Below are 144,179 nucleotides of genomic sequence, written 5' to 3'. Positions count from 1 at the left end.
GGAGGGGGAGGGGACACACCCAGGACGGGACGCCAGTCCGTCGCAAGGCACCCCAAGTGGGACTCGAACCCCAGACCCACCAGAGAGCAGGACTGCGGCCCAACCCACTGCGCCACCACGCCCCCAAGTGCTGATCACTTCAACTCAATTCTAAAGGCAAACTTTGTTTTGGCAGCTCCATGTTGCATGGCGTTAACTGCAGTCCATGGTTCGAATCCCACTGCATGCTATAGTAGACTCCATCAGGGAACTTACTGTTAATTACAGGCAAGAGCAGCCAAGCAGAGTATATAAATGCATTTCTTGGCTTGGTTGGCTACACGCACACCCATGGACTGAAACCCCTTGTCCCAAGCAGGGTTGCAGCAAACCAGAGCCTAACCCAGCAACACAGGGCACAAGGCTGGAGGAGGAGGGGACACACCCAGGACAGGACACCAGTCCGCCACAAGGCACCCCAAGCGGGACTCGAACCCCAGACCCACTAGAGAGCCAGCACAGGTCAAACCCGCTGCACCCTCCTTGGACAGCTACATCAGCCGACTAAACAAGTTCAGCATGGTGCTGCAGCGGACAGTGTGAGAGGACATGTGCGTGACCCCTGTTCAATTTCTGTGAAGTTTTTAGGTTCAAGTGGGTTTTCCCTGGGTGCTCTGGTTTCCTCTCATTGTCCAAATGCATGTATTTCAAGTGAACTGGTGGTTCTAAATTGCCTGTTGCGTGAGGGAATGTGTTAGACTGCTCTGGTGCGTAAATGAGTGGTTGGCTGCAAGTAGTTTATCCAGCATTATAGGTCACCTTGGATGAAAAGGTGTCAGCAAAACACCACATAGTATTCGTTCTGAGTCACTTTGGAGAAAAGTGCCAGCTAAATTATTAAATGTGAATAATACATAAGTGCTTTTGTGTTCAAGTCACCTGGATGTCCTAACTCTGCTCTGCTGATGGTAAAATCATTAGAGTCTCTACCACTGTGAGCTACGTGTGCTGCAAGGGCTGTGATTGTTTTTTCATCTCTTCCAACACTCAGCAGGTTTATTAAATTCACTGTTTATGCAGAAAATAATATCACCTGGCTTTGGGATCAAAGGGAAGCCCACTGACCATGATCCGCGATATGAAAAAGTATGAACCTTGATTTCTCATTCGTTGGAATGGTTTGGCTCCAGTAATCAAGCACAGTCCTAACGTCTCTCGCTGTTATTGTTTACCCTGCTGCTGCACTATGCAACAGTAGCCTAAACTGTGCCATTCTGCACATGTCTTTATAGCCCTGGTTTTCAGCTAAAGTGCTCTAACCATATCGCCCCTCTACGTTTTCATCCCACTGTCAGGCACCCTCTTCATCAGTGCTTTACCACACCATCTGAGTGACAACTGCACAGATAATTTATGAAGTGCAAAAATCTTGCTCATTTTGATCTTAGTCACTTTGTTTCAGGGACCAATCAGAGACCATTTATCACATTGCTTCCTGGGGAGCCTGTAGAGACTCTATATTAAGGAAAAATGTTCTCATCTTTTCTCAGGATTCCAAGTCCTCTCTGTGTGATTTCTTTTTCTTAAAGTGATATGACATGAGCGCTATCCCATCCATTACTTTATGTGCCCTATATCTTATGTTACTTCTGTAATCTGTACTATACATTTACATTTATATCTACATTTACATTTGTTTATTTATTTATTTATTAAATATCATATAATATCATTTAATATAAATAATTTAAAACAAATACAGACATTTACATGTATTAATCTGGCAGACATTCCAAGGTGATGTACAACTAAACAAAAGCACATTTCACCAGCAGACGGAGAGAAAGGAATGCGATGTACAAAATACAGTTACTTAGTCCAGTTAGGCTTTTTTTTTTTTTTTTCGAAACGTGAGCAGCAAAGGTTTACGCAACTAACCTGATGACGATAGAAGTGACTCCAAAAGAAATGTTTTTTCGGACTCTTCTTGAATGTTGAGAAGGGTTCAGCAGTTCTGAGGGAGAGAGGGAGATCATTTATTTATTTTTTTTTAATTTTAATTTTATTTATTTACTGATGGGGTAGCTGGTGGTGTGGTGGTTATAGCGGCTGCCTTTGGAGCTGAAGGTTGTGAGTTCAAGCCCCACCTCTGGCTGTGGTGCCCTTGAGCAAGGTGCTTGCCCTGTAATTGCTCCGGTAACATGACCAGGTTGCGTGTCTGGGTTTGTACTTGTGACCTTGTGATGGACTGGTGTCCCATCCAGGGTGTACCCCCCACACACCCTTCAGCCTTGCACCTGGTGTTTCTGAGATAGGTTCCTTGGAACAAGTGGTTTTGGCTGGTTGATTCACTCTGTGTTATTTGTTCAGCAGTGGAAGTTGCTGCATGATGTGTTCAGTGTATCTGAAGAGGCAGTGTGGATAATAATAACATCGAGAGTTAAGGAATTTCGCTCTGCAGAACACCTCGGTTTGACTCCAGTCACACATTTCGAGGTTTCATGAGAGGTGAGACTGAATGTGTTCAAAGAATTTGGTCAATCAAGTGCAGATTAAACCCAAAAATTAACAAGTTTGACCACCCTCACAAATCACTCTTGGACTGAAGGAGCCAGCGACTGTGAGGGGTCTCTGACACAAGTGACTATACGCCAGGTCTTCCTCATGTCCCTACATGACTGAACGCTACTTTTCCTTATTTTTTCCTTTTCAAAAATCACTTTGCTGAGTCTGTTACATATAACAAATGTTGTGTACTGGTCAGCATCTTCCAGTTGTGTACTACAGCATCTTGCTGTAGTACCTTCACCAACGTACTCACCTTGAATTTACATAACTATAAACTGATGAACCATTGCTTGCAGCTTTGTGTACAAACATAATACTGGAAGTCACTTTGGAGAAAAAAAATTGAGCTAATCCAATAAGTCAATGACAATATGATGTTTACATGGGAACTTTTCCAGGACTGGGCCATTTTATGGTAATTAATGTGAAAAGAGAATCATTTAAAATAAGTGAAGAGGCATGTGTCTGTCGCTATGCTCGGCATTGTAATTTCATCCACAGTTTTAGCTTTACCGATTTATCAATAAATTAACAGTAATTGTGTGTCCTGGGCAGGATCATCATGGTTGAGAACCTATTCCAAAATCATAGGGTGCAACGCAGGGTACAGTCTGGACAGAACACCAGTCCATTACAGGGTAATCAGACAAACACACACACACACGCACACACACAGAAACACTCATACACTCATACACTCATGCACTTCCACATACACCCACCGTGAGCAATTTAGAGTCACCAACCTACCTGAAACACGTCCATATCTTTGGACTGTGTGAGAAAACCAGAGCACCCAGAGGAAACCCATGGGAACATGTAAGCTCCAGGCACCCGCTGCGCCACTGTGCAACTGTTAACATTTCATTCGGTTTTGTGAAGTTGTTAGCATGGAGTTTCTGTTTTAATGAAGTTGGCCTTTTTTAGGCAAAGTGTAGCTATATTAGAAGCTGTCCATTTTGCGTGGCACTGTCATACACAACTGCAAAACTTGGAGTTCATCTGGAACAGATCGATTTGATAAGAAAAATATTTCACATACTGCCAGTTAATAAACGAAGACTGTGCTGTTATTTGACAGCACACTGCAACATTAGGTATTTAATCCAGTCTCTAAGGTTTTTATTATAGCAAATTGTAACTCAGTATTGCATTTAATTAATTTAATACAGCAGACACTTTTATCCAAAACATTATCATATTTTGTGTGTATTTCATTCAGCAGAGGACACAGATAAAATAAAGAAGTATATAAAGTATAAGAATACTGTATAATTACCACTCTAGAGGTGGTTTATCAATGTCTGTGTCTACCACAAAGTGACAGAATTTCTCAAAAAGCACTTTTCAAGCAGTGTATTTCCTTCTGCACTAATGTATTTTCTAACAGCGATAGTGTCTGGCAATATAGATCCTCCTTTAAAAGTCATATTAGTGTGCAAAAAGTACAATATTTAAAATATTTTTTGGCATTCGGCTGCAGATTTGAGCACTTCCCCGATGCATCAATTTGTTCCAGGTCAATAATGGTGTCTCAAGCTTGGCAGCAATGGGCCTCTTTAATTCAGGGCCCCCTTAACCCTGACACCTTTCTTTGTGGAAATGGACCCACATGCCTGAATTCATTTCCATGCCAAAAAACAGAACATAATTCCAGCACCGTAAATATTCATGAGTTGTTGTATTGATTTTTGTTCTCCCTGTGTTCTACGAAATATAGAAAGCCTTTTTCAAAAACCACTGGAATGTGTATATTTGCTCATTTAGAGTTGCAAGGCATGCTTATGTATATGCAATTTGAATTTATCCAGACAAGATCACAAATTTCAGCTCCAAGCCTTGCAGTTTTATACTTCACTTATTCTATTACTTGCGTTTATATTATTATTTGTTTAGGTTCGACTACCCTGAGAAATCTGTTTCCTTTATTTTCTCAATTTATCTGAGGAATTATTAAAGAATTCAGGCCAATAATTTCAAATTATACAACAGTAAATGACAAGGGGAACTAAAGATCATCGACATGATTCCAATTAAAAAGTTTGCATGAAAATGTGTCATAAGATTCATTCTTATGTTCTCATTATACGAATGTGAAATAAGGATGCATCACTTGATTGGTTAGGTCCAAGGTCTTGGAATTGTAATTGCCAGTCTGTGCTTCTTAAAGTTTCATTTTGTTTCATGGGTCTCGTGAGAACTTTACCAATAACAGCTGAGTAATACTTGGAAAACAGTTGACTTTATATCGCAACCTCCTCCTCATGAAAACTCATGCTGTCTTCACATTTTTTGCGAACAATTAAAAAAAATAATTGTGCAAAAATGATCATTGTCACAGCCAAACTATTCTGTTGTATATAAGATATCTGTTCATATCCATCTTCCCTTGTATGTTTTCTTTTCCATTTTTTCTTATTTTTATGTATAACATATGCAAAAAAATAAACCAAACTGCATTGGAAATTATTCAGTCCAGTCCATTCCTGTCTACAGACTTTCAGCACTTTGAAACTCGGACACTGTCATCCTTTAAAATAAATATAAAAAATAACTAGAATAGAATGCATTTATATATTTGGTTATATATTTATCATTTTATCTGTGTATGTAATTTCCAGAATGCATGAAGGAAAATTGAAATTGTCCTTCACACTGTATAATTAATGGTTTTGGTATCAGGCCAAGAATCTGAAGCGTCCTCTGACTACAGAAACACTCAGGTCTTCATTCTGGGCAAGTTTGGCAATATGACTTTTCTGTGTAAGTTTTCTCATTCTGTTAAACACATAAGTCCATGTCTAGACAGAAAACAGAAAATCTAAAAAACGCCTGCAGTATCTAGACTGGAGCAAATGTCTTAAGTGCAGAAAATAATAATATTATCTACATATACTGCATAACATAATTTTTCTATTGGTTTATTATATTGTACTCTATACTGTATTTGCATGGTGATTTAGTGCAGTATTTGCACTAATCCAAGACTTTTTATTGTTTTTCATATCCAAATGTATTCGCTTCAGAGCTGATTCAACTTTTTTCGGGGCTCATTTAGTACTGGTGCTATGTATGTTTTAACAAAATTAAGGCCTGCACTGAGTGCAGGGTTTTTGTAGTACCGAAAGAAATAAGTACTTACAATAGTACTGGCCTCAGTACATAAATTTTTTACATTTGCATTTATTTATTTAGCAGACACTTAGTGATTTCCAATGAATTCTCTGTAGTGTTATGAGCCCACACACCTTATTCACCGCAGTGACTTACACTGCTAGATACACTGTTTGCAATGGGTCACTCATCCATACATCAGTGGAACACACTCTCTCTATGACACTCACACACTGTGGGGGAACCTGAACAGCATGTCTTTGGACTGTGGGAGGAAACCCATGCAGACAAGGGGATAACATGCAAACTCCACACAGACCGAGCAAGAATCAAACCTACATCCTCTCGCACCGCCCAGGCGCTTCCTTTTTTGAAGAAATTGTGACTCGCTCAAACACACACACACACACACACACACACACACACACACACACACACACACAACACACTGCCTGAAACCGCTTGCACCAAGTGGGGTCGCGGCAAGCCGGAGCCTAACCCAGCAACACAGGGCGCAGGGTCGGAAGGGGAGGTGACACACGCAGGATGGGATACCAGTCTGTCACAAGGCACCCCAAGCAGAACTCAAACTCCAGACCCGCCAGCGAGCGGGACCGAGCCAAACCCACTGCGCCACCGCAACCCCCCAAACAGTTACTTTTATTTAAGTTGTTTATTTAAGAAATATTATGAGGTAGAAACAAACGCTCAGCCCCCACCTATTGCCATAAAGTGGCACTGAAATCACAGCACTGTGTTTTGTGTGTTAAAGGTCATACAAAAACTGTAACTGTCCATTAGGAGGAATGGCTGAGATAGATAATTGGAGTTGTCCCACATAAACACGGCTGAAATGGTTCCTACTGGTGTCTGAGCATCATACGGTCACTGGGTTCTAACTAAAAGTAGAAAAGTAGTGAAAAGTAGAACTGTAGACCTGCAAGGTCTACACTTTTCTTACTGTATTTACAGTAATGTTCTATAAGTGTCAAAACGTATATAACGGTAATAGCCATCGGCTCAAAGTTAACTCCTAGCAACACCTCACATGACTTTGAGAGTTGGTACAGTAGCGTTTAACATTTATATTTTTCTGTGGATGTTTTGGACCATTGGAAAAAAATGCATGTGGATATGTGGTAGCTGAGGGCATAGTGGTTGGAGCTGCTGCTTTTGGAGCCAAAGGTTCACATCCCTCCTCTAGCGATCATACCCTTGAGTGAGATATTCGCTGTAAATTGCTCCGGTAAAATTACCAGCTGTATAAACGGGTGAATAGTAGTAAGTACATTAACATTGTATGCTGCTTTGGAGAAAAGCATCAGGGGAAAGAATCAACGTAAATGTACATGGACACGATATGGAAACTCTACAGAGCTGAGCTCAAACTGCTGTAAGGCACCGGTGATACGTGTCGCACTACCCAAACATGAGGTTCCAGTCGTAAATCTTGACATGTGTCTTAAATACGTCAATCAGTTGCTTTAATACAACTTGGACATTAATGTGTATGGTTCACCCTGTCCTGTAATACTTTGAGGGAGTAAAAAGGGATGCTGTCAAAATTGTTTTTACATTGTTTTACAGTTGAAGAGTATAATCCCAAGACCCCATAGTTTCCTTGCTGTCCTGTTATTAAATTCCAAAATGATGAATAAAGCAATAAAGGCTAACAATACAATATTTCACTGCATTTACTGCTTCATGGCTTTGTGTCATCTGGTCTGTCTACTTCACCATTTTAGGGATTCAGGGAGTGCTTGTACACACCAATAAACATACAGGAAAGGAAAATATAACTTGTTTACACTGTTTTACACAAATATTATTTACTTAAAGGGCATGGTGGGTATACTAGATAATACAAAGATTTCTTGAACTTGGTATTAAGGACTGAAAATGAGCCTTATCAATCATTTTTATCTAATTAATATAGCAGGACCTTAATTATTCCAGTCTCAGTTTACTGGTTTTATCAGAATCTGCATTTAATTAGAAACATAATTAAATGGATTCAGAGCAGCAGTTCAGGAAGGTTCATGATGGAATAAAGTGCCGCATGAAAATGTAGAACAGCTGGGATAGTATCTAAAATTGCCGGGCAACAAGTAGACAAACATCATGGGTTTAAACGACTAAAACAGCCACATATTAAACATCAACAAATCACATAAAAAAAAAAAATACTGTATATGATATGAACTGCTAAACAAAGCATATATAATGTATCAAATAATAAATATATGGCATTTTTAACATGAAGATATTGACCACATAGAGACTATATGAAGACTACATAAAATGCACTCTATAACTTTTTTATTTGCAGCCTCTTTTTTTTGTTTTTTTTTTTTTTTTTTTTAAATTAAGTGACACCTTTTTCCAAATTTCAAGTCAGGTTTGTTTCAGCATTTAGGAAAGGAAATACATCAGACTTTTTTTTTTAGCTACTTTTGAACAAGCCCTGGAAAGTGTTCCTGCAGGAGGTCAAACAGAGCAGACATACCTGTCTTTTCCTTCCTGTCGAGCCTTCAGATGTACAGCAGTCCGGTCATCTGTTTTCCACTGATAAGTTCTGCTTTCCTGTTCCTGCAATGGATATGTGTCAGGATCTGTACAAATATGGACATGTGCACAACTATTTCCCTTCACCTTCTTGCTCACATCTGGGTATTTTAGTTTATCTTGAACATTTGCCATCGTTAATTAGATTGTATTTAAAAGAAATTGTGGGCTTACTGTATTGCCATAGCCTCTGCTGTGTTCAGTATATGGAGGTTTAAAGAAAGGTTGATTCTTAAAATACAAAAATGTAAAACTGTGACTTAAAACAAAAAGGAACTCAAGAGAAGGTCCCAAAACTTAGAGTTTAAGGGTTATGACTGTATCAGTACTGTTTCGGTCTGCTAAAGAATGTCAGTAGATGTATTTTCGACAATATAGAATGGAGAGATTATATGTTAGAAAATAAATGTCCTTTGTATGACATATACTGTAAATCTCTGACAAAGTTCTGCTGGTACCTGCGGTATTATTAACACATTTTCGTATGTATGGGCTATACTATCAGTGTTTCATAAAATATTTTACATCCCTGTACAGGTTTTCCTGTGTTTTTTTATTCCTTTCTATGTTTGTGTGTTTTTGCTCCCTGTACAGGTCCGCCGTCTATCTTTGGTTGCCATCCCTGTCCATCATCATCATTTTTTGTTGTCGGTTCCTCAATTGGGACCAACCACCTCCAGACTCCGCTATCTTATAAATCCCACCATTTCCCCAGAGACTCAGACTGTTGTCTCATGGTACTTGTCTTTGGCTTGTTGATGTTCTTGCTTTGTGTGTTTGTTTAGTTGTTCTGTCTTTGGTTTGTTGTTATTGTTTGTTGTCTATTGACTTTGTGTTGTTGTCTTGGGGGAAAAGCAGACCATGTGACCTACATATCCAGCACATAGGTTTCAGCCACCTGTCTAGACACATTAGGGAAGAGGCGGGTGCCACTCCTGTACTTCTGGTTTTTGGTAGATGGAGTAGGTTAGTTAGGGCATCCTAGGTGCAGAAGACCTTTTTTTTTGTTTTGTCTTGTTCTATAGCTAGGGTAGTCCACCAACTTGGGTTAGTTTAGTTTGGTTTTCCTAAGTTCTTTGCCTTGACACCATCGTAGTTCCTTTTCCCCCTGAACAGTGGCTTTGTATTCTGTAATTGGTCACCTGAATATCCGCACCTATTCGCACAGTAAAAAGAACTAGCACTTAAGAACTTCCTTATTGTACATGTGTTTTGTTGGCTCCTTGTCATGTTACACCTTAGTCACCACTAGACGCCTGGGGTCGTAACGTGTATTTTGCTGTAACCCCTTTCATGGTGTTATATTGCTTCAGAGCTCTAAGACAAATGAAGGAAAGTCAGCCCAAATTGTAAAAATTCTGCACATTTTTTCTTTCAATTTGACCATCCTACCCAAAGTATCAATGTTGTACAAAAATCGAGTGTGTATGTTCCCTTAAGTCCACTATACATTTTAAAATTTATTTTGCAGAAATAAATCTATGAAATATTTTCAGAATTAATATTTATATAATGGGGGTGCGGTGGAGCAGTGGGTTGGACCGGGTCCTGCTCTCCGCTGAGTCTGGGGTTCAAGTCCCGCTTGGGGTGCCTTGTGATGGACTGGCATCCCATCCTGGGTGTGCCTCCTCCTCCAGCCTTATGCCCTGTGTTGCCAGGTTAGGCTCTGGGTCCCCGTGACCCCGTATGGGATTAGCGGTTCAGACAATGTGCGTGTGCGTGTGCGTGCGTGCGTGCGTGCGTGCGTGTGTGCGTGTGCGTGTGCGTGTGTGTATTTATACAATTCAAGAGGTGGTGGTGGGTCTGGGGTTCAAGTCCCGCTTGGGGTGCCTTGTGATGGACTGGCATCCTGTCCTGGGTGTGTCCCCTCCCCCTCCAGCATTGCGTCCTGTGTTGCCGGGTTTGGCTCCGGTTTGCCGGTACCCCGCTTGAGAGAAGCAGTTTCAGACAGTGTGTGTTTGTTTGTACAATTCAGAAACATAGCAGTGTGAGACTGTTGCATTGTAACAGCTGCTGCAATGCACACACAACAGGCTCATTTTATTTAGCGCTACTGTCACAGACATTCAAAGCACTGCATCTGCAGTCATTGCTCCAGCTCAGTATACCATTATAACATGGACTGGATGCTAACCTGGAGGATTCACAAGTCAGCTGCTGATGTCAGAGTGTGAGACATCTGGCTTCTTTATTGGATCATTAATCCAGTTTTCAAATGGGTAGTTTAAATAGGCATCCTGCTAATCCATTGTTGTTTACTTTCTCCATTTCTTAATGTTCACACTCCACTGGAGGTAAAGATTAAAGCAGTTAGTAGTAGAACATTTACAATTTTACAACTTGACAGGTTGAAGGTAGTTTATGGTGCTTTAGTACCTTGTCTCCTTGGAGAATTTTATATTAATCTTAAGTAGTTCAAACTGGGGAGTGCGGTGGTGCAGCAGGTTTGGCCAGGTCCTGCTGTGTGGTGGGTTGGGTCTGGGGTTTGAGTCCTGCTTGGGGTGCCTTGTGATGGACTGGCGTCCTGTCCGGGGTGTGTCTCCTCCCCCTTGAGCCCTGTGTTGCCAGGTTAGGCTCTGGCTTGCTGTGTGTGTGTGTGTGTGTGTGTGTGTGTGTGTGTATTTTAAACTTCTTTAGCATCAGTTGAGAAAGGGCCGCTTCCACAAACACTTCACATCAGTGCGTTGATCACACACCCCCCAGTAAAAGCACCAGCTGGCAACCGTTAGCCACTTCTCTGACCTCCCGTGTGACAGCCTTTAAAAGCTATGACTTTGTTTTGCACAAATGATACTGTGGCATGTTTGAAATGAGGGATGGAAAAGCAGTAGGAAGGGAAAGCTTGTTGTCACTTTGCATAGGGTGCATCAGGAGAATATTCCTTCTCTCCTCGCATTCTTGACCACTCCCAAACCACAGCTCTCTACTTCATATTATGATGATTAAATTAATTATAATAAAATACTGGAGGAGGACAACAGTGCTTCCTGACCTCATGGGGGACAGTTGCCTTATACAAATTCAAAATTCTAGTATAGCATGTAGTTATAGCATTGCCTCAGTCATTTTGCATATTCTCATAATGCTTAAGCTCCGGATGAATTAAGGAGAAATAAATTGCTCCGTGCAGCCAATGGCCTGCATTATTATTCATTCTCTCAACCACTGCAAAACCTGCTGGTGGAGTACAAAATCTAATTTTCAAACAACATGCACCATCAACTTTAAGCACAGTGCTGAGGTACAATTAACTTTCTATTTGTTTGTAACAAATAAGAAAACATCTGCCTTCAATATAGATCACTGCCAGTGCATTGGGGAGTTTTACAGGTATGGAAAATGCAGCCGTGATGGTTGCAGACAATGTTTTGATTCATTGGCCGTTGTGTACCATCAGACTGATTACCGCACACGGCTGTCAAAAAGTAACTGGCAGAGCTTTAAGGTGCTCTGATCCCCATCAATACCTGCACTATCACTTCCTGGGGCTTTTCGTTATTTACTTTTTGTTTACATTTATTCATTTAGCTGACACTTTTCTCCAGAGCGACTTACAATGTTAGTGTACCTACAATTACTTATCCATTTTTACAGCTGGAATTTTTTTTTTTCTTCACTGTCTTTTATCTAACGTGACCCACGTTTTATCTATTTATTTCTCCGGATATCTTAGCAGAGTAACTAAGGTTAGTAACTTGCTTCTTGTAGGGCTTGAACTCACAGGTTAAGAAATGTTATTATGAAATGTTCTTTAATGCTAATTTAAAAACATAGTTCGGTAATCAGTTTCCAAGCTTGGGGGTGCGGTGGTATGGCGGGGTTGGTGGGGTCCTGCTCTCTGGTGGGTCTGGGTTTTGAGTCTTGCTTGGCGTGCCTTGCGATGGACTGGCGTCCTGCCCTGGGTGTGTCAACTCCCCCTCAAGCCTTGTCCCCTGTGTTGGGCTCTGGTTTGCTGCGACCCTGCTCGGGACAAGCAGCTTCAGCCTGTAAATGTTTTCAGTCTTAAGTTAAACTGGTGCAATTAAATATTTTCATGTTGGCTACATAAATATGTTGAGTGAGGTATATTTTTCTGTGGTATTGGTTAAAAACTAAGTGGTTAGCTGTGTGTTCTGAATATCGGCTTAAATCCAGATGTGTGTGGAGGGTGCTCTGGTTTCCTCCCACACCCCAAAGACATGTCTGTAACCACTTGACCCAAGCAGGGTTGCAGCAAACTGGGGCCTGGTGGATGGGAGGCATACCCCAGACGGGATGCCAATGCGTCACAAGGCACCCCAAGCAGGACTCGAACACCAGACCTTCCAGGGAACAGGCCCTGGCCAAGCCTGCTGCGCCGCTGCGCTGCCCCCCCCCAAAAAGACATGTGTTTCAGATAAATGGGTGATTCTAAACTGCTTCTTGTGTATGCATGTGCATGAGAATGTGTGTCTATCATTTTCCTTGTTATGCACAGGTCTGCAGTCCAGGGTGCACCCTGCCTCAAACTCTATGATACCATCATAGATTCTGGACTAATGTCACTATGCAGTGGAAAAGAGGTCACTGATAATGGATGAATGGTCAACACAAACATTCGTGCCTTCTGCTGTTCAAACATTTCAAAAATGATCTTGATCAGAATTTCTGTCATTTTTCTATTAACATTAGAAAATTCACAAGTGCCATAAAACATTTTAAAATAGTTACCTATTGGAATTATGAAGTCCCATCTGTGCTTACAATAAAATTCTTTTTTTTTCATTATTACCTTTTGTGTTGCGAACCAGTTAAGTCCCTCTGAAATATTACTTGAGATAGAGTTGATGATAATTCTGCAGCACTATAAGATAGCAGTTCAGGTCTGCGTTTATCCTCAAAGCATTTTTTGAGATCATTTGCATTTAAATTGCACATTTTTCTTTTACTTTCAACATATATCAAAATATAGGAAAAAATGCAATAAAACCAGATTAAAAAGTCATCATCCCCCACAAAACAATGAAGCGAGCAAAATTTAGTTTAGTGTATTTACTTCTGGAAGATCACATAGAGGCACTTACGGAGTCTTTTCCTCCTTTTTTTGTTCTTCCAGTTATCCATTCAGCTGATGCTTTTCTCCAAAGCAACTTACAGGGTTAAGGTGCCTACAATTATTTACCCATTTATACAGCTGGGTAATTTATTCTCTAGAGAAAATTAAGGTAAGTACCTTGCTTGAAGGATACTATGGCTGGAGGTGGTATTTGAACCAGCAACCTTCGGCTCTTACCAGGACACCAGAGCTGTTCCCAGAGTCTTCAGATTCTCTCCTCAATAAATGACTGCAGTGTTGAGGCTGATGTTTGTCCAGTGTAATTTACACAATGTGCAATAACAGAAATGCTATTGTCGATTCTGGAAAGCTGGCACCAGAAAATTTTTTGCATGGTCAAGTTAAATTCTCTTCTTCCCTGTGTATCTGACATAATTGAGTATCATTTCCAGGAATGTCTTTGAAACAGGAATCAGCAGCACTGGGCAAGCAGGGACTCCTAGGAGAGAGAAATGCCAAGCAAGCAAAATGAAGTCCGAGCAGCAGAATGGATGACATAAGCTAATAAGCAGAGGTGTGTGTGAAGCTTTCACTGTGGCTGTTTCATTGCACTGGTCTGAACCACCAGAAGAGGGGGATTGCTAGGAAAGGTGGGTAGGGCAGGAGTAGGTGCTCACAAAGACATGCGTCCACATACAGACACACACTGAGACAGCATCAGCACCAGTCTGGGCAATAAGATCAACAAGTCACCAAATTTGCGTTATATAACATGGATCCATACCTTTCCAGCGTTCACTATTAAACCCCAGAGCCACATCAATCAATTCCGTCTGCCGAAGCTCTACAGGGAACAACATAATGAATGTGTTGTCCATGGCAACACTCAACATGCGCTGCTCCTTATAGCAGTAAATGCATACGGTTATGCTGGAAATAAAGAAACAATTCTGAAAAAAATGAAAAACATGGATGTGACCTTTTCAAAGACCATGCCCAGCTTTTATACCTTGGCAAAGCATGAGTGCACTGACCAGATTAAATGAAAGTTGCCACAGAACATCTCTTTCCCACATGTTGTAAGAACTGCAGCAATAATAAACTTGGCAATTTGTGCCTCAATGATTTCGGCGAAGGCTTTTTTTATGTGGCCAAGATTTTTTTTTTTTAAATTTCATTTCTAGCACTGTGTAGATTTTCCACACACATCTATTAACTCTGACATCCCCACAGCTGTGCATTTCAGTTAATCTCCTGGGTCCCATTAATCTCTCCAGCTGGTTGATCGCCGCAAGGGGTCAACAGCCTCATTGGCATAATCACGGCTGATCCTTTTTTAACTATTAACTTACTAACTCTTGCTGTTAGTGCTGCATGTTTTACTTTCTCCATTAAAAAATATGCTGACAATAAGTGGCATGCATGTCCATTGAGTGGAAATACTTCTGCACTGAAAGTAGTGAATCATTGGTTTGCTGCTCAAATTGGTTTAGTCAGTAATGTGTTGCCCTTGTTCTTTTTATCCTTGTCATCTAGTAAATTTATACATCTGTTCTTCTCCCATCTAACTCCCCTGTGCATCAGCAAGCCCTGGTTGAGACCTGTGAACCCTCCCAGTTTCCATTGCTTGACTTACTGAAAATCACCTGCTAACCAGACAGAGGAAGTTCAGATGACCACCTGAGACCATCCATAAACTCTTGACAAAGTACTGAAAGTGTTCTGATTGTGCAACAGTAGCACGCCCTGGAGAGGTAGCCAAGCAGTTATTTTTTTCCTCCCTAATCACCCTCAGGGATTTTGTTCCCCCTTATTCATTGCCTTCTGGATTTTTCCTATTTGTTTGCAATTGTAGTATGTGTCAATGGTTTGGTTACACACACACTGTCTGAAAGCACTTCTCCTGAGTGGGGTTGCGGTGAACCGGAGCCTAACTCGGTAACACAGGGCGCAAGGCTAGAGGAGGAGGGAACACACCCGGGATGGGACACCAGTCCATCACAGGGCACCCCAAGCAGGATTTGAACCCCAGACCCACCAGAGAGCAGGACTCAGCCAAGCCCACCGCATCGCCGCACCCCCCGGGGTGGTTTGATACACTTGTCTGAAATTCGATTTGCCTTGGTGAAGAAAACATTGAAACTAGACATTTCAGGTATGGAATTCCACCTTACAGATCCGTCAAAATGTGAAATATCTGGGTTTGACTACAGTATTGAGTAGTTGTAAAACGCACAGAAGTTCATGCCATGAGTTGTGCCTGTGTGGTGTGCACTGTTTAGCGTTGAGGAGGTGCTGTCATGGTCTGGCATTGTTTTACTGGTGACAGACGTGGTTATCTTTACCAAGTCCACTGAGACCTCAGACAGAATGGCTATCATAGTATATTGTTCCATCAGGATTATGGTTACTTAAGAACTCCTACATTCTTCAACAACTGAGACTGAGTCTCTTCTCCTAACTGAGAACCTATCTGGCCACGAAGGTAAAGGAAGGACAGCTGAAACTAATGACATGGATGACAGTGTCAAAAATGAAAAAATGCACGAGGTTAAGTCGAAAAGTATTCACAATACATTTATAAAAAAGTTAGAATATGTCTATGGATACTTTTGACTTACCCTTTTAATTTCTTGCAAGTGTACTCTATGAAGAGCTGCAATTTGCACTCAAAGGATCTACATTTGAATGTCATCTCTTGCTGTAGTACCCTTGAGCACAGTACTTTCCCTGAATTCCCCTAGTAAAAATTACTCTTCTGTAAAAATGGGTTAATTGTTGGAGAAAAGTGTCAGCTAAATAAATGTAAATTACTATTGTTACTTTGCATGTCATTCTATAAGTTTACCACTATTCTATCTTATGTTTTCCAAGTGAAGCTCATGGGAAGAAAAGTTGTGCAAATAAAGTTTGTTCGAACTGAAAAGAATTGAACTGGTCTGAACACATTCAAGACTCAAATCTATAAACAACTTCTTGACGCAATCAAATGAAAAGCACACATTTAGTGCTATAAGCCACTTCTTCAAAAGAAGTCTTTTCTTGCCATCTCATCGAAGGCACTGATAAAAAGTTAACAACCTCACATAAACTTAATTTGTAATCACTATCATATACGTGGAGTTTCTGACATAATATCAATAATTAAAATCTTTTGATCTGATGGGGATTAGATGGAGCTGGTCATATTTTTGAATTTCAATGGAACCTATGAGAGCCACCTTGTCAGCGCTGGTTTGTAAACCTTTGATAGCCAACTTACATAAACTGCTTTTGCCATTTTATATCTGGTAACGATGGTATAAAATAGAACTTATATATAAGCAGGAAACACATCAACAATGTAAACTGTAATTCTGTTAAACAGCTGATATGAGGCTTTTCATTAATTGCAAGGTATCCACAGTATTTATACATAATTTCACATCAGCGCTATATCAGTCTTTATAGGCCCTCCACCATCCATCTAGCCATCTGTCACCATTAATTATGTTGTTACACTACCTAACACCAAAAGTACAGTATGTAAGCAGGGTGCATATCGGTTGGTTTACAAACAAATACAAATACATTTGTTATTATTAGAAATACTCCAAATGTTTTGTAACTTTATCATTGTTAGTACTTTATAAAGACAAAGCATAACACCATGTCATAGGAAAAGGGTCAAGAAACCCTAATAGTGTGGCACATAAGGTGCTGAAGCACATGAAAAAAACTCAGATTTTTGCTTATGTAAACATAATTTTGTTTCATTTTCTGATGACTGTGGGGGGAGAAAAAAATCATCTCTACATAAATGTTTTGGTAGAATCGCCACATTTTTCTCATTATTGCAAGCTTTTTGAACAAATTTTTGGTCTTTCCAAACCACCATCTGACACTGAGCAGCAACCTTAACTGTGTGAGAACCAATGCAGAGTTCATAATTTGATATTTTATATATTTTTATATTTACTTCCATGTTTCTACAGTTAAGATCTGCAGCTGTTACACCGTGACAACAAAATTTCTGGCAGTAAAGTTATTTGCTTTGTAGCCAAGCACTGCCATTTGTCTTCCGTCCAGAAGAGAGGTTAATAAATGAAGAGCAAACTTACAGAGACAGCAACCACTAGGTTTGCAAATAGTCCTTTTTCTCTCTTCTTCTTCTTTTTTTAATCTGAGCACCTCCTAAATCACCAGACATAACTCCTGGGAAGACACTTTGAAATTGATTGGTTAATTCGATTTGCCTTTATTGCCTTTATATATTCACCTTAATGTATAGAGCCAGCTTTTGAACCACAATTTCAACTAAAAATATCGTAAAACTACTGCCAAGAATTACACAGGTTTTTATAAACCTTGAGTTAATTAACTGTCTCTCTTGACAATAACTCACTGAACACGTGGAGTGTGTTCTATAGTAGCTCACAGCAGTAAGTGATCCAATTAATTATTAGAAGTAAAATTCAGCCCAGAGGTTAGTCCTGTCCACCCAAGATGAAGGTGTGTACCCTTGCTCTATGGCAGCCTTGCAGGGATATTAGACCCATGGGAGTCTTTGGACAGTTGAAGAACTGCCTCTAAATGAGATGACAGCAATGCCAACCTTCCCATGGTGTAGATCTACTATTAAGCTTTGACTCATCACCGTTCCGATTATATGAGTTTGTTGAAAGTTGATGCATGGAAAAAACTCATAAGACCGTCAATATAGGCAGCAACCTAGGTATCTGCATCCACTTCTGAGTTTTTATGTTGGTTCCACACGTGTGTGACTGGGTGATGGCAACAAACTTTTTTGGCATTTTTTTTTTTTTTTTTTTTTGAAGGTTTTCAGCATACCAGGAGCTTTTCATGAAGTTGTCTAAGGAAAGTGCTTAGACCCTATATATAGTGCATACTGATCAAATAGCTGAGGTTAAGCTGCCGGTCCTCAACTTTTGGACAGGTTCAGATTTCATAATTTCATAGAGGAGCTCAGTTCAAGACTGTGGATACCTTAAGGGTTTGATATTGCAGTTTAGAAGAAATTGAAACACTTCAGGAAAAATCCAGACACTCACAGATATGTTGTTCAGAAGCACAGAGCAGATACTTCACATCACTTTAACTGCCAGTGATAAGCAAATAAATGAAGAGGGAATGCACACACACACTTTTCGGAACTGCTTGTCCCATACAGGGTTGCAGGGAGCCGGAGCCGAACCCGGGGCGTAAGGCTGAAGGGGGAGGGGACACGCCAGTCCATCACAAGGCACCCCAAGCAGGACTTGAACCCCCGACCCCCCGGAAAGCAGGACCCGGTCCAACCCACTGCACCCCTGAATAGGGAATGCCACTTTTCCAATTTATTACAATTATTAGTGTTTTCATCTCTTTGATAAGAATACTTATTGAAACTTGTAATTTCAAACTTAAATCCAGAACTATATAAGTTGTTGATTTTGCAATTTATTTCACCAGTAAAAGTGCAACCTATAATAAATAACAGATTAATTGGCAGCCTCCTCATGAATATTTAATTTAGGCTGAGGGACACGATATTAATAGGAACTCACTCACATTTACATTTATTCATTTAGAGCTCCACAACTGTAACACCAAACCTTTGATGCCATTTTTTCAGATAATTAGAGGATGTCTTGTGTAACACATGGGGAGAGAAATGACTGAAACAAAATGCTGGCATCTGGTTTTTCCAGTCAAGTTACAGCATGAACATTTTTGGCATTTTCAATAGAACGACCGGCTGATCTGCCAATAAACAGTGCTAGATTTATTTCACCATTTGGTGGGGAAGGATGAATGTCTCACTTTGGATTAACATTGGAAAATAATAAGATGCCCTCAATTTGGCAAGAGACCCTTCAGAGGATGTAACTCCTACATTAAGGACAAAATCTCTACTTAGAAAAGATTGTCTTCCAGAAGAGCAATATATATGTATTTTAAGTGTTCTTGTGCCTGAGTCAGTATTTCACCCATTGTGTCCTAGACAATGTCCTATGATCTTGTCTTCCCTACTGAAGCTTGAATTCATATTTTAACATTGTTCACAGGCCAATATTTAAAATGTGCTTACACTGCCTGGAACTTTCTTACCTACATGTACAACTGAAGAAAGCAACATAGATCAAGCACACAAAATAATTTAAAAAGAAGAGAAAAATATTGTCTCTGAAAACATTTGTATTTTTTCTTGTTTCCAGGATGTGGAAATGTATAACAAAGCTGTTGTTCTTTTGGCACTGAACCACTGCAGCAAACAGTCTAGCAGTTCTTGCTGATAATAGGTTTCCACTACCAAATTTCACAGTTACAAAAAAGCAATTTCAGTGACATGCCTCACCAGCTAAAGAAGGCCCAGAAGGTCAATAAACAAACAAAAGAAGATGGAGAATTGTTGCATACATTCAGATCATGGTGTCGCACTGTTTACAAAGCAACGCTGAACTAAGCAGTACAATTTAACTATACGTAAGACAGGAATTGTGAGGATGCTGGACATTGCACTGAGATTAAACTGAAATTCATATTTGCTTGAGCTCATATGTAAATGGATGCAATTCAAATGTTCCACATACATGAAACATTCCTTTCCAATGGTTGTTTTTGAAATAACAGTGTTTGTATATCTATTTTCCATTTTATGTGGAGACAGATTAAGTTGAATAATTCATACTTGGTGAAATAAAACCCAAATATATCCAAAACGCCATACTCATATGACACAGTTCTTGCAGACTGTCATTTTTTTTGGAAAGCTGTGAAGGTTGCACAGAGCAGAAGTGATTTTTCTATTGCTGATGAGGCAAACGCAAACAAGAAGATGAATGTGGTGTGGGAAAAAAGAAAAAAAAAACTTATTGATTTTATTCATCTTAAGAGACCTTCCAAGGAGAGATATTGAGCAGCTCCTTGCAGTGGGGAAAATGAAGACTTGCGATTAAAGGGGAAGATTGACTTGCAAGAGATAAGTCACCTGCTGCTGGAGATGCAGTTAGAAGTGTCTGATATAGCAGAAACGTAAGATATTGGGGTCATCTCATAGGCCTGAAAATGAATCTCAAATAAGAGTAGTTACCAAAGACTGGCTACCATTTACCACACCATACAATTTGATAAGATACTAAAAAGACCCTTTAAAAGAAAAACGTATGATATATTAAATTCATAATATGTAGATACATTAGTCAAATATAAGATATTATGAAACAGAACTGCTTAAAAGACATGGTGGCACATTTTTCCCTCCTACATGTTATTGACAAAGGCCAGTAAGTGTTAATTCTTAAAGAACATTTCTGAGGTCAATGACCAGAAGCAGCAATTTTGAGTTGTATTTAGTTGGGTTAATAGCTTGCATTAGGTGCTGACAGTGTGCAGAGGACATCCAAAAATTTTAAGTAATTAAGTTATGTAAATAACAGAAGTGGAAACTAATATATATCTGACCTCGGAGGGACATTTTCTGGCATCAGCATGAAAAACATAGTTTGTCACAACATCTCAGAAATATTTTTAGAAGCAAAAATAATCATTATGAGAAAGCAGGTTGTATCAGGTAAGCACTTAGTGTGTTGTTTATGAGTTGCCCTTGATGGAAATCAACAAAAGATCTTATTCAATGATCATTCTGGGCAAATAAAGATGGAATGAAAAACTAAAAATCTACAGGCTTGGTATTCTATAACAATAGAACTCTCATTTCTGAAAATCCTTGCTTAATGAAAATTAAAGGAGTTGCAAGAGAAAACATGAATATGAAGAAATATGGAGCATCTGGGAAAATATATTTCCTTTTGTAAAATTAATGGAAATTGTCCTCTTGCTGCCACAGGTGTCATTAAGTCAATAGATTTCATGAATGAGGCATCATAGTGCTCAGCACTCAATCCCCTAACACAAAATGACTAAACGGAGGAATTACTGATACAGTATACACACACACGCACACACACACACACACACACACACACACACAGAGGCTGAAACCGCTTGTCCCAAGCAGGGTCGCAGCAAAATGGAGCTTAACCCGGCAATGCAGGGCATAAGGCTGGAGGGGACACACCCAAGATGGGATACCAGTCCGTCACAAGGCACCCCAAGCAGGACTTGAACCCCAGACCCATTGGAGAGCAGGACCTAGCCAAACCCACTGCTCCCCTGTGCCCCCACTGCCACAATACCCTAACCCAATGCTAGGGTAGTAACATACACCTTATACTTAGAGATATATTTTCTTTTGCTTCTTTTATTTTCTTGTTTTTGTATTCACGCTGAGCATACAGCTTTTCCTTCTTGCCTAAATGTGGTACTATGCAACAGATTGAACAGGAAGCCTTGGGATCCAAGGAGCTGGTGCACACTAGAAAGTTGACTTGAAACTTCTCATCTTTCTTCCATTCCAAAGCCTTGTCTTGGATCCCCTTTCACATGTGACCTTTTCCAATATATCTGAGAAGCAGGGAAGCCCCAGTTATAAATCTTTCCTCATTTAACTGTGCTGACCTTTCACCACCGCTGCATGGCCTCTGATCTGCAAGAACTCCTCAGGGCTTCCAGGACCGCTGATCTACTTGCTCAAATCACAAACATTTCCAGCGCAGACTACAGCAGCGAGCTGCAGACTGCCTATGTTAAAATAATGAAAGCAATGAACTGTATAGTAACATATACCCTGGATTTTTCTGAATACCTATTGTATGATAGATCCTCTGGGGAACATTACAGAAACACAGATAATACCTGGATCAGCATAATACTTGAGTCTCCACATGAGGACATACATTTTTATTAAAATCCAAAAATGAATTTTAAAGCACAATTACTGCATTTTTCTATGGCATGTCAGTGACTGTCTGGCCTGGGAAGTAACCAGAAGTGAAGCAGCACAGGGTAAAAGTTGGGAGATTTATAATTAGAAGTGATATCAAGGAACAGTGTTACTACAGAAAGAGAGTGTGTAATACAAATACACACATAAGCCACACCACAAATCATACACCATAAACCAGAAACCACACACACGCAGCTTCACAGTCCAATGCAGTAATTTACTAATAAGGCACCTCTTAAATTTGTTTGGGGTTCATTGGCTGCACCTTGTGCTCGTTTCCTCCCCAACTGTTGTTGGGAATCCAGGAAGTGGGAAGGTGTGGTCAAACTTGCTCCCACATGCTCCAATTTCCTATGCTAATCAGAGTATAAATTTAGCAGGACTATATTAATATTTGGAGGCAGCAAGATATCTGTGTGCACTATATTAAAATAATTACAATGAACTTAATTGGATTTAAGTAAACTGAGACCATAAATATTCTACCAGATGTAATAAACCTCTACGAGCAATCATTGTTTTACCAGAGCTTTATTAATGACATAACTGTGTGCTTTTTGATGTTATATTTATGCCTCCTTCCTCCTCTCAGTGTCCCACCTCCTTCCAGCCCTGAGAGTGGTCTTGTCCATCTTCCCCTTCACACAGATGGTCCCTTCATTTAGCTGTCAACCCCCTTGATTTCCAGGTATAATTCCATACAAGTTTAATTCATTGTACTCTGAAATTTTTTCCACTGCTTTTTAATACTTTCTGGACAAAATATAATTATAGAAAACAAATGAGAAAATAGCAATGATTATTGGGGAACACAGCACATGTCAAATTATTATTGAACTTTTTCCACCTGTCAATACTATGGACGGAAACTGAAAAGACCATGCTAATTTAAATCCAGCACTAATTAAACTATTGATTTGCAGATGTATTTTGTAGAGTTAAGCAAAAGAATATTTGTATGTTTCTAAGGATGTGTGCATTCTGGAAAAATACTAGAGGAAAATATTCCAGAACAGCGAGAACACAGATCCACATCAACAATAATAAGGGCAATAATCAAATACTCCTTCTGAAACAAAATCTGTAAGGAAATCACTTGGATCTAATAAATTATTAATTTCTCTTTGTTCATTTATGAATGTTGTTTGGTTATAAATATACAACACATAATTTGTAAACATATTTGATTGCATAGATGACTCGTAATAAACACAATGTCCAGCTGGAATTCATACGGACATGTATCTTTTAAAATAATTGTTTTTCTGTCACAACGTCCTTACACACCAGTTTGTAGAACAAGGATGCAAAATCTACTGGTTTGACAGATAAACACATTTGAGTCTTCATCACTGAATCATCCATCAAAGATCCCCAGGATTTTCATCTGAGAAGACTAAACCACAAGCTTGCCTTTTTTTTATTAATTTATTTTTAAGTGACATCTTTTGATTGATGCCTTTGATAAAATCAGCTATTAGGCAGTTAAATGAACTCAGCAGTCAGTGATTAATTACCCTGAAGACACACATGAATAAATACATAATAAAAGTGAAGCTCTTTTTGCTGTGCATAAGACATTTAAACGAATCTGTTTGCATTTTCTTGTGCTTGTGTAACACTTCACTTCTCTACCTTCGTTATCATTACGTTTATGTTTGCCAAAAAAAAAAAAAACCTTGGTGACTCTAATATTAGAATTAATCAGGCTGTGTGTAGTCACTGGAATAGAAGCTTAGACAGGATTAGTAAACTCTTTGGCATACCAAATAGTTGTCGCACAAATTAACTACAGCGGTTCAGCACAGACTCCTGCCAAAGACACAACCAAAGGTCAGGACTCTTGGTCAGGATGAAAATGTTGCTAGAAACAAAGAGTTCTGATTAGATTGCCACTTACAAATCAAAAAAAATCATCTTAATTGTGCAGATGACTAAGGGGAAACCATGCATTTTTGGTTGTTTTATCAAACGGAAAGGTATCCATTCCAGATTCTGCAATAACTTTGTCATATAACATTCAAAAAGCCTATGCTCATGTATTCATCCTCTGAAACCTGTAGAAATCCATATGGAAGAGTTGTAATTGCCTCTTTCAGTCACTCTAGGGACTAGACTTTATTCTTTTTTTTAAATTTGCAGCATTTAGTTTTTCTTTGTCTCCTTAGATTTCTGTCTTTTTTCATTTTTCAAACGGAGCCTATGAACATTTTGCAAAAGCCTTAAATATAGGCCAAAGTATCCATGAGTAAGTAAGGAAGTATGAACTAGAAAATGTGTTTTTTATTGGGCAAGACCATTTGAAATTATGTCAATCTATAAGTACTAATTAATACACAAAGCAAAAATGCTCCTTTTTTTTTTATTTTCTGCCTGAACAGAATAGACTTAAATCAAGTGTTTTGGAAAAAAAAAAAAAAAGCAGGACTCAAGAAGGTGGCAATACTACATTAATCAGCCTGCCAATGATTGATAGGAACCTTCATTTGGGTTTGCAACTACTAAAAGACAATATTTGTTCTGGCGTGCATGTTGGCAAGGCAAATGAATCAATGGGATAAAATGCAGCTATTAAACTGACAGATTGAACCTCATGATTTAAATGTAGAATTTATTTCAAAGACAAAAACAGCCATCTAAGTGATACATATTTACCAGACACTTTTCTCCAAAGCAGCTTACAACACTGAGCTAGTTACCCATTTATTCAGCTGGGAAATTTCAGTGCAAAAATTTAGCTTAAGTATGCTACTCAGGGGTACTATGTCAGGAGATGGGATTCAAACCTGCAACCTTCGGCTGGAAAGGCAGCAGATCTAATCACTACAGTACCACCTGACTCCACACCTTAGCAAACCTCGAATCTAAGTTATAGTATGCGTGGTCAGAGCCCAACTGACATTGTTCCACCGCAGTGGAGAGTTTAATCCATCTTGAGCATCTGGAGTAACTCGTGTATAACGGTCAGGTGCTGCACAACACTGCCTTTTCACCGCAAGGGACATAGGACTAGAGCTGACCCTAGTTATCGTGCACGGAAGAAGTAAACTGAGCAAACCAGTAACTTTCAAGATGACTAAATGGGAAACGGCAATCTGATTCCGATAAAAACTTTTCGTTACTGGACAAAACACTGATATTGTTTGAAAGCAGACCAAACAGCAGAAAATATAGTAATATGTCATTGCTTCATGAAACAGTTTTATGCCCTTCTTTAGGTAATACTACATGTTTTGCTATCAGGGGCAATAAAGCAGACTGAACTGATTTCGCACCAACATCATGTTATTATTGTACTGACCAACTGTATCGAAGACATTTTTTTCTATTTGATATGGTTCATTTGAGTTTTATTTGTAAAAATATAGACAGGGTACAGAATGTGTAGATGGGTTCCCTTTGCGTCTGTTTCCCCAGTGTGACTCTGCTGCCTTAACAACCGTCACACTCAGCACATTCAGCTGTGAATCAGCCTTAAGCATTCAGCATTTTCTGCTCATTTTTAACCTGCATAAAGTTGGATAATTTGATTCCAGCTACTTTTAGTGATACATTTGAACCTCTGTGTGATGAATGAATGAATGAATGAATGAATGAATGAGCTTTATTGCCAAGTATGTTTACACATACAAGGAATTCGTCTTGGTGACATAAACTTGGTGATTCAGCAAGTTAAATATGCAAGCCTGTTACACGTTAGCAAAACATTTCCAGAAATCGTGTTAATGTACAATAAGTTTACATGTTGGAGTTGTTAAATCTCCAGAAGAGATTTATCGGAAATTAGGTTCATGCTGTACATGTCATTAAGATGCTCTGTTCTTGAAATGTCTTAATATATTTTAGTAATAGCTCCGCTAATTTGCATTTAAATGCTTGGAAAAATAGCAACATGTATGCAACAAATGTACAGTATGATTTACCTTCCCCAAAATGTGATAATATGTACACCCGATAAGGTCACCTTGACCGTCTATCTTTTCTGTATTGTATTTGTAAAGATATTTATAGAAAAAGGAGAGCATGTTACTCATAAAAGCCACCTCATTGACTTTCACACAGCTCGGTGACTTACCTCGCAGACGCGCTGCAGATTTGTCATCTCAAAGCACAGCGCCAGGAGAGTAAATGTCGCAGCGCTGAGACCATAAGAAATGATGGCGCCTCGTGGCATCGGGCCTCATGGCCCAAATGAGCTATTGAAATATTTAAGTGGTGCAAAACTTAAAGGTCTCTTTCATGTGGGATGAATAATGTTTAATTCTGAAGACTAGTCTAAATAGGTCAAACCTCACACATTTTTTTGGATCATAATATGTTTTGTGGATCGTATGATGCATTATGCATTTGACAGCTAATTAATATAGGCCATATAGCGTGCTCTCTCGGTCCGGGGGCTGGATTTGCTGCCATAGCTCTCCGATAGCCTTGTATTGGTATGCTTCACGTTGTTGCTGCATTTCAGCAGGCCATAAGAAATTAATGAGGCGAAATAAAAATGTGCACCAGCAGAAACCGGTAAGAAAGGCCTGTCAGGTAGCACTCTGGGAACTCAGAAATGATCCCATTACCTTGACGGGAAAGAAAGTGTGCTGTGTTTTTACTGTGTGAATTAATGGATTATCCTCTGCCCTTGTTTTCACTTAGTCTCTCTCAGATCAGTGATGATGATTCCAAGCATTTGGATAAAACTGTATGAGTGATAACTTGATGACTTTGAAACTATTCACGAGGTTAGAAAAATATTATTTAAAATCTTCATTAATAGCTCATCTTTAAAATATAATTGATTAAGAAGAATTTTAAATCATAAACTTTTGGTCACATCACTATCATGGTTATTTTGAATAAATTTTCAAGGGTGAAAAAAAAAAAAAAACACCTAGTGACTGATCAATCAGTGTAGCCATGAAATTATGTGAATAATATACATTGATATGTATGTTACAATAATAATTGTTTCATAATTTAAATTAGAACACTGAAATGTATGTTGATAACTATTAATAAGATTCTACAACATTACATGAGTCTGATTTGGTTTTTTGTATTTTCTATTAAGCCCAGATACATGTTATGCTTTTTGCATTAATAGGCAAAAGTCGTTATTTATATGCAAAGCAAAGATTTAATAAAGTCACCAAAATGGAACTAAAACCCATACAACTGAGAATTAACTTCTGAATTTACAAGAAATTTATAAAATGCTTGGTTAATTGTGACAGCATTATTACGTTGGACATTTTAGAGATGTTACAAAATGTAATATAACATTATTTATACACACACACACACACTGGAGCCGATCAAAGGTGGGCCGCGGTGCCCAAACTTTCATGTTGCCTTATAAGTGAGTCTGCTTTGTAATGACTTCCCGCTTTTGACGAAGGCTGAAGAAACTTTAACTCCAGTTTGTTGCTGAGAAAAGACGAATGTAAGTAAAAGCAACGGTCCGCACACACGTGTGAACGACAATAAGTGATACGTCGCAGCTTTCATACTTCGTCATTATGATTCGAAACACGTGGAAAAGAATTGATTGAAAAAAATTTGCGGTCCCACCTCTGACCGACCCCGCAACCCTGCGTCTTATCGAGTCGCATTAATTCGGGTCTACAGTGTGTGTATATGTACATTTACATTTATTTTTTTAGCAGATGCTTTTCTCCTAAGTGACTTCCAATGAACTCTATGTAGTGTTATCAGCCCACACACCTTATTCACCAAGGTGACTTACACTGCTTGATACACTACTTACACTGGGTCACTCATCCATACATCCGTAATCAACTCAACATATTCAACTAAATATATATATATAGTGTGTGTGTGTGTTTGTGTTTCCGTCTTGTAGTACTTACTGTGATAAAATCACTGAAATTACATTTCAAATGCTGGCCCTTTATCAGCACTTTAGGAAGTCTATTTCTCAGCAGTGTTTAAAATTATATTGACACACTGTACCTTTCTAGGGCAAAGCCAGAGAAGCTTCAATCCTCAGACTGAACATGAAACGTCTTCCTGTCAACGTCTGACCTTGCAGTAAAAGCCAAAGCTGAAATGGGCAAGGAAAAAAAAAAACAGATGTATTTAGTTCCAAACTATGTCCACGTAGGTCAGAGTGTGAAGCTAAATAAAAACTTTCTGACTCTGAGACCTCCATTATCAGTTCTTGCCCTGGATTTCAGGGTCGCCATGTGTCTCCTTTCAACCATGACAGTTAATGATCCTTACACATGTCAGTTTACTTGCATTCATTTTCTTGTCCTTTGCTTTTTGACTGCACACCTGTTGCATTGCACCCTGACCTGCATATCACAGGCGAACTCACCGTTTCGAACTCCGAGGACACGATGGTAAAACAATTAACCGTATCTGACCGGGCCTGAGCAGCCGGCAGTTCCCAGCTGAGACAAAGCTGCTGAACCAATTGGTCGGAAAGCTTGTTTCCATGGCAGGCCTAAGAGGAGACTCCTTTTCAGGAGTGGTACAGTATGATATATAATGTGACTCATATGCTCAAAACCTTTTTTTGCCACCTCATTATCTGCACAAATGCTCCCTCGCTTTACCCACACCAAGTAAACACATTTGCATTCCCAAACGCTCCAAATACGACTCCAGGTGAGCTTGCCTGGCTTTGTGGGGTCCAGGCGACAAAGCAGGGACAGGCGTCAACAAAACGATGCGCGTCACTTTCCGCGGGGCCCCGACATTCCTGAGCCAAGGACCCCGATAATTGATGAAGGTAGGGAACTGCAAGGAAACATGTCACATGCAAAAGGATGCTGAGCAGGGCAAAAATCCACACGAGAACTTTGTGCAGCTATGACAGCCTGAAAGAATTACATATTCTTCCCTCAAAGTAGATGCCTGATTGACGGAGTAGGCCTGGGAGCTGAATACCGTAAATCATCTTAATTTCCAAATAAAAAAAAAAAAGAAAAAAAAAGAGTTTGTAATTGTTATTTTTTATGAGAGTAAAAATATCAGAATAGCATACTGTGAAATGACAAATTAATATTCTGATTAATGTAAAAAGCAGTAATTACTAAGAAAAAAGTGCATTTTTAAATAATTTGTAAAAATTAGCTGTGGCTGTGATTTTTTTTTTCCTCTTGTTAGAATTCTTGGATATTTTATTTTGATTATCTCCATCTATCCCTATTTTCTCAAAATTAAAAAAGATTGTAAGAGAGAAAATAGAACTTCTGCATGTTAAATAAAGGAGAAAGGGCAGATACTGTATGAAGTCATGATTAATAGAATGGGACAGTATAATACTTTTTTTAAAGAAGAGATATACAGTATCATCAGTGTGGTGCAGGTGTGGCAAAGGAGCAGCTGGGTTTTCTATCTATTTCTTGTCTTCCAGATCATGATGAGTTGATTTCCTTCTAGGTGGATTGCCTGGTATCTGTGGGATTGCTATGCTGGAGAAAAATGTTTGCACTTGGTACTTTCTATATATATGTAATGCATTGGTTGAAATGATATAAAAAGAGCATTTGTACGTTAAACGTCTAGAACCAACACTTCACTGAACTTAAGGCTACTTTTTAAATTAATACATTTAAAAGTAAATTTCTATGAACTCTGCTAAATTTAATTTGTGTCTCTTTCCTTAACAATGTTAAAATGAAATTTTAAAAAAAACAATAAATTTTTTTTTAAAAAAATGTTTTACTGTTAGGGGGTGCGGTGGCACAGTGGGTTGGACCTCGGTCCTGCTGTCCGGTGGGTCTGGGGTTCGAGTCCCGCTTGGGGTGCCTTGCGACGGACTGGCGTCCCGTCCTGGGTGTGTCCCCTTCCCCCTCCGGCCTTACGCCCTGTGTTACCGGGTAGGCTCCGGTTCCCCGTGACCCCGTATGGGACAAGCAGTTCTGAAAATGTATGTGTGTGTGTGTGTGTGTGTTTTACTGTTTTTTGTATAAACAATAAAAAAAAAATTTAACACCTCACATGAACCACTTGTCCTTGTCAGGGTCACGGCGGTCCAGATCCCACCTCAGAATCACTGGATGCCACGCTTGAAGAGGTACACCCAGGATGGGATGCCAGTCCATTGCAGGGTGGCCACACACACAGATTCACACACTACGGGCAGGTTAGTAATCCAGTTGACTTGAAACACATGTTTGGACTGTGGGAGGAAACTGGAGCACTTGGAGGAAACCCACACAAACATTGTGAAAGCATACAAACTACACACAAACTGCACTGCATTCAAACCTATCCACAAAGAGCCCAGGGGATGGGAAGCTGTAGTTCTACCCACTGTGCTACTATAAAATGCAATATTATTAGCTGAAAATTTTCTGTTGAAACACATATGTAGTTCTTTTCACTTGGGAAATGGATTCAAAAATTGCACGAGAAGCATTTCATCAAAAAAACATAGTTTTTCGATGAAACAAAGTGAGAAACTCGAGGCGCAGCCATTCATTTTTGTCAACTCTAGAGGACACAATTTTATACATATCTCCCAAACTGTACATGCTACAATGATGAATCCTAATACACCTTGTTGAGGGCACTCTGTACTTTTACAGTGTTATCACTTTTTGCACAATGGAGCTTGGAAAGAATAAAGAATATAGAAAATAGATATATAATATGTATATTATCTATACATACATATATATTTATACATACACATATATATATATATATATATATATATATACACTGCAGGGGGGCGTGGGACCGAGTTGGACCGGGTCCTGCTCTCCAGTGGGTCTGGGGTTCCACTCCTGCTTGGGGTGCCTTGCAATGGACTGACGTCCCATCCTGGGTGTATCCCCTCCCCCTCCAGCCTTACACCCTGTGTTGCCAGGTTAGGCTCCAACTCCCCGCAACCCCATGTGGGACGAGCGGTTCAGACATCACTACTGCTACCTGCTCAGCAGTTTCTGTACATACTCTTTGCCATGTTCTATTTATTTAATTGTTGTACTTATATTTCTTATATTTAATTGCACTTGTTTGTTTCCACAATTCTATTATTTGCACTTCTGGTAGATGCTAAACTGCATTTCGTTGTTGTGTACCTGTGCTATGCAATGACAATAAAGTTGTATCTGTCTATCTATCTATCTAGAAATCCTAGAAATATACTGTCTGAAAATAGTGTTTTGCTGTGTCTCAGAAACACAAAATATTAATTGAGCATTAACTTCCAAACTTAAGGTATTACTAGGAAAAGATAAAAAGGAGTTAGAAGTTCCTCATGTGAAGCAGAAAGAAGATTAACTTTTTCAGATTTTGTGCGATACATAAATATTTGCTGTAAAGGCCTTCACTTTGGACAAAAAGGTGATAAGGATTGATGTGATAAGCACTGCTATGTACATATACTTACTGTCTGTAAGCAAACTCTAGGAAGTTGCTCATCATACCAACCTTAGAGAAACCCCAAATGCATCAGGCCTCATGTAATCGCATGGAGGGTGGCAAGACCTAAATTCAGTTAATTCAGGGTCAGTTAAGGACAAGCATATTACATACACAGCAGATACTACAGACTGCTGAGTTCATAAGAGCTATACTTGTCCTGGCAGAGGTGGCACACTATGTATAGATGTGTTGAACCTCTGGATCTCAGTGAAGATTTGTCTCAGAGTCACAAAGGCAACTGATCTTTAAAAGAATTGTGGAATATTCTTACGCCACATCTCTTCATAATAAAAAAAAGAGATATTACACTACATGGGGAGAAGATAAATTGCTATTTTATTTTTGTCTGCTGCCATTTTGGTATGAAAAATATAGCATGTCATTATCTAGTTTGAATTATAACTGAAAAATTATGTATGCAGACATTACCAGATAATGCTAATGCATTTCTTGGAAAGTGCGATGGACAGCTATGTGATGCAAACACAACTGTACATATTTTTGGCAAGGAGTCTATTGCAAAGATCCTGACTGGAAATGATACCTCATCACCATACTGCCAGTATTCCAGAACATTCATTATTAAAAATTTACGAGTATTTAATTTGCAGTAGATTGTAAGGTTTTTTCTTATAGTTAAATATTTGTGCTGGAATTATTAGTGTTGAATCCACTATATAATAAAAGTTATAATTGCACTGAAATTATTTCCAACAAAAAAGTTGTGGCATATTCTCTTTTGTCATAAAAAGAAAAGAAAAAAAACTGTAATTGCTTTACTTAAAAAAAACACCAAAATATATAATATCAAATAAATCAGTTTGCATAATTTGCATAATGTCTTTCCTAGTGAATCCACCTGGATGATGTTTGCATGTCACAGAATGGCTCATGTTAAGGTTTTTGTTATGCGCAGCACACATGCGTGAGCATCATGAAGCTTCACTTTGCAGTGGGATTTGACATATGGTGTGGAACCTATGTGCGTGGATCACAGAGATGTCAAGCCGTAACCTCATGCAAAAGCTCAGCCTTACACATGCAGACCACATCATTAGAATTCACAATAACGTCACAATAATAATGCAATAATAATTCTAAAAGCACTCTAAACACAGCATATAGGGGACCAACCCTTGTAAATTTAGATTTACATTTATTCATTTAGCAGATGCTTTTCTTCAAAGCAACGTACATCTCAGAGAAAATACAATTTGTGCACTGTGTTAGGAGGAAGAGACATGGCTGCAGACATGTGATTCTTAAGTAAACCTAGTCTGTTACTTTCCACTTGATGCACCGATGTTCATCGCTGAAGTAGGTGGATAAAACGCAGGATAGATGAATCCTGATAACATTCCTACAATTTTAATTTTTTTTTCATAAGGTGCACAAACATTCACATACAATGCAGGAGTAGCAGCTGTGTCAAGGTTTATCTTGCCTGCAGTAGCATGAAGCTGATGATAACTGGCTTCTCAAACAACTCTTTTTAAATTATTTTCATAGTGTATGGGATATGGACAGCATATAACGAGCGCCACGAGTCTTCTGAATGCACATGGAGTGTGTTTTCCCTTCCCCCTACACCACCAACATGTGGTATCACATCACTGGATATTGTGTGACATGTTAAAATAAACTCAAAAATATTTACATTGGCAATGGGTGCAGTCATAAAGCTCATGCATACATTTCTCATTTCAACCCAGAATTGCAGTAAATTCTTGGACACATACGGGGACAGCATCTCAACCATCTCTGTTTTACATCATGCTAAGTTAGAACATTGTGTTGTGATGTTCTTGAACTTTGGTTTGATGGGTTTTCTTCACATTTTCACCTTGTTTCTTTAAATGTTTTTTGCGTGTTTTCATTTTGCAGCCTTCTGTCCCTCTTTTTAGAACATTAAATCAGGCTGAGGTAGGCAATGGGGTGGGGGGTAGTGTTGGACTATGATTTTTTTTCCCCTTTTTTAGCACATTTCAATAAAACTGCAAGAACGTGAAACTAACCTGTATTCTTCTACGTACCAGCGTCACCTTCTAATGGAACAAAATATGAAACAGAAATGGTCGCTCACGGTCTTGCCGTAATACTCTTTCTGGCTGATTGAAGTAGGTCTCTGGAAGTCGTCCACTGATGCATTCACCCCATCCCGATTTAGAAGTGATTTGCACTGCTCAGAGACAATATTTTCACTTTGAGGAATGCTTTTCCTTCCTGGTGATCAGTGCAAGTACTATTCATAGGGGTATAGATATACCTCTGCCTGCTGGAGGAAAGAGAAAATTGAAAAGATTTTTTTTTTTCCCTGTCGACACTCACGAGGCCTGAAGGGCTAGAGAGAATATATCATGAGCTATTTCATTTGCACAGCTTGCTGTTCTTTAAAATGATCATAGCCTCTCACTTACAGGAGCCATTGCACTTCCCAGTCATCATTACAAAAGTGACAAATACCACTCTTGGTTCTGTACTCACCAAACCACTGTCCCCTCAAACCAAAAGCATGTTTGTACGGTGATAAAGTCACCGAGATATTCATAGGTACATGGATGAATACTGCATCCTGAGAGACCCAGAGAGAAACATGTAGGCAACTTTGAACTGTCCACTATCTTTCCAAGAGTGAAATAAAAATAAACAATACATGCTTTTTTTTTTTTTTTTTTTCGGAGAGTTGTGCTTCTGAGCAGTCAAGACCGGCTAGCCCGGGAACCCCACCGAGATGCTTGATGACAACAATCTGATCCTCCTGACGCCTCTCTGTCACACTCCACTGGGGTCGAGAATAGAGAAGAATCAAACATGGATTGGGGGAAGACTACGTAAGTTTCTTAACAGTCATCAGCCCATGACGATGTTGAAAGAACAAAGCAACACCTGGCTTTTAAATAAATAAAAAACCAGCCGAATACAATATTAGTCAAAAGTTTGAGTACGGTTGCTGGAGCATAGTTTTGTTTCATAGGACATTTGGTTGACAAAATTTTATCAGGAAACGAGCCACCATGTCCTCCCAACAGTTCCCAGAGATGTAGGGCACTTGAGAATTTCCTTCCTTTCACTCTAGTGTCCAGTTCATCCTATACGTGTGTTGAACAAGTTTTTTAAGTGTTCTCATACTTTTGAGTGGTACTGTGTATGTTGCAGCAACTCTTCCTCAACCTTTAGCGTAACGCACCTCGGAAAGTCCTACCTCGTCCATGTGTGGAGCCTCCTACAGCGAAGGTAATATACACCACATGATTTTACTCAATGTAGGAGAGCGCACACACCACAGTGTGTCCTGATTGACAAGCCCTTCCGTAGCCATATTCCACGGTCATAGCTGCATCTGTTGTTAAGCAAATGAGTTTATAACCTACAGGGATTTGCTGTCGGACTGCAGTCACCCAAGGGGAATGTTGATTGCCTACAGGAGGGAGAACATCTGTGTATACCACTGTGCCGTCCCTATTTAGTATGCATTTACTGTCATAGTATAAAACAGGCTGAAATGTACTTCTCTTCAGATTTTCTTCCAAAGAATTAGTTTGTCTCTTAAACAATCTGTTCACACCTACATTTTCAACCACTTAGCCCTTTGCTGCTCATGTTGTAGCACTTACATCCACATCAGCCGCAAGATCATATTCCTCCACTGCAGCTATTTCCTGTCTTATTCCACCTCGGAATTCTAAATTTCCAGTATATTCTTAGATTGCATCCAGCTATATGCAGATATCTGGCTGGTCTTATCTTCTCTATACTTCTTAAGGAAGATCAGTTCATTAATTTGTACCTCTATTAATTTGTCTTTCAGCTAAATTGAATTTATTTCCACATGGATCATTTGTGTGTGACAATGTATCAGATAATCCATATCAATTAATGGAGTTCCAGAAATGAAAGGATAAAGCATTTTCTATGAAGCAAAGCCAGAATACAGATTAAAGTAACATTTTCAGCTCTTCAAAACATATCTCCTTGAATACTAATGAACAGAAGATGCCCTTTTTTCATTTCAGCATCATATAACTACAAGAATCACACTGATGTGATGTTAATGGTACTGTCAGTTCTGTCATTTGGGATAGAGTAAATTTTTAGCTGTTGATACTGTTGGTATTGTATTGAAAGATTATTTAATTACATGATTTCGATTGTTTCATATAATAATAAAAACTAATTAGTCTGTGGTGCCTGTAGCACTATAGTCAGTTCATGTAAGAGGTGTGACTGGTAATTATTAACAGGTGACAGGAACAGTCTTTTAAATAATGGATTAGTTATTCTACTAAAGTACAATGTACCCTACAAAAGGTCTTTGTCGCAGTGTGCTTTATTTTAAAATACAATTATTTTAATGTAAGTCTTTAGAGAGGTATAGGGGATACATGCCATATATTCCCACGAAAAAATTTAAATTTGCTGAAAATGTTTAATTCTATTTCACGTTACTGTTTATTTGTTCTCTTGAAAAAATTAAAACTTTCGATTAAGATGGGCAAAATCACATCTGCAGGTTAATTGCTGCATTTGAGCAGTCAGTCTTGCTCACTGGATCTGCCTATGTCTCTTGTGGCACAAACATGGAAAGAACAAAAAGAAATAAATCGAATCCTACAGTCTGTAAGGCAGCCAAATTCTTGGATGTGTGCCCGGGTTCAAGAAAAAATTCTTTCATTTGCCATAATTTTTCTTTTCCAAGAAGTATATGGAAAAGGACAAGAATGTTTTACCTTTCACATAGCATGGCAGTAGATATAATTGAATGTAGCAGATGTGTTTTTGCAAGGTCGTTCTGTAATGTCTATCTATCTATCTATCTATCTATCTATCTATCTATCTATCTATCTATCAAGCATATTGTGACATACTGTATTTCATACATGAAGCCATACACTAAATCTGAGTTGTTTTTTTTCTCCTTTTTTTATTAGGAATTGTTCACATTGTATGAGGCAGTCCCCAGCATTCCAAAACAGAAGCATTCGGATACCGCCTTTGTCCGTAGGACTGTAACACCAGCGGGTTTGGTAGATGTTAATGAGCCCTTGATTTACACGTGAAACGCCCGGTTAGGGGAGTTAACTATCTGAGTTATTACCTCAATGATGCAGTTAGAAGCAAAGGTATTATGAAAGCCTACGCAATCCTTGAGGATCGTGGCTTTTGTCACCGTTGTTGAGTGGTGACAGAAAGAAGAGGTGTGAAATTTAGGGTGCACAGCTCCAGTCTCTGACAACCACAGGGTGCGCTGCTCTTCTATGGGTTCATAAGTGTTTTACTTAAGTAATTTAAAAAAAAGCTCCTTTCACCTCATGGTTCAGGTGTATGTCAAGTTCAGGAATGTATTACAATGCATTCCACACCCACAGGATTCAGGCCTTGTTTTATTATTTTTATCACATATTTTACGACCTTGGCCACCTTCATCTTCTCCCTAGGCTGTGGCATGTGGCTCATGTGTGAACAGTTAGGCTAATGAACCCACATTCAGGTGTGGAAGACTCAAAGGCATAGTTTAAATCAGAGGTCAGTAGTACCAAGTTACATTTACTTTGTCACTTTTGTACAGTAAACTGTTGTACTTTTCAGAAAAGTTTTTGTCATCAATACTTTACTTGAGTACATCTGAAAAAAAAGAATATATTTTACTCCAGAACCACAGTCCTGCTCTTCGGTGGGTCTGGGGTTCGAGTCCCGCTTGGGGTGCCTTGCGACGGACTGGCGTTCCGTCCTGGGTGTGTCCTCTTCCCCCCTCTGGCCTTATGCCCTGTGTTACCGGGTTGGCTCCGGTTCCCCGTGTGTGTGTGTGTATTTTACTCCACTACCTGAAACTGAATTACAGTCAAAACAGAAAGGCTGATAAAGTAAAATCAGACAGATTGATTTAATAAAGTAAGGTCAAAGAATGTAGTTAACCCTATTGGTTTAACCTTTACATTGAGGACATCTGCGCGGATTGACCTTTTTCACGTGTTAGCTATTTACATGGTGTTACTTTGTGTCTGTTTTGTGTTATTATGAATCAGTCAGTACTGTAGTGCTGAGGGAAAATGACTTGCAACCTAGAGGCTGTCTGTTTGAATCCCTCTCAGTGATATATCGCCTTTGAGGAAGGCATTAATCCTGAATTTCTCTAGCATCAATAACCTAGTGTTTAAATTGGTAAGCACTTGTAAATCACTTTGGATAAAGGCATCAGCTAAATGGAAAATGAGTGATGAAACTTCATTAAGGGCAGCAAGTAGTATATTTGCAGTCAAAGGACATGAGTTTGCTGCTCTCTCAGATATATAATGGATTTTGCCATTTTAAGGGATCTTAAAAAAACATTAATTTTCAAGGAATGTCTTTACATTGTCAGCAGTAATTTTCTTACTCTTAGGACTGTGGGAGGGACCAGTACTTACATGTAGGTTTTCTTAGATGCGGGGAACGTGTTAAGATTTAATGGGATTCTGCAGTGTCTCCAATTACTGCAATCTAAATGTCTGAAGCTTTTGGAAAGAAAGTAGCTACTACATACTAGGACCTATAAAAAGACAGTTCATAGAGCACTAAATTAGCCTGAAAATTGTGTTCAAAGATTAAAAAATACATTAGAGCTTAAAAAAGCCTTTTTTATGTTAATGGAATCACCCAGGAAGAAAAAAGGGTGGGTGGAAGAGGGTAAATTTCTAAATATTGTAATAAGAGAAGAACTATCTGCTGCCACAGAGGTAGACTGGAGATAGTGCTTTTATAAAAATAAGGGTAATGCTGATGCACTTCACCACACAGAAAAGGTTTCCAGGGCAGTAGTTTCTGACAAGCCAGTCGTTTGTGACATCCGGGTGATCTGTAAGGTGACTAAATACAGCATTTAGTGTTTCAGTTAGTATAATTAATACTTTATTTGTTTTTCAAACATTTTTATACAAAGTGATTGACACAGAGGAGGGCGTGGTGGCGCAGTGAGTTGGACCGGGTCCTGCTCTCTAGTGGGTCTGGGGTTCGAGTCCCGCTTGGGGTGCCTTGTGAAAGGCTGGCGTCCCGTCCTGGGTGTGTCCCCTCCCCCTCTGTCCTTACGCCCTGTGTTGCCGGGTAGGCTCCGGTTCCCCGCGACCCCATATGGGACAAGCGGTTCAGAAAATGTGTGTGTGTGTGTGATTGACACAGCTTGCTTGTTTGTGTTTTAGTCCATATTGCTGTTTCAGCAATGAGAGGGGCATGGTGGTGCAGCAGGTTTGGCGAGGGCCTACTGTGGGGTGAGGCTGGGGTTCGAGTCCTGCTTGGCATGCCTTGTGGCAAACTAGCATTTCATCCTGGGTGTGTCCCCTCCATCATTGCGCCCTGTGTTGCCAGATTAGGCTTTGGTTTGCCATGACTCTGCTCAGGAGAAGTGGTTGTGGTGTATTTTTTGTAAGTGAAGAAAGCTTTTTCAATAATTGTTTATAGAATAACTGTGGTGGATTTTAATATAAAACAGGAGAAAGGTGATTGCAGCAGTGGCACGAAACGTGAAGCCGAACCCTGTGAAACAGAAGTAAATCTGACACTGATGCCATTGTGTTCTTCTATGTGAAAGGGACTTTTCATGATAACAGACATACGTCAAAAATGCAGATTATTCTTTTTGCCAGTAATGTACAGGCATTCCTTGATTTACGGAATTAATCCATTCCTGGAAATGGTGCAGATGTATAAATTTTGGATATACTGAAAGACTATTTCTCACTAGGGGGGTGCGGTGGCGCAGTGGGTTGGACCGCAGTCCTCCTCTTCGGTGGGTCTGGGGTTCGAGTCCCGCTTGGGGTGCCTTGTGGCGGACTGGCGTCCCGTCCTGGGTGTGTCCCCTCCCCCTCTGGCCTTACGCTCTGTGTTGCCGGGTAGGCTCCGGTTCCCCGCGACCCCGTATGGGCCAAGTGGTTCTGAAAGTGTGTGTGTGTGTGTGTGTGTGTATTTCTCACTATTTTAAACTGAGAAAAATAATAATGCGTTCCCAGTCCATCCAAAAACAGCAAACCAATTTTCCCAAATATCAGTAGTATACTGTAAAATAACTATATAACTATCAAGTCACGATTTCAGTACAGCATAAAACATATTTACCCTCAACTCTGGAGTAATTCCCACTTTTTTTAATTGATCATTTCTCTGTAGCATGAGCAATAAACCAAGCAGGGATCTATTGACCATGTTGTGTTTATTGTCAACAACTTTCAAAAACTGCACACTGTTGCCAAATTGCACATACATACCTGAAAAAACATCAGCAATCACTCTTTCCTACTAACTGCTCTGCTGCCTCTGCAGACGTTCAACTAAATATCACACCCAATATGGCCAAAAGACACTCCTGTGGAATTTCAGTACACTTCCCATATACCGCACTCTCACATTCTTAAAATAGCAATAGATATATATGTGAAAAAGCTGTATGGCGTTTAGTTCCATATGCACAAACATTGCATTTCAATCAGGTAAATCCTACAGAAACATGATGTTTCCAGATTTCTGTTAAAATAATTTCAGACTCTAAAAAATGTGCTTTATTGCAGTAGATTACCATTAAATATATTTAAAAGGTACTACATGACAAATTGGACTAGCGTCCCATTCTGGATGTGTCCCCTCCCCCTCCAGCCTTGTGCCCTGTGTTGCCAGATTAGGCTCCGGTTCGCCGCGACCCTGCTTGGGACAAGCGGCTTCAGACAATGTGTGCGTGTGTATGTGTGTATATGACAAATTTTGCTTAAATAACCTGCTGCATTTATTGTATAATGCGGTAAATTGATATAGAAAAACAAAGAAATATAATTTTGAGAACATCCGACCACCAGTTGAGAAGGTACAAAACAATTTCATCTAAGTCAAAATTCAACCAATGATTTTCTTTACATCATAAACCAAGATCAGAGAAAGTAATGGGTTATGTGGACTATATTTTAAAGTTTGGCAGACTAATAGTGTTTTCCGCGCTGTAAAATAAAGAATCCCAGAGTGTATGTTCAGTGCAAAGAGGACATGATTAAAACAAAGACCTTACTGCAATGAAAATTGTGTATCAGTGGTGGGTTATTTTTTTCTTGGCTTCAGATATTATGCTCTACAAGAGTATATAATGTCCAGTACTTGTTGTTATCAAAATAATAGCCAGCTCATTTATTTTGTCTCTGTGTTCATTACATATCCCAGTTTCTGAGACCCTGATTCTGGAAAATTTGCTTTTACCAGCAATTTTTGTAAAAATTGTAACGTATTCAGTTAATGACTTACCTCCCACAGATAGGAGAAATGTTCTGTGGGAATTTTTATACTTTATTTAACATTCAAAACATATTGTACCATTCATTAAAAGTTTTGTCAAAAATCATACGTAAAGCATGCCATCCAGGGCAACAGAAGAAAGAGTGAGCAGGTTAACTCCAAAAGAAGTGAGTCTGTTAAGATTCCCTGACACTGATCATGCCTTAATTATAAATTCATAATTTTTTTTCTCATTTAATTTAATGCTAAGTTAAGCCCCTATTTTATGAGAATTTCTTTTATTGGTTCTGAGGCACACATTAAGATTGAAAATAGGGGTAAGGTTGAACTTGATTCTTTCTGCATTGGAGGAAATAGGAAGATTTCAGAAAAGCAGCTGTACATGCAGCTTGGACACCTTCACCTATAGTTTGCTTTACACTGTGCCAAAGGCTTCTACTTTCTTTTAAAAAAACAATATGTTTTGTTTGTGGCTATACTTCAGTGACACTGCACTCTTTGTGTTTCAGAGACTCTACTCTGTTCCAGTGGCTGGCTTTTGTCAAAGCCCGCTAATTACAGGACAAAAGAAGCAATGAACATAGTTCAGCTGTGTGCCTGAATACACTTGTCAAACAGTCATTTCCAAAAAAGAGCCTTTGGGAAATTGAAAGAGCGCTTTCAAATTATGATGACATCTTGCATTTAATTTGTAGCCATCTTCTTCCATGGTCCCTTGCCACTTGTGTGCGGAAATCTGTAAAAGGTAATAGATCTTTGCCAGTCCCCCAAATGGTGCACCTGGTTGCAGAGAAGTCACTGGAATGCTCTCGTTCCCTGCAGTTCTGCACACGTCTGCACAGCTTGTACCCATCTGCTTGCACCAGGTGGGTTATGTGACCTGTATGGGATTTTAGGGTTTTCTTAACCTTTTAAATGCCATTTTAAGTATATGATGAAAACTAAACTGAGAATATCTATCTCAATCTCTCTACAGACATTATAGAATGCATTATTATTATTATTATTATTATTATTATTATTATTATTATGTTTTGCTAATTTATTTATTCTTTCTTTGCATAACTCCTGAGGGGGTGCGGTGGCGCAGTGGGTTGGACCACAGTCCTGCTCTCTGGTGGGTCTGGGGTTCGAGTCCCGCTTGGGGTGCCTTGCGACGGACTGGCGTCCCGTCCTGGGTGTGTCCCCTCCCCCTCCGGCCTTACGCCCTGTGTTGCCGGGTAGGCTCCGGTTCCCCGCGACCCTGTATGGGACAAGCGGTTCTGAAAATGTGTGTGTGCGTAACTCCTTGTCCGAATGCACATCCAGAGCCTTTCCCAGAAGCACAGGGAGCTAGGTTGGGTACAAACTCAACGGGATGCAGGTCCATCACAAGGCACTGGCACTCACATTCTCACACACACACACTGCAAGCAGTTTAAAACCATCAGTTCACCTGAAACGCATCTATAGGCTGTCAAAGGAAACCCACACAAACATGGGAAGAACATGAAAACTCCACACAGACTGAGTCAGATTTAAACCCAGATGCAGCATCATTCACAGGATTATGATTTTGCCTGTTATGATTATAACTATGACTGCTTTTGTAAAATAGTAATGTAATATGTAATAAATATGTAATGTAAGTAGAAATGTAATATCAGCAGTGAATAATGCAATTGCAATGTCAGCAGGCACCAGATTTTAACAATTAGATCCACTTTATTACTCTCAGGAAAGACTCCTTTAGCACTTCCTAATGTGCTACGATAATCCACTAACACTGAGCACCCCAAGTGATTGTCAACCCAGCTGCGATGGATGCTAATTAATCGATTTCACAACCACAGATCTGATGCACACAGGTTTATCCTCGTGGTTACAGATTAATGATGACTAAGATATTCCCATTAGCACTCCTAATGATGTGGCGTGTGGGCTGTAGCTCCTTTCTGCTCATCACCCACACTTTACTATTTGGAAACCCCTTAAAGCAAATCTGCTCCTTAAATCTGGCCCTCGAGGGCTGTGAGATGTGCTGGTTTCTGATTAATCTTGGTACTCGGCGGTGTGATAGAAAGTCATTATTGAAAAACGGGTCGTCGCACCTGGTGTTACATGTGTGCTGTAAACTGACTGCTAATTGAAAGATCACCCTAAAAACCTGCAGGACTGTGTGTCTCAAGAGCTATAATTGCCCACCTTGGTCCAGAAATGTTGTAATTCAGAGAGAGTTTATCTCACATACTCTTTCTGTTCTCAAAGTCAAATGATGAATAACTTCCATTGTGTTTCTTCTGTGCTGATGTTTGTATACCTTTAAAAACGTAAACCTTGTCAAGGCAGCTTTCTCAAAAATTTTATTTCTTGATTATATTGTAAAAAAGGCAAATATTTAAGTCAAAGTACAATTCTGGGCTGAAGAAACAATATTTATGAGCGTGAACTCATTGCCTATGTCTAAAGCATCATTCTTAATGTCAAGTTGAATATATGACAAACACTTAGATCTAGATGTAGTTATATTCTGGGATGAACCTGTGACTTCATGGCTTCTTAGTTTAAAGTTTTTTTAATCGCAACATTACCTCCTAACCTAGATTTCATATTATGGCTTAATTTTTAACCTAGATGACATCCGATGCGTGTGTAGCATGTAGACTGCAATGATATTTAAAGGACTGATTTTTTTTTTTTTTTGTTATCAGTGCAATCAATGCAGTTCCATTTATGGGAATTTCTTCCATGTAAAAAATGTTTAAATTTGTGTTGGACAAACTGATGATTAGCTCAGATCCCAACCTGGTGGAGCAAACTGCAATATAAACATTTATGTCTTTAAAATTCAAATCTCCATGATCATCGGGAAATATTTGTACCACAGGCTTTTTAATATTGCAAAGGATCTTCACACCTGCTTTGAAGGGGGATGCAAATATGGGGAGAATCTGCAAACTCCAGACAGGCTGAGCTGGACTCAAAGCAAAACTGACCTTATAGCCCAGGTGCTGTGAAGCACCAGCTCTACCCGCTGTGCCACCATACTGCCCTGATAGTGAACATATGTAGTGTTTTATTATCAGTTACTGTATTCTTATCATCTCAGTGTCTTCCAGAGCAGTATATGTTTTGTTAGGGTATCAGTGAATATTATTCCAGCCTTAATTTCCATCTATTTATTTAGCAGACGCTTCTCTCCAAAGCGACTTCCAATGAACTCTATGTAGTGTTATCAGCCCACACACCTTATTCACTGTGGTGACTTACACTGCTAGATACACTACTTACAGGGGTCACTCATCCATACATCAGTGGAACACACAGTCTCTCTGTGACACTCACACACTATGGGGGAACCTGAACAGAATGTCTTCGGACTGTGGGAGGAAACCCCTGCAGACACAGGGAGAACATGCAAACCCCACACAGACTGAGCACGGATCAAACCCACATCTTCTCACACCACCCAGCAGTGCTGCTCGCTGTGCCACCGTACCGCCTTGTTTACCTGATGCTTTTTGTTAACCAAGCAGCTTATTAGCGCTTATTAGTATTTGTCCCTCCATCCAACCATCCTTATCATTTACCAATTGCACAATGCAGGATCATGACGGCCCCAAAGGTAAACTGTGTGTAGTAGTTCACATGTTGGACCAAACCCCAATTTCAGGCCATTTTTACAGCTGGGTAATTTTTGAAGCAATTCAGGCTAAGTGTACAAATTAATAAGCAGGGATTCAAACCAACGTCCTATGACTGAAAGGTGACAGAGTGCAGATAGCTGAACACAGACTTCAGATGTTGTTCCCAGAATCTGCTGGAGCCACTCTCTCAGTGTGGGGGTCAGAGCCCCCGAGTGCTCCTATTACTACTAGAACCACGCTGGATTTCACCTTCCACATCTGTTTCAATTCTTCCTTCAGCCCTTGGTACTTCTCGATCTTCTCATGCCCCTTCTTTCTGAAATTGCTGTCACTTGGGATTGCTACATCTATCACAATCGCCCTCTTCTCCTCCTTGTCGACCACCACTAGGTCTGGTTGGTTGGCCAGCAACTGCTATATAGATATATATATGTATATATAACTTCTTTTAAATTTACAGTTCAAAATCTTAATTTGTTTAATTTTTCAGCTTGGATGCTCACTCATAATTTGAGTGGAGCTCATTTTCTGGAAATCATCTAAGGGTAGCTAATGGTGTCCACATCAGCCTTCAGGGTGAAGGCAGCCCTGCGGCACTGATTAGAACAGGAGCGTCTAACTGCTTTCATGTGCACAGGCCAACAACATTAGTCTGAGCAAAACATTGTGCATTTACCTCCACTGACCGTGTAGTCCATTAAAGTCGGATGATGTTCCATACGGTTCAAAATAATTTAGTATTAAATAAATCCTTGAGGATGAGAAAATATTTTGTGCCATTCTAAATGATTATGTTATCCATAGAACAGGCTGTGTATTATGTTTGTTAGTAGGCCATGCATGATGCATGTACAAACATTTACTTGCATACTGAGAAAAGGAGCATATCACTACATAGCCGTTTTAATTGTCCAGTCACACCATGTTTAATAAACTGCAAGACTTAAAGTTATCCAAAATTTAATGCACATGATGCATATGAATGTGCTCAGCAAATGTGTTTAGTGTAAAACTGAGCTAGGCTCAGAATTCATTTAAATGTGGGACAAACATGTTTACATCAGTGTTAAGAAGCACAATGCGATTGCCTTAGTGTAGGTGAACCCTGAAAGTAATTAGGAAGTAATTAACAAACTGTGATTCCTGCATACGCATCACCACTGGTGCGAAGGCACTCCTTTGGCAGCCACTACGCCCTTCCATACTTGTCTGATTGTCATTATCCTGATTGGTTGGTGTTATGCGGAACGGCACATGCGAACACACCCTGGGTACACATGTTCTCAGTCTCATAGTGCCAGAGCTCAACGGCATTGTGTGTGTGTGTCTACAAATGCATCAGTAGAACTGCTTCCAGCTATTTACAGGTCTTGATCAACCGCTACACCCCAGCTAGACCCCTTCTCTCGTCTGCTTTTGCTCGCTTGGTGGATCCGCACACGAAAGGTAAAGCACGGAGTTTCTCGGTTCTAGCTCCGTTGTGGTGGAATGACCTTCCCCTGTCACTCAGAACTGTGGAAACTCTGTCCACATTCAAGAAAGTCTGAAAACTCACCTTTTCTGGACCCATTTCGCCCAAGATCTCTCCAGCTCATGTACGGTGGTTCATGCACCGTAACTTCATGAGCATCACCAGGTATAGCCTTTGTTCAGCCACTACTCCGGCATTGTTTTTGCTTGCTTGTGTATCTTATAATATTATGAAAAAAAAAATGGTAGGAGCGTATCAGGATTTGTCTATCCTGTGTTTTATGCACCTACTTGAACGATGAACCTCGGTGCAGCAAGTGGTTGGCAACAAACTAGGTTTACTTGAGTTGCATGTCTGCAGCCTTGTCTCTTTCTCTTACTGTAATGTATAAATTGTACTTTTGCTGAGATGTACATCGCTTTGGACAAAAGCGTCTGCTAAATGAATAAATGTAAATGTAAACGTGTGTGTCCGTCCCTTGTCCCATGTTTCCAGTCTGAGCGCAATGTAAGGCCTTTGTAACACATGATGTTGTTCATGATGCTGATTCCTATGATAATGATGATGATGAGGAGGAGGTAGGGGTGGTGGGAACTGAACTGATTAACTACTCAACATCTCAATTTAGTTCTTTTGACAGTTTTACTGACATGAACAGATTTTTTGTCATTTTTTTTCTTTTTTCAAAACAAAAGAAAAACATACGTACACTAATTTTATATGACCTTTGAATTGTTAAAGCAATAAACCCACAATTAGAACTATTAGTAGTAGTTGTATTGGTCATATTTTCTCAATTACCCCTTTTTTCAGTGCAGGGCTGCAGTGGTCTAGAGCCCATCCTGGAGGCATAGGGTGTAAGGCATGGTACACCCTGGACAGAGCTGCAGACCGTCACAGTGTAATCCCTCTCAAACACACTCACGAGGGTCACCAATTCACCTGAAACATACATCTTTGGACTGTGGGACTATGGGAGGAAAACAGCATCTGCAAGAAATCCACATGAACATGAGGAGAAGATGTAAACCCCAATGAGACCTCGATTTAGACCCATGTCCAGACCCTCCGTGCCACACTACTGTTAATCAATATACAGAAAAACTACAGATGTTGTAGAAATACAACCATTTATTTAAAAATGTACATGTGTAAAGTATTGCTTCACTGCACCACATAAACCTTTGCAAACTGAGGTTGATTTGATCCTCCCCTCCAAATCCACAGCCCACGAGTTGTAAGACACCAATGCCACCTGCTGTGCCCCCCAAAACTTCCCACTATTGTTACCATCATTGTTGTTTTTGTTTTTTTTCTTCCCATTTTCTGTGTCACATTCATTCATTTTCTAGCACAGGAGAGTTCCTGTCCATATGCCTCAGGAGGGAACTGCATCTCTGTCTCTTTAAAGGATGTACATCGCAGCATATGGGCCTGATTAGCTCTCGTGACCCCACAGGTGCTTCCAAAGCAAGCTCAGCAGCCCAGGGGCTTCCAGCAGTGAGGGAAGGGGCAGCTGGTGCCGGAGAAGGGTATAGGGTCACTCTGTGTCCCGGGGGGGGGTGGTAAGACAGATCCTTGCTACACGTGCCCTTTTGACCCAGCAGCCAACGCTTACCTGAGCTGACAACTGTTTGATGCCTGGAAGTTCACAAGCTATGCATTTCTTAGGTCATAATGCACCCTGGATGTTGTCAGTTATCATCAGTATATCAGTATCAGCTTTCCACACTTCATATATTCATATATACACAAAAACACTTTTTTACTAATTATACCCTGTTGCCATACACACAGTACATATATATTATAAATACATATTCATAATTACATATGGATTGTTTTATGTAAGTTCTTGTTATTTGAACTTGATTCTTTTTATAAACACTGGGACACAGGGACTGAAAAAGTAAAATTACAAATACAATTAGCTGGTGAATGTAATGGAAAACAGACAAAATGTGTTGTTGATCAAAACAAAGTTTTGAATGTTTTGGGTGATCTCACTTGAGTTTTCTCAAGCCTTGACCATTGTACAACCAAAGATAATGATGATAAATCTTCAGTTTATCCTCAGAACCTCAGGCTCTAACTGGGGAACTATGAATTTTTAAAGATTACTGTTCATTAAAGGTGCAAATACCAGGGTTTATTTACTATTTAATATTTCTTGGATAAACTTAGCTGTAAGAGCTTTTACGATCTTCTTAATGGCTGGAGTTAGTAATGAGTTGGATGCGTGATGGGTTTGCAAGTGAAGGATGAGAACTGACACATTGATGATGCTTCATAATGTCTTACTGGCTGTGGCTGGTACAGTCACTGGTATTCTGAGTCCACTTTGACAACCAAACTGTGAGAATTTGCAAAGAAGTATGATTAATAAAGAAACTTGCCGAAAAAAAAAAAAAAAATCTGTAGAGAGAGTGCAGGGTTAAGTGTGTGTATATCTGTGAATATATATACCTGATGTATGTATATATCTGTGACTACCAGTGATATACCTTTCTTCCATTAATACACTGCTCATGTTAAAGCCCAGGGGCTTGCTCATACATATTAATATACATAATTCAAGATCTGAAAATGACTTCTATACTTGATAAGACTCTTTTTGCCAGTACAGGTCTATGAACAAATATACCTGTATTTCAGCAATTTAAAGTTGTTCATTTTTGGGGTGTGTGTGATTTATGCTGAATCCATTTCTTTGTAATTCGGGGAATTTATTGTGGCATAAAGACTATAATTGTTTAAGGATTAACAAATATTGTTATATTCATTCATCTTACAGAATACACATGTGAAACAGTGAAATGTGTGAACAATTGAGCTGCTAGTTAGAGTTTATAAAGACAATGATTAGCCAGACCATATTATAGACATGTGTTCAATGTCCTAAATACCCACGGTGTCATTGATATTCTGTGTACATAGCATATAAGTAAACACAATTTTATTCCATTTCATTCATTCTGGAGATGAATTGGACTGAATGTGCTGCTTGGTTGCCTGTAGTAACAAATATACATAAAACATATCCATCACCCTCTCTATCACCAAGATTGCATTTAAAGCCTCAAAATCAGTGTACCATTTCAACCCAGTTTTGCAGTTTCCTGAAAGAACCTGACATGTTTGTAAATGCAAGCTCTGTAGATGCAAAGCACGCTTTCAAGGAACTCGCGGATATCCCTTAAACAAAGACCTATCAGATCAGATAATAAAAAGCTGAAAAAATCAGACAGCAACTGCCATACATAAACTAATATGAATGCAAGGACAACGAATCACATTCTGAATCTGTCCTTCTTCCAGTTCAGCAGTCTGCATCTATTCTCCTTCCAGTCCACTGCTTCCAAGAACCAGTAATCTAGCCATACCAACCAAACGTTGCCCATTGGCATCTGTCATCGGGATGGGCTTGTCAAAATATGCTTAATGCTAAATATCATGGAAAGGACTGATAATTGATTAACAGTCAAAGAAAACAACCAGTAGACAGACATGCACACATTTTTTTCTACAATAACCTTTAATAATCATTATTAATCCAAAAGCATATACCCACAGGTTGACAGAAAAAAAAAAAGTTTTTTCCATCCTTGACAAATTTCACACACATACTGTCTGAAACCGCATGTCCCGAGCAACACTGGAGGGGGAGGAGACAAACCCAGGAGAGGACGCCAGTCCATCGCAAGGCACCCCAAGCAGGGCTCGAATCCCAGACCTACCAGGGTGCGGGACCCAGACAAACCCGCTGCGCCACCACACCTCCTTAACACATTTCAGTTTTTATATATTCAATGTGACATTAACCTCCAAGGCCTGTCCCTTGCCAACCCTCCTTAAAAAAAAATTATCCGTTAAAAAACGAAACTGAAGCTACAAACTGATTTAAAAAGCAATACTCTAGGGTATCACCAATACATTTACAGAATACATCTGTAATGCACCAATCTTTTCGAACACAGCCATTCAGATTCTGAGAGGATTTATAAAAGCTACAACTGATATTAATTTTCTTTTACACAACAGTTTGAAAATAACAACGGGGTCTTGTAATATCCCACCATTAATTCTATTTTTCCTTGTTTTCAAAATTTCCAGTTTACCTTGCCCAGGTATAACATTTGCTAGCTTTACAGATAGACAGGTAACCAGTCCATCATTTGATTACTTAGAGGAAATTATGTGTTGACTTGCCATAGGTTCTGATTACAAATACATATCATCCCACGAGGTTTTAAAGCTCAGTTCAAAAAATGCATAAAGTTCATTGGTTGTTATTGGGTCATGTGGGGGCAGGGAGCTTGCAGGCTATTTTAAAGTGATCCAGAAAAGGTTGTATTAAAATGACAGATTGAATGTGTTAAAGGTCATGAGGCATTCCCAAAGACTGAGCTGAGCAAAAGGGACTGGGAGATGAAGGTGTATGCCAATGATTGAAGGATGTTTCTTTAATGCACTTCTTTGGACTCAAAGAGAGCAGCATGGCAGCCAAGCAGGTGATAAAGTCATAAGGAATAGGCCACACCCAAATGGAGGGAGATACTAGCCAATCATAGGTCATGATCGAGAAATAAAAATATACGGTCTTGTCCTTTCAAACTCCACTTTTGGTATTATAGGTCAATGTAGAAGAGTAGAATCTGCCCACAGTTGTTAGTATTAAATGATAAGTAAAAGAAAAAAAAAAAGCATCAATGTGGCCATGGTGTAAGAAACAGTAAAATATTTATATACATATGTATATAATTATTCTGTTTGCATCCAAACCTGGGTCAGTGAAAAAGGACACAGATACTGTATATTACCCAGTTCAACAATACGAGAACCTCGGTTAGTATGGCTACCATTATTGTTATTATAATACTGAACGTACCCAGGTCATTTGTCCCATTTAAAGAATTATTTGTACAGAGGAACAGCCACTTCTCACAAGGATGGAACAGCCAGACCCTGAAATTAAAAATAGTACTTTTCTCCTTGTAAGTCAATGTCTTTAACCACTATAATATGTGCTGCCCTAATCTTCTCTATTCACTGTCTGATGTGTGTTTGTCTGAAAATCCACCACACAAACTGTAGTAAATTTTATAGCATGTTGTCATCTGTGAGCCCAGTGATTCGTGTAAACAATATTTTTTTCACTTATTGAAGCTAAGTAATACAGTGCATTACTTGTGTAACAGAGTGTTAAATTTCCCTAAATTTGTAATGCATTCGTGCATTTCATGTGATGTCCCAGAACAAATTCTGTTTGCATCATTATGACATGTGCATCACACAAACACTATTTATCCCTTGATACAGTGATCAGTACTGTAGTGGGGGTATAAAAGATTTCACGCATTTGAAAATTACTTTTGTACACGAGTCAGTAAAGACAATTTCCAATTATGGAATTACTGTATATGTTTTTTTTTAAACAAAATAAAAATGTATTACACAAGTTTAACCATTTAGAATTACAAAGATGCAATTACTTCCGTGCATCTTGTGATATATTTTAAAAAAAAAAAAAGAAAGGCTAGAGCATAACATGGAAGGGGATGATATGAATTATGTGAAATATTTGATTTTAATCTCTAGGCCATACTGAGGACAATCAGTACTTTTATTCCTATAGTGTCTGGCTGTTCTTCTGATGTTCTTTGCCTGGTTGTCACGACCCTGAAATGACCCTGGAGCATAGCAGCAATAATGCTGTGGAAATTCCACATCAGTAACTGTCTCATTTCCCACAAATACCATTTAGTATCTATCCCATTTCCCACAATCCTTTTCTACCACCTGTGAGAACTACACAAACTCAGGACGGTGGGACCTCACAAACCACCTATGTTCTATTCCTTATATTTCTTTCTAAATCCTTCCTTGAACCAGCTGTGTGCTTTTCCCTGAATACCTCCGTTTATCCCTCCTTTCACACCTTTTCTGATTTCATTTGTATACAGCAGTATTATATTTACGATTTTTTTTTTTTTTTTTTTAAACTTGTACTTGAAATATGCCGGAAGTTATGCGGCGCACTTTGTCAAAGAGACAGGACCTTGTTCAAAGGGACATTGTGCAAAGCGGTAGGTCGACACATTCCACTCCGGTTTCCACTTCTGCTTCTGTTGTTGCACAATGTGTTTGATTCAGCTCTTAAACACTCATTTCATATCATCTTGCTTTTCTGCTCCACCGTACCACTAGTCCACCTGATGTCAGACTCAGAAAAATTAAATACCGCTCTATACTGTGTTCACCGCTAACCTGCTCAGCTGCTCTGTCAGCAGCGATCAAAGTCCTACCCGGGTGCCTGCGGCTCACTGAGTACCATCAGTTATGTGGTGTGTCTAAAGGCTTCTGGTCTGGTGCATTGTGGCCCAATTAATATGCATGGGCTCACTAATTAAGCCCATCTGACTTTAACGATGTGGCGCAGAGACCGCCGTGGTGACACTCACCACAGTGTGTATCCTTCACCCTGTAATTACTGAACACATGCTAACACTGTGGGGGTGGGGGAGTCCTGAGGTCCAGAGCTTGATCAGTACCCAGGGGATTTAGCAAGCAGGTGGCCTTGGACCTTCCACCCCCGCCCTCCCCCCACCTGTACCACCGTCAGTTGGTCTCTTTCCTCTGCCCGTTTTTACACACCTGCTTTTAAAACTGTAAAACATGAATTCATGTCTGTGTGTTTGTGTATATGTATACATACACACTTTTAAATAATTTTAAAAGCTTCAAAATGTACTTCGTAAGTAACGGATGCTACATTAATCAATTTTGGTCCGACACATCCGAACAGGAACAATATAAAAATGAAATTAATTGAACTGATTTGAACCAAACTGATGAATCACTACAACATGAATTGCACAGCTCACAGGCTTGTATAATAAACATAGCATTTTCAGTGCAGTAAAAGTGACAGAATAGATTTAGAGCTATTTATTGCCATGGCAAATTGTGCAATATTTATGCAGTAACCATTAATACTAAAACCGAAATGCACAAAGCATTATTCTTTATACTCATTTTCTTATGCTAAATTACTGAAAGTATTTTGGGAATTTGCTGAATTATGCATTGTTTTTACTGATGAAATACTACAAAATACGTATATTACAGTAACAGCATTTACTTTGAATGGGAAGCATGACATTAAATCACATGATTGTAGACTTAAATTTCAGCCAAATAATTTTGTCAAGTAAAACCTGATATAAGTCAATTCATAGACAAAATGCATCAAAGAATGAATGTGATCCATTTGGAAATGTTACTGAGCTAAAGCCTCAAATATCCAAAAGACCAAGTACTGCAAGACTGCATCACTGTACAGGTGATGGCACAGTGACTTGGCTAATGTACCCAGATAATGTCAATCCGTCAGCTGAGAGCCAGGGTATCTTGGGGTTCAGTAGTGGAATCTCATCCATCAGTGTCTGTTGGGAATTTATACTTTCAGGTCTTCTATTATTCTTTCTGTAATGCACCATGAGATAAAATACATTAAACATGAATGTGTGAATGGATGTAATTTGTGTCGTAATTGATATTGCTGGCTATAAATATTGCTGCACAAATTCATCTTTAAGACAAAGGGAATGATTTGTAATGGTGAAACATCACATTTTAAAGCAGTAATATAATTTCTTAAACTGAGGTGTGGAAAAAGACGGAAACATGGAAAAGGGATGCTCGCATTGGTTATAATTCAATTTGTTTCAGTACTAAAACACATTTGCATGTCAGTACTCTACTTAAATATGTCAGTTTCTATATAATATAGAAGGGCTTACAAAGTTTGAAAGTGGCAGGTGTATTGATTACAAAAAGGTTTTTAAGCATGTCCAATAAGGCGTAAACCTGCACTAGAAACAGGTTGATACAAGTGTAAAATCACCAACAAGCTGCATGAGCTTCTAAAGGTTAGTTAGTCAGGCAATCCATCAGTTATGGAAGGGATGTCAGTCACAAACTGTTTCTGTCAAAGGCCAACCCACAGCATATAACCTGGAGTAATGAGAAGGGGGGTGGGGAGCATTACCAGATTACACAGCGGTATTTCTTACATTCAATATTGCTCGTATGTCAAAATAACCAATATATGGCTTCCCCTGTACTGCATTTAAAATAGCACGGATAGTCAACTCGTGGAATTCACTGTTTGTTAACACTGCTCCGTCTGGTTGTACAACAACCACAGAATATGAACACATTTTGGGTGTTCAGGCGCATTCCTTTTTCTCATGATGTTAAATTATTCGAAGGTGATAACACCCTCATCCATGCTTTCAAACAGTTTCAAGAACTGGTTAATGGACACAAGGACGAAGATAAACACATTCCATGGTTTATCAAAACTGCAGATTTTAATACCTTTAAATCTTCATGTCAAGTTTTGTATCATAGTGTGCAGAGCTCATTTCCACCTTTTTCAGTCTTCAGAGAACACGAAGTCCAACAATAAGCTATGAGATGTGCGTCACTTTGGGGAAAAGCGTCTTCTAAATGAATAAATGTAAATTTAAATGTAAGATTTATGAAATTCTAATATTGTTTGGTGTGAATATTATTTTAACTCTATATTAGTGCAAGTTACATCTGGCAATTCTGATATTATGCCACATATAAAACTAAAGATGCTGGTGTGTTTCTGTAGAGCATCGCTTGTTGACGGTATGGGGAGGGCATTGTCATCTAGCCTGCTCTATTCTCCTGTTGAAGCACTGCTCATAACACAGTCATGGGAAGGTCCATGCTGTCGGTGTGTAGGCTGAGTGATTCATACAGAAAGCATACAGCCAAACATCCTATTAACCTCCTAACCACTTTCGGAGGGACGTTTCAGGGGTGTCTTCAGTGTCAAGACTGACTCTTTTGCTTATAATTTATCTTTGCAAAAAAGTATCACATGGCATGGAAGATCGGTCTTTATCAATTCTGTGCATAATTTTTTGGTCTGATTACTTTTCATTGTTTCACTTCTGATTTTCTGAAAATGTGAAGGGTCTTGTGTAAGGTCAGTGCCACTGAGGTGAATACACACATTACATCATGTCATAGACATAGACACACAGACACAGTTACCAGAAAAAGATTTAACCCTTTGAAATTTCCAGAATTTCCACATTAATTAGTAATAAAATGTGGTCTCATCTTCTAATGATAATCAGTCTACTTTTCTAAAGCACAGACAATTCTACTTTTTCACCTCAGTATTGAACATTTAAATGTTTGCAGTGCAGGATGGAAAAAAGGTATGGGAACACTTTAGTAATTGATAGAACCTCCATTCTCAGTTATAATTTGACAGAGCAGATGTGCCCTGGTTAAGGGATCAGCAGGAAAATCACTCATTCACTGCACTAAAAGGAGTTTTTCATTTAACAAATAGTTAAAGAGAAAGCACATTGACCTTAAACCAAGATCTGAGGTGTGATAAATAACCTCAGTTAAATGTTCCTTGTAGATGCTGAACTGACAAAAGCTAGGAGGAATTCTGAACCAAGTTGAGGCCTGGACTCCGGCATGGCCATTACAGAACATGAATTTTCTTCTGCTAAAGCCACTCTGTTTTTTTGTTACTCTTGGGTTTCAGGTCATTTTCTTGTTGCATCACTTTCTATTAAAGTGACAAATTGTGTTGCATCACAATTTCTATTAAGCTTCAGGTGACTGACTATTACTCTGACATTATTTTATAAATATTCTTGATACAATTTTGAATTTATTGGTCCATCTATTACAGCAAGCTGTCCAGGGCCTGAGACAGTGAGGCAGCCCCAAACCATGATGCTCCCTCCACCATGCTTCATAGCTGGAATGAGGTTTTGGTGTTGGTGTGCAATTCTTTAGTGTTTAGTGGGTTTCTACTGAAAGGTTAAACTTTTGACTCATCCTTCCACAGAATATCATTCCAGAACCATCAAAGTGCTGTTTTGAAAACATGAGACATGCAACAATATGTTTCCTCCATAGTGTCCTTCCATGGACACCATTATTGTATTGTTCACTATTTTTCTTAATATTTTTGAGACCAGGCTCTCTTAGTAACCAAACTTTGTGGGTCTCTGTTTTTTTTTTTTTTTTTTTTTTTAGGGCAGGTCCCCTCCAATCTCATCTGATTGACTGGCACACCTGACTCCAATTAGCTTTTGGAGAAGTCATTAACCTAGAAGTTCACATCCTTTTTCCAGCCTGAACTGTGAATGTTTAAATTATGTGCTCAATATTCACAAGAAGAAATAAAGTTGTTTGCACATTATTAGTTTAAGCAGGTTGTATTTGTCTATTATTGTAACTTAGTTGAAGATCAAATCACATTTCATTAGTAATTAATGCAGAAGTAATTTAAATTATTTCAGAGGGTTCAAAAACTTTTTCTTGTAGCTGCATACAATATATTGTATATATATAAAACTGGGTTAAAAAACAAGCATGGTGTTTGTAATTCAAGCTATCACATCTCTGTCTTAATATCAATGTTTCTTAGCTTCCCAAGGAAGACATACATCACCAGTGCTGTGGAACTGACTGTCACAGAATATGATGCGCATTACGGCAGTCCAGGACAAAGGCTGTGGCTCAGGGGGACCCAGATGAGCCAATGTACAGGTGGCTTGGAATTGAAAAGTGATGCAAACAAACTTCTGACAGATGCTTCTCAAACTGCTGGCAATGGCTGTTGTTCTCTGGGGAAGGTAGTGACACTGAAATAACAATGACAGATGCCCATTTTTAGTAGGAGGAAATTTCAGAACATTCATACCTTGTAGTTGGTAGTTTAGCAGACCTGCAGTTTTAACACTCATCTTTCAAATCCCAGGAGGGTTCATGCTATGATACCCTTGAGCGACCTACAGTAAACTGCTCCAGTTCAGTACCCAAATATAAATGAATAAACTTTGAAGTTGCTTTGGATCATAGTATCAGCTTAGTGATAAAATATATAGCAGGCAAAAGAGTTTGAGAATTTAAAGATAGCTGAAAGTGTTTCTATATTTCAATGTCATCTTGAATTCAAATAGATGTCTTTCTTCATTTCTGTTCAGTATGCTTGGCAACTCATGGGGCATGAGTTTTTGCTGTTAAGGGCATTTGCTCCTATTCCATCTTTTTACAGAAAAAAAAAAAAAAACTGGTTAGTCTGTTTTTTAACATGTTTACAACAATAATATTCTCTCTCTTTCAATGCTTTGATACCCATCTATCAAACTCATTGTTGAATGTAAATTATGACATCATGATAGAATTATATTATCCAATTCTACCACCACTGAGAATCTTGTGTTTTTTTTTTTTTTTTAATTATTATTATTGGTTTTTTTCTGATGAAGGCCTGCTTTCCAGCCTTCAAATGTTTAAATGGTTTATCTTACTTTTTCAAAGTACCAAAATGGACAAGCATCACAGAGAACTAACAGTAGACAATGAAGCATGATTTACCCAGACTTAACACTTTCGATGATATGAATGATCGGAATGGATTAAAATAATGAGAAAAGTGTACCTACCCTTTATATCCCTTCAGTATTGATATTTCTTTTTGTTCTATAAGTTGCAAATTATAGCTGTTGCTTTACTAGATTCAGAATACCGTATTGTCCAATGATGGACTGGTGTCCTGTCCGGGGGGTTCTTTGCATTGCTCTCTATGCTTTTGAGACTGTGGACTACCGCCACCCTCCATTGTAAAAGTGGTTAAGACGATGAATGGAGGGATGGATGGATGGATGGATGGATGGATGGACGGACGGACGGACGGACAGACAGATGTTCATCAGTGTCAATATAACAGTCATTGACTATTCTGCTGGTTTCATATCCAGAAGCATTGATTTTCCACATGCATACTGATCTCCCTTGTCTCAACACACTAATTTTTAACACTTGCTACCTCAAAGTTGACCAGAGAGACACCATGCAGAGTATGGCCAGCCATCTGTTCTTCTCTGTCTGCTGCAAGCTATACTCCTGCTCATTCCACTAACCGCTTTGGTCATCTTTAGCCCTGCCATCATGAGTCACTGTCTGTTTTGGGGTTTTCTGTCACTCAACTGCAAACATAAGACATAGGTTAGAAAACAAATTCAAGAGTGACATATTCTTTTATCTATTAAGTATTCACATTCAGGGTCACTTTTCCCTCATTGCGGAATATGTACTTTTTATGGGTATTGCATATGATTTACTTTAAAATCCCATCTTGGTCATTTAATCTATAAATAATTACTCAAAATGAACTCTGAAATAGCTCAGTTGCATGTACTTAGGTTGATACCGTGTTCACCAATATGAAAAAAAACTGAAATTTATATGCATCCTGCAGCTAATATTTATGAAAATTGTGTTTGAGAATATCTGAAGTAGATGGAATAGCTAGTTAATTGATGGATTGCACTTGAGAAGGCAATCACGCTGACTTTTACCTCAGCTGTTTTAATAAATACAAGCATACTTAAAATTTTCTGCAATACGATTATTTTCTTACAGAGAGAATACAGGTGATCCCCAACTTGCGATGGGGTTACGTTCCGGGAAACCCACCATAACTCGAAAATATCGGAAATCAAAAATGCATTTAATACACCTAATACACACCTCTGCGTGACAGACTAGGAGATGCGGATGGCTGCAGCTGCCCAGCATCGCGAGAGAGTATCGCTCCACATATTGCTCACCCGGGAAAAAAAATCCAAATTGAAAATTCGAAGTATGGTTTCTACTGAATGTCCATCACCAGCTCACCATCGTAAAGTCGAAAAAAATCGAAAGTCGAACAACCTGTATGTATCGTAAGTCGGGGACCACCTGTATGTTACGTTTATATTATGACCATGTGTAGCAAATACCTGGTAATGAACAATCTATATTTCATACAACTTAAAAATAAACACTTCATGTCTTATTTTTGGTGCATGCAAAAAATTCCTTTAACGTGTGTTTAAGGAGTCACACCACTTTCCCTCTATTAATTAAAAGTGCTGAACAGCATGATTAACTTTCTTGTTTGAGGGAAACTCTATTGTTATTTGGGATCTGGCCTTCCGGTTCACTCTGTGTTCCATGCTGAGACATATATTGTAAATGTTTTCTCATGTTATTGTGCCTAAGCTGGAAGAAGCAAGATGACTTCAATAGTAGATATATATTTTTTTTTTTTTTTGGCTAGACAATGTTCTGTTGTGTTTATACTTAATATTTTTGTAATTAAATTATGCAGCTTTTTTACTGGATATTTATGTACCATCAAATCTTGAGAAAAACTAAAGCGACAATTATTTTGGGAAAGGTCATATTTATGCAAGATGGAAAGTTAGAAGTTAATTATTCTGCAGCCTTTAATTGGATAAATTTTCACATTCCTTTTCTTTATAATGACTTTTTAACTAATCAGTTATTAAGGGGTTGAAAGCTAATTTAATTATAAATTGTGTTCATTCCTATGAAGTAAATTGGTGTTTAACTAGATTTTCCATGCTAACAGTAGGCACTACTATAATTCAAAGTCAGGGAAATTAAAGTGGGCAGTAATATTTGGCATATCCATAACGAAAGTACATTGGTATATTTTCAAATTCCAAGAATTATGTGAAAGTGAGAGGGCCATGTTTAAATGAATTATTTAAGCGCCATCTTGCAACATTTGGATTAAACTCATTATTCAGACATATGACAAGACAAGACCCATATGTTAACTTGTCCTGGGCTATATTTAATTAAAGAGTCATTCACCACATTTCAGCCAATCATTACTTCTAATCAGCAAATTATGCTTTAATTATTCAAAATGTGGGAATCCTTGACCACACTGAAGAACTATCTTGATAAACTGTTACAGACTGATGGAGATTTAAAGCTAAACTCTATTAAAATAATGTTGAGCCGATATTTAATTTACATTCATACATTTTTAATATTGTCTCTGATAGATACTGTACCCAAAGATAGGAGTAAATAAGCCCTTTTGAATGTAGTGTAAGCCTACTTTAACTTTATTTACATTTTCTTTTATGCAATGGAGTAAAAAATTTCATGTCGACAGACTTCACAAACCAGCAGCTCTTGTCCTTTGTATTTCCTCATTTTCATGAAGATACAGGCAGTTATATATCAAGCACGCTTATTACTATACACAGAATGCTTGTTATTATTTTAAGAAATTACAGTAAACAATGAGTAAGACTAATCTGAAAATTCTATTTCTGGACATGAACGATTTAATTCTGCAAAGTCTTGCATCTAAATTTAATCTGAGCCAATGATATTTTTATTATAACACACAATGCATTGTTTTTAGTACTGATAAATTGGATCATCACAGTGCAATTCAAGAATAACTTGCTAAAATTAGCCATTTTTTACATTAAATGGTGAATCCCATGGCCTTCCTCTGGATCAGAACTGCATCTCGACTTAAACAACAGGGAGCTCGGATGAAATCAGATGTGGTGTGAAACTGATGAAGGATCCTATCCACCACTTTTTTATTGACATATACTAAAACTTCAACCCAATTTACAAGATGTGGTTATGGCCAATAACTCTGTCATTTCCATTTCACCTTCTGGAAGCAGTATTTAGGTACCTTCCATCAATCCATCTACAATAAACGCTTGTCCTGAGCAGGATCGCGGTGAGCCAGACCTATCCTGGAAGCATTAAGCACAAGGCTAAGGGGGGGGGGGGGGGACACTCTGAATGAGATGTCAGTCTATCACAGGGTAGCGACTCATACAGAGTCATTCCCACTTTCACACACTAGAGGCAATTTACATTAAATTCCATTTATTTAGCAGATGCTTTTCTCCAGAGCAACTTCCAATGAACTCTATGTAGTGTTACCAGCCCACACACCTTATTCACCATGGTGACTTACACTGCTAGATACACTACTTACACTGGCTCACTCATCCATACATCAGTGGAACACACACTCTCTGTCACTCACACCCTATAGGGGAACCTGAACAGTATGTTTCTGGAGTGTGAACAGAATGTCTTTGGAGCACCCGGAGGAACCCACGCAGACACCGGGAGAACATGCAAACTCCACACAGACTGAGCGGGGATCGAACGCATGTCCTCTCACACCACCCAAGCGCTGTGAGACTACAGCGCTACTCACCGTGCCACCATGCCACCTGTAAAGTTTAAAGTTATCAGTCCATCTGAACAGCATGTCTTGGGACTGTGGGAGGAAACCAGAGCACTGGGAGAAACCTAAGCAGATACAGGCAGAACATGCAAACTCCACACAGACTGAGCAGGGATTAAACCCATGTTCTCTCAGAACACCCAGGTGCTACAAGCCACCAGTGCTACTCACTAAGACACCATGTTCTTCCATTCCTCCATATTAGTTTGGAAAATATTCTTAGTGATTTATCAGTTATTAATAACTGTTGTCCAATACAGGGTCATGGTGGTCTGGAGCCTATTTCAGGACTACTTGCTATCAACCCCAGATGGGATACTAACCAATTAAAGGGCTATTTACTCTAGGTGACTTGAAGCATATAGAATGTGCAGAAACCTGATCAGTAACATATTAAAGCTACGAATATGAACATAGATATGCTTCAATTTTAATTGCAGATGCAGTGGCATGCTCCACTGCATGAACCGTTACATTAGAAACATCTCAACAGAAAACAATGACAGCAAACATTGCACCAAAATGACCACTTCCACCAAACAGATCATTTAGACCCATGCAGGTTCCTCTATACTTGTCCTAGGAAGTCACTCTGAAATAAGGAAAACAGTGTAAACTGCAGAAACTTTAAGCTGCTTTGAAAAGGAGAAATGGTTATATAACAAATACTGACGACTGTTGATTATCGCTGACGTCGTTTTACAATTTTTTTTTTTTTTTTTTTTTTTGTTCTCCGCCGAAGTACGCCGTTCATGTCGATACAGACACAGTCGGACCATTGTTTGACACCGTTTGACACAGCTGCCAGTGAGGACTATCTCAAATATTTGTTCATGGTCAGGGTGGCATATTCTCCTGAAAGTGTTCTGTTTAATGAAGTGCAAGCTTGTTGAATGACAAACAGATGGTGTTTTTTTACCTAACAAATTCCTCAATGCATTACTAATGAGGTTAAGCTGTGTCCCACTGGGCAAAAAACATTCGCCTCTGTGTTTATCCACATTATTGGCGATCCTGTCAGGAAATGGGGGGGGGGGGGCACAATACATATTCTCATGGAGATGAGAGCAAATTCTTGATTTCTTTGTATCAAAAGCTTGCTTCTCTTTCCAAAAATTAAAGTACAAGCAAGAGAACTTCACTGTACATGGTACACGTCAGTCAAGGTGTGCCCATCACAAAAAAATATCTATATTAATGCAGCAGTACAGTTATATACTGTACATTCCCAGCAGGTGAACGATGTCATAATAAATAACATTGTTCACCTGCTGGGAATGTATATAATTGCACTACTGCATCAAGTTATGAAAACATTGAAATAAACTTTATAAAAATGGGTTTGTTGGTAAAATCTATATTGAAACACACACATACACATTTTCAGAACCGCTTGTCCCATACGGGGTCATGGGGAACCGGAACCTACCCGGCAACACAGGACGTAAGGCCAGAGGGGACACACCCAGGACGGGACGCCAGTCCATCGCAAGGCACCCCAAGCAGGACTCGAACCCCAGACCCACCGGAGAGGAGGACTGTGGTTCAACCCACTGCGCCACCGCACCCCCCTTATATCAAAACAGAATATTGAAATAAGTTTGTGCAACACTAAACACAAAATTCTCTCCAGGATTGATGACAATCGTAATAAGAAGCACAATTATAAGCAAAACAAGTTTGCTACACAGCCGAGTTCTATGAAGACATTCACAAGAAATGTGTTATTTGGTGCCTCCCAGTTGTGGCTCAAGAATATTTCCAAACGCATCGTTTTTGCGTCCTCTTGGAGAATAACCTGTGAGCGGACGTTATGCTCTCAGTTATTTGCAAATTCAGACTTTTCTGACAACAGCACAGCTATGTTTTGCATTGAGCAGATTTCAGCTATCAAAGCTGCAGTAAATCACCATGCTTAGCTGCCTACCCTTTAGCCCTCACATTGCGAGATTCCCGTGTGAGAAAAACTTTCTTCACACTCGATTAAACACGACTCGGGGCTTTTTTTTCCATATTCTTACTAGGGTTAAATGTACCCCAGCACTGCTTCCTCTGGCTTCTCTCTGCATCTCTTTTTTTTTTGTGACCATCAACATAAAAAATGACCCTTCATCACAATGACTGTGTCATTTTATCAAGACCCCTAATTTTTTTTTTTTTGTAAACGATACTGAAGAGGTGCTGATATCCATGACATTTTATAATAAATTCAAAAATACTGAATTCAAACTAGAGGTATTACAGAGCCGTGTATTCTGGCCAAAAGGTCACAGCACTGTAATTAGAAATATTATATAACAAATAACAACTTTGCTCTAGAATGCCCATCTGTTATACGCACAAATACACTTGCATGATAAAACATTAATAGAAATGTGCTGCCGTGTTGTGCTGGAACGCTTCAAAGTATTCCCTCGTTCATCATTTTGTTTATTCTGGTGTGTGGAAATGCACATGTCGGTCATCCTATTTTGCCCGGAAAGATATTATAATTACAAATTTAACCAGGCAGTTAGAGCACAATGATATCGCTCTTCAATTTATACACTCCTTTAATTAAAACTGGCGGTTTACTAGAAGCCCCGGAATGAATCGGTTCTCTGAGACGCTCTCAGGGTTTCCTCTCAGTTCGCTCCGACAGGTTTCGCATGCTGAGCGGCAAAGCTGGAGGCAGTTCAATTCGAGTAGCTGGTGTTGCATACAGCAAGCGAGATAAGGCCTCATTTAAATACGTGCCATGTCCTCGCTGTTCACCCTGTAATTCATCAATCGGAGGGCTAAGTTTGTTTGTTTGTTTGTTTGTTTGTTTGTTTGTTTGCGTCTCTGCTCCACTACGTAGTTCCATAAGCACAGCGTTCGCCAGTCGCTGTTTTTGCGCTTCGTCCTCAGTGGGCCCCATTGACACCCCATCACACCGTGATAGACCTTAACGAGCCTAAACCGGCTGTCGCGCGGAGAATATCGAACCTTTTCGATATTCACTGAAATACATCTCCCGCGTCAAAATGGGCATTTTGAAAATGGACTCTACATCATTACCTTGTAGGTTGCGAGAGCTCACTGGGGGAAAACCAGAGCAATCCGAATGAAAAACTACGGCACGAGACATCATTCTACTCTTACCGGTGCTCCTATGCACTCTTATACCCTACCTTGAAGAATGACATTAATGTGCCAAGATTAATTCACGTGACAATATGTAGCACCGGGCCGCATTAAACTTTGCGCTAAGCAGTATTCGTAGCACAAACACACAAGGACACGATGTATTATATAGTAACGGCGTCGACTCACAAATTTCCTCACGATGCGTCCGAGGATATGAAACACACACACACACACACATTTTCAGAACCGCTTGTCCCTTACGGGGTCACGGGGAACCGGAGCCTACCCGGCAACACAGGGCGTAAGGCCAGAGGGGGAAGGGGACACACCCAGGACGGGACGCCAGTCCGTCGCAAGGCACCCCAAGCGGGACTTGAACCCCAGACCCACCAGAGAGCAGGACTGCGGTTCAACCCACTGCGCCACCGCACCCCTGGATATGAAACATACACCTGAAATTTCTGCATTATGCAGCATTGTGACTGCCTTCCGGGTGAGTCTGGTATCACAGCGCTACCCTTTTTCTTTGTGCCGCTCCGTTTCGGACTCATCCTCTTACCAATACATCTTTCATATATGTCATATCTTTAAACGTCAAAAAGCGATGGAATCAAATACGAAACAAAGAAGGGATTTTAAACGACATTGAGCGCGCGCGTCCATTTTTACCATGTATTACCCTACTTTTTCCACTGTATCCGGAAACGCATGAAGTAATTTTACCAACAAAACCTCCTTCCATCCGTTGCTGAATGATATGGACCGTCCAGCAACATCCCTATCAGTCAGTGGGCTTGAATGGCTGCAGTTTTTTACATGAAATGTGACTTTCATGCATAGGCAGAATTGTCCATTTTTTGCCACTTGTTAATCACTGATTGAAAATGGACATTTTTTTTATTCCAGAGAGTATCAAGCTCTGTCAGGCAGCACTTGTAATAGTTCAGCAGAGTTCAAGATGGTAAATGTCCACTAGTTGTCAAAACTATTTAAGGTAGCCCCTGTGCTGAGTTCTGTTAATCCATTTGATGAGTTACATCAACCGTGAGAATGGCTGCATACACCATTAACAGACTTGGATTTTAATTAATTTTGTCTCCCACTTTTTTTTTTTTCCTCTGCCCAAGTTATGTCCATTGCTGAATAGAAGCTACATGACAACATATATAAATACTTTTAATAATGAGAAAAGTTGTTGGTGGTCAGTGTATGGTACACACACACAGCCTGAAGCTGCTCGTCCCAAGTGGGGTCGCGGCGAGCCGGAGCCTATAGCCTGGCAACACGGAGAGCAAGGCTGGCGGGGGAGGGGACACACCCAGGATGGGATGCCAGTCCATCGCAAGGTACCCCAAGCAGGATTCGAACCCCAGAGCCATTAGAGAGAAGGACTCGGCCAAACCTGCTGTGTCACCGCACCCCCCTGTAGGGTACTAATGTGTAATTGAGTAAAGGAATAAAAAGAAAAATACTACAACTACATTAAGGCAAGGGGGGCGCTGCAGCGCAGTGGGTTTGGCCTGTCCCTGCTCTCTGGTAGGCCTGTGGTTCGAGTCCTGCTTGGAGTGCCTTGCGGCGGACTGGCGTCCCATCCGGGGAATGTACCCCCCCCCCCGGCCCTGCACCCTGTGTTACGGGGTTAAACTCCAGCTCACTGTGACCCCGTTTGGGACAAGTGGTTTCAGTCAATGTGTGTGTGTAAATTAAGGCAACAAATAATTAAAGGGAACTGTGATCAGTGTCAGGAGCAAAGACTTTGACTGCAGTGTGAAGTGTTAGAAAATAATAAGGAAAACAGCTCTATGCTATGGTACTGCGTGTGTGTCTCTTTTCATCCATTGGGACTAGTTACCGGTCTAAACACGACCAAACCAACGGTCCCAAAAAGGTATTCAGGTATTGAGTCCATAGGCCAAGATGGGTCAGAATAAGCGAACATTCGTATAACGGGGGAAGTCACATCAGGGTTAATAATGTATGTAGTGAAGTAATGTAACGTAAGGCTGAGAGCACAGAAACAAAGTGGGTCAAACTGCTTCATTGGGCGATTTGATTAATCGATTGGACTAATTCGCAAACCCAAGGCGTTATTTTTTTTTTAGAAACTATTTTTCTCATGCAAGTTACAAACTTTCCCTTATTGTGTTTATTTGCGTACATTCGAATCTTTTGTTACGGATTCTTTGGAGTCTAAATGCAGACACACACTTTTCACACCTGGCCGATTGTCGGAAGGGGGTCCGTGACGCTCACTTTTTTTTATTCCCCCGCAGAAAAGGCTTCACTGTGACCCCCAGCCCCCCCCGGACACGGAGGAGCGCTACATCTGAAAGGCAGAAGGCACGAGTCCAAAGTGCGCTCCTTCTCCTGGGGCACGAGCCTCATGATTTTGGGAGCCGGGGTGGGGTCCATTTTTATTTTCACACGAATCTGTCACACACACACACACACACAACACAAGGTGCGTCCGGTCGCCTCGAACGAAAAGTTGCGCGCGCCGGGATTTCGGATGCGCGCGGAGCGCTGAGCTCCTGCTCGCGCCCGCGTCCTCAAGTCGCCGAGCCGCTGTGGCTTCCAACCGAGACTGAATCCTTTACTGTGAAGTGAAGTTCAGTTTCTCGCTGATCCCGTCAGCGAGGTGTAATCATGCGGCGAGGCGCAAGCGCGCAGACACACACACACACACACACACACACACACACACACACACACACACTATGTCTGGGTGTCAGTGCTGGAGGAGCTTCGGTTCCCTTCCTTCCTTCCTTCCTTCCTTCCTCTCATTGATTGTTTCGCGTTACGACGCCGGGCACAGAGTGCGTGCGCTGCGAACCCATCCGTGCATCGGTGCGTTTCGTGTCACCCTGCCTGCATCCCGCCATGTTCCGAGGCTGCGGACCCCCTCCCACCCGCACCCGTGTCCACTTCCACCACGTTGTTGCAGGTGTAATGGGCTCGCGATGTCCGCACGAGCCGCGGGTGGGGGGTTGGGGGGAGGCGTCTTTTACAACCCCGTCTCCTACCGCCTCTTCCTCCATTTCCACGCGGTGTGTTTTGTGCTTACCTTTCGCATTTCTCCGTGGTGCGATCGAGGTGTTGCACCCCTGCTGCAGTATTTGTGTGTGTGTGTGTGTGTGTGTGTGTGTGTGTGTGTGTGTGCGCGCGCGCGCGCCTCAGCTTTGCGGAGTTTCTTAAAGAAACACCCTCCGCCTTCCAGTGTGAGCCTGCGATGCCCATCTGAGTGGATTACATCTTTTATTTATTTATTTATTTATTTATTTGTGTTTTTTTAAATCAAAGAGTCATTCATCAGATGCGGTGATTATTGACATGATTAAATTAACCCGTGGGATCGGGACCCGGATCTGTGCGCTGCTGCGATGTGGACTTAACTCTTTGTGGTTGAAGATCCCGCTGACTGACTGACTGACTGACTGGAGGAGGATGATGATGATGATGATGCTGAGGATGATGATTTCCACACTGCTCATCATAGGGAAACTGGGAGAGAATGACATGCAGCACATTTCCACATGTACACCACTTTTGTTACTAAATAACTAAATAAAACTGGAGGGGAAAAAAAGAACATGTTCGGGATGGATTTACTTAATTCTGAAGGATTTCCCGTCTATTAGGGATCGAAGAAGTACCAAATCCCGTTATTTTTCCTAAGGCTTTTTTTTTTTCCTCCTCTGAAGATCGCAAAGGTGCAGGGATCAGAATAAAGGCTGATGACGGACCTATTCATCCTTTCTGTGCATCAAAAGCACCAAAACATCTTGGAAACGTTTCGACGGGAACCGAGTGACTCTTTTAGACCTGTTTCTGGTTTTATCTCAAACTGGTGGTTAGTACTTGTTTTCCTCACTTGGAATTCGGTCTTCATTTTTAATTGTTGGGGAAAAAAAAACAATCACAATAAATCTCTTACGGTACTAGTTTTGGGTGGCATCACGATGGTCTTTGTTAGCCGCTTTTGAATTTTACAAAATAAATCGATCATTTCCCGCTTGAAGTGTTTCTGTATCTAAATGGAATTAGTTGAGATTGAAGCGCCTTGTGAAAGGAACAGACATGGTACATGGGCACAGTTTGCTTCACGGTGAGTCTCCCTTCTCTTATACTTTATACATCATCATGTCCATGAATCCGTCACTTTGACTCTTTAGGGGACGGGATTTTAAGAGTAAAGTCACTGCCGGCTGGGTTTCTGTTCCTCATACTTAATCTTTGTAACAAACATGCTTTATAGAAAAAAAAAATGTGTGTGTGTGCGTATGTATATGTGTATGTATATATTATATATACGCACACACATACGTGTATGTTTCTGGGTGTGCGTGCGTTCGAGGCTATACTAATACTGTATAAATAAGATGCGGCTGGTCATGCAGTATGATCAACCTGTATATCCTTACACGTTCTTATCAACGTATATATTTTCTTTATTTTGTTTATTTTTCAATATGAATGTCAGATAACGGTGCGTATTCTGTCATCGTAATTCGGTTGTATTTCTGGATTGGTTTTCTTGGACTTCCCGGAGGGTGTTACTCATCAATGTTGTCCCTAAAAGTTGTTAAATGTCTTTAATGTGAAGATACTGTGTTATTCAGGCATTTGTAAACATATATGGTATTTTTTAAGTTTTTTTTTTCTGTATTTTCAAATGTGTACCCGTTTGTCAGCTATGAAGTCCTCATTGTTGGGATGATGCAGGCATTTATTTGATGAAAAATGTTTAGTTTTTCCTCTTTTCAGTCATTTCCCAGCATTTCTGGGTGGCTGAAAATCAGTTACATTGTCTGATAAAAGTACAGCATTTGGGGAGAATAGAAATGTTTAATATGACAGTGTGAGGACAGAGGATGCAGCAAACAAACACATGAAAGATGTGATGGTGCAGAAAGAGGAGAACAGCTCTGGAACAAAGCCAATGAGATGTTTCTTTGAATGCATTTGTGTTTCCATTTGCGCTATTCCAAGAGCTCACTTGGTCTCCTGGAGGAGGAGGTAGAGGTGGAAACCTTGAATGAGTCAGTGCTCTACCAATTTCATGTTGTCTCTTGCTGCAGTTGTTGCAAGTCTCCTCATACTTGGGTTGTCCGGGGCAACAAAGAAAGAAGCAGGTAAACTTGCTAGTTTGAATGACCATTCTTCATTGTTTACCCTCACTTTGTGAAGTCAGCCTTTATTATTTTTACTATTTATTTATTTTTTTTTTTTTTTATTTTTTTATTTATTTATTCATTGTCATTTTTAAAAGTGTACTCTGATGCACTCTCCTGTGTCTAAATGCACAGATGTTCCTGTGGTTAAAGTAATTTTATAATCTTTGACATTTAATTGGTCTCTTGTGTTTTTGTAAGAGGTGATTCATTTTCCTCCATGATTCTGTTCCAGTAAAAAACAATTCAGGAGTCCAGCCAGCAGGTCAATGCGGGACCTGGGTGAAGGAACCAGAAGGGGGGTTGTTCACCTCTCCCAATTACCCCAACAAATACCCCCCAGAGCGAGAGTGCATTTACATTATTGAAGGTAAATACAGTACCATCTTCAATTCGCACCAAGTCAGAAAAAACATTTTTTTACACCGAACAATGATACATTGTGCTGTCCAACACATCTAAGCACTCACTGCTCATAATATTTGGCATGTTGCTACAGATTTTGTTATTCTGCAAGAAGCCCTCTCTCCTAGCATTTAGGGCCTTTCTTTTCAGTTATTTTCTGTCCTACAAGAACCAATGATTTTTAATTTTTAAGTTAAAACACTTATGTGCTTTTCCTTTACTGCCACAATAATTCAGATAAAGGTATTCTTGGTACATCTTACTGTAAATGTTCTAGTATTATTATGAAAGGAAATCTTAGTATATCATGACATGGCATATCACTGAAATTGTGGACTGAGTGTCAAACACAAGACATCCACCAGGTAACTTGTAGCTTTTATCAAGAAATGAGTCAAGCATCTGAGGAAACAAGTGAAAAATAAACCTCTCAACTCTGGTGCCAGCTGGTGTTTTGAATATCAGCAAGTGCGGATGAGTCAGTGGTGTGCTCCGGTTGTTAATGTGTCTCACTGCTTCTCTATTGAGACAGCAGCTGCAATTTATGGGGTTATCATGAGCCACACAAGTAAATCTTAATGTCCACTCAAGACATCTTATTGATTATCATAATGCTATATTTACGTAGCTGATGATGATTATTTTTTTTTAATCTGATGAGTCTACATAAGTGCTGTTTTATTGTTTACTTGGTAATTTCAACGAAATTAGAGGGCAAATTATGATTTCAATCTTCCAAATTATCTTCAGAGATCACATTTGATTCAGCTGTAGAAACCATTAGGCTGCATCATAACCAGATTACAAAAAGAAATCAGCCCAGCTTTATCTTTGCTGACATTCTGTGGTTAAAGATTTGAACATTCAGTTTCTAAATATGATTACTCCAGATGCTCTTTAAGCTTGTATGCAAGCAAATCACTGTGAAAACATGATTAACCGAGTCATGTTCATCACTTAGTTGGTCTCTTATCTTTTGGCATTTAACTTGCCAAATATTTTATTTAATATCCGTTCATTTGAAAGCAATACTTCATGTTTTAAATCATGAACGAATTTGTGTCTTGGTTTAAAATGAATGTTTCATTGCTGTTTAGTTGCTGTGTCGTGATTATTATAACTAAAATGTAAAATATATCTAAATTATATGCTTTGCTGAATGTTTACAAAGACATTTTAAGCTGTGTTCATATACTGTAGTTCTGTGTAACTTGTTTGTTGTTTTCCTCTTTGTTTTAGCTGCTCCTAAACAGTGCATTGATCTCTACTTTGATGAAAAGTACTCAATTGAGCCTTCATGGGAATGCAAATTTGATCATATCGAAGTTCGGGATGGGCCCTTTGGCTTTTCTCCAATAATTGGACGTTACTGTGGCCAGCAAAGTCCACCCTACATCAGATCCAGCGGCCGATACCTGTGGATAAAATTTGTTGCGGATGGTGAATTGGAAGCGACAGGATTTTCTGCAACATACAACTTTACTCCAGGTAAATAACAGTACCAACAGTCTTCTCTTCAGAAATTGAATTCCTCCTGCCAATTTTAGATATTTTAAAGGACTTCTGCAATGGTTGCTTGCTTGGAGAACGAGAATAATATCTATATGCACTATACCAGTATAGGATTAAGTTGTATCGTTAACTATAATAATGAAAAAACATCTCTCTGTCTTGCATTTACTACATATAATGGAAGATGTTTCTCATAAAATATATGAAAGAAAAATCATTCAAAATGTGACACATAATGAAAAAATTATATCCAAAAACACTGACAATCAAATAACTTTTTCATGTATTTGGAACTGATGGCAAAAATTTAGACTGAGCCACTTTACTGTATTCTCCCATAGTGCCTGATTATGCTTTTCCTACAGCTTTATGATTGATACCAGAGCCACTCAGCAGGTTGGTAGCTGCTGAGCTGCTTGCCCCTAAGGCTGCTATTTTAACTGCTCAGAGCTGGTAGCTCCAGCAAGGTGGAAAATTAATGCTCAGCTCAATCAATCAGATTTCTTGTTCTGGCATGCTTTCTTGAAGCATATGGGTTGTTATTTTATATAGTAGGGTGCAACACTAGTTTATTTCTCTGTATACTTTTTTTTTAATAAAAAAGTAATGTAATCTAAGAACTACTTTTTTGAGGGGATAGAAACTGGTAGCTTTTAATGTAATGCAATGACACAGAATTGCTGAATTTTGATTCAGTGACCTTACTGGAGAGTGTTAGACATGGAGTTTTGTGTAACTATAACATTTTGGCTGCGAGAGGTTTTTGCACAGCTGCGTCACAGATATGTCCCCAAGGTAAGTGCACCTGAGCAATTCCAGGACAAGATTATATTAAAAATGCTGAAGCATACCTCCACAGCAAGAATGACAACAATAGTTAATACAGGTACTAAGTCTTGGCGTAAAGTTCTTGAAAAGGTCATTTCTGAACTAATTTTGAAACTTCATTCAGTTTTTTTTTTTTTTTTTTTCTTTTCTGTAGCCATGTCAACATGATTGTTTTACCATAATAACACATGCAAGTGTTGTAATAGTTTGCAAGAGTAGAAATGCTAAATGTTGCATCAATACAATTTGTAGGTGTGTGTCCTTTGAAATGAATTCACAGGCACATGTTCCACAACAAACAGCGTGAGTATGTGTGTGTGTATGTAAATGTTTTATTGATTTTAACTGTGCAGTCTCTCTGTTGGAATACTCCAGGGTTTATTGAAGACAGATGTTTGGGTTGTAGATGGCGAGAGATTGGTTGAATGGCAAACTGGTGCACTTTGTGGACTACAGTGGGCATGATGCTGCACGGCCAGGGATGGCTGAATGCTGTGGAGGTGGGGCAGGAGACAGCCAGCAAGGTCAGACTAAATGAGAGCAGCGGTGCTCCAGTACATCTTCAGAGAGAGGAAATCGGTTCCCCCCAGTCTGAGCGAGCAGCTCATTCTGCAAAGTCCGCTTATACACAGGCAGCCCTTGAGAAAATCTCAAATAATGTCCCTTTCGTGTCGCGATACGGGCCTTGACAGGATTTACATAACCGAGGAGAAGTCTGTTGGATGTCACGCTGAGGGATGGTCCTTCACTGTGTATGGAGAATACACCGGCAGCACTTGTAACACATGCTAATGCAGATGGTGTAACAGATGAATGGAAAGCGGAGGAGAGGAGAAGGCACGTATTAAATCTGATGAATCACACATTTGCGCAGCGCATTCACACTTACATTTTCCATTCAGGAGACGGGAAGAGAAAAATTTTGTTAAGGAGAAGACATGTTTTTCCAAAGGTTAAGAGAATACCTTCGCCACTGAAGACTTCCTTCTTATAGCATGATGAAGTTCACAATATATCAGCCTGATTTCTCCTTAACCAGTGTAACTAGAGATTAAAGTGCAACTTCACACACATTCAAGGGATAGGATGTAACCCAAACCAAACCCCTTGTTCTGCAGTCCAGCCTTTCCTTGCAGCACTTAAAATAACAGTCATTTATGTACAAGATGGTTTTCGTCAAAGCAACTAAAGTGGAGTATTTTACTTGAGTACTTCCTCGGTTGAAATACTTTACTCAAGGGCACCATGGCAGAGGTGGGAATGGTATTCAAAGCGGAAACGTTCAGGTTACAGGTCTGTGCCTTGATTCATTTTGGCACCTGCAAGGTGAAGACCTCACTGTTTAACACCAGTGACAATAACACTTGTATTCTTTGGCTAAAAACAGTAGACGACCTCTTGCATTGTGAACCACGACCAGAATTACAGTATCAATTTCTTTCCAATTCATATAATTTTTGTTTACGTATGGTAGGTGTGCCTTGGCATTGCAAATGAGTTTCCTCCTCGCACGGCGTCACGCCGCCCTTGCAGACTTTGACTGTGTATCCAGCGCTCTCCAAGATAAAGGGGGGTTGTAGGCCACGATCTGGCTTTACAATGTGACAAATCCCTCTCTTCCACTTCATTACACGTGTAATGGTGACAATTCTTTAGCCAGGAGAAAGAAAGAGCCTTAAGCCACATTCACCTCTCTGTTTGACTGTTTATTTCATGATAACAAAACTCCGTTTTTGCTACGCAGCAGGATGCAGAGGTACCTTTTTCCATCATGGTGACAGGTGTAATGAATTGCTTAAGCTTCATCACTGGTAAATTGGGTTCGCGATCAGATTGTAAACAAATAAGTACATGTTAAGCGGTGATCAGTATTCAGTTTCATGCATACTGCTAACGTTGCTTTCGGTGACATAGCTGCGCACCTAGGAGTGTCTTTGGGTTATCATAGTTAATTCAGCCGCTGCAATATCTCTACAGATGTTGTCGACAGTTGCCTGTGGTATGTATTTTTCTATATAAACCTTAAGCTACTGTTAAGTCATTTGTTTAGTCAATTCTTGATGTTTTTCTGTGCCTCAGCTCAGCTTTTTTTCCTGTCAGTTAAAACTGACTCTGACTACCTGTAAGCCATATAGAAATCAAATTTTCTTTGATGTTCACTTCTGAAAATGTAATCCTTGGAGATTCTTTCCTTCATAATGCACTGTAAAAAAGCAGCACTTGGGTCATTTTATGCCATAAAATAAAAGATTCTCAGTATGGGTCTTTTGTGCTGTGAACTGCCTGTTTGATTGAATGTAAGTAGAGGTCTGGCCAATCTGACCTTTCAAGGGAAAAACCGTTGGTGCCAGTAGCCAAGTCTGGACATAAGATGGAGATCTGAGGTGGTGGAGGTGGTTCCTACCAGTCTCAACTGATGTTTTGCAATTGTTACTCGATTTGCCAGTCCTAATGACACAATAACTGGCTCAAATGTGCTGATAATGTAGGGTCCCAAGACAGAGAAATGGGAGAAATTGACCCAGAGGAACTATTCAAAATCTTGCATCTTTGCTCCACCTCAGAATGATGCTCTGGCCATCAGATTGTTCCCAAGGTCACCAGTGGTGAGAAATATAGTTCCGCCTAGATCTTCCAGTCCATTTACTAAAGAGATAAACATGGTGTCGCTGGCATTCTCATTTCTGGCGGGCAGGTATCATTATTAGCCTACATTATTTTAAGACATATGACCATACACGACCTGCGCCTTGTTAGTCCATCTGAGTGAACCCAGCACCCAGACAAGACTGCCCTTCCAGACCATTGCCCACCATCAGTGTCCAAAAATAACTGAGCTGTTCTTTTTACTATATGACTATTTCACAGCTGTTATTTTTATTTCTACCAACTTGTTTTTCTTTTTTATTACCCTGGATTTATAGAGATGAATGTTGACTTTTTTTCTTCTTCAGTTGTGTTATAGTAATGGAAATTTACCCTACGATGAGTACACAAGAAGGCCTGTTGTGGTACAGTGATTGGAAATAAGACATATCACTGAAGTGTGACATGGTGTAATGCATGGATGTACAGAGCCAAAGCGATCCGTCTCGTTACTAGGTATTTTAAATAAAAATATTTTTGACCTTTTCACCCACTCACTTCTCCACTTTGTACAGTATTTTCTCTTATAATAGCTTTACAGTGCTGCTTCTGGCATTAGTCCTCATTTCCCTACTCAGAGCTTGTAAGAAATAAAAATTGTTGGTATGCTGCCATGGAGAACTTACGGTTTTATCATTTGTGTTTTACTTTTAGCAGCCAGATACAGGAGTATATCTGCCTTTCAAACATCTTGGCAACACACTAAAAAAAAAAAAGAAGCAAAACAGGAATGGATATTTGTAAACAGTATTCTCCACTGTGATTTACACATTTACCCACTTATTGGAGTGATTCAGTTCATGCTTGCTTAAAAACTACCATTATTCTGTGCATTCTTGCTCACAGGACTACCTTGGGACTTCTACAATACAAAACACAGGTTAATTGTCGACCTTCTTGACCGTTAAACTATCTGCTGCTCTGTGATGAGCTCAACATGTGACAAACTCAAGATTAAAAACTTTGAATCTTAATGAAACTCCCAGTTTCCCATGTAGAGTGTTCAAATACCACATGTTCAGGTCCTACACGATGTTTAAATAAGGAGGTCTTCTTTGCAACGAGAAAAAACAGCGTTTAAACATCCAAAATCGGGACATTGTTGTTTTTACTTCTCTGAAAGTGAAAATGTAGAAGTGCCAAGTGCCCTTGGTGTACTGAATCCGTTTGAGCTCCTGTTTAATTTCCTAAAGTAATGCTGTCAGGTGCTGAAGTTTGGCAGGAGCAATCAGAGCCAAGGTGGAAAAGATGTCTGCCCAACAATTGTCTGCACTGCGACTTCCTGTCACTGCTTTCCCTCGTAAAGCTCTGAATTATATGGAAAAACACACGAATGTAAGCACAGAAGTTAAAATAAGATTAGTTTTTACTTGTATATTTTATGTGCTTATTGGTTATTCTATTTTAATTTTCAAAGACATGCGCTATAATGCTTCATCTATTTACATTTTGATAGGTGTATGAAAAATACTCTGCGTTGGCAGTGCGAACAAAAAATATGCAGTGGGGTGGGAGGTCTCTATCTGCTTAAGAAATGAGAAAAGAGCCCTTCCTTTACCAGGGGTCTTAGCCACAGTGGTCATCTTGTAATGACTTTCCACACGGATGCTGCATTTTCAGTACCACTCATGTTTAGACCACCCAATGGACTTGCATCTGTGGTAGTGCAGTGGTTAAAGCTGCTGTTTTTGGGCCCAAAGGTTGCATGTTTGATTCCCACCTCCAGGTATAGTACCCTTGAGCAAGGTATGTACCCTGAGCTGTTCCAGTTAAATTACCCAGCTGTACTGTATAAATGGGTAAATAATCATAATTTTCTTTAGAGCAAAGTGTTGGCTGAATGAGTTAATGTAAACATGCAGCACTGCAATGTCTGAGGGCCTTATAATCTCTGAAGTTTTTTGACTCCTGATTTTGTCTCTCGTCATTCAGCCATGTGGTTCTGAAGATGGATATTTCTTCTGTATAATTTCCTTTGCAGTGGCCCATACAATTTCCTCAAAACAACAATGGTGCCAGAGAAAACAAATGTTGATCATTATCCTTGTCATTGTCACACCGTTGGGGGTGCAGTAGATCTGGAGTGCTGCTGGCTAGGCTAGAAACTTTCCTCGATCGAGGCTCTTTCAGGCTAACATTATAGGAGTTAAAATTTGGAAGAGAGTAGACGATAAGAAAAATCCCTGCAGTGAGACTTCCATTGATACAAAATTGGACAAGCTTCTTGTTTTCCCAGAAGGCAGTTCCTCAGGGGGTCGGCCACACCTAAATCCTACTTTTGGCCACATTATTCACGACTTAACATGCATATCGCTCAAGGGATCGAACTGTACTGAACCCTTAATTTAACAATTGATTACTGCACTTTGCGGGGTGGACTGAATCACCCCCTGGCATCAGGTTAATAACTAAAGGCCTTATGGGGTGCCCACTAGGAGCATTTGTTTATATTTTTTTTAATCTGAGCCAATTACCCAAAAATCAATCCACGAATGTGCTGCTGTAGCATTCATGCTGTTGTCAGGTTGTCTTCCACGACAGCTAGAAGATGTCTTGCTGCTACAGGCGTATCTCTGGGAAGATCAAGGCTTTTTAACACCTCCATCACATTCCAAGTCATCTTGCACTTCGCAACAGCCAACTCGATGCCCATTGCACAGTATTTTGAGGCAGTTAGCAACAATTTAGCCCCTGTCGCAGCTTCACTATATTTTATTTGTGGTTGCAGTGGCAGTGTTGTGAAATTCATCTGGCGAGTCCATCTGAAATGTAATGCCACGTTGGGCTGGCAGGCCTTGCGTCTGCCTTTGGCACAGCTCTTACCCTACAGGGCATAGTTCAGCCCTGACACATGTTGCACAGCAGTGCTAGACTTTGCTCCAGATTATCATCAGAAGCTGCAGTAAAAACAGAGCAAATGAAACTGATGGATATTAAAAGTATGCCATTGCAGTCCTATGTATGGTATCTGCCCAGGATTCCTTATTCTACTGCATTTCTCTCATGTGCCATGACTGCTTTTCTTATTTAATGTTTTATGTTTTATGTTTTTCTTCCATGATCTCTACTCCACAGCCTCATTGTTCTGCTTAGGAAGGATTTTTAGATGTAAAAAAAAACTAAATTGCATTTGTCATCAAGGTAACTTAGTACATAGTGGGTGGCTTTGCAGCGGAGACCGGGTGTAATATGAATGTCAGTGTGACTTAGCGATGCCCCCAATGTAGTCAAAGGGCTATATCATTTGTCCTTTAACTTGCATCAATTAGGGCGAGTGTCAGATTTTTCATTACTTACATTTTATTTTAATGAGTTCAGACCCAAGTAACTTATGTAATAGTAAAGGTGATTCTGGCTGAATGATAATTTGTGAAATGGTTCGGTGAAGCACTAGAGAGATTTTAGACTCTTTACATTTGCTTTATGCTCAATTCCACTGAGATTATGATTCATAAACATAAGTAGCATGTTGAGGCTATTTGAAAGAAAAAATAGTTCACTCCCTTTTTAATACTGACAAAGCATGAATAGTAGCAGGACATTAACAATATTAGAATAATACTGTATTTTCACATTCTATCATGAATTGTGATAAATAGTATGTCTTTGAAAAATGTCCCCAGAAACACTTTTAGGCTAGATTATTTCTGTCCCCTCAAACCTGTGAAATATCTTGCATACTTCACATTTCCGTTTCCTGAAACTGGTTGTCACAGCTTGCTGTGCAATGTGACATATTTCATTTAAATGCATCCTACAGTTTTATATACTGTGACTCATGCCTGCAAAGTGACGGGGCTGTGCATTTATATACTTATGTCAATTATCAGGACGCTTTATTGTTGAGCAGTACCATTCCGCAACTTGGCTATCCTTGTATTGTCTTACAGAATGTATATCAAAAGGCACAGCAACGCTGCGTGATCTGATATCAGTTTCATGTTTTAACTTCTTGATTTTTTTTAGCTTTTTTCTTTTTTTTGATTCAGATCTTTCACAGTTATTAAAGCTAAATATTCCAAAATTATTCAAAGCAGATATCTAAAATTAGACAGCATTTGCATGCATAATCAATGAAACAGAACAATTAGGGAGGCGTATGTGAAGTTCAGGCACAGGATAATGCTCTACAGTGTGTTGTGAAGACAAATTGCATTTGCTCAGCAATACATCTGCACTCCCGTGGAAAAAAGGTTTACCGACGCGTACGGTATCTCTCAAACATTTTCAGTGACTCTTTTAACTTGTAAGTTCTTAATTTTCCCTCCATGTTCGAAGAACGCATTGCAAACTGCCGCAAATTTAAGAAGGTTTACACAGCCGTCATGTACAATAATACTTGGTCAGTGGATGTATCACTTAAATGTCTGGCAAGCGAAAGAGGCGCAACTTTCCCTAGCCTCAAAATAACACTTTACTCAATGCCTGTTTGCAGTCTCCGCAGTAAAAACATTAGGCGCTAAGGATTCCGGAGGGCAATCCACTGCTGAAGTGTCTTCCTCACAATGGCACATACAATGACAAAAAAATACCGCATTAGAGTCTCCCCATTCAATTTTACTTTTGGCAAGCTGAATTTAATCAAACCCGCCAAACAGACAGCATGCCTGCCCTTTGTGTTATTTTTTTTTTCTCTTCTTTGCCACTCCATGAGAATGTACAGCAGTTGAAAGGCTTTATATGGAGTGAAGCTGCTAGATAACAGTTTTAGGCTGAAGGACCTTCCCAAGGCAATTGGCCTGAATGAATATTCATTTAGCTGCACTGTAGTCCCTGCACTACTTTGTTAAGTGATGTCAAACGCTTTTTAAAGTGTGCCTGTAAACGCTTCCACATGCCCTGCGCGAATTGCTGGCCTGGTGATTCCCGTCTGATATCTGACGTTAATTGCTACTCTTCTCTTTCTTGGTGACCTCCACAAATGTCATATCTGATACTCTTACACGTTTCCACTTGACAGGCTGTATCTACTGAACTCCAGATTTCGGAAGCAAATCCATTTCTTCACAAGTCAGTTGTATGAATTAGTCAATAATTGATGGATTCACAAAACACTAAGTTGAAGTGAGTGTAAATTTATACTTGATCCTCTGCTTTTTATAAATGAGATAGCAATGGATTCATAGACACAATATAAAAACATGAGGATCAGATTGTCTTGGGTTATGTTAGTGTCAAGGGCTATGTTGAAATTAATTTTTTGTGCACTTTGTGGGCATTTTTTTGTAAGTGTATCTCTCCAGCTACAGGTCCTAATGCACATTATAGAGGAAATTTTATGCTTTTAAATAATACTATTTTTCACAGGGGTGCAGTTTCGGCAACTTCCTAGAAACTATAGAAAAAAATCCAGAATACCTTTTTTGCTGGTTCTCAGTAGGATATACGGTTTGCACTTCAAGCATTTGTGCATTTATACCAGAATCCAATAGATTCCTTGATATCTTTATTCTAAGATTATGAAAATGAATTTTTCTACTAAATGCTTGGAAAGTTATAGAGTAGTAGTCATATATCGCTCTTAACTGGCTCCTCGTGTCCTTATTGATACCTACTGTACATTTGTATCTGAAAGTAACTTTTCTGATTACCTGTTTAATCTTGTAGTCAAAATTACTGGCCCAAAAGTACCCACGCTCAGGATTTAATATTAAATAGCATCTATTACTACAACACATTTAGTGTTGTTTCATTTTTCCCAGACCTTTAGTTATTGTATTATACAACCTGTTGAATTCTTTGCAGCCACAATGTTGGCAGTTCTCATCCACAGGGTCTTTTTGTGAAACAATTTGATAAATCACAACTCTCTGCCCAGCAAATCCAAGTGCAGAATATTTTTCCATCTTCTTTTTCCAATTACGGAGGGTATAAACAGAGTGGGGCAGATAGAGCTCACAAACAGGATATATTAGCTTCTTCAGTACCCACTAATTCCTTATCCACAGGCCTGCAGTGGGACATCTGGCTTCCAACATCGATTACAATGTCCGTTATCTGTGCGTCATAAAATCCATTTTTTCCCCCCAGATTTATTATATGTGCCTCCACCAGTGTGGTTTCCATTTGGCTCCATTAATTCACACGGTGAGGTGCTCGCTGTGAGTCAGTCTGGGCACATTTTCTCTGTGGGATCAGGGGTTTTTTATTCACTAATGAGTAATTCAGTAAACTCTGACTGTGCAATTATTTTATAGCTGAGTTCACTGTAACTAACAGGCACTGGCTGCATATCAGCCCCATAAACAAATTAGATGGGTTTCAAAATACCATGAGATGCTCTTCGAGTTCTTGGATCTTGCTTGCTATGTTACAAGGTATTCTTGCATAGACAAAATTAAAAGCTAAACAATGCTTAGAATCTATCATGCAATTTAATGTGATATTTTAAAATATCTTTTATTATTAAAATAGGTTACACAGCATTTTAAAATTTGAAGGAAATAGTTGCACAATTTTCAGTTTTTTCCCTTTTCTGGGTGAAAGCCAGTCATTTTAGTCTGCTTCTAATACGCATTTCAGAAAAGTAAACACCATGAGGAAAACAGTGCCACTGCAAGATATATCCAGCCAGGATATTTATAGCTCACCAACAACATTTAGTCCAGTGAAGAAAAAAAAAAAAAAGAAAAAATCTAAAGTGTGGATATTTCACTGTCCAGCACATAATAGGAAAAGCATTTAAGGTATGAGAGATAGCATTAATGGAGACGTGCGGAGGGGAAAGCAGAATGAAGAGGTGGAATTGGACGAGAGATGGAATGGGATGAGAAGGATAAAAGTTTAATACAGATGAATCCAGTTAATATCCCCGCTGGCATGGGGAGGAAAGGTAAGAGGGCTGATTGTGTGCTCACCTCTCCATCGCTGGCCTTATTGTAGACAGATGTAATTGTCTTCTCAGCTCCCCATCCAGGTATGGGTGCAGCATTCTATAAAACATGTGATATCAAATCCTGTGAGGGATATTAACTTGTTTATTATTTATTGCAGACGCCAGTGACTGTAAAATAAAAAAATAAATAAATAATAAAAGCTTAACATAAATCAACTTACATTATTTAACAAGGAGATGTTAACCAGCACATTTTATACGATACTTTAGAGTTCTTGGGACAGGTGCTCAGCTAACATCCCAGCTGCATCATCTCTTGGACATATAGCTATAGCAACGTCTGCCTTTCGGAACTGCTAGAAAGTATTAAACTGGACCCTCAAGCAGCAATACACCTTAAAGTGTACATTATCCAATATAGGAGGCACTTAAGTTATCTTGATACCGTTTGCCAGAACTTGGTTTTCGAAGTAGTCGGCAGTGTGGCCTTAAAGGTATAAGCGCTATGCATCCTTAATAAATAATAATAAAAGCACAAATTGTAACATGTTGGGTTGGGTTTGTGGCAACTGCTCGTTCTATTTAGGGTTTTTTTAGCGCTGTCTTAGCAAACTTCAGCCCTGATACAATCTGTTTGATTAAATTATTCTGCTCTTTTATTGAGCAAAACACTTACATTTGCATTTACAAATGTACACAGTTATTCCAGCTGTATAACACAGTAGTACTAGTAAGAATCCATTTGAACAATAATAAAACATTGCATGCACAGAGCACACACACACACACATAGTCATTTATTTCAAATTCAGTAAATAATCAGCTACATATGGAAAAACCAATAATGACAAATGCCATCCTACAGACAATATTTGTTTTGGCCCTCACACATGATCCAATGTGGAGCATATATGAAGGGATCTGGTGTTCACTGCTCTTCTGTGCTCTAGCGGCTGCAGTTTCAGTGAAATCAAATGGATTCAGCAATGTATGTCTGCTACTGTTCTGCTCCATTGCATGCAATCATGACATCTGATTCCAGGAAGGAAAACTGTGTTACCGCAGTACAGTAGCTGCACCAGGTACTGATGCTTATTTTGTCTGAGAAAATGTACTTTGTTCATGTTAATTCAAAGAAGGGAAATGTTGAAATGTAATATTCTCTTCTGTGTATTGCAGAATCAGTGAAAAACAATGTGTGATCTGAAGGGCTTTTTAAATGTAGTAATAAAAACAATTAACTAAAAATATATTTGAGGAAAAGAAACACTGACTAATCCTTGGCTAATCTGACTAAAAAACCGACTAGTCACTGAACACTATTAATCCAAGTAATACTTTCAGTCCAGCATCAAATCCAGCTCAATCTTCCAATGAGTATGTCAACTCTGAAGCAGAATATAGATGGAGGAGATATAGTTATTGTTTCATTTCACATTTCATTAAAGGGGTATGTGTAAACCAGTCCATTCAACTTCATGCCTGTTAAAATATTTGAAATCCACAGATACAGTATTATTTGACTCTTTTCAAAGGTCTTGATTTCAATGAGCAAACACAGCCTTTTGTCTTCAGGGAGATTTTTTTTAATCACAGAAGGCAATTTCCTTTTTATTGGCCCAGCTGCAGAAGCATCATGCTGCAAATGGCCAAAGTCATTTTTTTTTCCTCCAAGGCAGTGAAAAGGATGTCTGCCCACAATGTTTGTGCTGCGAGGAGTAGGCGCGCTTCAGCAAGGAACAATTCATTCCTTTCCAAATGTAAAAAGATGAGGTTTTGATCTGTTTTATTGGGGCTTTTTTGTTCGCTTGTTTGTTTCTATAATATCAGTTTAATCTTTGATTACGGCAAAGCAGTGATATGTACTCCCTGTACCAAAGTGTAATTCCAGATAAGATTCACTTTTCTTTTATCCCAAAAGACATTTTTATGTAACTTAACTTGATGCATGACTTCCTCCATTAACTTCTGGTCCCCCAGTTGGCATAAGTATTCTTCTCAATTTAAATGGAGCGGTGAGGCTGGAATTGGTCATTCTATACCATGATTCACCCTGTAGTCCTCTCCTCCCAATTTCCTCTTCCTTGACTGCAGCATGGCCTCTCACCTGCTAACCCTTTGGATGTGTTCCTGAAATTAAATCAGAAGACTAGGACAAGGAAAGTAAATGGATGAGTGACCAAAATCCTTCCTTTGGCAGAGAGCACATTGTTGCAGAGAAGGCGGAATGTACACTATTAATATAAACATTACACTTTTTTTTTCAGTTGAATATTGTGGCTTATGTTTGGAAATAGAAACTATTATGCCTGTACCTCTGAACCACTGTAGGTTAAAATGCAAAGCCGTTTACTGTTTTCTTGATTGTTTGTTTTTTTTCATCCTCTGGTGGATGCACCAGGATAAAAGCCAGGACATGGTTGCTGTGTGGGCACAACATCAGAGTTATTCTAAATAACTGGTTTTCTTACTTGTATTATAGACACCAAGGATTGATGTAAATTAAGACGTTACAAAGCAATTTCTGAAATAACTTCAAGGTATTCTGTCATTGTGAGGCCTTCAATACCGCCCAGGCTCAGCCTTAAAGTGGAGGAAAAAGACTGCAAGTCATTTCAGACAGAGGATATTAGTGGGACTTATGGTTACACCTTATTGGGTCATTTAACTCAAAATGCAGTCTCACTGATGTATCATTTTTTTCATAAACATCTTAAACAGGCTGCTGTATTATTATATGCTCTGTGCTATACTGAAATATGTTTGTATTTATTTATGTAAATGTGCCAGATTGAACACAAAGTTATATTACACATAAAAAGTAACACACTGATAATGGTTAGTTTTTGTTACTTCTGGCATCAGAGGAATTTTACTGTAACTATATTATTAAGATTTGCTCACAGCCCAGTTTTTTTGCATGTGTTGTATCTGGTAGGTAACATCCTTGGGGGGATTCAGATTATAATACAAATCTTTCCTTATAATTTATGATTTGAATTTCCATTTCAGGGCTTAAATTATTCTAAGGCCATGAGTAAAAATCTTATGAAGGAACAAGAAGAAAAGCCAAGGCAATACATTTATTAATGGTTTACAAAATCTATACTCCTTGTTATAGGTCTGCGGTGTTCACAGAAGAGATGCAATGGGCAGCCAACCATCTCAACAAGGAATATCTGCATGCACACAAAAAATCTCAACAAGAACTCACCATACATACACTAACCTCTTAAAAAGAAGTTTTAACACGCATACAAAAATCTGAACAAGTAGTCTCAACAGACACACAAACATCTCAACAAGCAGTCTCCACATGCACACAAAAATCTCCACAAGGAGTTTCCACACACACAAGAGCATCTCAACAAGAAGTCTGAACTGTGATTTTTTTTTTTTTTTTTTCTGAACATGCAAACAAGTGTCTTCTGGTTGTCTTCTGATCATTCATATCACATATAAGGAAACTGAGCCCAGCATGACCTAAGCATATTGTAAGGAACACTCATCAACTTCCTTTCAAACCCAGATTTTAGGGTGAAACTGCCAGTTGCAAAGGTCAAAAATGCTGCGCTTTTTTTTTTTTTACAAGATGCTCTCTAAAAGTATCATGAATCTGGTTAAACTTAAAGGTGAGATGTTCCCTTGGAAAGGCAACAGTAGGTGAAAGGACCTAACAGCAGTGATCAGAGCAGTCAAACTGCCTGCAACACCATAACATCTGTGATTATCAAATATAGATGGGAAGTCCACATATCAAAGATGGATGGGATCTCCACAGTGGAGAGTTCCCAGTTGTCTTGCACAAAGGAATAGTTGCACATCGCTGCACATTCTCTGAGGCCTGTGCTGCATGTTCATTCAGTCTCAGGAGCATGAATCAGCAGCCTATGGATCTTTATGACAACCAGGAGCTGATCTCAGCTCTAGAAGTACTTGAGTGGCTTGTAATTACATGGGAGGGCGGTCTGGTCTCCAACGACTGCATTACAAACAAGGTCTCATACGGTATTGAGATCCCTCTGGAATGGAATATTTTCTACCCCAAGGGTAACATTCCAGTTTCGTATGTTTTGGAAGCAAGTGGTTCACTGATTAACAAGGAACTGTGATTGTAGTCAAAATGTTCAAAGAACTAAAATTAGTATCATAAACTGGAAGAGTCCTCTTAAAATGAATTGCTTCACTAAATACCCAGCTGCATGAATGCGAAAAAATGTAAACAAGGGCTTTATTGTATTTTTTCCCAGTATAATGTTAAGGGCCATATTACAGTGACGTTATTTAATTGGCATGTGAAGCATCCACATCCATTTAATGACAGATTGTTTTTTTAAAAAAAGATAAAATAAAAATCTGATGCAGTCTGAGATGTACTTGGTGCACAAGACACTCATGATGGGTGTTTTGTTTTCTATACAAAAAGAGTGGATCAAAAAAAGTGGAAAATGTCCCATAACTTGTATTTGTTTTACATCTCACTTTCAGTTCTACTTCAGCCATATTTCATATTCACTTCTCTTATAGTGAATCCAAAGCCTGCACTTTAGGTCTTTAGACCCATTTCATTGCACCGCTTCAACCAAAACGTGCACTGACACAAAGACAAAATATAAGACACAGACACAAACTGAAACGCACACAAACACACCTTTAAATTATTTTCCCTGCAGTTATTGATTCCAGAGCTCTTTCCGCTGAGGCAGCTGATAGTCCTTTTCTGTAGGACAATGTCACACTTCCAGTGATTGTAACAGGCAGGGCTGTGGGGCAACCTTCCTCCGCTTACTAACACTGCATCGATCTTCAGTCTTACTACCCTCGTCCTTCCTAAGGACCAGATCTCCCTTCTTACATGAACTCGCCAAGCATTGGCGTGGCAGTTCCCCTTCCACCCCAGTGAGCCCCATTCCAGGCCCAGCATGTTGCAGCTCCGGCAATCACTGCCGCACAGCGGAGACCTCCTTTGGAAGCAGCAAGAGCCTTGTCATTGCACTTCTCATGCCCAGCCTGTGAACATACCTATGGGTGACCACGATAAACCAGCCGCTGAATGTAACCTATACTACACCCTCAGAACACACATAGGAATCCTTCACATATTCTGAATTCTTTTCATAGCACAGCTGTACATAAATTACGTACTTAATGGACTTTTCGTTAGGGTTAGGGTTAGCCCAAGTGGTAACCCTTTGCCTTCAAGTCCATCTCAAGCACAATAAGCAATATGACTTTCATTACCAGTTTTTTAGAAGCATATGCTACAGTTGTAAGTTGCTGGGCTCCCTGCAGCATGGATCCAGGTGTGAAAGCGAGCTGCACCACACTAGCTGCAAATTGGCCCATGTTTCCCGGGGGTTCTTTCCCCTTGTGGCTTGCGGTGGTCAGAGGGGTGCCTAAAGGCCTGCGGTGGAGTCAAACAAAATAACACTGTCCCCGACTCATGTTATGTCACCCAACAAGACCTGCTCCCTTCAAATCTGGTGACTCAGTGTATACGCATGAGAGGAGGTGTGTGCCTCTGTTTGCTCCTCCCACGGTGCAGACATTGTGCTGCAAAGGGGAAATATAAGAACTGCATAAGTGGCCGTGATCAAATTCAGAGAAACAAAGGGATAGATCCCCTATAGGCTGCAAAGTGGGGAGCAGTCTCTTCGCTTAGGATTAGTAAAGCTTCACTTCAAAGCTAAAGAGACAGCAGTGAGGGTTCGTTAATTATCAGAAGTCATATCAGCTACGCTCTATACAAAAGAAAAACATACATTGATTATTCGCAAAGCATTCTGCTCCATTTCGTATTCCACTCATTAACGTCTAACAAAACTGTGTATGAGAGGGACCCAAATTATCCTGTGCGTTTGCTGCTAGCTCAAGATCGATGCCACTTTGGGCTTTACTTGCTGCATCTTTTAGTAAGGGTAGTGGGTAGTGTAATGGTTAGGGCAGCTGTCATGGGACCCAAAGGATCCAGGTTTGAATCTCATCTCCTGCTAACGTACCCTTGAGCAAGCTGAATCCCTGAATTGCTATGGTAAAAAAAAAATACCTAGTTGGATGAAAGGACAAGTAGTCATAAGTAGCATTAACATTCAATGTTGAGTTGCAGGTTCGACTCCAACCTCCAGCTGTAGTATCCTTCAGAAAGGTGCTTACCCTGAGTTGCTCTAGTAGAAATTATCCAGCTGTATAAATGTTGCTTTGGAGAAAAGTGTCAGCTAAATGAATAAATGTAAATGTAAGTTGCTTTGGAGTAATGCATTAAATAAATGAGCAAATATTAATGTATGTGCACATGTTGGGGCAGATAGCTTTTGGCTAAGCGTTCCCCTCAACCCTCAGTGTTCTTGTGACAGAACTGTCCTTGAACCAAGCAGGTTTTATTCTCAAGATGTCTTATTAAGCTCAGGAGAAATCACAGAACACACGATGGTGATGAGCAGTGATGCCACCGTGATCTTTTTGATTAACTCTGCAGCAGTAGGTGAAATCATGTCACACGCTCCCCTGCTAAAACACGACACGCTTCGACTCATTTTGTTTTTCACAGACATCTGATTTTGTGCTGAGGTTCATGTGGATTCCAGCACAGAATAAGAAACTAATTTATTAATGCATTACTGTACATACTGTACATTTTTCATTACACTTTATCTTCAAGCTTATCCAACAAGCTTTAATTTTTTTTTTTCCTCTGCTGATTTCTCATTTGTCCGGTTCATTTTCACATTCCGATTGATGAACAATCTTTAATTAAGAACGGAAAAGGCACTTTGCCATGCAGCATCCCCCAACTGCTGCATTTAATCTATGCAGTTTCTCAGAAATACTACATTTAAGATATGCACACAGACACAAAGTCTGAAACCACTTGTCCCAAGCAGGGTTGCAGCGAACCAGAGCCTAACCTGGCAGCACAGGGCATAAGGCTGGAGGGGGAGGGGATACACCCAGGACAAGACACCAGTTCATCACAAGGCACCCCAAGCAGGACTTGAACCCCAGACCCACCAGGACCTGGCCAAACGTGCTGCACCACCGCATCCCCCTTTCAAGATGTGTGGTGTCTTCCAAATGTTCTGTTTAAACTCACATTACATTACATTTATTCATTTAGCAGACACCTTTCTCTAAAGCAAAATACAGAGTAAACAAAAGCACATTTCACCAACAGGTGGAGGTGCAGGCACTCAGTTTGTTAAAGACAATCAACATGTCCAAAACCACCTTTTTTGCCATCATACATTAACAAGCCGCTGCTGAGACTTTTTTTAATTTTTATTTTAACAAATAATGCAGTAAAAGTGTATGGAGCAGATAGGAGATCAGCAGAGAAATGGACCCGAAACAGACCCTAACTGAATGTTGAAATGGATTAAGCAGTTCTGAGGGAGACAAGGAGCTAAATGAATGAATGAAGCTATTTTCCCCGAATGCTCTCTAGGATTCTTTTATTCATTTTCTCAAATGCTGTCTGTGATTAAGTTCCACGGCATTTCCCAGATGGCACATATTTTTAAACTATGCTGTGTCTACTAAATGCCATCTATAATCTGCGTTACGTCTTTTGAACCCTATCTATGTTAAAGCCCAAGCTGGGTTCCGAAGCCTTCATTCTGTATCATCAGTCAGCTCATCTCACAGCAGTATCCCAGAGACCATGTCATTGCATTGCAAGGCTGTCACTCCAACTTATTGCTGAAATTCTGCTTGCTGTTGACTGGCAGAAGGTCCCCATCTGTAAGTCTTTGCTGCAACCGGTCTAGGAACAGTCTGGTTGGACACTAACCGTGTAGCTACCGAGTTAAAATAACACCCCAGAACCCTGTCGGACATCTCTCCGAGAGTTCCAGGTGCATTCGGATGCCGATGTGCCTCTGACGCTCCGCTACCCGCACCGCCACACAAAGGGAATTTTGCTTTTATTCCGACCTCTTCATAAATTAATCAGAAACAAACAAAACAAACAATTCGAGCTTCTGTAGCTGTCAAGCACAACGCCGTGCTGAAAGTGACAGGCGTTTGCGGCGCTTGTGTTGCCAACGCCATCGTGTTTCCTGCTGTTACAAAGGGGTGTAATGGTACTTAACTTCAAAAGCCGTGGAATTTCAGAGGGATCATTCTGACAGAATACGTCTCAAAGCGCGAGATCTAACAGGCTTAGACGGGACATCCCCCACGACTGCCTGTTTATTACCATTCATAGAGGGAGTAGAAACTCCGAGCACATGTCAACTTTGTATTCTTCTCATTGATATTGGGTACTGACTCAAAGCAAAGGCATTTGCATTCACCTTGTATTTTGAGTTGCTGCTAGTTAGTACAAACATCGTTCTTGTGCTCAAAGAAATGTTTATGCTAATGAAAAATGGAATTTGATGATAGCGGTAAATTAACTGTTGTGATTCCAAAGCCCGGTAGTGACATCTCTGTCACTTATCCTTGTTTTCTAACAACGCCCCCCCCCTCGCTGTGCGCCTTTCCGACTTCTTTTCTATCCCGTTCTCTTGTTCAGTGGTGTCGAGAATTTATGGATTTGTTCCCACAAGGGATTCAGTTTCATATTCCATTACAGATGGTAGCCAAAAGTCTTTAAAACTCTTTCAGTGTGATTATTGCATTCAGCCTCTCTTTACTGCTTGATTCACTTGCATGAAGCAAACCAGTAAAATTTATTTCATTATACTGCAGAAATTACACCCCAATGATCCTCATCTTTGCACTCAACACATACCTCATTGTGATCAACTGGTGGTTGTAATTCTCAGAAAAGGGATCTCCTTGAAGGGACACATAAAACCAGCTGAGCTGGGCTTTTGCAGCAATATGACTTCCAAACCAGCTGAATGAAGAATCACTTCCACTTAAATTATCTCAAGTTTATCTTAAATAAGTTGGCATAGATGCAAATACACAATAATTGTAGCATGTCTTATGGTTTTGTGATTTTCCCTAGTATAATGATCCTGTCTTTGGACATAATGGTAGTTTCATGCTTTATCGGTCATCTGCCATCCTCAGAGCCGTACAAGTATAATATAATAAATAATTACACTCTTATAATTAAATGCATGCAAAAAGTGGGAAGATGTTAAACAACTCCTGTTTCCAACTTCTAAGGCTGGTATAAGAGAAAAAAATTGTTTGATCAACTTGTTTGACAGATTGCTTTAACCAGTGAGTCTGGGTGAATTATTAGAGGTATAGATTGGTTAGTCAGAAACACATCACATCATTTACCACCGTAAGGTTTTACTTTCATCACAAGCTACCTTTACAACAGAGCAACACTGACTATATACTGTGTGTGTATACATATATATGTATGTATATATATATATATATGGGGGTGCGGTGGCGCAGTGGGTTGGACCACAGTCCTGCTCTCCGGTGGGTCTGGGGTTCGAGTCCCGCTTGGGGTGCCTTGCGACGGACTGGCGTCCCGTCCTGGGTGTGTCCCCTCCCCCTCCGGCCTTACGCTCTGAGTTGCCGGGTTAGGCTCCGGTTCCCCGTGACCCCGTATGGGACAAGCGGTTCTGTAAATGTGTGTGTGTGTGTGTGTATATATATATATATATTTACATTTATTTATTTAGCAGACACTTTTCTCCAAAGCGACATCCAATGAACTCTGTGTAGTGTTATCAGCCCCCACACTTTATTCACCATGGTGACTTACACTGCCAGATACATTACTTACAATGGGTCACTCATCCATACATCAGTGGAACACAGCATGTCTTTGGACTGTGGGAGGAAACCAGGGCACCCGGAGGAAACCCACACAGACATGGGGACATATAAATGTATATATTTTTATATATATTGTATATAAAACTCTAATGGTTAAGGTCTACCTCCAACCTAAGCACGTACATTAACCTTCCTTCCCAGTGTCATTACTCTTTCTCTTTTGAATTTTTTCATGGGCAAATTTAGCTTTATTTCACTGGATTTCACTGCTTTTCAGTTAAATCTTCCCTCAACACTTCTCTGAAAGTGAGCCAAGGGCTGTGCTGAAGGGAGGATAACATTTGAACAACTTCACTAGAACAAGCTTCCTGTGTACATTTTGAACACACTGCTCTAAGGGCAGCTCCTTTTCACTGAGTTAGTCTGGCTTAGCTGTCTCTTTTCCACCACCGGTCAGTGGTTGGTGCACATGGCGTCAGATCCATCATATAATTCAAAACATCTTTAATTGTAAGAGAGGTCCCATGAGTTGTTTTCTTCTTTAAAATCGTGACAATCAAACTACATGAGAACTTTGCTACCAAATACATCACGGAAGCTGATATGAAACATTTAACTGGTAGATATGTATTCCATAAGCTACAGACACCTGATTTTGGGCATCTACAGAAAAACACAGCAAAAGCTGTGATCTACCGTGAGCATAAAAGGAACATTTATCAAAACCAGCTGAACTAAATTCTTTGCTCAGAGCAGTAGATGAAGCCATTTATATTAATTAATTGTCCATTGTGTATGTATGCATCTTTTTAAATATAGCTCAGCACATGTAAGTATCAGTATGAAAATATTATACGCATGCTAAAATTGTAACTAGAGGAGAGAACATTTGCAGACGGTGATTAATGGAAAAAAAGTGTATTTTTTTTGTTTTTTTGAACATAAGCTGTGTGCAGTTAATACATGAACACATGAATCATAGCCAAATAGCTGATATGTGGTAACTGGCAAAAACTATATACTGAAGTAAGACCCAAGGTGCTCTGTATCCATGGTGTTAAACTCAAAGACACTAAAAATGTGAAACAGACACCAGTGTCTGTTTGTGGTGCTAATTTCTCTAGGGTTTTTAATCTGCTTAACAGTATTGAAAGCAGCCACTAATCATTGTAGTCATTCCTGTTCTGCTCCTTTAAATCTGCCTCCCAGATCATTAGCATCTCTCGTCACATAACCTGGAGCATAACCTGACAAACTAGAGGACGCATACAGAAGAGAACCACACCGAATTGCTCATTTTGTCAACATATTTGCTGTGCAACTCTAGGGTGTGATGTTTAATAATTCACTTCTCCTTGTCGCTCACAAGAACAGTAAATTAGGTGTCAGAATCTCTGGAATGAAGGCCTGTTTAAGACTTTAATATGTCATGTCTATCAGATATAAAGATCAGAGAGTCTTATGAATCTTGGTTTTCTCATCAGTGTAATTCTTTATTTCTTTCCTCTGCGCTCTGGAGATTACATATAGTGCTGACAGCAAAGCAGTGTGTAACATTAAAAAACAACTAGGATGTGTGGTTAGACATTGGAAGAAGGCCTCCTAAGGCAATCAGTTCACATTTATTTCTATGCAAAGCAATCCCTGAATGTGTAAAAAAATCTGACTTAAGTTAACCCCAAAAGAGTAACTAAATATGCCTTCCAAACTGCTGTGTGAATTTGCTTTGAGGAAGTCAGCTAAGGACACTGTTGGTCGTTACTTAAAACTGGCTATTCATTTTTTTTTTTTTCTTTTCGTGTATCAGCACATCTCTTATTGGAATGTTGTGCTGCACTGGGGTTGAGAAACATAACTAGGAAAAGCAACGCAAAGAGATCTTTTTAGACTTGTGTGTAATGAACACATTCATATTTTTTCATGAGAATGCTCAGTTGACCTCTGTCTCACTCACAAGAGTCATTTAAATGCCTCTCATTCACTTGCTGACAGGTTCAGGAGTGTGGTCTATGATTTCAACCGAGCAAGATTTACAGTAGACATCAGAACGGTTATATCTTGTCTTGTGTCATCAGAAATCTTACATTCATGTGAGTGTATAATGGCTGTATTTAGCTTTAAGAAAACCCAGAAATACACAGCTAGAATTTAAATTGGAGCTTAAAATGTTAATATTTTTGTAATATGTATTGTTCAAATATATGGAATAAATGCAGAACCTCACTGTATTTTTTATTGTAAAAGTGTAAAACTTACCAACAGTACTTGGATTACCCTTTTTAACAAACATTTGCTTTTTAATTTATTGCCTTTCATAGACCTTGTGAATGTTTTGGTTGCAGGTTTTGTAAAACTACATGCTGCATGAGCCGTCGTTCATTAGACAGTTGGCCTATGGTAACTCTTTCCCATTAATGACTGTTGAATGCTGAAGTTCTGCCACTATTCAGGATGTTGGGCAGTAAAACTGGTAAAATTCAGGGTTTGAAGTTTTATTAGAACCCTTTGTTGCTGCCACAGGTCTACCCACGCTGATGTCTGAAGAATCAGAGATTCAATATGCTTAAATAAGCTTTAAATGGGATTGCACCATGCCTGCTAGACTCCAGCTCTCGATTCCCATATTTGATTTGCAGATATACATTTATCATCCAAAATCTGTTGATTAATGAACCGTGTTTTTTTTTGTGGAAGTACTCCCAACACTTTTTATGAAGCAACAGAATTACGTGTGGTCCAAAGGTAGGGTTCACTGATCTGTTGTTGTAGTAATGGAGTGTGACAGGTGTACTGATTTTGTACCTTTGCCCACAAATTATTCACCTGGAAGTTAGTTCTATTGACCATGTTTGTCATTTATCTTAGGCTAGTAGCCCAGGGAAGTGCTATCAGAAGTCAAAAGCTGACTGTGTTGAAAAGCATTGACTTGGGAGTTCAGCCTCTACAGAAACAAGCATGTGCAGAAATGCATCTGTACACCCCATGTGAAGAGCCGAATTTGGGTACCTGGACTTGATTTATTTATACACCCTGAGTTGTACTCAAGGGTTTAGAGATTAAACTCTGTGGTATTTCGATAAGAACTGTCCTCGACACCTCTTTTGCCACGATGGCCTCCTGATGGGCTTCCCTCTCCCAACAGCCACCAAAATAAGCAGACTGAGGAAAGATGAAGGCAGATATTCATTAACATCTTAGAATCCTCTGATAATTAAAAACATTGGGTCTCATCTTTAGTACAGTTCTCCACAGCAATCATTCTAAGCCATCGGAACTACATCGAGTCCGGGAGAAGGGCTCACTGATTGTCTTTCATGATTGTGATAAAAGTGTGATGGGTGCATGTCTAAAGGGGAAATGGTTCAGGGGGAAGGGCCTTTTCTGCAGTATTATAGCTGCACTGGACAGATATAACATACATAAGAGCATTTTTGAAATCCCATTACAATGACCCATTTTCCTTCATTTTGGTCATTCCTCCCACATGCTATTCAGGGCTGTACTGCCCCCTCTCTGAGTTCATCTGTGTGCCCTAGACCAGCAGCCTGGTTGCAAAATGCTGTTGTCTCCTTAGTACTTCAACCAGGTTGGACCTGAATTATAAGAGCACACGTGCATGTTAATGGTTCCCCAAAGAAGTGCACTGTGGGCAGTAATAGCTGCCTAGAGGGTATGCAAACACCCCAATACACCAAGCAGTAGACCGGAGAAAGACCTCCCCATTGTATCTGTTTCACTTGTTAGAAAAACCTATTTGTTTTCATTTGCAGCCTATTTGTTGGTCTTGTTCACTCGAGGAAGTTTAATAAATGCAAACTAACCTTAATCCTTTCCCTTGTGCTCTTCTCCTGTACAGCAGCAGCATAGTGGAGAAGAGCTATTGTGTACAATGTCTACTGTTTTATTTGCATATGTGATGTTTTGCTTTCACACTATATCAGTAAAGCATTCTATTGAGCCTAATGGCTGTTTAATGATCTTATATCCACTGAGGGTTATAAGAGAGTGTTTGTTAGAGGGGAAGAAAAACAACAGCAGCATGTGTTTCACTTACAAACTCTTAAATGTATGAGTCATAACATATTTTTAGAAAAAAAGAAAAAAGATGTGATGGTGAAAAGAGGATGAAGTCTGCTAATTTATCATTTAGTGATGAATAAACCTGTTTCCTCACAAAGAATAGAACGATACTGTAATTACTGTTAACGCACTGTACCGCCGGAAAGATAATTAGGCGTTTGCCATGGAAACTTCAGCAATTACTTTAATCTTAGTGGTCCACGTGCATTGTGATCAGGCATTAAGTGGAACAGTGGAGGAACAGAACAAAAGGATTACCAGCGATGCTGCTGCAATCTTCTACAAGATGAATGGATGGATTTTCACGCATGATAGGGTTTTGACTGAGCGGGATGTCCACGCTTTTATTCTTAGCTTAGTGTACAGGTCTTAAAGACCGCAGCTTGTGTGGACTTGTGTTGTACTTACAATCTCATCTTTACTCCCAAGGTTATGTGTATATATTATACATTATTTGTCTTCTGTCAAGATGTACCATCATTCTGGAAATTCTGCACACAGAATGCGAAAACATAGTGCGGTATGTTGTGAAGCTCCATTGTTTTCTCACTGTTTTCCTCTCTGGGGATCAATTTAGTTAGAAAAACATTCCCTACGTGGAACAGTTTTCCTTCTTTGCATTATGTAACACTAAATTCATGCTTTATGAATCCTGTGTCCTAAAGACCAAAAAAACATATTCACTGTTTGTATGCATCAATGTACTAGCAAAGGTATATTTGGCTTGTTCCTTAGTCTGTTCTCTTCTTTTTCATCAACAGATCAATTCAAAGTCCCAGGTAGAAATTGCATTTGCTCAGACATACTTTCCATCAGGAATCTCCAGTACAGCCTCTTTGTCTCCACTTATCATGGGTTATGAGTAAGGAGGAAGGAGAAGATTTCTGCTGATGCAGAATTTCTAAAAGAAGAGTCCCTGTTGGTTATAGTCATTGCGTGGTAGTATTTTTCTCACTCTCCTTAAAAGGTGTGTGCAGATGTAGCCTCCAAAGCCCCTAGGTTGAAGTTGAACCTTTGCCCACACTTGATCAAAGAAGGAACTGCAGTTGAACCTCACTATCTTTGGTGGGGAGGCAGGAAATCAAAATACTGGGGAGGCTGTTTTATGTTGCAGGACTGTGCATGGTGGGAGGGCAATGGACCAAAATGGAAACACTTACATGGTGTCACTGAGTGCTGTGCAGCTGGGACAAAATAAATGCCATGTGTCATATGGAACCAGTGAGGGTCTTGAACTGCTCTGCGGGAGTATCACACCATTCCACCACGGGAAGGTTCTCCAATTTACGCCTATTTTGCAGCCGCAGAAACCATTGTTGGAGGCACCTCTCTTATCAACCCAGTGTATGCTTCCTGCGACTGAGATTTCATTATTTTAAGGGCTGTGGAGAGTCATGCTTATCGATCCCAAGGTGATGCTGGACCCAAGTGTTGGTGACACCTGGACATGTGGTATTCCTGGCCTTGAATAAAAGCAACCACCTCATCTAGGGCAATAGCATGCTGTTAGGAGGTGCACACTCTCAGGATGAAAACATTTTTGCTAAACTATTAACATTGATGCCATGTTTCTTGTCACTGAGGTCTGTTTTCTCCATACTTATGTATGACCCGTACATTTTTTTTTCCCTGTAGCCTTTCAACACACATATTTTCAACAGATTATAGAGGTCTTGGTTTACTGTATTTTGCTTTAACAACTTCAATAACTTCAGCAGCCATAAGGGAAATTTCCACAATGCAATTTCACACGCTCTTTTTTAGATTTAATCATTTGAGTTCTGTAAAATGGCAAACCATATGAACTAATCAAACTGGAAGATAAAAGGCACGAGGAGTAAATCACAAGGACTGAAGTCATTAGACTTGGAGAATTGCAAAGTGATTCGGTACACGTCCCGTCTATCCCGTCTGTGTATCTATATCTTTATGGCTTTCATCTTGGAAATGAATCTGAAACTCATGAATGCTGAAAGGATCCTGAGTGCCATCAATTAAAATGTGGCACTTGAGTTCCTCAAGAGCACAAGATGCTGTAATGCAGGATTTGCAATGAACATTTGAAAGATTTTTCATTCTAAGGTCTGCATACCTGTTATGAACAGGGAGATGCATTAAATCAGTTGCATGTTAAGTTAGAAAGTCCAGAAACTAATAATAATCTATCCATTGAATTTCAAAAACTGTGTGTTTAACAGTGCAGTGTCGAAAACTTCAGCTTGTGCTGAGCAGGGTCATTCTGATCCGGAGCCTATCCTGGAAACAATGAGGCAGTACACCCTGGATGGAGATCCATCCATTGCAAGGTAGCCACAGACACTCATTCACCCATTCACACACTAGGGGCAATTTCTCGTATTATTATTATTATTATTATTATTATTATTATTTTATTGCCCACCATGAGCTGATCATAAGAAGTGTTCTCTATATTCTTTTATGCTGACAAGTTGTTATATTTTTGCCTGTTGCCAAACAGCACTGCTGTCTCACAGTGCCTGGGTGGTGTGAGAGGATGTGGGTTCGATCGCTGCTCAGTCTGTGTGGAGTTTGCATGTTCTCTCCGTGTCTGCATGGGTTTCCTCTGGGTGCTCTGGTTTCCTTCCACACTCCAAAGACATGTTGTTCAGGTTTCCCCATAGTGTGTGAGTGACAGAGAGAGTGTGTTCCACTGATGTATGGATGAGTGACCCAGTGTAAGTAGTGTATCTAGCAGTGTAAGTCACCGCAGTGAATAAGGTGTGGGGGCTCATAACACTACATAGAGTTCATTGGAAGTCGCTTTGGAGAAAAGCATATGCTAAATAAATAAATGTATATTTTTACAACTGTTAAGCTCCAGATGTGGTAGCATTGTAATAGTCTGCAACTCTGGATACAGAAGTTTAACTTGTTATGCAAATTTTCGTTGAGCTTTGCATTTCTAGGCTCATAGAAATGGTCACTTGCATCATATTATTATTGTTGTTTGGATCTGCTTTCCTTTGACACTCTTAATTGTGACAACAAATATTTGTTTCCATTTGATTAAATATATTCTGTGGTGGCTAAGAAATTGTGTTGCCAACTCTTTTGTCTCCAACAGAATTCTGTTTAGTATTTGATTTAGGGTGAAGGGGTGCAGGGATGCGGTGGCACTGCGGGTTTGGCCTGTGCCAGCTGTGTGGTGGGTCTGGGGTTTGAGGCCTGCTGGGGGTGCCTTGTGGTAGACTAGCATCCCATCCAGGGTGTGTCTCCCATTGGCCTTGCACCCTGCATTGCTGGGTAGGCTCTGTCTTGCCATGACCCCTCTGGGGACAAGCAGTTGTAGACATTGCATTACCATTTGATTTAGGAAGCTCTTTCAGGGTCACTGAAAAACAAGCCATGTTTTGGTTAAGTCAGTATGTGAATGTGTGTATGGCACATGTACGTATTGCTGGGATTTTTTCAGTCATTATGGAGTGTGCTGTGTGTACCAGCCTTAGGCTGGCGATGCTTATTATACCAAGTTGGTGCGCTTCAGAGAGGAAGTGATTTAACTTTGGTCATTGTTTCAAGGCGCATGGGGCTGCAGTTCAGAATTGATACTGACATTGGAGTATTACAAAATACAGAATCTTTTTTTCTAAAAATGCAACATTTGCATGGTTGCAATGCCTTTTAAAATGTAGGATCATATACTGTGCAGGAAGGAAAAACTGCACAACTTCCAACATAAGCTGTACTGCATTTACCCATCTGCCTGATGTGAGGGAAACAAGATTAGCGTCATGCTGCATGCGTGTAGCCTTAGCGTTTACAGTGCCCGCCTTCCCTGAGAAGACTCCCTCAGCCGGGACCGAAAAGCAGATTTGAATACAGAGACAGTCCTGGCAGACTTGCCATTCAAATGCGCACCATAGTTCTGCTCCACAAGTCTGAGTGACAGGCCCGAACCCAGCATTCCTTTCCTAGCCAAAACATGAAGGATTGTCTTCCCAGTGGCACACATACGGGAAGAATTAGTGAGTAGATGTGGCGAGAGGAAAATTCAGTGAGCAACGTTCATCCAGTGTTCTTGTAAGTAAATAAGAAGAGGTTTTTTGCATTATTAGCGCCTTTGTGTTTACATAAACGTATGTTTGTGCACCACATAGCAGCACAGCATACAAAGGCATGGTATAAATTATATGAAAATAAAAAATATTGTGACTGCAAAGGGTTGCAAACACCCTTCTGATTAAACACCGTAATGGTCTTTGCAGAATATTTCATTCGAAAAGAAACCTATTTTATAAATGCGACAAACGGCAATATAAGTACAATATAAGTGAACGGTAACAAATCCATAAAATTGAACATTATGGAGCTCTGAGGGAATTTCACAGGGATTCATTTATTGATTTTAGATTAAAACCCCTTTGCATAAGGCTGCTTTGAGATTCAGGCTTACTGCACTGGATGTCCTGGATTTCTCAGACAATGCTCTGCCTAAAAAAAGCGAAAAAAGAGGCAAAATATTAAAAACACACAATCACAGCAAGATTGTTATTGAGAGATGCTTATAGAGACATGCTTTATTCCCCTTTGTACAGGCTCGCATAGCAGTGTAATCTTCATAAAGCCGAATATAAAGATTATTAATCCACATGTAATCAAAATTGGTGAGCTTTGAGAAATCATTTTCATTCTTTTGGCTCTGTAAACTCAGTCGTTTATTAAAGTGCAGGGATGCGGTGTCAAGTGGGGGGGGGGTATATTACTATGGGTAGTACTCACAAGGTCGAACCAAATGGAAGACCATCCCCTTGCTCCCCCAACCAACACTGCACGCTTGAACAAATTGAAAAGGAAAAAAAAATAGAAAAGACCTGCTGACACTTAAGACTTTTTCACCCGTCAGGACCATCACTGAAACAAGGCCAGGTGAGCGAGTTTCCATCAAAGTCGTTACCCTATGGTGCATAGTCTTTCTCATTAATTGAATTTTATTTTTATGCGTAATTGCTTTGTTGCTTCAGTTGCTGGAGTTTTGTCAGTAGAGAAGGATTTCGTTAAGGCCGTAATGTGACAGGTCTTTGCCGTATGGAGAAAAGGATCTTTGTCAAATCTGGTCAGATTCCATCAACCACACAATATTTCATTAGCAGGAATAGTGATACTGCAGTGTGGCAGTAATAAGTTCAAGGTGGTTTATGTAGCATTGTTGGTGAGCCGAGCAGTGTGTGTCCGCAGCAGTGCAAATATGGATTTTAATAGTAGGAATCATGAGTAAACTTAAAAGTCAACATTATTATCGTCATTAAATGTTGCTTTGAACAAAATTCAGTGCAAACAGGAGGAGATCATGCAAAGTCCACACAAATGAAGCAGAGATCAACCTTGTATCCAGGCCCAGGCACTGCAAGACACTAACAATACCCAGGGCACCACTGTGCTGCCCATGAAGAAAACTGCATAAAATTGTATGGACACGGGAACAAACACTGATGCAACCCCAGATCATTACACTGCCCCCACAGCCTTGTACGGTAGGCAATAGGCATGATGGGTGCATCATTCTGGAACAGGGTAAATCTGGACTTATCAGACCACATGACCTTTTTCCATCGCTCCAGAGTCCAATCTTTATGCTCCCTAGCAAATTGAAGCCTTTTTTTCTGATTAGCCTCACTGATAAGTGGTTTTCTTAAGGCTACACAGCTGTTTTGTCCCAATCCCTTGAATTCTCTTCCCATTGCGATTGTGGAAATGCTCTTACTTTCACTATTAAACATAGCCGTGTGTTCTACTGTTTTTTTACGATTTGATTTCACCAAACGTTTAAGTGATCTCCAATCACGATCATTAAAGATTTTTTTCCGACCACATTTCTTCCTCGAAGATATTGGTCCACCACTATCTTTCCAGGTTTTAACAATGCGTTGGAAAGTTCTTAACCCAATTTTAGTAGTTTCAGCAATCTCCTTAGTTATTTTCTTTGCTTGATGCCGGCCAATAATTTGACCATTCTGAAATAGAGTAACATCTTTTCCCCGACCACAGGATATGTCTTCCAACATGGTTGTTTAAGAAATGAGGAGCTACTCACACCATCAGTTAGGGTTAAATATCTTGTTGCCAGCTGAAACATATTAATCACTGCAGTAATTATCCAATGGAAGGCTCTTACCTATTTGCTTAGTTGAATCCAGATGGTGACTTTTTTTTGGCCAGACAGTGTATGTGAGTAGGAGTTAGATTTTTTAAATGGTATAAAAGACCAGATTTAATCAATAGTAGATGCCGTGGTGGGGACCAGAACTGGTGACCATATGGTTGTTGGAGACTCACTCCTGTTGTGGCACTGAGCAAGTTACTTAGCAGGTGCAGCATCTATACCAAGTTGTTCACCTTCACAAGCTGTTAGCCCCTTTGCATGAAAACATATGTCAAGTAACTAAAATAATATTAAAACCACACTTTCATGGCAAAGTCTAACACCTGCTCACACTAGACACGGGATTTACACTAGCTACTCCTGTATCTTCCGTTAGTGGATTTCTCAGCATACATGCTATAGGGATTTAGAGTGTAAATGCCGTACAGGGTTTTGCAGGTACCTCTGTGTTAACCGTACATCTCAATAGTTTTGTTTTGGATTCTGTCTGTCATTGTTTCACAATAACTTAAAATTTGACTGTAAGAAAAAGCCACTGAATCAATGCATATCTAGTTAAAATTGTGAGTAGTTAGTTAACACCAAATATTTCCATTTATAAAAATTCCTTTTTGATAAAATTGCTAATCTCATTAGGGCTGAGTAAATCGTTTCATTTAAAAAGTTTTTAGAATTTTCAACATGGTAATATGTGATAAAGTATTAAGAATCAGTGTTGTTGAGTAAGTGTTGCGGAACTGTCCACCAAATATGAACAGAAATATAAAGCTTTGCTTGGTTTTCCATGAAATACCAGAATGTGATTACCTTATAAGAGCTTTCATTTAATGATGAGGTATGAATGAAATTTATAGTTTTTCACGCATGTGCCGTGTTTGCAAGGAATAAAAAGCTAGGAAATTGTTCAAACGAGGATGAGAAGGAATGTGTTTTAAAAGGTAAGCAGAAAAATTGGAGTGAAAATAGTATAATAGATTCTATTATGGTAAACTAATAAGATCCCTCAGGCTAGAAGTTTGTGTTTTGATGCTTATGCTTTTTTGTCGACTCTTCCAGCTCGAACAGCTGAGCGAAAAAGACATCGTCGAAATGGAGAGGTCATGCTTGACTCATCGCTCAATAAGTTAGTGTTACTTGGTCACAGATCAGTCCCAATTACCACCCCACACATTCTTTGCTACATGTCAATATCACTCTAGGCATCAGAGGAGAATGAGGTTACTATTCTTCAGTAGCCGCTTGCTGAGTCTGGGGACGGATCCCCAGAGCATTTCCAGCAAACCTGCATGGGAGGACTTGGGGAATAACGCGATCGATGTCGAACTCTTAAGGAGCCACAGAGGTACATCTCACGGCTCACCAGTGGCTTCTTCTTACATCTCGTTTCTGCGGCCCAAACATTTGCAGTAGTTCTGTGGCACTTTCGGAGCAAAAGGGAGATTTTCCAGCAGCTTGTTTTTTTGTGTGACTGTGTAAAGTAGCCTCGGTAAGAGTTAAATCATATGTAAATTTCTGAAGTGCTTAATGTTTCACAGTGCAGAGAAAATAGAATTTTTTTTTCCACGTTTATGATCATCCTTATAGAATTTTTCACTCTGCCGTGGGTCCCTTTGCAGTTACTGTCATGCACTTTTTTTTATGAATATGCTTTTCTTTCCTAGCCCCAAACTAATCAAACCTGATTCAAAAGAAGACATTTTATGCATGAATTAAGGCTGCACCATAATACAGTAAATGGATTGCGTGCTCTGGTAGATTTGCATTGTGACGGTTACAGTGTGGTACCGTTGTTTGCACTTTGCCACGTATTTATTACATTGGCCACGTAAGCTAATGTGGAAAAATGTTTCAGGTACATTAATGAAATGTAAAACCTGAAAAATAAATGTCAGGCCGTGTTTTTTTTCTCCCACTGGTGAGCTTTATTGGTATTTCAAATCTGCAAAGCTCCGGAAGAAGGTTTGTTTACACCGTTTTCAATTGACACACCTTTACGGCTGGAATCGCTGACGCTAATGTGGGGGCAACTTCTGTCTCTCTGGCTGCCGCTGACACTGAAGATCTGCACTGATGCAATATTCTTAATGCAGTCATAAATCCAATTATCATGCTTTGGGATGTTTGGGACCTCCTCTGGTTGATATAAAAATCTTAAGCACCCGCTACCCCACCCCATCCCAAGTCTTCATTTCCTTCCAGAGCCAAAATCTCCCTTAGCCGTGAGGAAATAATGAAAGATGCTTCCATATCTGAGTATCAGTGCTGGATGGTCAACAACCTGCAGCATGACTTTCTAAAGAAACGTAAGGCTGCTGTTTTCCAGTCCAGTGTTTTTCTCCTTCAAAATAAGAAGTGTGCATTAGGCACTTAGACCTGCAAATATTTGCTGCTGCAGAACCATCCGTGGGGGACATCAGCTGAATGGGGCTGGATGTCAGCGAAGATGATGGCTCCATCTCTCGGAGGGGCCGATGGAAGGAGCACTCGGGTTCGTTGGCCCCATCTCGTCGCTCTGTTTCACATGTCCAGGGCCGATGGTCGTCTTCCAGAGGGGCTTATCTGAATTCAGAAGTACTTGATTAATCAGCTGAACTTTAAAATTCAAATGTTGCTGTTCAATGTAAAGCTAAGACATAGGAAAGAGGCTTTTCAGCTTAGGAGCACAGGGAAAAAATAAATAAAAAAACTGCTGCCGATTTACCAGTTCCGCAGGCTTTGGGTAATATTATATGCATAATGTACACATCCAGCACAGATTGCAGTTATGTCACCAATTTTTTTTCGCTGTTTACATTCTTTGTTGCATCCCATGGAGAAAAGATGACTTTCCTGTTTCAGATGTTTACAAGCATGACTCATGGCTCCCTTTTCTCAGGAACTGTGTGCAAGTTCTTAAGAAAGGTCGTATCATTTGCTCTGCAGCATTAAACATATGCGCACTTGGCAATGGCAGCTGCCAGGTCAAGAGAGGACATCAGTACACAGGCGACATTCTGGTGTACTGAGAAATCATACAGTGGCCGCTCGTGTGTCTGCGCGTGTGTGTGTGTTTGTGTGGGTATAATTGTGTGCTGCCATAATTAAATGGATTTACTCCAGCTTTGATTTATTTCACAATGAGCTGGAGTTGAACGGTGATGATTGTAACTGCCAGGCAACATTCGTTTGAATAGAGTCTTCCTCAGGCGAGCAGGTACAGAGCAGGCTTCAGGGGCGAGCCGTGGATGGTACCGAGCGGCACCAAGGAATGGCTACATCCTCATCCCTCCAGAGGACAGTGGACGCCAGGTGCGGGGTGCTGTGGCTGTGCTGGCGAGGAGCTAACAGCTTGATCGGTGACAGTGAAGGATCGTGTCCCCCTCTGCACCACATCCCAAGGACTTCTTTTTCCTTGACTCCTCCAGCGCAGTCTTATTTTGGGAAGACAAATTGAGCAACAACAAAAAAAAAAAAAAATCATCCATACGCACCGCCCTGCGAAGAAGGCAAAACCGAGCTCTCTTTGGGAGTCGTCAGGAGAAAAAGTCATAATGCATAATACAGCAGCACGCGTGTGGAATATCGCTGATGCCCCTACCTCTGGCTATCTGGACGAGCGAGGGTGCGAAACGTGGCCAAGCACAGCTGTTGATAAGGAAGCGCTACGCGGCCAGCGGTGGCAAGCAGCCAGGAACGCGCCACAAGTGCTTAGCTAGCTTTAAATCTTAAACAACTCAGGCGAAGGCAACGTTCACCAAATATCCTCTCTAATCACTACTCTCGGCAGTACACCAACTCACCGGTAATAAATTACACATGGACATTATCGAGTCCTATTTTGTAAAGAAACAGCAGCTCCAGCAGGCATTGTGCTTTTTTTATGTGCGTGGTTATTTTCTTCACTGTCGCCATTACTCCACTCTTGCTCCGCTGTGTGAAGGGGGAAAAGGTGTGTTACCTACCTTGTTGCAGTATATTTTCATGAATGCATTTCTCTGCTCTGTGGAGGATTTCTGTTTTTACATATTTATTCTCCAAAGCAGCTTGTCATTGGAGGTTTACATACTGAGTACTGAAAGTTATTTGCCAATTAATACAGCTTGTTAATTTTTACTGTTTCAGTTCAGGATAAAAGGGGGCACGGTGGCGCAGCGGGCTTGGCCGGGTCCTGCTCTCTGGCAGGTCTGGGGTTCGAGTCCCGCTTGGGGTGCCTTGTGACGGACTGGCGTCCCATCCTAGGTGTGTCGCTTGCGCCCTGTGTTTCCAGGTTAGGTTCCAGCTCATCGCGACCCCGCTCAGGGCAAGCATTTTCAGACAGTATGTGTGTGAGTTCTGGATAAGTATCTTGATCACGCCTAGTAAAACATGAGGAGCAACTCGAACCTTGCTCCTTTGAGCATAAAGCAGCAGGTCTAACTACTACGCTACCTGATGTTTCCATGCTAACCTGAAGCCAAAGTCTCAAACATAGGCGCAAGATTGATATTTTATTAACATAGTGTGCTGTACATTGTTGTTCTGTGAGGTGGGCATGACTGTTACAGCATGATAAAAAAAATGCTGCAAAAGGCAGCAGAGAAATTTAACATCATTAGTGCATTCTTTTCAGTGTTTATTGATTTGGCTACACTTTTCTCCAAAAAATCTTACTGTATAATGTTAGTTTTGTACACTGGGAAAATCACAATTTTATATATTATGTATATATATAATTTCTGGCAATGAATTACCTATTTAAATAACTCCGTAACTTTTAATTTGGTATAGGGCCTATTGGGTAGTGGCTGTCAGGTATCGCAGGCAGTCAGAGGGGATGATTATCAGAGCTATTTCTCATGCTGCAGAGGTGGCTTTGGATCAGGAGCTATTTGTTCAAGGTACTACTACCTGGACTCAGGCTGGGGTCTGATCAACCCTGGCTGGGTTGGCTGGCCCATGGTGTCTAGTGTTGAAAGACCTGAAACACCCCATGACCCCAGGTTACATCAGCGATGTTGTGTCCAGGTGCATCGCAAGATGTATAATGTAAAATACTGGAGCAATTCAAGGTACATACCTTGCTCAAGGGTACACAAGACATGGGATTTAAACCAGGGTCTTAGGTGATGCCTCTATTCACTACACTAACAGCAACCAATATTAGATCTCTCTGTTGTTAAAATTTTCACGAGATTTATTGTTGTTTTTTGCAGAATTAGGAAATGTCCTTCACTTTAGGTAAAGAATCACGCATTTCCATGCATGAAAGACAATTAGGAGAAGCTGCATTGCAAAACAAGCACAAAATCAGTCTGCCAGTCCAGCAAGGCCACCCTGACCACCAGCAGACACACACACACACACACACACACACGACATCACACATCACCAGGGCATGGATCCAACAAGGAGAGGGAACGGTCCTCAGTGTGTCTCCCCTCTCCAGCTGCACTCTGTGCTGATTAATTAGTTTGGTCATCCGGTCCCAACACCTTGGAAATTTTACATCAGCTGTTTGTTTAAACATAGCTGCTGGCCGGAGAGGGAGCCTTTGGGATACGCCGTCTGTCCACTGTAGTTTTGCATGGCACCCTGCTGGGTTCGGATACTACCTTGCATAGAGAAGTCAGTCCGCTGTTGTGCAAAAAATAACAATTGTATCTTTAAAAACTATGTTGCTTACTTTTGACGACAAATGTGCACGAGCACATGTACAAATGAATGGAAAATAATTCACTGTATGTCTAATACGAAGGCGAGACCCCTCACTCACTCACTTTCCTTAACCGCTTGCATAAGTCAGGGTCGTGGCAGTCTGGAGCCTATCCTAGAAGCCTATCCCAGTCATAAGGCTAAACAAGATACACCGTGGATAGGATGCCAGTCCATCACAGTGCTGAGAACAGTTTAATTAGAAGGATGTTTGTTTACAATTTTGACTTTAGATAATTGTATATTATAAAAGAATAAATCAGGAAAACTATTTTGCCTTACATAAGGGTGCTAAAGAATGAACACTTCTGGGACTTAAACCGGAAACACTTTAACAAAGCTATGTTTAAAACGCAAACTGTTTTATCAGCATTTATCAGGCACTTATGTCAAATGCAACAAGGCCATTATGATAAGCTCAGGGTAGAGTGTGAAAAAACCTGATAATACTCTGACAATACAGAACATGAACACTGCTTTAATGGCAGCATCTGCAGTAAATTCACCAGCTGATATACAGGTATTTCATAATAAAGGCAAGTTATAAGAGAAGGCTTTTAAAGGACAGCGAGCTCATTTTGAACCTCGCATTTCGAAAAAAGTACATTGACTCGAGCTGTGAAGCCTATGACTTGTAATATAAATAATGTATATGGTGAATTTCAGTGCAGTGGGGTGACTGCAGGGTTGTCTCCAATAGGAAACATTCTCTAAAATTAACCACTTTTGCAGTGCTTTGGACAGCAGGAGCAAACTCACACAAACTGAGGGAGAACACCCAAACTTTACGGAGACTGAGTCAGATTTCAACCCATGTCCAAACCCATAGCCCAAGAGCTGTGAGGCACCAGCGCAACCTGCTGCACCACCATGCCACCCTACTGAGTCTTCTTTGAAAATATTTCTTTTCAAAGGGTGAATAACAAGATTGCACTGTAAACAAACAGTAAAACAAACAGCCAATTCTTGGTGCAACTGCTCTCAGTGGATCCACAACTTATTATAAGATTATTAATGACCTTTTGGGGTCAAGCTGAATGAAAAAGTTTTCTCTGACTTGACAGTCCATTATATGTTATACGTATAAGTGTTTTTTTTTTTTTGGTATACCTCACAGAAACCTTTTAGTTGTCAACTAAGGTGTGTGTGTGTGTGTGTGTGTGTGTGTGTGTGTGTGTGTGTGTGTGTGGACCTAATCGCGGGATCTTAATTGTCGGTACATAAGGGAGCAGGTGAGATTTGTGGTCGGGGACAGGTATGGGTTGGTCGATGTACAAACGTAGATCTTGGGTAAAATCCAGATTCCTGTTCTATGGAGACGATGCAAGTGTCAGGAGCCGTGGACATCAGGAATGGGGAACAAGGGATTGAGGAGGACGGGTTGGTAGTCGTGGATTCACTCGAAAGCGCCGGGGAGGCGGGTTTCTCAAGTGAGATTCCCCATCCAGGGTGTGTAGGTGCGGCTTCTTTATACCCCGCTGCTCTGATTTCAGGCAGGTGCGGACGTTCGGGCCGAGGTCGTGGGCGTGACATTAGTAAATGCAACGGATGCTGGAATCAAATAGAAAAGTTTTATGTGGGGGGGGAAAAAACAGGACACTGTATAACAAATGCCTAGTGTACACAAACAGATGCACAGTAGGTCAACCGCTGAGGCATGTTTGCTTAACTCTATTAATGATGTTAACTGAATTACGCTTGGAATGTCCGGCACCTCATTTATACCACTCGGTTAGGAGTGCCCAGATATCAAAGAGAATGCCTTAATGTTAGAAAGACTCCAGCTCCCTGCCATGTGATTTGATGCCATTTTTTTAATTCCAGGATTTTATCACTGTCACAATTAATAAATAAGAGTATGAAACAGACTAAATGTTTGTCATATAGGGAAATCTAATTTTCTGTAAACCGGAACTGGACAAACCATTAACCGTGTAAGTGACTATGAAATGTTTAACATTAAATAATTGTAGCTTTAATAGGGAGTATTGCGTGCATGAGGTTCACCATTGTGCTGAAGGCAGGAATTTTGGTAGGCAGTGATTAGGAAACTTAAATATTGCAGTAAAACATTCTTAGTTTTAGTCTTTCGGCCACTTCTTTGTCAAAGAGATTTCTCGTTCAGCCTGGAAATGTACCCTTCTGGACTGCAGTCGGTCTCCAGAAAAGCAGAGCACGATTCGACTGTGAGATGCGTCACCCTGCGAATGTGGTGTTAGGCTTCCTGCAGCAGTAGCGCCTCCCACGGACCTGTCAGGCACCCGCTGGTCCCCGTTCGTGAGAGGAGCGCCACTCGTCCAATCAGCACCATCTCTCCCCCACAGGCGCCTGCGACATGTTACCGCGTTAAGCATGTAAAGAAAGTTGAGAGCTCAGCAAGTCGGGCGCAGGGGTAACACTGCCCCCTACAGACAGGGCGGACGGGAGCGGATGGCATTGAGCGCTGAGTTGGGCCTGGACTCTTATGACCACTTCATCCTGGAGCAAGAACTACACAGGTAGTTTTTATAATCCTACATTTCAAAAATACAAGTGAAATGGCGGAGCTGCCGGAACAAGCCCTGCGCTCACGTCCAGTAAAATACCACGGAGGGAAATGCAATTTCTGAAGCAGAAAAAAATGCCTTGTGTTATGGGCAAATACCATAAGCTTCAAAGATTACAGCGTAAGCCAGTGTTCACAAATTCGGAGCGGCCTCGTGCGGATCTGGAGGAAGGAGCTTAGCTATTCCGCTCACGCAGAGCCCTCGCGTCTGCCGGAGACAGGAAGCGGGAAACGCCGCGACAAGAGGCGCTACCTTGTGCCAGATGCTATCTAGTCCCAACGAAGGGAATGATATTTTCTAAGGTCACAGTTACAGCGGTGGTTGTTCAGCTTATTCTTTGCTTTTTTTACTCTCCTATTTCTCAGTTACTCGAGGGTAAGAGAGCTATCGCTGCGATCAAAGCAGGCGAAGGTGCTCGCTGACCCGGGTTGCGGTGAGGACATCCGCTTACGAAAAGAGCGACGCATACATATTGATTAGGCCGTAATGACGTCCTTGGCGTCCAGTTAGAACATTCTATCATTTTTAATCATTTAACCGTGGCGGGAGTCCAAGGAACATGCATGAAAATGTACTTCTTCTCTTAAAAATGACTCAGTTATCCGACCCGGATTGCGAAACGATGACCTGCATTGAATGGTAGGATAATGTCTCAGATGACGTGGGATGCCTGTACACGATCGCTGGTTTGCCACAGCCACTTAGAATTAGCTTACCTTCAAGACTCTCCTGTCTTTTCAGTGATTGTATTTCAAAATGTATACAAATAGTATTACTTAGGCAAATACTTTCAACTAACATGTCCTGCAGGAATTCTGAAAAGCTTTTCTAATCCAATTGAAGGAATAATATAATCCAGTTAAGTGCCTGTCACATATATTAGATCCTTGGAAAGAATTTAACTCTTCTTTTTTATACCACTGCCTTATTATGAGTACATCTGTACACAAAGTTCTGCCCATGAAAGCAATAGTAGTTTACTGCACTTTTTCAGCTACCATGTATCGCAGTATATTTGCTATGGCACATTTACAGATATTGTACTGTCATGTACAGTATATAATGCATAAGCTTTACATTACAATGAGATAATTTAATGTACTTTGTCTTTTCCAAAACAGGTTTAAGTTTTCCCAAACCAATGCTGACCTCCCCTATTTTTCTTGCCTATCTTCATCAGCGGCTTGTCTACTGTATGGGGGTCCTATCACAGAAGAGCAGGATGCGATGCAGGGTACACGCTTATTCCGTCATACATGCGTACACTAAAAGGGCAACTTAAAGACGCCATGCTAAAGTATATAGCTTTGCACTGCGGGAGGAAACCAGAGCGCCTTGAGGAAACGCACATAAACACGAAAACAGCAAACAGCACAGACAGAGCGAGATCAGGCTTCATGAGACCGAACATCAAACCCACACCCCAGAGTCTGTGAGGCACCACTGCTGTCAATACCAAAATGTTACACCAAAAACATTAAATGTTTCACTATACACCTATCGTTATTCTGTATTATGCAATGTTTATTTACCTGTACAAAGAAATAGTCCTATTTTATTTGTACAATTGTATTATACTTAGGGGGGCGCGGTGGCGGGGTGGCGCAGTGGCGCAGTGGATTGGACCGGGTCCTGCTCTCCCATGGGTCTGGGGTTCGAGTCCCACTTGGGTGCCTTGCACCGGACTGGCGTCCCGTCCTGGGTGTGTCCCCTCCCCCTCCAGTCCTTTGTCCTGTGTTGCCAGGAAGGCTCTGGTTCCCCATGACCCCATATGGGACAAGCGGTTCAGAAAATATGTGTGTGTATATTGTACTTATTTATTTTGCTAAAGCAACGTATATATTTAATTTATTACAGCATTGCTATTTCTCTTCTTGGTTGAAGCTCACAGTTGTGATAAACGGATTTATTATGCTACATTATGTACATTCTCAGTTAATTTCATACCACAGAAAAATCATTTTTCCTAATTAAGATTCAGATTACATTGGATTTTCAAATATGTAGTTTATGCCCAAATTTCATTTCTCATTTAAATGTTAACATTTTTTAATAATACAAATATGCAGAAAATGACAATAATGAATCCGGACTTTTAAGTCATTATTATCTACAGTTTGATGGCACTTTTAAATAAAAAGTGACTTTTAATAAGCAGTTAGCATACAAATGCGATGGGGCGTCACACAGTAAAGTAAACTTTATTATCGTGGCCAGCTTTTACAGCAACCACAAAGTGTAGTTGTAAAGGTATCCTGCTTTACTGTCTGTCTCTCATGTATCGGATAAAGTTGGTTTTATATTGGCTGTCCGACACACACTCCAATTTAACAAGTAAGGGACCATCGTAAAAGTTCAGCCTTTGCACTGGGGCAATAAAACTGCATGTTTGCTCAAGCAAATGGTACCACAGTTCCACTCTGAGGCGTGCCATCTCATCAGCACGGACCGGCATCATGGGATGAGTTCCACAAGCAGTCCAGAACGAGACTGTTTCGGAAACTTCGCGAAACCCCAAAGAACTCGCGATGTACCGGATGAAAACACAGCGATGACTGCATGATACCTTTCCTAACGAACTGGCCGCTGAGCGTGCACTTAAATCTTTCTTCCCCCCATATGATCTTAAAACCTGTCAGTTTAATAAGTTCCCTCTCTGCAGATATTAGCCTGCGAGTTAAAATTGAAAGAAATTCTTGTCCAATTTTACATGAATTTATTTTTAACAAAATTTTCAATAACTTTTCAGCTGGAGGACATATGACTCTGAAACCTGTGAAATTATAAAATGTCATCTCTGTTGAAGCTAGTCCTCGAGTTACATCTAGAAAAAAAATGCTTCACAGATTTTTCATGAATTTATTTGAGACCATCAAAGGCCTACCATCTGTTGGACATAAATCTCTGAAACTTATTACATTATAACACAAGTTTTACACTCGCTATGAATGACACAAGGAACATTTGAAAGCCTGCTGTCACTCCTCGATAACGTGAAAGTAACACTGTCATTCCAGCATCGCTTGCTGAACCCTTGACATTATGTAGCTCATATATTACCTTCTCCAGAGCTTAACTAAAGATTCTACTCATGATGCAATACATGTTCACTGTTGTTATGACAGGGTAGAATAAAAATTATTAGAAATAATTAAAACATTGGTGAAATATTGCATATTTTCAACACATTTCGACAAGTTCAGTCACATTTGCCGCAGCAATTTTTAATTTGTCCTCTGAAATAGAAGCCTGGCACACCTGAGAACTTTCTTTTCAGTGGGAGGGGCCTAAAGCACGGTCCCAAATAACAATTAAGTAAATCAGAGCAGCTATTCTGCATGCAGTGGGTGAAATCTTGCAATTCATACAGATGCATTTGTCTACCCGTCAGCACCCTGTAATTACCCATCGTACTATTCTCTACTGCTGTATCCCTAAACGCTCTGCAGAGTTAAATCATCATTTTGGCCTGATCAGTTTGGAAGTTGAGGCAGTGGCGCCGAGATTGTTTAGATTATTTATTTTCATCTTGCAACAAAAAATAATTCAAGAAGACATTTAATTTGCATGGCGCCTTATTATTTTTTTATCATGGGAAATTGAGTAGACATATGCCCTCTCGGTGTCAGTGAGCCTCCCGCCAATGTATTGCATACATTATGTAAAATTATATGCATGCAATGCTCCTTGACTGCCTGTGACTCCATTAGGTTGGCGTGTGTCGTTCAGTGGAAATCCCGCATGAAATATGAGCTTCTATAAACGACTCGTAGTCTTTCAGATTGTCAGCGCAGCTGCAGCATACATCACGTCACAGTACCGGTGCGTTTTTTGGGCTTTGTGTTCCTGTGAAACAGTCTAGCCTTCTGACCAGGCAGGGTTAAGTGATGCCAAAACCAAATCATAAATCAGCCCTGTAACCAGCTCAATTGACCCCAGGGTCACTGTTTCATTAAGTGCCTGACACTTTGATTTTTTTTTTTTTTTTTTTCTCCTGGAAGGGTTTTGTGAAATAAAAAAAATAGCAATGTGTCTTTGGCACAAAATGTCATCTTCTGAGCATTGATCTACTTTATTGATTCACTGTTTGATTGATATTTTGGTCGACAAGTAAGAGGAAATAATAAGTCACGCGGGAGGAGAAGTGTTAGATTGACATTCACCACCAACAGGGGTAGTCAGAGCAATCTATCCATATAAAACCTTTTTACAGTGGACCCTGCGCTGTAGGACCATGCATGCTGCTCATGTGTTCTTTGCCTGGACATCAGACGTTCTTGATTTGTGAAGAAAATCTAACATTGTGATATTGTAAAACAATTTTCCTGCCAATTTGTCATTAGAAATGTCTGGAAAGGGTCATGTCTTTAATCAAATCTGCATTTTTCTGAAAATAAAGCATTTTAATTAATTAATAATTAATAAATGCAATTTAAAGAAATAATTATTGGAATAAATATTTAAACAAGAAGGTGAATAAATATTTGGTAAATATTAAAATAAGTAAAAACTAATTAAGTTAATGACTGCTTATGATGATAACAGTCATGATAATGAATGACTGTAAATGTATGCACACACATACACTGTCTGAAACTGCTTATCCTGAGCTGGGTCGCGGTGAGCCGGAGCCTAACCGGGCAACACGGTCCGTAAGGCTAGAGGAGGAGGGGACACACCCAGGAGAGGACACCAGTCCATCACAAGGCACCCTAAGCAGGACTTGAACCCCAGACCCGCCAGTGAGCAGGATCCAGCCACACTCGGTTGCGCCACCGTGCCCCCTGTGTAAATGTAAATATTAAAGTGAATAAATCCTAACTACCTTTTTTCATAGTGGATTTATAATAATTTTTATTATTATTATTCTTATTCTGAGGATTTCAATTGCTGAGAACAATGTACAGGACCTAGCAGTACTGTATCTGTTTCCACAGAAGGATAGAGTGTCTGAAAACAACAGGCAACACTGCAGATTTAAATGCCACGGTCTAGTTTTACAGAAGGCACGCTTCTCCCCTGAGATCTCAGATCTTATCTTCACCCGGGTGCTGTAACTAATTCGATATGCTATCAAAAATTCTTATTGTTAGGAATTAGTGACGTGAGCCTCTCTGTCTTTCATTCTTCCACGCGTGCTGTGGCTTGATTTCTTCGTAAACACCGCTGATGCTGGAGTAGTTCCAGAGTATTTGACATTTAGGGACTTGACACCATATCCTGTTCCCTGGCTGTGCCCCGCTAACACAACACCCCCTCAACCATCTTGTGTGACTCAGGGGTGTGTGACTCATACACTGTAAGGCTCCGGTCAGCCCGAGACACTCAAGGTGTGCAATCATCCCCATTAGCGCAGCAAACCTCACACCGTAATGAGCGCTCCTCTCGGTGCGGAGAGCACAGCGGCACCCACTGCTGCCGAAACCTGTTCTGGCCGGGCCGCGCTAGACACCGGGGGCCGCAAATGTCTTATTTGTTCAAAATAATGTGATAGGATGGCATGTCTCTCTCAGTAGGCAGGAAGATTAAATTGCAGTTCCCATTTCAGAGGACATTAACCTGTGAGCAAATGAAAGGAAGCTGTACTCTACCTATTACATTGTGGCTGCAGAACACACCAGTCATCGCTCATCAGATCATACAGGTCAGGGCAGCAACTTATTGGAAGAGTATCTGCTATTCCTACACATGGCTTAACATCCCGCCTGCTTGAACACTGTAAATATCCATCCTGTATGTTATATGGTACTGTGAATTCCCTTTCTATACTGGATTATCCTGTCTTTTGTTAAGTTTTGTTTCTTGTTGCTGATAACCATCTACAGCCCCCCCCCCAGCCCCCGATCAACGGTACTGTAGGAAGAGAGAACTGTGGCACAAGAACGTCACTGTATCCATCGAGTCGATGTACTGGATGAAAACACAGCAATGAAAACTGTATTCAAAACTAAACTTGCATGAAACACAATGAAAGATCAGCACTTGCATATTAAAGTTTCTATGATGACAACAGACAAGGTTTGGGGGGCAAAAAAGCCAAATGTTAAGTAACGAGAAACAACAGTCACATTGGTCACACTCACAATCTCAACCATTGGAATATACAGACAATTTGCGGCAGAAAATTGTTCATTGGGTAGAGCTGCTGCGTGGTAATCGAAAGACATCGGTTCAAACTGCTGCTCCTACTACTCCAGTAGTGCCATGCATCAAAGTACTTAACATGAATTACTCTAGTAAAAACTACCCTGCTGTTTAAAAGGTTAATGTCATAAGCGGTTGACTATAAACACCTAATATTATAAGCTGCCCTGGACAAAGTTGTCAACTTAATGTATAAATGAAAATTAATACGGATGTGAATCTACACCCTTGTGATTTGTCAGATGCAACTGTGCATTACGAGCTCTGCAAAACTATTTATGGTTGAGCTGCCAATTGAAAACCGGTTGTATCCAAAGCCCGTGTGCAAAAATGCATAACCTGGAGTGATGGGCTGTAAATGTGGAGCGCTGAGTAGTGCAGAGGCGTAACATGCTCATGTTTTATTCCTTATCCTACAAACAGATGGGTTTTCTGTTGCCAGTTACACTTGGTGGTGGATCAGTAACGTTATGAGCAACCATCTCTTGGAGGTCACTGAGTTCATCAGTTCCTCTGCGTGAGAGTACACAAAGCTGTGTTAGGCACCTTTTCCCTCATAGTATCCTCGTATTCTAAGACAAAAATGCCACGAAGCATAGAGATTAAGTTGTTTCCTTAGTGCAATGAAGTCAAATTCCATTCATGGCCTTCACAGCCACAAGATCAAGACATCATTGACCATTTCTCAACATCTCCGTTCTAAAGTGCAGAAGAATGGACCAACTTGCCAATAGACAAAGTTTACTATTCATGTGGCAGCCTTAAAAAAAGGACTGAAGCTTTTTAAAGCCAAAAAGTGGCACGACTCCTAAGCGTGTTACTTATAAAATTTGTGTATTGCTTGGCGTTCTCAGTATTCCATCAGTCCCTTATAATATGTTGAGTCGCATCTGATCAAACTGGTCAGGGCAGTAGTATATTCGGAATTCATCCACTATTGCATGTGACTGGATATAACTTCCCAGTCTATTCTGATCAAACCGGTCACGGCAGCAATGCATTTGAAATGTATCTGGGACTATTGTCAAGCTGCATGTCCTCCGCCACTGAAAACTAACATCTGAATAACAATCAGTTGCATCAGCAGTAGCCTGTGGCAGGTACTGAGGGAGATAAAAGATGAGGAGCATCTCAGAAATCAATTTCTGTCCCCTGTAAAGTGGACTGAGGCGTGCTGCGACCTGATCTACTACGTTCCAGGAATAATAGTTTTTTTTTTTTTTTTTTTTTCCCTCCTTTTTTTATTCGGATGGCAGCTCACTTTGAAAATATACAGGTAGAACAGAGAACGCAAACATACCCAAATGGGTTATTGTTGACACTAAACAATTTCATGTTTCATAAATTCTGAGGTTTTCCAACAATGATCACATTTAAGCTTCACACGAGATAGTTAACATAAAATATAAAATACAGCCCAGCAGATGCAGTTTGTACCATACCGCAAGAAGCAAAAATTTACCATCTTAACATTACGTGAAGCAGGATGTAAAAATAGATGCCAACAGATGCTGTTAATAATATACTGCAAATTGTAAGAATTTTCCAAATCTACACTCCAGCGCTTCAACGCACCAGCAGATGTGAAGTGTTTATATAATGAAAAAATATGTAACATTTCTAACATTAAGCACCGATAAAATCTTAAATGCAGTACATGTCACAGTTGCTACGCCGCCCAAAAACTGAGTCTTCCAGCAACATTATTGATTGAGTTCTAGAGAGAATAGAGTGGAATATGCCCACAATGCTGTGTTCTTCACAGCAATTAATACTTATTTGACAGTATGAATTCTGTCATTTAGACTCCAATATTCCAATATACACAAATACACATCATTTGTCATGTGTAATTATCTCTTTGCAGTTTTACGTGTGCTTCAGTTGATTCATTTATTGTCATTCTTTTCAGCTGCCGTGCTTTTTTTTTTTTTCTTCCAAGACATGGAGAGTCCATTGCTTCTAAAATGCAAATATGTGCTCCTTCATAAAAAATAAATATGCTCTCTTTTCAGATCCTGACTTTAAAGATCTGGGAGTCCCGAAACCTCTGCCCTGTAGGTATAATTTATTCTTTGTGCTCTAAGAGCTTTGCGAATAAATGCTGCTCTGAGCCGACATGCTGCCTGAACATCCTCTAACCTGTTGTTCTGTGCGCTTTCCCTCAGTCTGCGAGTTTGAAATGGGCGGACCTGAAGGCATCGTTGAGTCCCAGCAAATCTCCCGGGATGGTAAAGCCTTGCAAACAGAGGCCGTGGACTGCAAGTGGTACATCAGGGCCCCACCGCGCTCAAAGGTCGGTGACCCAGCGTGTGCACAGTGACATCTCTGTTTTTCATTGTCTCTTCCCGTGGTCATCATTTAACACACAGCCTTGTGTGCTTTATGTCTCTTTTAATATTATTATTATTGTTATTATTATTATTATTATTATTATTACTACTGCAATGGACTGACATTCCGTTCAGGGTGTACTGTGCCTCACACCATATGCTTCTAGGGTACAATCTAGGCCATCACAACCCTAAACTGGGTGAGGGCTTACAGATATTGTGGAATTCCTCAAGTCGGTGAGACATATGCTTTAGAAGAGGCTTTACTGAGTGATTAAAAGGGTGAGAATCAGGACGTGACAATTTTCAAGTACTCACACTGAAGACATGGGCAGGCTGTCATATGTAGAAGTTGAGTAGCATAGCTCAGCACAAGTCACCTGTCGAAGAAAAAATCTTATTTTGCATCTGAGTGGGTAAAGAATGACCTTTTGACTCTCATCTCTTCAAGTTCCTAATGTCAAGTTAACCATACTAAGCATATTATGAGGTGTCCCGTTGGGCAAAACATCAGTTCCCGATACACTTGCACACCGCTGGCACCACACCATGAGGGGAGACAGGTGCATAATGGAATTTTTCTGAGAATGAATGAATGAATGAATGTTAATATTATCATTCCTTCAGAGGTGCAATAGCATGCCAATTGTTTTGCTTTTCATTATGCCTTATAATTAAAAGGAGTGATATTGCAGTATGTCGGTAGAGTGCACACCAGTGAATAGAGTTGAATGCCTGCACACTGGGGGAAGTGAGCTCTCACGGATTTCATGTGGAAAGCGAGAGTGCAGGAGGCACTGAGGGCCAATATTGATGTCACGCCAGAAGTGAAAAACCGATGAGGGGCTTTTTCTTCAGCAGGTCGGCCCGGGAGCAAAGCAGTTTACTGTGGGTCAGGCGTGGGTTTTTAATCAGAAGCATGTTGCCAAGAGAATGGGCTTTACAGCTCATGAAACAGACCTGCTTGGTACCCTGGATGTTGGGTGTAGCTTTCTTTTGCTCACCGTTTTCTGTTTTAATTATTATTATATTGGCCATTTCCTGTGCTTTTTTCCTCAAACTGAATTACAGCTTCAAATATTTATGCAGCTGGATATTATAACGAGAGTAATTCACACACATTGACCGAAACCACTCATCCCAAGCGTGGTCGCGACAAACTGGAGCCTAACCTGACAACACAGGGCGCAAGGCTCGAGGGGGAGGGGACACACCCAGGACGGGATGCGAGTCCGCCACAAGGCACCCCAAGCGGGACTCGAACCTCAGACCCACCAGAGAGCAGGCACAGGCCAACCCGCTGCACCACCGCACCCCCACACCCCCTTGGGGCAATTCAAGCTACATATTTTTGCTCATGGGTACAACAGCTGGACCCCTCAGGGACATAAACCAGCAATCTTCTAGTTACACGCCCACTGTCCTCAGCCATTGCACTACCTGCTGTTTTCCTCATTGTCATTTTAGTACTACAAGTGTCAGCATCCTTAAGCATCCAGAGCTGACTGCCTTTGCTTGTGGCTTCTGGTCTCACGCTGTAAGGTTAGAACAGTACAGTGACCAGGTAATGCGTATGCAATTTGCAAGCGCAAGACGGACCCGCGAAGCATATTTCCCAAGGCAATCGATGAAGGCGGAAAGCTGTGGATTCAGCGTTCCCGTCGGGGTAATTTATTCAAGCGTCAGAACTCATTTGTCCCTTTATCATTTGCTGCAGAGATACCCAAACCTGAGACAAGGTTAACATGCTGACATTCTGGTTGGGGAAATTGCTTTCTGTCTGTAAATTATGGCGATGCTTTTGACCACGTTCGAACATCACCACGTGGCGTTTTCCCCCGGTGCCGTTATCATTATGCTTCCACCACCAATCTTATGCCTTCCGAGTCTTAAAGCTACAGTCATTCTCCCTTTGATTTAAAGAGTGGTGAAGGGATGACCTGAACTTGCCACCTTGGACTGCATTCGCTGCTTTCCAGGCTGTACCTAGAAAAAGACATTGAGTCTTTGAGATGGCGAAGGGCTTCTGGTGGAGTCGACAGCAGCTTCATCGCCGTGGTGTCATCTTGTCTCACCTCCTTTCCATTACCGTGTTCAGTCAATTGCTTTTTTCCCCTGACAAAGCTGTGAGTTGACTGTTTGTTAGGATGAGCGAAACAAGATTGATTCGGCCCGAGTTATAGTTAACTGTGGCCCTTATCGTAATTACATTTCAGGCACGGCGGATGTATTTTCGCCCATCTTCCTCCTTATTAATCTGTTTGTGAACAATTTGTCAGGCAGCCTACATCATGTGACATCCTTCCGACACCACCCGCCACCGATAATTACGCAATGGCTTGCTGATAATTATTTTTGTATATGATTTATTGCTTGAGCAGTGGATTTTCGAGTTATCTGATGCCCTTCAAGGTGCACAAATTAAAAACCCAGACTTCCATCTTTCTTTAGTCCAGATCGCTCATGGCTATTTAGACATTTTCCAAGGTTAGCTTGGTGATATGCAAAAGTGATCAAAAGACAATTTATAATAACTTCTCTTATATTACAACACAATGGGTTTTATATTTTCCTGAAGAATGTGCCATGCTTAAACATTATTGTTTGCTCAATAAGTTCTTATTGATTCCACAATCCCACTTAGTAGATTGCTCGACAGGCTGGATACTAATGCGTTCGGAGTGGATTATAAGTCAGCGGGGGCTCATTGTTAATGGCTACACGTGCTTCTTCTCAAACATGTCTGAACATTTAAGACTATTCTTATGAAATATAACTGAGTTTTACTTAAAACACATAGTTTCGATATGATATATGATGGGGCCTGCTAGAAGACAACCGCTTGTCATAACATGGAATTTTTTTTCTGTTAAAGAGTTTAGCATGGGGTGAGGCACAGTGTAGACCTTTGGACAGGACACCAGCACATTGTAGGACAACAACTCATAATCGTTCGCTGACATACACAAAGTATGGGCGATTTAGAGACAACAGTCTGCATTTAACGGATGGCTTTGGACTGTGGGAGGAAACCAGAGCACCTGCAGGAAACCCACACAAACACAAGGAGAACATGCACACTTCACACAGAGTTCAGGCAACTTTGAAACCAGGTCTGAACCCACAGTCAAGGAGCTGTGAGGCCCCAGTGCTACCCACTGTGCTACCCACTTATGTAGACATAAATCCTTTGGTTAAAACCTTCTTTTATCCCTTCTGATCAACAAGCCATTACAGGTTCTCTCATATTCTGACCAGGCAGCACTCTGTACATTCATTTCAACATGTTAACGCAAATTCATCTTGAGGTGTCTTTAGCTACACATATCCTGTCCTTATGCCATAGAGTGATGTTCCTGTTCCCCTCCAGCTGCCGTTACTATCAGCTGGTGCTGGGTACAAATTAGTCAGCGGGGACGACGTGATTTGCACCTTAAACGTGTCCACAGATCGGGAGACATGACATCCAGTCTCCCCAAAGGTTGCTGCCTCAGTATGAAGTGGTTTGGTAATATATTCAAAGCTCCGGCGGAAGATAAATAAATGAAATACTGTAGCCCGAAAGAGTCTAATTAAAATGTACTCAAGCAATCAAGCACAAATCTCCGGGACATGCCGGGGTGCTGGAGAGGAAGCCCCCAGGCTCGGTCCCGGGGGGGCTCCATTACAGGAGGAGCACCTCTATTTGATTGAAGTATTTTCAACACTGCCGCATCCTGAGTGGCTCTGGGTGGCGGTCCATATGGCTGGGGCCCCTACGAAGAAAACGTTGAGATTCAGGCTAATCCTTGCAGGGTTTCTCGGGGGTGGGCCCCCTTGCTGGCTCTGGACATGTGGGTTTTTAATAGGCTTGAGAAGCTGCTGGGGCAGGGGAGATTGATAAGAGTTGAAAAATCAAGGCTGTCTTGCCCTTTGAGGTGATGTGAGGAATTCCCCACCACTTCGACTCAATGAAGCCGTTGTCACTCGGCAATCCCAGAATGCACCTCTTCATTTCTGGAACCTCAGGCAGGCTCACCGTACAGACTAAACTTCAGCGTTTCGTTCTTCCTTCCTATCTCCCCTTGCTCCCTCCTGCTCTCTTGTTACACCCAGACCTGGGATCCCATCCCAGTCCCAGAGGAGCAACATCATGACACCTGCCTGCCTGCCTGCCTGCCTTCCTTCAGCACAGATCTAATGTCTGCCTGGTCAGAGCCGATTTTTCAAGCGCGTGTTCCCCACTGTAAACTTTGAACAAACTGTAAATAACATGCACACATACTCCCCTTTCAAGATATTTAATTTTGCTCACATACAGAACTGCAAATATTGTATGAATCATCCCCATGTGTGTTCTTCTCAGGGAGGAAATAACTAATGCAGTTCTCTTATGTGTATCTTTACATCACTGTGATTTCCGTTGAGAGCTTGAATAAAAACCCATGCAAGTGAACGGCTGCGATGTGTAATATTACCGATACACACGGCGGCATCAGTCAATCAGGTGAAGCGCTTTGGAGACAAACCTTTCCATGGTGGGAAACATATTTAGCCTGCAGTTTGGGACTTTCAGAACAGTGTTTTCACAGGATTTTTTTTCTGTGATGGGGCATTAGTCATCTCCATGAGAAAGGCTAAGACAGGTTTTCCTTTCAGGATCCATACATGGCTTTGTAGCACAGCAGTGCACAGCCACATGTGGTGCATCCCAACAGCTGCAGCATGCGTCGGCCACCTTGGCCCAGGAGATATCAGTGATGAAAAAAACAACAGACGAAGGAAGGCAGCGTTTTTCTCCTTCATCATTAATTGCGCTGATATCTTTGTGCATTACGTTGGCGTCATTAAACTGACAAATGGCACAATTCTCTTTTGGTCATTTAATGCATTTTGATTTGCTATCAGCACTGCTCTGTTATCAGAACGAGATCAGAGCAGGGCTGTGCAGCGATCTTGGACTGCAATGGATGGATTGTCCTGCATATCACTATGGGATGCACACCATAGTCTTTCTGCCAGGTTCTGCTTAACAATCATGTTTGTTTGTTTGTTTTCCCTGGTTTTTAAAGGTCTATAAACTTTCTTCAGGGGCGGCATGGTGGCACAGCGAGTAGCGCTGCTATCTCACAGCACCTGGGTGGTCCAAGAGGATGTGAATTTGATCCCTGCTCAGTCTGTGTGGAATTTGCATGTTCTCCCTGTGTCTGGGTGGGTTTCCTCCTGGTGCTCCGGTTTCCTCCCACAGTCCAAAGACATGCTGTTCAGGTTCCCTCATAGCGTGTGAGTGAGAGAGACTGTGTGTTCCACTGATGTATGGATGAGTGACCCAGTGTAAGTAGTGTATCTAGCAGTGTAAGTCACCGCGGTGAATAAGGTGTGTGGGCTGATAACACTACATACTATCCATTGTAAGTCGTTTTGGAGAAAAGCGTCTGCTAAATAAATAAATGTAAATGTAGGTTCAGCCTGGGCTCCACCTCCCCCCCTGGGTATAGCATTCTAGGCCACCCCCAGCACTATGGGCTGGTTGAGAGCCTAACAGATGAAATGACGTGTGGGGATCGTTTGCATATCTCACTCCTTCCAGGAAGCATTTGGATCAGGCAGCAAGCTATTTATTCTTTCAGAAGGCTCCCCATAGCCACACCCACTGAGCAGCAGCGAGCTGCAAGCTTTCGTGGAAAAGGTCGAGATTCAGCAGCAGGGCCATTTGTAACATCCGGGGTGCAGGCGTGGGGGACGACAGCTGAAATGCATCATCAGTGCTGCCATGCCCCACACTGTGCCTGTGCTCAATTGCACGGTGAAAATAATGTGCGGTGGGGAGGAGGTTGCACTGGAAGGCAATGCAATAGTTGCTCTCAGCTGCCCTGCACTCCTGCCCCAAATTCCCACCAAAGCCGAAACAACATCCTACGGCCCATTAGCATTTTGCATCGGCCCCATTCATCATCTAGAATTAAAGAATTATAACTCCTTTTCACCGTGGCATATAGAGGGCTTTTTAGATGTATGAGAGTATGCAGTAGCAGCACATTAGGCCTAACATGAACAAAGCAGGTCTGTGGTGGACTTGCACACACAGAGTGGCTGAAGCCACTTGTCCCAAGCAGGGCTGCAGCAAACTAGAGCCTAACCCAGCAACACAGGGCACAAGGCTGAAGGGGGGAGGGGACACACCCAGGATGGGATGCCAGTCCGCCGCAAGGCACCCTAAGCAGGACTCGAACCCCACACCCACCACAGAGCAGGCCCCGGCCAAACCCGCCGCTCCGCCGTGCCCCTCGACTTGGGCATATGAAATGCCAAATGGTGCTACTCCTAAGTATTTAGAGTCTTTCATGGACTTGCAGAGTTTCATATACTCAATACACAATACACAATAACTGCTCACAAAGCTGTCATCTCAGTGTAAGTTAGGAAGCATCAATAAGAATTGTTTAACAAAAAAATTATGACTTCAGTTCCAAAGTATCCAAAGCCTCCAGTATCTGTTCCCACATTAGTTGAGTGCTAAATGTGCTGTTCAAGCTGTACAACCGTAGGAGGGAAAATTTCACGGAGACGCTGGGGTTGGTTCATATGGTAAAGTACACGAGGTCTTGCAAACAATACTGTCACATCTACAAATTGGTAGATTAAAGACTGTGAGAGATCATGACCACGTTTCAACATTAGATAAAGAACTTTACACTGATTCACCCAGCTAGGTGTTCTTACCGTATCAATTCAGGGTTAATTCTTTGATCGGCGTTACTGCGGCAGGAGGGGTGTTTGAACATTTGGATTGTATGGATACAGCCCTAGTTATTCTAGCACCTGCTTTACTTCAGATTCCACAGCCAGTATTCAGTGAAGTGTAGTAGAGTTCTTTGGGAGTGTTTTTCCACACAGATGTATTGTAGGATAAGAAATGAATCTTTAATCCTTTTTTTCTGCAACGAATAGCATATTCGGGATGATTCACAAAAGGTCTGAGCCAGCGGCAGTCTTTCGATCGGGGGAACTCCACAGGCATACATGCCCGGTATTCCACAAGTCTAATCCCTTACTGGCGGCAGGGTTACGAAAAAAATGCATCCTATTTTCATAAACCTTTGACAGTGGGTGCATGCGGCACCCACCCACGGCCTCAAGACGAGTTTCAGCAGCAGTGGCTCCAGTTCTTATCCTACTGTCCAGAGATGTCTGGTGGGAGCTGACAGTAGGCGGCGAGCGGGGCTGAAGGGAAGCTGAAATGGACCGCGGTAACTGAGGGGCCGATGTTTGACCCACTCTGCGGGTTCTCCTCTCCCTCTCCCCATTATTTTTTTCCAGATCTATCTGCGCTTCCTGGATTACGAGATGCAGAACTCGAACGAGTGCAAGCGCAACTTTGTGGCCGTGTACGACGGCAGCAGCTCCGTGGAGGACCTGAAGAGCAAGTTCTGCAGCACGGTGGCAAACGATGTGATGCTGGTGTCGCCGCTGGGCGTGATCCGCATGTGGGCTGACGAGGGCAGCCGCAGAAGCCGCTTCCAGATCCTTTTCACCACCTTCCAGGAGCGTAAGGAATTTATAAAGCCTTGTTCTTTACATTTTCGTTTATTCTCCAAACCGATGTACACTTCAGTGAAAACAAAAGCGCATTTCACCACAGATAGAGGCATGTAGCAGCAGATACACAACTACCGCAGCATGTAGAAATGACAGGAAACGCAAAGGTGATTCTGACAAATAATCTCACGCAAATTTATGGAGCACACAGGAAATCTGGAGAGAAGTGAGTCTGGTAGAGATGTTTTTGAGACCCTTCCTGAACACTGAAAAGGATTCAGCAGTTCTGAGTAAGAGAGGGAGGTCATTTCACCACACTGAAGCCAGAACCAAGAACCTCCCGGCTTTGGATTTTGGACTTGTCGTGCATGAGATCACCAAGCGGTTGAGCAGTGTAGCAGACACGAGTTTCCATTAGCAGGAGGAACTGAGTCTTTGGGACCGAGCCTCAAAAAATATTAAAAAGCTGCTGAACTTTGAGTACTAATGTTGGCCATTGAAAAACATTGATAATAGCCTTTTCTGTACATTTTAATGAATTATGATAGAAAGGACGCTTTAAATAATTAACAGGATTTTAACGATTTTGGAAAACAGGTTGTAATAACTGATTACTTTTCAAAATGAAATATTTCAAAGGAAACAGTAGAATAATAAGAATTCTCACAAAACTATAAGTCCTACATCCAAATGGAGGTGGTGTGTTACATTAACTCTGAAGAATAAATGGGTTAATGATTCTAGGTACTTTAGTACAATGCATTTCACTCCAAGGGGGGGCGGTGGCGCAGTGGGTTGGACTGGGTCCTGCTCTGTGGTGGGTCTGGGGTTCAAGTCCTGCTTGGGGTGCCTTGCCTGTCCTGGGTGTGCCCCCTCCCCATCTAGCCTTATGCCCTGTGTTGCCGGGTTAGGCTCTGGCTCCCCGCAACCCTGTGTGGGACAAGCGGTTTCAGACAGTGCGTGTATGTATGTATTTGACTCTCTAAGTAACCTTGGATAAAGGCACTAGCTACGGTAAATGTAAACCCTTTGAAACACTGCTCTCCACTTGAGAAACATTTCCTGACCGTATGAGGTACGGCATGAGGTGTGAGACAAAAAAAAAAAATCTTTATCCTGAGAGAAAAGGAAATAAAATGGAAACAAGCTGAACACTTCCAGCCCGTACTCTACCGTACACTTCGCTATGCAGCGATAGCTTTGCGGCAGGTAATTTCACAGCTGTTTATTTTGAGAATAAGCTACTTCCACGAAGTCTTTCATTAATTCTTCATGAGTGAATATGTCCGAGAGATATCCGCAGTCTTTGATCCTCGGTGGCACGCGGGCCGGCCAATCCCTGTTTTCCGCTGCTGCGAGATCTGCGGCCTTGTGTTTCACACTGGGGGAGACCGGCTTGGGGGGTGAGGGGGGGGTGGGGGGGGTTCGCGGAAGTTTAATGTGAAATACATTGCGGTGTGGACGGCTATCGTTAGAGCCTGTCCTCAGAGTTCAAACGGCAGCCCTGCCAGAGGGCATGAAGCCCGCCGCAGCCCCCCCCAACACCCACACACACTCACACAAACACACACTGCCCCCCCCACCCCCACCCCCCACCCCCTAAGCTCCTCGAGCCCTGGAACGGCTCTTACACCACGCAACTTTGCGAGGAGAAGATATAAAGGAAGCAGCAGTCAGGCAGTGAAGCTCGCCTTTTTTTTTATTTGTTTGTCTGTCTGTTTGTTTGTTTCCAGCGAGTTCACTGCTGCTGCCGCTCCGCGTTCCAGCGCTCGGCCGTCTCCGTTCTGCGTTTCCCTGTGAGCGCTTTACATTAAGTTGAAATAACGTGTAGAGGGAGGAGCCTGATGCAACTCCAGGTTCTGGGGGGGGACGACAATAAAATTTTGTCGTTTGCAGCCAAGATGGGGGCTCGGGGGGGGGGGGAGTCGAACTGTTTATCATACCAGTGGGTCCTCAGGTACACACAGCAACAGGGGCAGGAGACCGAATGCAGTGTGTGCAGCCCATCTGCACTGTGCAGTCTTCCCAGTCAATGAGCACAGGATGTGCTGTTGCCCAGGAAACGCCCGCATAATAAGCCGGCACCCCGGAGGGGGGTTAAGACCACCACCATTGTCTATGGAGAAGGGGATGAGGGGCAGAGACACGAGGACGGAAAGGGAGAGCGGGAGAGGCAGGTCTGGATGGGGTCCTTGCAGCTGCATTTCTGCGACAATCAGAACATGCATAACTGTGGTACATGTATCAATATAAATACTCCTTTCCTGACCAGTGATAACCAGGTCACTGATGGAATTTGAACTCTTTCGCCCTTCTCATATTCCAGAAATGTCGTTCCTTCAGATACACTCTTTGTCTCAGATAAAGAAATAGTTTTTTCGAAAGCTGGTATTTGGAAATGTGAATATTCAGCTGCATTATTGATTGTGTCCTACCGCTATGATTTTGTGTGATTTCCGTGTGTACGTCAAGGTTCTCCTACGAGGGGGAAAAAAAAAAATCTGAATCGTGGTCACGAGCTATATTTTGTCCTTTCTCTCAATTATTATTTGATTCATACGCCAGGTCGTACAGGGCTTTTTAATATGAGCTTAATGCCAATCTTAATATGAGTTGGAGTCTCACTGGAGATGAGGCTCACTCCATTCCTCAACCAAGCAGTATTTCTGCAGGATGTCCTGCTGGAGAGTGTTGGAGCGCCACCCTGTGGCACTGCAGTCCATCTGATGGTTGTTGGAGCTCAGCAGTGAGAGAGTGATGACTCATCCCAATATCTCAGGGTTATTATTCACCTGGGATTAGCCCTGGAGTAAACCATATCTCCACAGTTGTTCTCCATAACCTTGAGCCTTCAGTTTGCGGAGGTAAAGCATTAATAACGGCATATGCTTGAGGACGAAATAAATGTTTGCCCTTTCCCTCAACGTTTGCTTATGACATTAAATCATCGCACCTTGGCGTGTTTGAGTGAAAGGAGTGATTTTCGACGCCGGGCCGTTCGGTACATTAGCAGGATCAGTGATCGAGAAGGAAGCGCTTTGAAAAGTCACCTTGGTTTTTAATTACGAGATGACTTTGCATGATCCATTGATACCACTTGGAACATAAATGGCAAGTTTTTGACAGGCTTTGTCAAATAAAACGGTTTGATGTAATCACTTTACTCTTTCAAAGGCCGTCGTCGCTCCCGTTAAATGCTGAGTTCGGAATTTGGATCGGAGAACTTAAACGTGACCGTAGTGATCTGAGAGTAACCCTGTTCTGCCGAAGGAAGGGAGCTGAGAGCAGGTGTGTTGACTGAATTTGGTGTCTCCGTGGACCAGTGCCCCATCCAGGGTTTACCCTGCCTTCGGCCCCGTGCTTCCGGGATCTGGACTACTGTGACTCTGCATTGAACAATCAGTTAATAAATGAATGAATGAATGAATGAATGAATGGTGCAGCTAGCAGCACTACAGGTTTGTCCCTAATTTGCCACTGTCTCTGTTTTCAGCCCCATGTGAAGCGGACACCTTCTTCTGCCACAGCAACATGTGCATCAACAACTCTCTGGTGTGCAATGGAGTGCAGAACTGCGTGTATCCGTGGGACGAGAACCACTGCAAAGGTGAGCGTGTCCGTCCCACACCATCTCCCCCCCCCCGGCAGTCGCTGCCGCCGCTTGACCGTGGAGCATCGCTTACTACCTCCGCATTGAATCGGCTTCTGTGGCGAAGCTAGAAGCGGCATTGGGTGCGAACCTTCATGAAATCCGCATCGCGGCAGCACGCGAGTGTGAAAAGTTCCCAGCGATCCCAGCTCTGGCGTCTGCCGCTGTATGTGGACTTCCACTAAAGGCCCCAGGTGCATCGATGCAGCTTCTTGCGCAGGAGAACGGAATGAAAAGCTGAATGCAAACCGCACGCTCATATTCCACGGCATCCGTACCCTGGGCAATGAAAAATGACTCCAATTTCCAAGAGTAGTTAGACTCGTGTGGGCTTATTTTTCACACGCACAAAAGGCGCTCAACCAGCTAAGGTGACAATTCGCCAGAGTCAGCGTTTTATTGGGTTGTGTTTTCAGCCCCTTAGTTTGTTTGTTCCCGCTTGTTGTGTGAGATATGGGCCCCGGCGCTCTGAACACATCCGTCCTCGCTGTCTAACAAGCTTAGCGCTCCCCGGCTCCAGGATGCTTCCGAACTCGAGAGTCTCCTCCCCTCCCGGCACAAACCAAAGCAAAACTTGTCCATATATTCAGTATATTTTACAAATGTCAAATCAGTCCCAAAAGAAGGGTCTCTGCCACTTTTTCCTCTGTAAAAACTTTGATTCATTTCGCTGATGCTTTTCTCCAAAGCGACGCACGGTGTTGCATTTCCATAATAAGCTGCTTACTATGATTTGCCCATTTATACAGCAGGGTAATTTTTACTGGAGCATTGCAGGGGAGGCATCTTGGTTCAGGGTATTAGAGCAGGAGGTGGGATCTAAACTTGTGTCCTGAGTCCAAGGGCAGCGGCTCTCACCACTACGCCACCTGCTGTTTACATACTGACCTGAAGCCAAAGTCTGAAATGTGCACAATATTAATATTTTATTAGCGTAATAGATATTGTTGTTCCGTGAGGTTGGCATGACTGTTACAGCATGATGAAATATTTGAAGCAAAATGCAGCAGAGAAATTTAACATTGGCAGTACACTCTTTTCAGTGTTTTATCTATTATTAATTGAACTGGCTGACACTTTTTTCCAAAGCATCTTACTGCATGTTGTTGGTTTTGTATACGAAGCAAACGGCAATTTTTAAAAGATATATATTTTTTTATTTCTTCCAGTTAATTACCTATTGATAGATTTTCGTAATTTTCAATTTGGAATTAGCAGCACTCGGAGCTCGGATCTTTGAGATGCTGCATGGCGGCTGCCGGTGGGATGTTAACCTCTCTGTTCCTGTGCCGTGCAGAGAAAAGGAAAGCCAACATCCTGGACAACCTGAACAACACGAATGGGACAATAATCGGGGTCACCTGCTGCATCGTGATCATCCTCCTCATAGTGTCCGTCATCGTTCAAATCAAACAGCCTCGAAAAAAGTACATAATCAGGAGGGAGGACTTCGACCCCACCATGTTCCAGGAGGTCTTCGAGCCGCCCCACTACGAACTGTGCACGCTGCGCAGCGCCGCGGCCCCCGCCGAGCTGGTGGACCTGGCCGACGACCTGGAGAACTACCACAAGCTCAGGCGTTCCTCCTCCAGGTGCATTCACGACCACCACTGTGGATCCCACGTGTCCAGCCTCAAGGGTAGCCGCAGCAACCTCAGCGCACGGGACGCCGCCGTCCTGACGGACGTCCAGCCCCAGCCGGTCAGGCCCCTCCTGCCGCCATCCAACCGCAGGAGCATCCTGGTGATGAAGCACAGCTACTCGCAGGACGCCGCCGACGGGTGCGACCTGGACGACGACCTGGAGGAGGTGCCCACCACCAGCCACAGGCTGTCCAGACACGATAAGGCAGTGCAGCGGTCAGTATCCATTGATTTTTGATGAAGACTCTCGCTTGGGAACTTCCTTACCCAGACTTTACTTTCTTCTTAATAATTCCTCTTTCTTTCTTTTTCTTTTCATTTATTTATTTTTTTATTTTTTTTTTTTTGAGGTTACAGCTTCCTTTACTTTGCTTTTTACCCCTCTTTCATTGCAACCTCTGCAACCATTCACAAAAGAGGTTGATCGAGCTGGTGAAGCCCAGTTGCAACCAGCAAAAGAAGGTTGACATGTTGTTTGAGTTCTAGCCCCACATAGAATTGCATGCATCCAACCCAAATCCCTGCTGTGATTTTAAAATTACGTTCAGCTTGGATATATATTTTTAAAAAAAAAAAAGAATTATTTTTGGATAAAGTTTTACTAAATGCTTTTTTATACCGTATGGTGCATGGTGACTCCTGTGTCAAAAGTCCAAGACAGACACCCCATGCAGAGGATCTTGACATCCTTCTTTGTCATCGTTTAAAGCATCGTTTTACGATAATCATTCAATGAAATGTGTTCTGTTTTATTCAGAACCAAAGGGCTTGTCTCGCGGCTGAAGATTAAAAGTGCTTTTTTTACCTAATACAACGGAAACAAATTTTAAATGATGCGCTACATACGGGAAAATTACTTTGACCAAGAAGAAAAAATGTTTCTGTTTGAGCAAAAACCTATGGCATGAACCTGTTTTTATATAAACGTATACGTATGAAAGGTATAGTTTATTGTATTACTGCACTTTGATTGCTTGTTTCCAAGAGCACATGATGATATATAATTATCTTGCTCAAAAATTCATACAACATGCCCTTGATATATCTCTGTTGTGCATGCACATTGTGTGTGCCCATGCGTGTATGTTTGATGTGTATACATGCATTACATGCTTGTTTTGAGCCTTTGATTCACCTACAACTAGAGGAAAATAAGTATTTTATTTCATTTGTGCATGCAAGATTCACTTAAAACACCTAAAATCAAACTGTTATGCATTTACAGTATGTAGCATATGTATGCATATATTCTTCTTTCTATGCAAACGAGTATTATTATATTAAATGAAAGAGCCATAACATTACAGGTTCTGCCTCATTGGGTCTCTAAGCAAACATGAATCAGAGTACAACACAACTAGGGTCTGAGACAATCTGAAGGTAAGCAACCTCAAACAATGGAACTGTCCTCCTTTTTTTGTCAAGTCATTGTTTGACAGCGTACTTCAGCATTCTCCATATCAGATTTGTGTTCTTACCCCAAATGTTGATGTTTTCCAGTACTGGTGAAATATTTCTGTTTTAAATTCATTTTCATTGAGATTGATTGTTTAGCAGCCATTTTTGGTTGTGGGTTTGTATCTTATTTTTGCTTATTTATATTTTCCATTCTTGCTTTTACTTGTGTGTTTGGCTCATAAAACGTCAATTGTTTTTCTTTTTTTTTTTAGTATCTTAGCATGAATTTTAACACCTGATGTATCTTGTTCAGAATCCATATTTTAACCTTAAACTTTGCAAAATATTTATTCCTCAGTGCAACCTGACATCTAAACGCGGTATATTTTGTTCATTTTACATGTAGATGATCTATTATAAAGATATTGCTTTTTATTTAATAATATCTGATATCTTTACAAGTATTTTTCTCAACTTTTAAGTAGTCAATTTGTACTATGAAAATAGTTATATAAGTACTTCTACTAAATTTCTAATTTTGTTTTGACAAAGGATACAAAATAGTTATTAGAAATAATTTCCTAAAGTAATTTTACTGCACTAATTTTTATTCTATATTTCATAATTATTTGCTACTGTTCAGAAGATAACTTGATTGTTTTTTAAAAGTAATTCAAGGTACACTTTATTTACTGTCAGTGGTGCAGAGCTCTCATAACTTCTTGAAAATCTCACACATTTATCAGACATTTTTCTCTGAATTTGAGGTAGACACTACTGTTATCGTTTGTTTGCACACCTCTCCCTCTTTAAATATTCGATTTGTTTACTGTGTTGTTTTGAACAGCGTGTGCTTTGTGTTGTATCTGATGATGTGTTACATTACATTACATGTGCATTGTTTCCATTAGACTTCTTGAATATAGTGCAATCCTGGATGAGTACGAACAAGCCGCGATGAATTATGAAAACATGGACCGGAGATATACACCAGCATGATGATGAGTCATGGACACTTATCGAAACACCAGAAAAATTAATGTGTATATCAAACAGTAGAAAGTGATGAAAAGAGTGGTAGCTGTTCGAGAAATGACAAGTAAAATGTGTTGGGCTACACTGTTGCCTGTACTGTCCCTGTAGTTAACTCTGTGATCGCTGTTTTGTAAGCTCATTGAAACATACAGCATAGAGACAAACAGTTCAGTCTTAATTCAGATTTTGGATACCCTTTACATATTCTTTTGTCGCTTGCTGGAGGTATCAGTTGAAAGAATTAAAATAAAAGCATTCTGTTTTCAGAGATTTTTTTACAGGATGCATGGTAATCCCCTTCATGTTTTGTGATACTACTTTTTGTGTTTAAGGCTTACAAACTGTGCATTTCTGAGAAATATGTAAAATTCTTGTATTAAACAACTGACCTATTTCTAAAATTTATTACTTTTTTCCAACAATTTTGACAGCTGTAGAAAATGACGTGCATGGCTTTACATTTATTGGAAATTATGAGTAGATTCATCTTTTTTTATTAATAGAATCTTTACATTCCTTCACATTCTAACTTATTTTGGGTCACTGTAAAATTTGGCCAATTACATCATTAATAAGAAAAAGACTGAAGATTAAGCAAAATGCATGCTGAGAAATTAAAATACTTTCTAAATTGACAGTAAACAGCACATAGTTTTTATTTTAATTTAAATATATATTTTTGAATTTATTCTCTGTAATGTACATATAATCAGATGTAATGAACAGGAAACATTTCCTACATATTGCTTTTCCTTTTAGTATGAAATCTTTGTATACAAATAAAGGCAAACACTTTTTATGAAGAACAATACAGGGCAGATCAGTTTTGAACACATTTTGCAGGATGACTTTCAAAGGATTTTTTTCTATATAAATTCTTTGTAAAAAAAAAAAAACATGATAATAAAGCTAAGCAATTTCCTTTTGACATTTTCATTAAGTTTGTTTGTTTTCTGGTTTGCCTTATTGGTCTTTTCGTTTGAATACATTGTGTAGATGAGTACAGCATTATTAAGTCTGGCACTTTAATAAGGGTAGTGTGTATAGCGGCTTAGTACTGCAGCAGGCAGCACTGTGCCTAACAAACTGAGAAACGGAAGGTATTACATAGTTAATTGGCGCAGTAAAGTTTTTCCGGCCATATAATGAGCTGCTAGATAATAATAGCAATTAAGACTAAGACAGCAGGTAGTGTAATGGTTAGAGCTGCTGTCTCGCACTCCCAAGACTGAGGTCTGAATCCCCCCTCCAGCTATACCACCCCTGAGTAAGGAACTTACCCTCAATTTCTCCAGTTAAAAAAAGAAAAATTATCCACTTCTACTGTCTAAATTTGTGAAATGTTAAACGGTCAGCTTAATAAGTAAACGTAAGACCGTCTGATTCACACAACAATGTACTAAATTGGTTAAGGTAGGCATTGGGACCCTTAGGACCTTCAGACAACAGGAGGTAATCTCACAGACCCTCTGGAACATTTGCAGGAACACCGAGGCTTAGAAATCTGAAGTTATAGGCTATTTATATTCAAAACATTTGTCTGTTTGCTTAAAGCCATGCCAGCAACCGAAGAGAGCGATAATTCTCAGCATGCTTCCATCACTAAATTGAGCTTTCGACATTTACAGTGTGCTCTGTTGACCAAGGACGAAGGGGTAGGTGCATATTAGAGGAATTCCTATATCCAGCATTTAGAGAGACAGAAGGTAAACAAAATGATACGATCTGACATATTTTAGCGATTTGTCAGCAAAGAAGACATTTCCCATCCCAGAGGCATTCCATGCCACATTTGTTGCAATCTACAGATTTGTGGCAAATACAGATAATTAGTTTCATAAACCACCTGAAAGGAGAAACCTTTATGAAATAGACGATGTCCTATTTCCAGAGTGCTTTCATGTTAAAAGACAGAATATTTCATTTTTGCACCAAAGCAAAACAACAAACTTGCTTTTTAAATGTTCTTTTCTTTGGTTTTTCTGCAGAAAATACACAATTTTTCAGTGAAATGACTGCAAAATTAAAGTAAAATTCAAGCAAGAAATACAATACGAAAAGGCCTTATAAATAGATGCAAAAGCATATTTTTTCTCTGTTGGAGGGTTAAATTTCTGTTGCATTGGTTCTGTCGTGTCATCTGCAACACTGACATTTGTTGCCTCATAAACACAAACACATAAAAGACTACAGTTACATATGAAAGACAAGCTGCCAATTAAATTGGCATAAACTGCCCTGTTAAGTCTCAGATGTTTCAAAATACCGCAATTCTTTGCCAGCTCTTGTCCCTTCCTGGGTTTTATGGATTGAACGAAAAATATACGTATCTCAGCCTTTGTAAGTCTCATTTCAATGTGAAATAATAATGATTCCCATCATATCAAGTGCCGTTAGTTAAATGTTAAATAATTTACCAGGGATTGCGAAATAAATTAAAACTTTTTAGAAAGATATAGATATATAGCAATGTGAGATCTGTTTAATGGATTCTCAAAAATGAGTTTTTCATTTTGTTTTTCATCAAGTCGGAGTCATTAAATGGTCTTTTGTCTGTGTCTTCCATTGTATTGATATATGTATGAGTGTTGTGGTCATTATGTGTGCTGTTTTTGTTCTCTATAATGGACATGAAAAGGGAAAAAAAAATCAGTTATATTAGGATAGAGCCATAGTAAATATTTTCCCTGAGTTCAAGAATTTTTGAAACACTCAATGCTTGTGAAATTGTTTATCTTTTGTCTGTTCCATTCCAACTGGGGTTTCAAGTAAGTGACACCATCAATCTATGAATGTCATACTTTCCAACACAGGGAACTATTCTGTAGAAATGAACATCACATGTGAAAACAAACTGGGGTTTCTATGCAATATCTTCAACAAGCTCTATTTTTAAGTAGAAGGTATGTTATATAGGAATGCATTTTGCATTTTTCTTTAGCATCTTCCTAGTAAAGAAGACTTAGACATCACTAGGATCAGTTAAGATCCAGATTCAGATTTTATCTGTATAAGCTACTGCTGTCACATTTCAGCAGAAGCTTTCGCATATAAAACCACACTGTATAAAGGATTATTCAAATGTCGTATGTTGTGATAAAACACATAATTAACAATGAAACTGTACGTTACTATAATGAAGTACTAAAACCAATATGGGCATAAAACGCTTAAGCTTTTTTTACTATACAGAGGAAAAAGATTTATTAAAAGCTTCTACAGAAAATTACTATGCCATCATAATTTATTACAGGTGCATTTAAGGGCAAGTGATTACTTGCACCACTGAAGAATAACAAAAACAATAAAAGGAAGAACTGTGTAAAAAGAACTTTGAAACTGATTCAGGTGTTTTTTTGTTTTGTTTTTTTTCCCCCTCCCAGGGGACTTTATGTTAATCTGTACTATATCTGATGTATTTATTTAGCATTCCAATTGTAATTACAAAGCAGGTCTCATCACAGCTATCAGAGCACTAATTCTTTTGCAGCTAATGGTGTTTTCATTTTTCTGCAGGCAGATACATCCTCCTTCTGCATCTTGCCAAGTTTGACAACTTATGGAACTAACTCTTAACCCCCTCATCCATCTTGAAAGAACTGTTGCGTTAAGCAACTTAATCTATTGTTATGGAGAAGAAAATACATTCTTTTCTTAATTTGTGGATGCGTTGCGTGTTTTCTTTGTTAAAAGCGTTGCCTTGTGTCTTTTTGTTTCACAAACTCAGTGGTTACTAAACATTAATAGTATTTTCCCAATACATTATAGCCCACTTTTCAACCTTAAATGCACATTCACTTTCTTACTGAAAAAGGAAACATACAGTATTCTCTGAAACTAAAGAAAAATCAATCCGTTAACTGTCAATATCAAAATTAAAGTGTAAACACTTTTGTGAAACCATCTTGTGAATGATCAAGACATATTAAGGATTTACAAAATGTAATTATTTTTATGGAGTCATCATAAATAACTTTTATGGCTGTTGCTCAACAGCTCCTGTGCAGTGGATTTGGCCATGGGTTCAAACCCTGATCAGATGATGTGGAGTTTGCATATTCTTCCTGGGTTGGTACATTTCCTCCAGGTGCTCTGGTTTCCTCTCACAGTCCGAATACATGTGTTTAAGGTGAATTGGTTACTCTGAATTACTCATAGTGTGCGTGATTGCCGCTGTAATGGACTGGCGTCCCATCCTGAGTGTAGCTTCTCTCATGCCCTGTGCTTCCTCTATTAACACCACACCACAATGGACCGCAATGGACCTGCACAGGTCAATTGGTTATTAGGAATGAATGAATGAATGAATGAATGAATGAATGAATGAATGAATGCAGATCTTTGGTAAGTTTTAAATTGTCTGTTTCCTGCAACATTCAAATTTCCTTAGGTCATAAACTGAACTATGTTTTGAATCAGCTGAGGAACCTATGGATCTCCAAAGAACTCATGGAATCTGTATCATAATTTCCCTTTTTTGTTCCAGATGAAACCAAGAAACTGTGCTGCACAGATAATTGCACATTTTTCCATATTCAATTGTTCAACATAGATTTAAGAGTTTTCCTTTGTCTTTATATTTGTGGCTGTAGTAGGTGACACGGTAAGACTGCCCTTACTCCGAGGTAAGCGCACATTTTAAACCATTTTATTGTTTCCTACATTTCTTTACGTAAAAAAACATGAATGTAAATAATAAGTTGCAAAGGGTCAGCAAGAAGCAACCTCATTACAATGTTAACCTTTTAATAACAATGACATGCGACTTGCACACTTTCATCTAAGTTCCACTGCTTGAGCCTAGATGTCAAAAGCTTGGCATTGGACTTTGTGAGACCAAGATCTCTGATCAAGTTGTTGAGGTCTTTTTGGTTGGGGCAGTATGGGTTTCTCTCCTCAGCTGCACCTCTGAAATTGTAATCTGGATCTACAATATCTTCCTCCCCCCTCTGACTTGTTGCTCTCTTCTGATTCGGAAGATGGCTGCTTTCTCTCTGGAGGAGTGGGTATGGGGAGCTCAGGGCAGTGTGGCAGCGGGGCGATGGATGATGGAAGGTCCGGATACATGATAGTAGGTGCATTCTTGCCAGTCCGACGTTTGGAAGGATCCACCACGCAGAAGAAGCAACTGCTTGGGTGGTCAGTGGGTTCCCACCAAATTCTTGGGAAAATGAACTTCATGGCTGTCTTTTCCCCTTTGTATCATCCTGCAAAAGAACAAAATAAAATTGTGATTATGAAAAAAATTAATTTATTTCACCTATGAGTAATGTGTAAGAGATTCTTGCAACATATTTCATATATTTTTTCAATAACATGAAAATTTTTTAAAAAATTGTTAATTTTAAAATATTGTGTAACATAAAATTCCACCATCTAAGCGAGCAACAATTGTCCCTCTTAGCTTCCAGAGTTTTTTTGCAGTGCTCACAGGTGAAATGAGGTGCCCAGAGTTTGTCTTGATCCCTGGGGGACAGGCATGCCGAAATATACTTTGTAGGCCTCACACATCTTAGCAGATACTGCCACCGAGTACTTTTTCGGTCTTGTCTTGATAAATTGGCCGTAGGCATAACAAAATGCATCTGCTGGATTCTTGCAGCCTCTTGATTCCATCTCGGAAAAATGCAGATATATATCCACTTCGGCAGCTAGAACTAAATTGAACTGGTACGCTTAAGACTCCTGTATTTATATTACTATAATTTATATTACTGGAAAGTTCTAGAAAATTCTAGAAAGTTTTTAAAAATCCTCAAAAGTTCTATATCAGCTACTCAGCACTGGATCTATCTGCAATGTTCTGGAAAATAGGTAAATTTCTAAATATCATTGTCCTGGTCACAAAAGTAAAGTTTGAAGGGAATAAATAATAGGCATTTTTTTTCTTTACTTTTTAGGCATCAAGGAAATAACACTAGTTACTACCCAGGAGGAACAAAAAATTAAAACCTGTTACACGGTGTTACGACCGCTGCACTTTATGGTCATAATGTGTAAATGTCCAGGTATTAAAGCTATATTGAATACAATGGATTTGTGAAAATACAATAAAACGTTTCAGGCAGTGCAACACCGCACTGTTCAGCAAAAAAGTAAAAGCGCGTTTTCTAACAGAATCGTGGGTGATGTAGTCTTTTCTATGTTAGAAGCAAACTCAAACTCCCTGCATTCTTCAGTGCTTAGGCTTTTCCTCCAGTGGAGATGCGCATGCGCCAAAAAAACAAGCCTTGCTTTACGGTAATGTACTGTTAGCAATTAGCAAGCAAGTAGCTGTCTGCCTATATAATAGATAATGAACAACGACGTGCTGCGTTTTTAAGTTGTCATCTTTTCCTGTCATGGCCTTTTAGGCGGTCGCTTGTGTTTCTGCGCTTTTATAGCGTTAGTACAAGCTTGTGTCGGAAGCAGTTAAGCGGGCGGCATGGTTTATTCTCTTGTCCTACAGCAGGCCAGATGCGCCCGTTGTGTTTTGCATTGGCATGGCTTTCGGGACAGCAGGGCGATACTCCTGACAGCTGGTAAAAGAGCCTCTCCGCTGAGCCATGTTGTTACAGGAATACACAGCGGTGCTGTGTGTGAGCAGAGACGAGGTTTCTCAGTCGACTTCAGGTTGAATAAAGAAAGAAGCAAAGAGAAGGTGCCTCAGGTGTCAGTATCTGGACCCCATGCAAGTCCGCCGGTGGCCTCAGCGGCTCAGAAAGGTGCGGGTTGAAACGGCACCAGCAAGCAAGACATTGTGCCCACATTTTTTTTTTTTATTGTTTTATTAAATTAAAAAAAAAAGAGTTTCAAAGACATGCAGTTTTGTTGAAGGTGTTTTTAAATCATGAGTTTTTTTTTTTTTTTTATGTCTTACAGTGCACATGTTCATGTTGCAGTCATAATTGCAGCCTTTGCAGAAAAAATTATTTTTTTGTTTCCTCAACAGTTAAGCAAGCAGGCAAAGATTTCACATACCTGATAGTTGTCGTTATTGGGATTGGAGTCACAGGTAAACTTTTTTCAAAAGTTTGTGCTCGGTAATATATTTGTGTGTCCATACGTTTGAGATTTCGAGAGTGCATATGGCTGTTAATGCTGTTGAACGTGCGCTTGCTTTTATTGAATTTGATATTTTGTACCCTACAAATCTTATTTCATGTACAGGTGGATTGCTGTACGTCGTGTTCAAAGAGTTGTTCTCATCGTCGAGTCCGAGTAAAATTTATGGGAAAGCTTTAGAGAAATGCAGAGCGCATCCAGAGGTAAGTGTTGGTCACATTTGATGCAATTTTAAATAAATAAATTTTATTTATTTTTTTATTTTTTATTTTTTTTTTTTAATCTTAAATGTTTACAGAAGTGTCTACTCTTCTGCTAATAACAAAGGTTATTGGAGCTTTTGGAGAGCCAATAAAGGGTTATGGAGAGACTACTCGTCGAGGGAGAAGACAGCAAGTGAGGTGAGTCTCTGACGATGGGCAGCATATTGTTTATAACAAATTGACTATTTCCAGTTTCTCATGATGGGCTGTACTCTAATTTGAATCAGGCAATTAACCTTTGTGCATCAATAAAGTGTACAAGTTTATAGTTAGGACAAATAAGCTGCTTTGAATCAAATGAGATCCGAAGGCATGGAAAGTAACAACAGTTCCATAGTATTCAGTCTAATGAAAAGACTTTCACTGGTTCTTTACACATAAATGCTAATAAATTAATTGTGAATTTACTTATGAATTTCTGCATTTTATGCTTTTAGCCTTAATTTGATTCCAGATACTAGTTGATACTCTGAGATAGTGCACCTCTAAGAAGTGTCCATTGGCCTAAACATTTTTTATTTTTTTTTCCACTTCTCGTTGGAGTACAAATTCAATCTGTAGTGTTTTTATCCATTTTTCAATATTTTTCCTGTCCTCTGGAGATCCAGCCATTTTTTTCCACTGTAGAGGACCCCCCTAAACTGTACAGAATGATTATTTACGTGCCTTACATAGGATAGTCAGGAAGTTTAGGAATGGCGTGCTATATATGAAATATTTTTTTAAAAATCTGAGGAGGATATATTTGTTTAGTAGATGGTAATTGCGTTTAAAGTGAGAAGCATGCTGTGGCAGACCTGACTGCATGTAATGTGATATGAATACTGTGGCAAACCAAGTTCCACTGTTGTGGTCATTAACACATGGATTTTCTGCAGCCATGTTGAGTACATTAAAGATGGCTTGAAGCATATGCGCTTGAAGTTTTACATTGAGGGGAGTGAACCCCGGTTGCAGGGGACTGTGCATACAGAGATGAAAGAGGTAATTGTTTTCTTTCATGCTCAGTCATCTTTAAGATCAATAAGCTGAATATTGAATTAACTAAAGTGGTAAAACAAAATTGACACTGTTTGGGTTTTTTTTTTTTTTTAGAACCCTGAAAGTGGAAAGTATGAATTCCGCTACATATTTGTGGACATAGACACCTACCCAAGGAGAACCATTGTTGTTGAAGATAACAGATAAGATTTTTGAGGGTGTATTATAGGGTTAGATTTTTTTTTTTTCCCTGAAAAACTTTGGGCTTTGAAAGAGGTTGCTGACAGTGAAATTATATGAATTAACTTTTAAATTCTCTGAAAACAGCCAATAGTGGATATCTTGTGCATTGGAAGTCATGTTCTAAATCTGGTTTGGCATGTGTGATTTTAGTTTTGATTTCTACAATATAATTGACAATGAAATATTATATATATGCTGTAATTATGTAGATGGTTGTTGTCAAAATAATTGCCAATGCAAAACTGTGCGATTGCATTAACGGTGTGCTTTGTATACAATAAAATGCAAAAGTATTTTCTTAAAGTATGAATTGCTTTTGTTTTCTTTGAAGCTTCTTGTAACTAATGAATTTGTGAATCATCAAATCTCTTGAAGGGCTTTTGGGTACATGAAGAAACCAGAACTTTGGTGAGAGGCTTCTGATAAAATTTAATTCACATAGCTTTATTATTTGGTGGAATATTTTTACAAAGAACTCTGAAAGCTCAGCTGAACTCCTGAATTTTAGGTGGCATGAATGTGACCTATGGAAGCCTTTATTGTAAAGGTACAATATATTTATACACATTGTTTGCAATACAAATCCCAACAGCACCATCATTCACGCTTTCATTCCTTTTCAGTCTCATTATGTATCTTTGCAAGAAATGGCCTTGGCACCATGGCCTATTTCTTTACAACAAACAAACAGAAGAAAGAAGGCTTGACCTAAGCCTATATGAGATCAGAGAATAGATGTGCATACCACTCTCACTGGATGTGTTCCTGGATGAATATACCACTTGTGCTGGAAGTACCCTGCCTGGAAAAAAAGCTGTTGCTCAAGGGACCCTGGGCTTGTAGTGCACTTGTATAGATGGGGACAGCACTGAGTTAAAGGTGCCTGTTTGAAATGAACCACTGGGGCTAAAGGTGACCTGACTGTAGATAGACCCTTCTCTCATTTAACATAAAGTCCTTTGCAATGGAAACCCTGCTACAATGGCATATGGAAATGTATCTTTTTTTTTTTTTTTTTTTTTTTTTTTTTTTTCTTGCAATAGTCTTATTATTCAGTAAAATAGCTTCCCCCCCCCCCCCAACATGGTAATATGTCCACAACAGGTATTTTAATCCACTGCCTGTTATATGTGTCATTTGACAAAAGACAAAGGCTACACTTCTTTCATAAAACTCATGCTGCCTGTCACATTGACAGTATCAACAATTCACATTGATTTTGGTAAACCTAATTCACAGCTAAAATAGCTAATTCAATATGAATATTACATTTATTCACTTAGCAGACACTTTTCTCCAAAGCATCTTCCAATGAATACTATGTAGTGTCACTAGCCCACACACCTTATTCACCAAGGTGATTTACACTCCTGGATACACTACTTACAGTGAAACACACTCTCTCTGTGTCACTCACACACTATGGGGAACCTGAACAGGATGTCTTTGGACTGTGGGAGGAAACCCACACAGACACAGGGAGAATATGCAAACTCCACATAGGCTGAGCGGGGAATCAAACTGATGTTCTCTCGCACCACCCAGGCACTGTGAGACAGCAATGCTACTCGCTGTGTCACCATGCTGCCTATTAGAAATGTTCTTTTAGCAATAAGCTATAAACATGTACATTCAATTATTTAATTCACATAAACAGTTCTATGACACGAATACTGCTAAACTATTACAAATAACCTGTTTTTCTTGAGGTTTATGAGTCTGAAGGTAACATAGGAGATCTGAAAATTGTTCTCTTTCCTGCACAATTTATGGTACTAGTTCTAGTGTTTTGGATAATTGATAATTTGTAACAAATACTCAAAAATGTTTATTTTACTACCTTGCAATGGACTGGTGCTGCATTCAGGATGTACCCCCTCAACCTTGTGCCCAATGCTTCCAGAATAGGCCCCGGATCACTGTGATCCTGCTCAGGAAAAAACAGTTTTTGAAACTGTATGGATAGATGTTGATGTTACAATTGTCACACATCAGAAAAAATCCATTTGTTTTGGTTAATTTTTGGTGACAAATTTTCATCCGGAAGTGATTATATTTTTTCGGTAAGAATAATAGCACGTATGTTGGACGACTTGCATTCTTTTACCAGGGCAGGAAAAAACACTGTGGAGAACTTCTACCACTGCATCATTGAGAGCATCCTGACAGGTTGGGTCATGGTGTGGTTTGGTAGCATGACTGCCCAGCATCTGAAACTGCTGCCAAGGACTGTCAGGGCCCGCAGCAAAAATCATTGACTCAGATGTCCCACAGCTCCAAGATTTCTTTACCACCCGCTGTTAGAGAACGGCTGAGTATATCATCACGAACACCAGCCATCGAGCTCTTG

At 40.3% G+C, this 144,179-nt stretch overlaps 2 protein-coding genes across 2 annotated transcripts; both read left to right on the top strand.

The window, feature by feature from the left end:
- The first annotated feature begins 67,889 nt into the window (after positions 1–67,889).
- Positions 67,890–133,262, top strand: neto1l (neuropilin (NRP) and tolloid (TLL)-like 1, like). Its single transcript, XM_029254992.1, has 10 exons — positions 67,890–68,179; positions 69,153–69,206; positions 69,481–69,615; positions 70,890–71,138; positions 117,738–117,779; positions 117,891–118,018; positions 125,355–125,583; positions 129,067–129,180; positions 130,520–131,081; positions 133,175–133,262. The coding sequence occupies exons 1-10, from the start codon at positions 68,152–68,154 to the stop codon at positions 133,260–133,262; spliced, it is 1,629 nt and encodes a 542-aa protein (XP_029110825.1). The 5' UTR covers positions 67,890–68,151.
- A 6,260-nt stretch (positions 133,263–139,522) lies between these two features.
- Positions 139,523–142,083, top strand: timm21 (translocase of inner mitochondrial membrane 21). Its single transcript, XM_018754025.1, has 6 exons — positions 139,523–140,002; positions 140,230–140,292; positions 140,448–140,545; positions 140,670–140,743; positions 141,484–141,589; positions 141,701–142,083. The coding sequence occupies exons 1-6, from the start codon at positions 139,723–139,725 to the stop codon at positions 141,791–141,793; spliced, it is 714 nt and encodes a 237-aa protein (XP_018609541.1). The 5' UTR covers positions 139,523–139,722; the 3' UTR covers positions 141,794–142,083.
- Positions 142,084–144,179: the final 2,096 nt, after the last annotated feature.

This window comes from Scleropages formosus, chromosome 9, assembly GCF_900964775.1.
Source record: "Scleropages formosus chromosome 9, fSclFor1.1, whole genome shotgun sequence".
In the NCBI taxonomy this organism is placed as follows: Eukaryota; Metazoa; Chordata; class Actinopteri; order Osteoglossiformes; family Osteoglossidae; genus Scleropages; species Scleropages formosus.
The sequence above is the reverse complement of the archived record's forward strand: the minus strand, read 5'-3'. Positions and strand labels throughout refer to the sequence as shown.

What these genes read in the sequence shown, in the direction of transcription:
- timm21 (XM_018754025.1), top strand. Translation starts at nt 139,723, where the DNA reads ATGGTTTATTCTCTTGTCCTACAGCAGGCCAGATGCGCCCGTTGTGTT. An exon ending in GGGAGAAGACAGCAAGTGAG is followed by an intron (nt 140,744 to 141,483) that starts GTGAGTCTCTGA and finishes GATTTTCTGCAG; the next exon opens with CCATGTTGAGTACATTAAAG. An exon ending in TGCATACAGAGATGAAAGAG is followed by an intron (nt 141,590 to 141,700) that starts GTAATTGTTTTC and finishes TTTTTTTTTTAG; the next exon opens with AACCCTGAAAGTGGAAAGTA.
- neto1l (XM_029254992.1), top strand. Translation starts at nt 68,152, where the DNA reads ATGGTACATGGGCACAGTTTGCTTCACG. An exon ending in AGTCCCGAAACCTCTGCCCT is followed by an intron (nt 117,780 to 117,890) that starts GTAGGTATAATT and finishes GCTTTCCCTCAG; the next exon opens with TCTGCGAGTTTGAAATGGGC. An exon ending in TTTCACCACCTTCCAGGAGC is followed by an intron (nt 125,584 to 129,066) that starts GTAAGGAATTTA and finishes CTCTGTTTTCAG; the next exon opens with CCCCATGTGAAGCGGACACC.